The sequence below is a fragment of the Melozone crissalis genome, unplaced genomic scaffold (assembly GCF_028551555.1).
Source record: "Melozone crissalis strain CALT ecotype California unplaced genomic scaffold, PUWL_Pcris_2 ptg000088l_1, whole genome shotgun sequence".
Classification (NCBI taxonomy): domain Eukaryota; kingdom Metazoa; phylum Chordata; class Aves; order Passeriformes; family Passerellidae; genus Melozone; species Melozone crissalis.
In genome coordinates this window covers 1,882,358-2,003,784 of record NW_026535865.1, presented here as the reverse complement: position 1 = coordinate 2,003,784, position 121,427 = coordinate 1,882,358, and the positions used below count along the sequence as shown (strand labels likewise).

The 121,427-nt window shown below is 52.4% G+C and overlaps 3 protein-coding genes across 3 annotated transcripts; all 3 read left to right on the top strand.

The window, feature by feature from the left end:
* The first annotated feature begins 5,963 nt into the window (after positions 1-5,963).
* On the top strand, positions 5,964-10,497 carry ABHD17A (abhydrolase domain containing 17A, depalmitoylase). Its single transcript, XM_054290978.1, has 4 exons — positions 5,964-6,337; positions 7,638-7,832; positions 8,570-8,749; positions 9,588-10,497. The coding sequence occupies exons 1-4, from the start codon at positions 6,033-6,035 to the stop codon at positions 9,811-9,813; spliced, it is 906 nt and encodes a 301-aa protein (XP_054146953.1). The 5' UTR covers positions 5,964-6,032; the 3' UTR covers positions 9,814-10,497.
* Positions 10,498-20,296: 9,799 nt separating this feature from the next.
* On the top strand, positions 20,297-68,996 carry REXO1 (RNA exonuclease 1 homolog). The gene is made up of 16 exons (XM_054291081.1): positions 20,297-20,499; positions 37,630-39,386; positions 42,972-43,073; positions 45,310-45,511; positions 46,171-46,334; positions 48,378-48,515; positions 52,003-52,126; positions 53,191-53,304; positions 55,605-55,742; positions 57,707-57,820; positions 58,949-59,022; positions 63,107-63,217; positions 63,568-63,683; positions 63,831-63,969; positions 67,021-67,141; positions 68,293-68,996. Exons 1-16 carry the CDS (start codon positions 20,310-20,312, stop codon positions 68,379-68,381), a joined length of 3,693 nt encoding a protein of 1,230 aa, XP_054147056.1. The 5' UTR covers positions 20,297-20,309; the 3' UTR covers positions 68,382-68,996.
* Positions 68,997-81,678: 12,682 nt separating this feature from the next.
* On the top strand, positions 81,679-111,873 carry ATP8B3 (ATPase phospholipid transporting 8B3). Its single transcript, XM_054290873.1, has 27 exons — positions 81,679-81,733; positions 82,217-82,308; positions 83,475-83,588; positions 85,401-85,499; positions 85,870-85,931; positions 86,890-86,962; positions 87,052-87,122; positions 88,440-88,522; positions 89,881-90,039; positions 91,623-91,711; positions 92,264-92,457; positions 93,648-93,856; positions 96,142-96,176; positions 97,241-97,397; positions 98,029-98,217; positions 99,721-99,833; positions 101,179-101,343; positions 102,587-102,698; positions 102,949-103,024; positions 103,421-103,553; positions 103,971-104,238; positions 104,979-105,202; positions 107,392-107,475; positions 108,035-108,274; positions 108,446-108,584; positions 109,547-109,677; positions 111,421-111,873. Exons 1-27 carry the CDS (start codon positions 81,679-81,681, stop codon positions 111,871-111,873), a joined length of 3,819 nt encoding a protein of 1,272 aa, XP_054146848.1.
* The last annotated feature ends 9,554 nt before the right edge of the window (positions 111,874-121,427 follow it).

Here is a 121,427-nt window from a genome sequence, read left to right as displayed (position 1 = left end):
TGCTGGGGGGATCCCTCTGAGTGGTGTCTGCAGTCTGCTCCAGCCAAAGCAGTGTGTGCTCTGTGCCAGCTGCCAGCAGCATCTGAACCTCCCAAACTGCTGCAAACCCCCCCTCCAGCACTGAGAGGAGTGAGGCTGCCTCTCACCAGCCTTTTCCTCAGGATTTTCCTTCTGGATAACATTGACATCATGTCTGGGGCAGGCAAGTGGCTGCAGCCCTGCACACACCTGGGAGCTGGAGCTGGTGTGTGGCCAGGCTGGGTTTGCCACTGAGCTTTTGGCTGAGGATGATGCCTCAGCCTCGGGGGATGCAGGAATTGCAGCCACCAGCCCCAGGGAAGTGCAGCAGCTGCCATGGATCCCTTGGGAAAGCCCACAGCCACCTGCTTCTCCAGCACCGCCCCTTTCCCTGTTCCCCCTCCCTGTCCATGAGTGTAAATACAACACAGTCTAGTTTGCTTGGATGCTGTGGGTGCTCTGTTTCAGGCAGGGGTGTCTGTGGGGCTTGGCTTGGCTCTTTTGGGGTGGCTCTGGGGCTCTGTGCCTCAGTTTCCCTGTGGATGATCACTGACAGTACCTGGAGCTGGCTGGGGATCAGACCTGCACCCCCAGATCTCAAACCCACCAGGGGCTGGGCTGCATGATCCCCAGAGGTCACTGCAACCCTGACAAGTCTGGATGAGCAGGAAGCCCCAGCTGGGTTTGAGGGTCTCTGAGGTTCTCCTGGGTTCCCTCTTGTCTGCAGTCACCCCTTGGGGCAGGAAAGGGAGTTTGGGACAGCAATGCCTCCCCCTCCATATCCACATGGGGCATTTGGGCTGTGTGGGGCACCAGGATGACCTCAGCAAGGCTTGGCTTGGTGACATCTCTGTGGGGAAACACACGGGAAATGGGGGAGGATGGACTGGGGGGAGGGCCTGGATGAAGGCAGAGCTCCGAGGGCCTGGTGGGCACAGCAGAGCCCCCCTGTCCCCATTGCTGTCCCCAGGCATGAGAACCTCCTCCAGCCCCTCTGCCTGAGGGACAGATCAGATCGTCATCGGCTTTCACGGTGATTCAGAGCAGGGGAGTGACCAATTCACCTGCAGGCCCTGCTGCTATCCAGAGGGACCCTGAGGGGCTGGGTGGGGGGGGGTCAACAAGGGCAAGTGTAGAGTCCTTGTGGACCCCTCAGGGGCCAGCACGGGCTGGGGGTGACCCATGGAGAGCAGCTCTGCAGAGGGACCTGGGGGTGCTGGGGGATGGCAAACTGTCCCTGAGCCAGCAGAGTGTCCTGGGGCCGGGGGGACACTGGGACCCTGCCCCTCTGCTTGGGGGGCACATCTGGGGTGCTCTGTCCTGTTCTGGGACAAGAAGGACAAGGAGCTACTGGGGAGGCTCCAGAGATGATTTGGGGTCTGGAGCTTCTCTCTGATGAGGAGAGGCCACAGGAGCTGGGCTTGGTTAATCCAGAAAAGACTCAAGAGTGTTGGATGTTTGGTTTTTTTAAAAAAGACTATAAAATAAGACAGTTTAAAGTCACAAAAACTCCGAAGTTACATTTGGGAGTATAATAGTAGGGAGAACAGGCAGGTTTACATCGATACAAAGCAACCCCAGCTCCAGAGCAGTGACGAGCAGCCCGTTCATGGAGTCCAGCTGCCTTTGGGATGTCGCAGTGCTGATCAAAATATCCAAGTGCCGCTGAACTCCTCCACTCGCTGCTTGCGGGTTTTCAGCGCTTTCTTCAGGATCCCCTCATTGGCCGCTTCTCCTGCATCTTCTCCAAGGCCATCTGAGCCAGGGTGCGCTTGTCCAGCTGTCCTCGTCCTCCTCCTCCTCGTCTTCCTCCTCATCCTCCTCCTCTTCCTCCTGGTCCTCGTCCTCCTCTTTGTAGTCCTCCTCATCCTCCTCCTCATCATCCTCGTCCTCCTCATCGTCCTCATCCTCGTCCTCCTCATCCTCATCCTCGTCCTCCTCTTCGTCCTCATCCTCCTGGTCCTCGTCCTCCTCATCCTCCTCATCCTCGTCCTCCTCATCCTCGTCCTCCTCATCCTCCTCATCCTCGTCCTCCTCCTCATCATCCTCGTCCTCCTCCTCATCCTCCTGGTCCTCATCCTCCTCATCCTCGTCCTCATCCTCCTCCTCATCGTTGTCCTCCTCCTCCTCCTCCTCCTCCTGGTCCTCGTCCTCCTCATCCTCATCATCCTCCTCCTCCTCTTCCTCCTCCTCTTCCTCATCCTCGTCCTCCTCATCCTCCTCATCCTCGTCCTCCTCCTCATCATCCTCGTCCTCCTCCTCATCCTCCTGGTCCTCATCCTCCTCATCCTCGTCCTCATCCTCCTCCTCATCGTCGTCCTCCTCCTCGTCCTCCTCATCCTCCTCCTCGTCCTCTTCCTCCTCCTCCTCCTCCTCCTCCTGGTCCTCGTCCTCCTCATCCTCGTCATCCTCCTCATCCTCGTCCTCCTCCTCATCATCCTCGTCCTCCTCCTCATCCTCATCCTCCTGGTCCTCGTCCTCCTCATCCTCGTCCTCATCCTCCTCCTCATCGTTGTCCTCCTCCTCCTCGTCCTCCTCCTCCTCCTGGTCCTTGTCCTCCTCATCCTCATCATCCTCCTCCTCCTCTTCCTCCTCCTCTTCCTCATCCTCGTCCTCATCCTCCTCCTCATCGTCGTCCTCCTCCTCGTCCTCCTCATCCTCCTCCTCGTCCTCTTCCTCCTCCTCCTCCTCCTCCTGGTCCTCGTCCTCCTCATCCTCATCATCCTCCTCCTCGTCATCCTCCTCCTCGTAATCCTCCTCGTCCTCCTCCTCGTCCTCATCCTCATCCTCCTCCTCCTCCTCGTCCTCTTCCTCCTCCTCATCCTCGTCCTCATCCTCATCCTCCTCCTCCTCCTCCTGGTCCTCGTCCTCCTCATCCTCCTCCTCGTCCTCCTCGTCCTCCACCTGGTCCTCCTCCTCCTCCTCCTCCTCGCTGCCCGTGATCTGCTCCGGCATCGGGGCTTTCTCTTTCGCCTCCTTCTCCCGCTTGCCGACCTCCAGGGCTCCCCCGCTGCCCTTCATCCGCAGGGGACCGCACTCCATGACTTTTTTTCAAACTTCTCAGTTTTTGTCAAAATTTATACAGTCCCAAACCCATACAAATCCATCGGTTTAATGTTCATTGGTCCCGAGTTGCGCAGTTCTTAGTATTTGGTTTCCTATTGGATACGGATTTCCTCGCCTCTGATGTTAATTAGGTCTTCACTCCTAATTTGGGGTAGATGTTCGCTGATGTTTCGCCAATGGCCCTTGATGGCCCTTATCTCTTGTGTATCTCTCGGCCCCTGTGATGCCGATCTCATTGTTCCTGGTGGAACATTGCTTTGGAGGGAAACTGCCGTTCCCTTCCCCCGGGGCAAAGGCGAACAAACGTGGCTAAAGTTAAGAAATAAAAATTTTAAACTTGGTATATTGTCCAACAAGAGGCGATCTCACCAATCCACCTAAATATCTCCAACGTGAGTGCCAGACCCCTTCCAGTGGTGCAATGGCCATAAATTAAATTAAACCACAAGTTCCACCTCAACGTGAGGAAAAGCTTATTTACACTACGGGTGGCAGAGCACTGAGCAGCTGCCCAGGGAGGCGGTGGAGTCTCCCTCTCCGGAGACATTTCACGTGCTCCAGGTGGCCAAGGCCGGCCTGGATGATATTCGGATATTCGGGTCCCTTTTGGGATCCATTTGGGATTTTGGGATCCATTTGGGATTTCGGGCTCCAGGGGCCGAGCAGAGGCCGCGCCGCCTCCCCGCCATGAGGCGGCCGCGCTGTTCCCATGGCAACGGGCGCGCGACGATGGCGTCACTTCCGGCCGGGGCGGGGCCAGCGCCGCCCCCGCCTGGGAGGCCGCAACGGCCGCGGGGCCTCGGGCAGCGGCGAGCGGGGCCGGGAGGATGAGCAGGTACCGGGCGGGCACGGCCACACGGGCCGGGGGCGGTCTGCGGGGAGCGGGGCCCGGCGGTGAGGCGGTCACGGTGTGTTGGTGGGGGTCCCCAGCGCGGCCAGAGGGAGGGGAGGCCCCGGCACGCGGGGGAGGCCGCGCTGGTCGGTGAGGAGGGGACGCAGTGGTCAGTGTGGGGGGGCACAGTGGGGGGGACGCAGTGGTCAGTGCGGGGGGGGATACAGTGGTCAGTGTTGGGGGGAGACAGTGGTCAGTGAGGGCGGTAAATAGTGAGCAGTGTGGGGGGGAGACAGTGGTCAGTATGTGGGGGGCACAGTGGTCACTGTGGGGGGGACGCAGTGGTCAGTGAGGGGTGGGCAGAGTGGTCAGAGTGGTCAGTGATGGGGGATGCAGTGGTCAGTGAGGGGGGGATGCGGTGGTCAGTGTCGGTTTGGGGGGGTCAGTGAGGGTGCGGCACCCCCCCAGCGGGCAGGGGAGGGGAGAGGCCGGGCAGGGTGAGCCCCCCAGCAGGCGGGAGAGGCTCCGGTGGGCGGCGTGGCCCGCAGCCGGCGGTGCGGGCAGGGGCAGTGGGGGCGCACGGGGACCCCTCAATAGTGGGGGGAGGTCGGTTCCAGTGGGGCTGTGGGGGACACGCACTCAGTGATCGGGGAGGGGTCCCACTGCTCAGGCGTCCCCCAGTGATCAGAGAGGGGATTGGGGTCCACACCACAGCAGTCGGGGGGTCAGTGTGGGGGGGGCGTCTCCATGCTTGTCTGCAGGGTGGGAGGGCCACAATGGACAGCGAAGGGGAGAACTCCCTGCGAGGGGGTGGGGGGGAAGGGTCAGTGCTGGGGGGAGGCCAGCAGCGGGCAATGGAGGGAAACGTGTTGGGCGGGGGTCCCACAGCTCGGTCAGGGTGTGCGGGGTGATGGTCCCAGAACCCGGTCAGAGTGTGTGGGGTGGGGGTCCCGCAGCCCGGTCGGGGTGTGCGGGGTGAGGGTCCCACAGCCTGGTCAGGGTGTGCGGGGTGAAGGTCCCAGAACCCGGTCAGGGTGTGCGGGGTGAGGGTCCCATAGTCTGGACAGGGTGTGCGAGGTGGGGGTCCCGTTCCTGCCAGGGGAGGGGGGAGCCCCACCAGTCCGTGGTGGGGGCCCCACAGAGGTCCGTACAGCGGGGATCCCCCCTCGGTGGGTGTGGGGTCGGTGTGTGTGTGGTGGGTCGGGGCAGGGGCCGGGCAGGGCTGGCCACCCACGGCGGGGTGTCCCCAGCTGGTGCCTGGCTTTGTCCCAGCGTGTGCAGGACACACGGCACGAGTGTGACACGCGGTGTGAGTGCCCGTAGTGCCGCCGGACACCCCGTCCTGCCCCGGGAGTGCCAGCCCCGGCAGGGACACGGCTGCCACGTGCCCGGTGTCACCCCGGCCTGGCCCTGCTGTGGGTGATCACGGGGCTCCCACCGGGGCGCGGGGCATCCCATCGCTCCCGGTATTTTGGCTCATTTCAGTGCCGAATCCCAGCCTCAGTGCCATATCCCTCTTCCACCCTTTCCTCCCCTTTCCCAGGCCTTCGGAAGCAGATGGAGCGAATTCCTCGGGGTGTGGGCTGGTTTGACATTCCTCAGCTCAAGCCTGTGCCCAAACTTGCAGAAAATAGTTGCCTTTTTTTTTTTTTTTTTTTTTTTTTTTCCCTCTTCCCCCCTTCCTCTCCCCTTTCCCCTTTTTCCTCGGGATTCGGCGCTCCCGAGCGCCTGGGTGGCCCCGGGGGAGCCGCGTCCTTTGTCCCACCAGCCGTGTGGCTGCCGCGGGGGTGCCGCGCGTGGGATGCGCGCTCGTCCTCGCCCCCTCCGCGTGGGCTGCCGAGTGCGGCAGGAGCTCGGATTGCAGGGAGGGAACGCGGGGGGACACTGCGGGGACACGTGTGGTCACGGAGGGGACAGACAGAGCCCTCAGATCCCCGCCCTGCCCGCAGGGCCCCGCAGCCGCCGGACGGACAGATGGACACGGCAGCCCCGGCCCGCGCTGCTCGGCCGGCGCCAGCCGTGCCCAGGGCCAGCTGAGGACGGGGCGTCTCCGGCCTCTGTGGGATCGGGATCCTCCCTCGCTCCGGGCGCGGCCGCCTCCCCTCCCGCCTCAGCCATGAACGGGCTGTCGATCAGCCAACTGTGCTGCCTCTTCTGCTGCCCGCCCTGCCCCAGCCGCATCGCGGCCAAGCTGGCCTTCCTGCCCCCGGAGCCCACCTACGCCATGGTGCCCGAGCCCGAGCCCGTGGGCAGCACCGGCTCCCTGCGCGGCGCCGCGGGCCGCTGGAAGCTGCACCTGAAGGACAGGGCGGATTTCCAGTACTCCCAGCGGGAGCTGGACAACATCGAGGTGTTCGTCACCAAGAGCAGCCGGGGCAACCGCGTCGGCTGCATGTACGTCCGCTGCGTGCCCGGCGCCAGGTGAGTCACGGCGGGTGTGCCACCCGGGGCTCTGCTGGGCTGCCCCGGGGCTGCCCTGGGGGCTCCTGGCCTCTCTTTCCCCTGGCTGGAGGAGCTGGCCCTGCCTGGCCCTGTCCCGGGCTTTTGGAGGCTCCAGTGGGACGGGTGAGCTGCGCTCCCAGGACCGGTCTGGCCGCCCTGGCAGTGGGGTTAAAGCAGGAGCAGAGGCAAAGCTGAGGCTGTGGGGTGTGGGGATTCCCCAGGCTGTCTCACAGGCCCCTGTGTCATGGCAGTGATGCAATGCTCCAGGTATTTGCACAGAGCTTGGGGGCACCAGGGTGGCTGCACCAGCTGCTTCTCCCCATGGTGACCATGTGCCAGCCAGGAGAGCCTGGCTTAGTCAGATTCACAGGGACATTTGATTCCTCTAGGAACAGAGTGATGGAAGTGAAAGCCAGGAGGGGTTTGGTCACTGCCATGGGTCTGAACTGGCACCTTGGAGTGTGGGGTGGAGACCCCCTCCTACTGCCAGGAGGGTACTTGGCTGCTGCTCCCTGAGCAGTGACACAGTTTGGGGGTTCAGGTGCAGAGGGTGGCCATGTCACCTCAGCTGACCCCTTTCCTGCGTCCTCCCAGCAACAACAGGTCCTCAAGGACCAGCATCCCAGGCTGCAGGGCTGGAGGGGAGAGCCTGGGTTGGGGGGAACCAGGCCTGCCAAACCATGGGGTATCAGGTGCTGCTGGCTGGCTGACCTCCCCCAGCTCATCCTCTCACTGACTCCAGCTGGGGCTCCCTGGGCATCCAGGCCAGGATTGGAGGCTCAGCCTGGCCACAGACCCCTCAGACCAGCTGCAGGGGCTCAGCAGGGAGTGAGTCCTGCTCCCTCCCTCTGGCAGAAGGGAGCCAAGCTCTCATCAGTCTGCTATTAGTGTTAATTTTTATGATTAACATTGTTTTTCCCCTTATGGTGGAAATTTCTTGTGCCTTGTCACTCCCACAATTCACTTCTCTCTCAGCATCTGGTGTCTTGCCAGGCTCAGGAGAGAAAAAACCCGCTGTCAGAATTCTTACTTGAAATCCCCATTGGGCAAACGGCCCCAAATCCTGAGCTTTTTACCAAAAATAGACTCAAAAACTTCAACAGAATCATCAAGCTGCCTGTTCCTGCTGGGAGTGAGCCCCTGGCTCTGTCAGGGAAGGGTCTGGGGGTGTCACAAGGAGCTCCCTTGGTGGCTGGAGGGGCGTTGGCCCTTTGTGTGCAGGGTTTGGTTGCTGGAGCTCCAGCAGAGCCCAGATTAACGCTCCATACCCACATCCCAGGTACACGGTGCTCTTCTCCCATGGCAACGCCGTGGACCTGGGGCAGATGAGCAGCTTCTACATCGGGCTGGGCACGCGCATCAACTGCAACATCTTCTCCTACGACTACTCCGGCTACGGCGTGAGCACGGGCCGGCCCTCGGAGCGCAACCTCTACTCCGACATCGACGCCGCGTGGCAGGCGCTGCGCACGCGGTGAGCGGGCACAGCGTGGAAACCCTGCAGGAAAACGCTGAGCTCAGCAGCCTGCAAAACAGGAAACCTCCCAGGAGGGGAACCCTGGGCTGCTGGAGACAGGAAGGGGTGGTTGGAAAACTGTAGAGGGAGCAGCTGGGGGATTCAAGGGGCAGGGATGCTGCGGGGCATGACCTTGGCACAAGCTGTGCTTCCTGTGTCACTGTGCCAGGCTCAGCCCGGGTTCCCCTGCCAGGCTTAGGGTGCAGCCCTGTGCCAGGCTCAGCCCGGGTTCCCCTGCCAGGCTTGGGGTGCAGCCCTGTGCCAGGCTCAGCTCTGGTTCCCCTGCCAGGTTTGGGGTGCAGCCCTGTGCCAGGCTCAGCTCTGGTTCCCCTGCCAGGTTTGGGGTGCATTTCCATGCCAGGTTCTGCCTCCTCTTCCTCAGGCCTGGCTCATGGTGTGATCCAGAGCTGGGGCTGCCCCACTGGCTGCAGTCCAGGCTCTGAACACCCTGTAACTCTGACCTGGTGTGGGAAAGCTTTGACATCCCCCAGATCTCAGTTGGCAGCTCAGCCCTGGCTGCTCCCTGGTCCTTTGGGAGCACAGGGAACTGCTCTGGGCCCAGCCATGAGGAGCTGGGGAGGATCAGGGGACAGACAGACCCCAGACCCCGCCAGGAGCCTTGTGGGTGCAGTGACCAGCACAGAGTAACCCCTGAGCCGTCTCTGCGTGCCACTGAGCTGCCCTGTCCCATGCAGGTACGGGATCAGCCCGGAGAACATCATTTTGTACGGACAGAGCATCGGCACCGTGCCCACGGTTGACCTGGCCTCGCGCTACGAGTGCGCGGCCATCGTGCTGCACTCCCCGCTCACCTCCGGCATGCGCGTCGCCTTCCCCGACACCAAGAAGACCTACTGGTTCGATGCCTTCCCCAAGTGAGTGCCCTGGGCAGGGGGCATGGGGGGTTGGAGGGGCAGTGCCCAGAGCAGCTCTGGGCACAGCCAGGGGACATGTGGCATATGGGCCATTTTTTGTGATAGGTTTAAATATCCCTTCGGAATCTTCTTGCCCTGTATTTGGTGCCCTCTGGGAGTTGTAGCCCTGCCTGGGGTCACTGTGCCCCCTCCCCGTGCCGTGTGTGTGCCCCACTCCCTGTGCCATCACCTCCTGGTCACCCCATCCCAGTGACTTTGCCCACCAGCTTTGGGGCTGTGCCGCTGGCCCCTGTCAGGTGTCACAAGCCCTGGGTGTCCCTGGGACCCCTCTGTCCCCCAAGAGTAATTCCTTGGGGTATTTCCTGCTCTTCAGATTTCAGGAGGGGTGCTGAGAGGCTGAGCTCTTCCTTTGCCTGTCCCTTGCAGCCAGGCCCGTGGGGCCCAGGGGACAGTCCCTGAGCCGGAAGCTGTGGCTGGGAGCCACCAGCCCACGCTCTGCGTCCTGGTGGCCTCACGTGGCCTTTGGGATGGGCTGGGACCTGTGCTTCCCTTCCTCAGAGCCCAGCAGGGAAGGGCTGTCCTGCAGCAGTTCCCATCAGCCCTGCTGAGGTCCCACGGGGATGTTGTCACTGCTGTCTGCTCCTTGTCTGTCACACTGGGGCAGATCTTTTCCTTGGCAGAAGCTCTGTGTCCCTCCCTGTCCCTGTGCTCTGCCACGATCAAAGAGCATTTCCTGGTCCCTGTCCCAGGGGATGTTTTGGGGGCAGGAGGAGTGGAAGTGTCCCATTCCCTGTGCTTACCCCCTCTCTCCTCTCTCCCCCACCCACCTTTTTGACAGCATCGAGAAGATCTCCAAAATCACCTCTCCTGTGCTCATCATCCACGGTACAGAGGACGAAGTCATCGACTTCTCGCACGGCCTGGCGCTGTTTGAGCGCTGCCCCAAGGCCGTGGAGCCGCTGTGGGTGGACGGGGCGGGGCACAATGACATTGAACTCTACAGCCAGTACCTCGAGCGCCTTCGGAAATTCATCTCCCAGGAGCTGGCCAGCCAACGCAACTAGCCAGGGCCACAGGCAGGGGGGTTCTGCTTGTTTCTCCAGTTCTCCCAGTAGCTCTCCCCAGTTCCTGCTGCTGGAGCTGTAATGAGTTTGCTCAGCCTCGGCTCCAGGCTCAGGAGAGGGCGGGAGGCCCTGCAATGGACAGTGTTTGCTCTCAGATGTGAGCACAGCTCTCCTCCCTGCTGGTGCCAGCCTGGCGCTGCTGGCACCACTGGCCAGAGACGGCAGCTCCCTCCTTGCCCCTCCCCAGAGACATGAGCCCACCCTCCGGGGGTGGATCCTTGGCTTCAGACACGTCCTCGTCCCCTCTCCCAAACCGGCGACGTCCCGAGTCCCTCCCGGCCGCTCTGCTGCTCTGACCATAGCAATAAGGCGAGTTGGAGAGGGGCTGGGCCGGCCCCTCGCGGTGTCCCCGTGCCTGGGACACGGGAGGTGGCAGTTCCTGCTCTCCACGGAGCTTTCCCGGGCCCAGCGCTGGCCGTGCCCGGTGTTCACCCCGGCTGGGGCAGAGCCGTGTCCCCACGGGGACGATGGGGATGCATGGAGGAGGTGCCCCCTGCCCCACACCTCCTCCAGTCTGGGCTGCTCGGCCTTCCCAGAGCACTCCTGGTGCTCAGGTCACCCCTGGAAGCCTCCTCGGGGCGAGGGAAGCAGGCAGCAAATAAAGAGCAGAGGTTTAACGTTTCACCTGTGTGTGCCCTTTCCCTGGCTACCCCTGGGGGCTCCTGAGCCAGCCCCAGGGTGTCTGGCCCCTCAGCCTTCCCCTGTTCAGCACCTTCCCTAGATTGCCCTTGGCCAGATCCCCAGTGCTTGTCACCCTCCTCTGGGGACAGGGTGACCCCAAAGTGCCAACAGGAGCAGGGAAGATGCCCCTGGGACCAAAGCTCTGTGTGTCCAGTGGGACTTGGGGACAGCAGGAGCCCATTCCCCTCTCCTGTGTCATTAGGGTGGAGGATGGCCTCAGCCTTCCTGGGGCTGGGTGTGCCACAGGGGAAGGGGGATGTCCCCATGTCCTGCTCTGTACCAGGCCAGCACAGCGAGGGTGGACACAGACTGGTCCTGGGGAGAGCAAAACTTACTTTTGACCTGCTCGAGGCCCAGTTCTGACCAGAGCTGTGTGGGGACCTCAGTGGTTCTGGGGGTGCTCAGGCCGTGGGGGCAGGTGCAGGGGTGTCCCACAGAGTCCTCCCAGCAGCACGCAGGAAATTTGCCCCAGGGAAGGGCAGAGGCTCTGGTTGGTGATTTTTGGGACAGTGCCTGCTGTTCCACCTCAGGAAGAGCTGCCTGTCTGTGTGTTTTCCTGCCCCTGGGACATCCCTGGCCGCAGCCCAAACAGCAAAACACTGCTGAGCCCTTCCCTTCCCCTCCCTGTCCCTGTCCTCCCGGTGTCCTGTCCCCCACAGAGGCCCTGGCCCCCACCAGGCTCATGTGAGGAGGGATTTAATCTCCTTAGGGACTCAGGGGCCAGGCGGGGGGGCTGCTGCACCCCCACGCCCTGAGGACTCCAATGCACCCATTGTTTGGGGCTGGGGGGTCGAGGTGGGGGGCACGGGACCCCCTGCTCCCCACAGATCCCCCTGCCCCCAGGAGCAGAGCAGGAGGGATGAGCCTTCCTTGGTGCTGGGGCTGTGCAGGAGCTGGCAGAGGAGTGGGTGGCTCTGGAGGGGGCCTCACTCATTGCCAGGGGGATTTTGGGGTCCAGGAGCTGGGATGTCTGGCTTCTCCCTGCACAATCCCCCAGTCCTTCCTTCCCCATCCCCATCCCAGCAGTGGCCAGGTGGTTTAGGAGCCTTGGGCTCACACGTGTGTGGGAAGCCAAAGCCTCCCAGCCCAGCTCCCTCTGGCCCCACTGTCCCAGGGCTCCCTAATCCTGGCACAGAGACGTTCTGTGTGCACCCAGGGTATTTTTATCCTCTTACTGCTGCTGTTTCCTGTTGAGCTGCGGATGCTTCAGGCCAGCTCTGCCTCGCCAGCAGGATAGCTCAGAGCTCCTTGGCTTTGGGGGGATGTTGAGGTGGCTCGAGGTTGTTTTTCCTGTGTCTGAGTCTAAAACAAAGGCAAAAGGTCAGGAAAGTTCAGCCTGATCCCCAAAGTCCAGAGGCAGGCTGGGAGTATGGGAGTCCATGGAGATGGGCACTGCTGGGTGCCACCTCCATGGTGGGGAGCCCTGACTGGGATCAGGGTCTGGATCTGGCCCAGGATGAGGCTCCATCCCCACTCAGCAGCTGCAGCAGGGAGGGACAGAGGAGCACTCAGCCCATGAGAGCTGCAGGGGCCTCAGGGGGCGTGGGCTGGGGGTCCTGGGCACAGGAGCCCCCACATGGGGTCAGACTGGGCCACGAGCCACTGGGATGGCACTTCTGTCCCCTTTGGGATCACATCCTGTCCCTTTTGGATGGCACTTCTGTCCCCTCTGGGATCATACTTCTGTCCCCTCTGGGACAGGGTTTTTGTCCCTTTGGGATGGCATTTCTGTCCCCTTTGGGATGGCATTTCTGTCCCCTTTGGGATCACACTTCTGTCCCCTTTGGGATGGCACTTCTGTCCCCTCTGGGATCACACTTCTGTCCCCTCCTCTGGTGCTGCAGCTTGAGGTGAAGGAAGGGCACTGGGTGGGGGACAGGGCTGGACAGTTTTGGTCCCTGGATGGGGACTCTGCAGTGTCCTTTCCTGGAGGGGACAGGCAGAGCCAAGGCCCTGAGTGTCCCCAGAGTCCCTCCTGTGGCCAGAGCAGGGCAGGGTCAGGGCAGGTGTCCCTCTGGCCGGTTTGGAGTCCCCAGCCGGGGGGCCCAGGGGCCCAGGCTGGGCATGGGGGACGTTGGGTCCGGCCAAGAGGGGTTTAAGTCTCTTTTGGGGCATAAATGAGGCTTTTGATGGCCGGGGCCTGCGTGCCACAGTCATGAGACCTTGCTCAGAGGCCGAGCTCAGTCATGGGATCCAGGAAACTGAATTAAAGCAACTTAAGGAGCTTTTTTCCAAGCTCTGCTCTGGTTTTCCACGTGCTTGTCATATGAACAAAGACGGTATAAAAGGGCAGAGGGGAAGGATCCCTCGGAGGTCGGGCTGGGAGAAGGGGCAGCATTGGGAGAGGATGCCAGGGTGAGAGAACAGCGCGGTGCTGGCTGAGGTGGAGGGAAGGAGACAGAAAGGACAAGGAGAGGGGGGAATGTGTTGGCTCTGCTGAGTGAGGTGGAGGCCTTAGGGACAGTGGGGACAATGGGGACAGCTGTGGGGGCAGAGCTGTGGGGGCAGAGCTGGGGGAGCAGAGCTGTGTCCCCCTCCCCGAGCAGCGCAGAGCCCGACGAGCCCGAGGCTGCACCGCGACACCGGCGGCACCTCCCTGGTGAGACACGGGCAGGGGGGCAGGGGGGCACCCACGGCCCTGGGGACACCTGAGAGGGCACCCACGGCCCTGGGGACATCACAGCCCTGGGGACACCCTGAGAGGGCACCCATGGCCCTGGGGACATCACAGCCCTGGGGACTCCCAGAACCCTGGGGATACCCATAGCCCTGGGGACACCCTGAGAGGGCACCCAGAGCCCTGGGGACACACTGAGAGGACACCCAGAGCCCTGGGGACATCCTGAGAGGGCACCCACAGCCCTGGGGACATCCTTGAGAGGGCATCCACAGCCCTGGAGACTCCCAGAACCCTGGGGACATCACAACCCTGAGGGCACCCACAACCTTGAGGGGGCACCCAGAACTCATGAGTGGCACCCAGAATCCAGGGGGGCACCCTGCTGGCTGGGGCTGGGCCAGGGGTGGCAGGTGGTGGTTGCGGTTCATGAAGGTCCCTGAGCTGGGTTGGGCCCCTGGGCCTGGGTGGGAATCCATGGGATGGCCCCAAGCTGCTCTGCCTGTGTACAGGTGGGCACACAGCACACACGTGTGCATGCACAGGTGTGCACACAGGGGCCCCTGCACACGTGTGCACACGCACAGGAATGTGCACAGCCCTGCTGAGATCTGCACACACGCACAGGAGGTGTCCACAGACACACAGGGACCTGCACAGACACAGATGTGCACACACACACACACACACACACACACACACAGATATGCACTCACACACACGGATATGTACTCACACAGATGTGCACTCAAACACAGATGTGCACTCACACAGATGTGCATTTACACACACAGATGTACACTCACACACTCACACAGATGTGCACTCACACACAGATAGATACTTAGACACATTCACACACTCACACACACAGATGTGCACACATCCTCTCTGCCCCTCTCCTCACCCTGGGTTCCACAGCAGTCCCTGCACCTCCCAAAGCAGCCCTGCCAGGGCTGTGCCAGGGACACCCAGGGCTGCTTTCACCTCCTGGAGATGTGGGGCAGCCCCAGAATCTGCAGCTCCCTCTGACCCCCCAGCTCCCCTGGCTCCATGGGAACCCCAGGATGCCATAGGATCCCTCGGCTCCCTGGGATTACCCCAGATCCCCGGGATCCTCCAGCTCCCCAGGTCCCCCAACTCCCTGGGATTCCCCAGCTCCCCAGAATCCCCCCAGCTCCCCAGATCCCTCAACTCCCCGAATTCCCCCAGCTCCCCACATTCCCCAGCTCCTTGGGATGCCCCAGCTCCCCAAAATCCCCCCAGCTCCCCACATCCCCAGCTCCCCACATCCCCCCCATCTCCTCGGGATCCCCCAACTTCCCAGGATCCCTCAGCTCCCCACATCCCCCACCTCCCCAGAATCCCCCCAGCTCCCCAGATCTCCCAACTCCCTCGGATTCCCCAGCTCCCCAGATCCCTCAACTCCCCAAATTCCCCCAGCTCCCCACATTCCCCAGCTCCTTGGGATCCCCCAGCTCCCTGGGATTCCCCAGCTCTCCAGATCCCCCCAGCTCCCCACATCCCCCCCATCTCCTCGGGATCCCCCAACTTCCCAGGATCCCTCAGCTCCCCACATTCCCCAGCTCCCCGGGATCCCCCAGCCCCCCCTCGCTGTCCCCTCCCGTCTCTCCTCTGTCCGCAGGAGCTCTCGCAGGAGCGCGGGGCCGGGCCCGCTGCCCCCTGTGAGCTTCCCTTTGTCATCCTATGCCTGAGCGTTCCTGGAGGCTGGGACGGCCAAGGGAGGCCCACGGGCCGCCACAGCCCCGCGGTGACAGCGCCAGGACAGCTCGGCTGGGACCCCGCACCGGGCTGGGACACCCTGCGGGACGGAAATGTTCCTTGGGGGGCAGAGCATCCCCTTGTGGGGCTGGGAGCAGCCCCTTGCGGCAAAGCATCCTTGTAGGGGGCAGAGCATCCCCTTAGGAACATCCTGGGGGTGAAAATCCCATAGAGGGACCAGAACGTCCTGGAGGAGGGGTTGGGATGCAGCCCCTTGGTGTGCCAGGAACAGCTGTGGGGAGCTGGAGCATCCCCTGGGAAAGGGAGAGCATCCCTTTGGGGTGCCAGAGGAACAGTGGGGTGCTGGAAACACCTGTGGGGAGCTGGAGCATCCCCTGGGGAAGGGAAAGGATCCTTTTGGGGTTCCAGAAGAATTATGGGGAGCTGGAAACAACCATGGGGAGCTGGAGCATCCCCTGGGGAAGGGAAAGGATCCCTTTGGGGTGCCAGAAGAACTGTGGGGACCTGGAGCATTCCCTAGGGAAGGGAAAGGATCTCTTTGGGGGTGCAGAAGAATTGTGGGGAGCTGGAAACCCCTGTGGGGAGCTGGAGCATCTCCTGGGGAAGGAAAAGGATCCCTTTGGGGTGTCAGAAGAACTGTAGGGAGCTGGAAATACCCATGGCGACCTGGAGCATCCTTTGGGGTGCCAGAAGAACTATGGGGAGCTGGAGCATCCCCTGGGGAAGGGCAAGCATCCTTTTGGGGTGCCAGAAGGATGTGGGGAGCTGGAAACACCTGTGGGGAGCTGGAGCATCCCTTTGGGGTGGCAGAAGAAATGTGAGGAGCTGGAAACATCTGTAGGGAGCTGGAAACACCCCTGGGGAGCTGGAGCATCTCCTCAGGAGGGAAAGGATCCCTTTGGGGGCCCAGAAGAACATGGGGAGCTGAAGCATCTCCTGGGGAAGGGAGAGCATCCCTTTGGGGTGCCAGAAGAATGTGGGGAACTGGAAACACCTGTGGGGGAGGGAAAGCATCCCTTTGGGGTGCCAGAAGAACTGTGGGGAGCTCAAAACACCCATGGGGAGCTGGATCATCCCCTTGGGAAGGCAAAGGATCCTTTTGGGGTGCCAGAAGAACTGTGTGGAGCTGGAAATACCTCTGAGGAGCTGGAACATCCCCTAGGGAAGGGAAAGGATCCCTTTGGGGGCCCAGAAGAACCGTGGGGAGCTGGAGCATCCCTTTGGGGTGGCTGGTACCCCGTGGGCTGGGGCTGGGGCTGGGCAGGGGGGGCAGCAGCCAGGCCATTGCCCAGGATGTGGATGGCATTATGGGGTGTCACAGAGAACCCCTGCCTGGGAAGGAACTCCCATGGGGGACATGACCATGGGCTGTTAAATGTAGGGCGGGAGCAGGGTGAGGTGCTGGGAGCACTGGGAGTGCTGGGAGCGATGTCACCGTCCTGCTGAGCCCATCCCTGTGCAGGTGTGACCCAGGTGAGGATGTCCTGGCAGCTCCTGCTCTCCCAGCTCTGTTCCCCTCTCCAGCTCCACAAACCCCCCCCCTGGCACCTCGTGCTGAGGCTGGAAATGTTCCCATGAGGATTCAGAGAAAATCTCCCCCATGGGAGCAGAAACTCATCCTGGGAGCTCAGAGGAGGTGATGCAGAGCAAGGAGCAGGGACTGGGGGTCTCTGGGGGAGGCTCTGCTCACACCAGTGTCTGGTTTCCATTTTTTTGGGTTCTTCTCCCAAAACTCGACCCTATTCCCCAGCTGGGGTGGATGGCAGGGCAGGGAGCAGGCAGGGGCAGGGCTGGAGGGTGGGGATGGATCCCAGGGGACCCCCCAGCTCCAGGCTGGATCTGAGCTCTGGGAAGGGACCCAGCAGTGACCCCCTGGCAGCCCTGGGGCTGCTCCTGGGCCACAGCTGGGCCTGGGTGTGGGGACACCCAGCAAGGAGTGAGGCCACCCTGGCACCAGGACAGGTCCCTGTGTCCCCCAGCACAGTGGGGTGTGTCCCTATCACTGGGGACAGGTCCCTGTGTCACCCTGTGTCACCCAGCATAGTATGAGCGCAGTGTGGTGTCCCCCTGTCACAGGAGACAGGTCCCTGTGTCACTGTTCCTCAGCACAATGTGTCACCCTGTGTCACTCAGCACAGTGTGGTGTGTCCCTGTCACAGGGGACAGGTCCCTGTGTCACCCAGCATGGTGTGGTGTCCCCTTGTCTCTGGGGACAGGTCCCTGTGTCACCCTGTGTCCCCCAGCACAGTGTGGTGTCTCTCTGCCACTCTGTGTCACTCAGCACCCTGTGGTGCCCCCCTGTCATAGGGGACAGGTCCCTGTGTCCCCCAGCACAGTGTGATGTCTCCTGTTGCAGAGGACAGGTCCCTGTGTCACTGTCACCCAGGACAATGTGTCTCTCTGTCACCCTGTGTCCCCCAGCACAGTGTGGTGTCACTGGGGACACGTCCCTGTGTCACTGTCCCCCAGCACAGTGTATCCCCCTGTCACTGGGAACAGGTCTCTAGGTCACTGTTCCCCAGCACAGTGTGTCACCCTGTGTCCCCTAGCACAGTGTGGTGTCACTGGGGACAGATCCCAGTGTCACCCAGCACAATGTGGTATCTCCCTGTCACAGGGGACAGGTCCCTGTGTCCCCCAGCAGCAGGAAGGGCAGTGCCAGGGGTGACTCTGCAGTGACATTGCCCCTGCCTGGCTCTCCTGGGGCAGCGAGGGCCACCCCCTGTCCCTGTGTCCCTGCAGGGTCAGGGACAGCCCCACCCTGTGCTGTGCCCCCCTGCCCCAGCCCATCCCCTCCTCCCCTGGAATCAGAGCCTCTGTCTGGGGTCCCCTCACTCGGTGGGGGTCCCCCTCACTGTCTGGGGTCCCCCTCACTGTTTGGGGGTCCCCTCCCTTCTCTGCAGAGGCTCGGGAGCTCTGAGGAGCTGGGTCAGGTTTGGGGGTCCCTTGGTCAGTCCAGGACACTGGGGGGGGTTCAGGTCCTGGCAGGGCTGGAGGGAATTTGGGGGTGCTGCTTCCAGAGGAGCTGCCTGGGTGCACACAGGGACCCTCGGGAGCTTTCCCAGGGCTCCTGACTGGGAGCTGAGTGGGCACCCCAGTAACCTGAGCTAGTGAGGAGGCAACAGCAAAACCAGCATCGATTTTGGGAAGGATTTCCATGTGGGGGCCTCCAGGCCTGGGCAGAAACAAGTATTTTATTTTATTTTATTTTATTTTATTTTATTTTAATTTATTTTATTTTATTTTATTTATTATTTTATCTTATCTTATTTTATTTCTATTTTATTTTATTTATGATTTTATTTTACTTTATTTTATTCTATTTCTTATTTTATCTTATTTTATTTCTTATTTTGTCTTATTTTATCTTTTATTTTATTTTCTTTTACTTTATTTTACTTTATTCTATTTCTTATTTTACCTTTTTATTGCTTCTTATTTTTTTATTTTATTTTTTATTTCATTTCATTTCATTTATACCATTTCATTTTGCTGGTTTGTGACTTGAAGAAGCACAGGATGAGAATGATAAAGCAGGGAAATACCCCATGTATCTGAACTTTTATGTGTGTGTCTTTCTTGAAGTTTCTCTGTTACAGCTGAAGATCTATAAAATAGATTTAACCACACTATAAAAATGAAACCACTCTGTTTTTGTGGGGGGAGGTGAGCCTGCTCTCCCAGGCCTGGTGGGGAGTTCTGGGTGGGGGTCTCAGCACAGCCCTCCCCAGTACCAGGGCAGGGTTTCTGGCCGAGGGAAGGCAGCTTACCTCCTGAGGTTTCCTGTTTTTTAGAAGCTCTTTAGGGATGATTCAGCTGTCCCAGGGGCAGCAGCTGCTAGTTCTGCTCAGTGCTGGTCCCTGGGCTCTGCTGGGATGCCATGGGAGCAATGGGCAGGAGGAGGCAGCAGCCTGGGCCAAATTTGGAAAACAAAGTGAAGTTTTTTTCACTTAACACTATTACAAAACACAGCTCTGTAATCTTTCCCTCGTCCCTCCCTTTGGCCAAGGCCAGCTCCTCCTTGTTCACCTTCCTCACCTGCTGCAGGTGGAGTCTCCCTGCTCTGAGCACCCACCAGGGGCAGTGCCAGGGGATTCCCAGGAGCTGTGGATGCCCCAGTCTGGGTTTGAACAGACAGGTGTGTGCTAAGGAAGGCAGGAGCCTCCCTGAAATGGGAAATGTAAACCCCCTCCCTCCGAATTGTTACAATTGTGAAATTAAGAGGCTCTCAGGCAAAGATATGGGAATAAGAATAGCAGTTCTTCATTAGGGAATAAAAATAAAATAAAAAATTCAGTAATACAAAACAATTTCCTGAGATGTGAGGGAACCATAAGGATCATTGAGTCCAACTCCCAGCCCTGCAGATACCAAACAATCCCACCCTGAGCAGCCCTGAGAGCGCTGGCTCTGCATGGCGGCCCTGCAGCCCGGCCGGGCCCGAGGGAACGGGAGCAGCTGAAGCTGCAGCCCAGGAGACTGAGGGGAGGCTCCTCGGGGGCTGCAGCTCCTCCCCAGGGCAGGCACAGGGGCAGGGGCTGAGCTCTGCTCTGGCACAGGGACAGGAGCCCAGCAAGGGCTGCAGCTGTGCCAGGCCTTGGCATGGAGCTCAGGGCAAGGTTCTGCCCCCCGAGGCTGCTGGGCACTGCCCAGGCTGCCCAGGGAATGGTGCCAAGGCTGCCAGAGCTGCAGGAGCTCCCAGGGCTGCTCAGGGTGGGGGTATTGGGGTGCCTGTGCAGGGACAGGGGCTGGATCCATGATCGCTGCGGATCCTCCTCAGGACACTCCGGATCCCCCTCGTGATATTCCAGATCCCCCTCAGGACATTCCGGAGCCTGCTCAGGCCATTCTCGATCCCCCTCAGGACGTTCCTGATCCCCCTCAGGAAACTCCGGATCCCCCTCAGGACACTCCGGATCCCCCTCAGGACAGCCCGGATTCCCCTCAGCACACTCCGGGTCCCCCTCAGCACACTCCAGATCCTTCTCAGGCCATTCCCGATTTCCCTCAGGCCATTCCCGGTCCCCCTCAGGCCATTCCCGGTCCCCCTCAGGCCATTCCCGAACCCCCCCGGACACTCCGGATCCCCCCCAGGACACTCCTGATCCCCTCAGGCTACTCTGGATGCCCCTCAGGCCATTCCCGATCCCCCTCAGGCCATTCCCGGTCCCGTGGCCGTTCCCGCCCCTCCCTCAGCCCCGCCCGCCCCGCCCCGCTGTCAGGCGCGCCGCGGGCAGCCCTGTGCGGGCAGCGGCGTCGCGGGGTCCTCGCTGCCGCGCCCGGCGCTCCCAAGATGGCGGCGGGGCCGGTACCGGCCGTGTGAGGCGGGAGCGCGTCCCGGCCGCCCGCGGCTCCTCCGCCCGCCCGGCCCCGCTCCCGCCCCGCAGCCGGCGGGATGCTCAGATCCACCGGCTACTTCCGCGGCATCGACTGCCCGTTCCTCAACGCCGGGGGGTCGGGGCCGGGCCGGGGGTGCCGCAGGCCCTACTGCCATTTCCGCCACCCCCCGGTGGCCCCGGCGCCGTGCGGAGCCTCCGGAGCCTCAGGCGACCCCAGCGTGGGGCTCCCGCTCGGACACGGCGCAGGTACGGCCCGGCCCGGCCGCGGTGCCCCCTCACCTTCCCGCGGCCCCGTCCCCGAGTGCGGCCGTTCCCGGCCCGGTCGTGCTTTCTCCCCCTGCCCCGTGTGTTTTCCCCCGGTGAGGGCAGACCCGTGTCTGGCCGCCTCCCCTGCCGCCTGCCCGCCGTTCAAGGCCTGGCTCAGCCCCCAAGCCCCTCCGCAGTGCAGATCCCGCGGCCTGCCGGTGTCACCGGCCAAGCCCAGCCCTGCCCGTGGCTGTCAGTTCGCCCCGGGGCCCGGGAGGGTTTGAAGGAGCCTCAGCGCTGAGGGTGGCTGGGCTCGGTGCGATCCCACCGGGTGTTGGCGAGCAGCGTCCCGAGGCTCCGGGACAGCCCCGGCGCTGCCCCGGTCCCGTTCTTTGTCGCTCCGGGCGCTGGGCTCACGTGGGGCTGAGGTGTCAGGCCGGTTCCAGAGCTGCTGACAGCTCCCGTTAGATCCTGGAGCCGCCTGGGGCGGGAGGCAGGACCCGGGCTGGGCTCTTTGGGGGACCGTGGTCAGCCAGAACCCCCCGTGTCCGTGCCAGGGGTTGATCCATGCTGGGGGTGGTGGTCCGTACTGGGGGCTGGGGCAGTGGTCCATACTGGGAATACTGGAATGTGCTGGGGCAGTGAGCCATACTGGGCCAGTGATCCATGGTGGTCCATACTGGGAATACTGGAATGTGCTGGGCCAGTGCTCCATACTGGGAATATCAGAACGTGCTGGGGCAGTGATTCATGCTGGGGCCAGTGGTCCACAGTGGTCCATACTGGGAATATCAGAATGTGCTGGGCCAGTGGTCCAGACTGGGATTATCAGAACATGCTGGGGCAGTGGTCCATACTGGGAATACTGGAATGTGCTGGGGCAGTGGTCCCCAGTGGTCCATACTGGGATTATCAGAACGTGCTGGGGCAGTGCTCCAAGCCCATGAGGAGCTTGTGGGGCACAGGGCACTGCCAGGCTCTCAAAGGCAGCCTGGCACAAACCCCCAGTGATTCAGGCAGTCCTGGAATATCCTGAGCTGGAACAGACCCACCAGGATCAATAGTGAGCTATTGTTGGCCCTTCTTCCAGCAGCTCTTGTCATTTATTCACATTATTTGCCGTTCTGCTGATTTATTGGCAGAAAAAAGCCTGCATTCTTCTCCCCAGAAGAGCCCTGCTGGCTTTCTTTATGTGAAAGCTTTATTTCTGTTAGGTATAATAGGATAATAATGCTGGTGTGGACAGTTTCTAATAATCTGAAGCAGAAATTGCCAAAACAAAGCCTAGTTTATGTTTTTTGTGTGCTTATTTAACTTTGGGTTGCTCTCAAGTTTGGAAGAGGATTCATTATTGATGTCTCCTGGTTACCAGGCCAGCTTACCATCACTACTAGTTTAGTTTAAAATAAAAGAATCATTCTTAGGGCTGTCACAGGCAGATAATTGTTAGAAAGACAAAGTTTTTTGGCAAATTTTGGTGTTCTTTCAAATTTTAAAAGCTCCCTAGAATGCTTTAGGATGGTTCTTTAGATGATGTTATAATTATCTTTCAGTGTGCTGTTCCTGCAGGTTTTTAAATATCTGAGTGAAATGTCAGTTTTGGAACTGGAATTGCTCATTTTGGCCTGCACCAGGTGCTGCTGTGCTTGACAACTTTTTCTATGAAAGAAATATATTTTCTTAACCCTATATTCTATATATTTTGTATTCTATATCATCTGTATTCTCTATATTCTTAATTTCTTTATAGAATTTCTTCTAGATCCTTACAGAATTTCTTATAGAACAAATTCTTATAGAATTTCTTATAGAACCTTATAGAATTTCTTAAATAATTTCTTATAGGGATTCTTATAGAGATTCTTATAGAGATTCTTATAGAATTTCTTACAGAATTTCTTATAGAATTTCTTAAATAATTTCTTATAGGGATTCTTATAGGGAATCTTATAGGGATTCTTATAGAGATTCTTACAGAATTTCTTATTAGAATTTCTTATTAGAATTTCTTATAGAATTTCTTATAGAAATTCTTATTAGAAATTCTTATTAGAAATTCTTATTAGAAATTCTTATTAGAAATTCTTATAGAAATTCTTATTAGAAATTCTTATTCTTATAGTCTTAATATTCTATACTTATTTCTCAATAGAAATTCTTGTATAGAATCTATTCTATATAATTTCTATATTTTCTTCATTTCCAACCTAATCTACAGCACTTAGGAGAGTCTTTTGGCACAGAAGAGCCCCAGTGTGGGTCTGATTTCCCAGGGGAAGGTTCTGTCATTTGTGGAAGGAGCAGGATGACGAGGCTGAGCTCCAGGCACTGCTCCCTGCAGGCAGCTCAGAGCCTGTTCCTGCCTCTTTGCCAAACCCTTGGCATGCAGCACATGGCACAGCTGGCATAACAGGGAGCTGGGAGTTCTGTCTCAGTTCAGGGTTTGCCTCCAGACATTTTTTAATGTTGGTTCTGTGTTGGCTGCAGAGCTGCCCCAGCCCTGGGCAACAGCAGCAGGAGGACGTGGGGCTGCTGCAGCCAGGCCAGAGGAGCCACGGAGATGCTGCCTGGGCTGGAGCCCCTCTGCTCTGGAGCCAGCCTGGCACAGCTGGGCCTGCTCACCTGGACAGGAGAAGGCTCCAGGGACACCTCAGAGCCCCTTTTGGGGCCTGAAGGGGCTCCAGGAGAGCTGCAGAGGGACTGGGGACAAGGCCTGCAGGGACAGGACACAGGGAATGGCTCCCACTGCCACAGGGCAGGGCTGGGTGGGAGATTGGGAATCAGGAATTGTGGAATCCATCCCTGGAATGGATTTCCCAGAGCAGCTGGGGCTGCCCCTGGATCCCTGGCAGTGCCCAAGGCCAGGCTGGGCAGGGCTGGGAGCAGCCTGGGACAGTGGGAGGTGTCCCTGCCATGGCAGGGGTGGCACTGGATGGGCTTTGAGGTCCCTCCCAACCCAAACCATTCTGGGTTTCTGTGATTCCAACTGAGAAATGGGACATGAGCAATGGACCTGCTGCAGTCTCAGGCTTTTAGAACAGACTCCAGCTTATCACAAAATGTTCCTGATTCCTGTAGGGGCAGGAGAGACTTTTGCAGTTATTTTGCAGTGCTTGGCTCAGTTTCCTGGGAAGGATTCTGGCTGAAGTGCTCCTCTCATTCCCTGCCTGCCCGAGGCTCCTGGCCCTCAAGGATCTGGAGGTTTTACACTAGAGGGTGCAGTAGCTCAGCCAGAACCTGGCAACCATCTTCTGGGAGCAGCTTCTCCATCCCCCAGGGCTTGCTCCCTGCCAGGGGAACTGCCTGTTTTGTTTTGAAGTAGCTTCCTAACCATGCACATGGGCAGGTCTGACCTATTTAATCACATCACTCGATAGAGAAGCTTTAAAAATGTCATTTTTATTTTTTTTGCCAAGGCAGGTTGGTTTCTACACCAAGAGCCACAGCACAGATTGGTGTTTTCTGGGATGGTGCCTAGAAAAAAAGGATAACATCTAAGGGAGCAGCCTGTTAAGCATATTGATTTGAGGCTGGGGCTGGCTTTGATGTTTGAGGATCACCAGAGGATTGGCAGGAACCCCAAAACTCTTGGTGCAATTTCGTAGCTTTAAAAGGAGCTTTTGAAAACTGCAAGTGGAGCTGGCCCTGGCAGGTTGTGGGAGGGGGAGGACATGCACTTATGCCAGGTGCAGCAGAGAGGACCTGGAAAGAGGAATTAGTGGGATGCAGCACTGTTTCCCCCCTTTTTTTGCCCACCCTCACTGCTCCAGGCTTCCCAAGGTTCAGGTGTTCAGAAATTATTCCTGTTTTGCACACACAGTGCTGGGGGGGAGTGGTGCAGAGCCCTCTATTCCCCTTGGAGATCTGCAGGAGCAGGACTGAGTTTTCCCTGACTGCTGCTGGATTGTCAGGAGTTCCTTTCCCTTTTCCTCTTTCCCTTTTCCCTTTTCCCTTTTCCCTTTTCCCTTTTCCCTTTTCCCTTTTCCCTTTCCCCTTTTTCCTTTTCCCTTCCCCTTTCCGTTCCTCCTTCCCCTTTCCCTTTCCCTTTCCCTTTCCCCTTTTCCCTTTATCTGGAAGCAGATCCATAAATACAAACATGTTGAGACAGGGGCACATTTGAGCTGGGGTCTGAAACGTGGAATGCTTGATGTGGGAAATCTATTCCAGTGTTTTATTGCAGGAATTACCTGTGTGGTAACAGAATATGGGTGCCTTAGAGGTTTGTGAAAATCCTGTGCTGAGGCTGATGGGGTTTTCTGTCCAGGACTGGGAATCTGGAGATTGCAAATTCTCATCCTGACTTGGCTGAAGTGCTTTTTCCATCTCTGAGACGACTAAAAACCACCTGCTTCAGAGCAGGATGAAAAGATTATTGAATGTGTGTGAAGTGCTTTGAAAGCGTGCACTGTAAGGAGGAGGGAAGAGCTGCCTTCAGTCCTAAAAGCGTCTTTTCAAGAGCTGTAGAGGGGAAAAATAGGTCTCTCTTTAAAGTCGAGGTCCTGAGTATGCTGAAAGACATAAAAGAGGCATAATACAGCTCTTCATAAATATCTTAAGGTAGGCAGCCCTGGTTTGCTGGTTTGATGCTGTCTGGGGGTGGTTTGGAGGTGGATGTTTTTGAACCCAGAGCAGAAAGCTGCACCCAGGTCTGGAGCTCTGAGCTCTTTTGTCTGCATTGATCACAGAATCCTGGAATGTGCAGAGCTGGAAAGGACCCACAGGGGTCATCAAATCCAGCCCCTGTCCCTGCACAGCCACCCCAACGCCCCCACCCTGAGCAGCCCTGGGAGCTCCTGCAGCTCTGGCAGCCTTGGCACCATTCCCTGGGCAGCCTGGGCAGTGCCCAGCAGCCTCGGGGGGCAGAACCTTGCCCTGAGCTCCATGCCAAGGCCTGGCACAGCTGCAGCCACTCCCTCAGGTCCTGATCCTTGTGTTCTTGTGGGATGGGAAGAGCCAGCCAGGCTTTCAGCACCCTGCCTGAAGTATTTTGTTCTGCAGTGGGGTGCACTGAGCTGCTCAGCAGTTTTCTGATGTGGCCCAAAGCTTGTGGAGCAGTTTTCTCTCTGGGTTTACAAAGCTTTGCTGGTTAGACCTGGATCAAATCTGTGGGAGGTGTCAGGGACAGAGTTCTGCTCCTCTGTGTGATTGACACAGTGAAGTGCTGTAACACTGTGGGGCTCAGGTCAAGTGTGGAGAAATCCTTGGGCTTATCTCCCCAGCTTTAACTCTGGATCCTGTCACTGGTGCAAGGATCATTTCACCTCTCCCTTCTTCTGCCCAAAAGCAGCCACAGAGGATGGCTGTGACCAGGATGATCCCCCCAAAGGTGCTGGGCACTGCCCAGGCTGCCCAGGGAATGGTGCCAAGGCTGCCAGAGCTCCAGGAGCTGCCAGGGGTGCTCAGGGTGGGGGTGTTGGGGTGGTGTTACAGTGCTCACAGGGGTCTCAGGTTGAGGGAAGAGTTTGACTCCATGTTTCAGAAGGCTTGATTTATTATTTTATGATATATATTACATTAAAACTATGCTAGAAGGAAGGATTTCCTCAGAAGGCTGGCTAAGAATAGAATAAGAAGGAATGATAACAAAGGTTTGTGGCTCGGGCTCTCTGTCTGAGCCAGCTGACTGTGATTGGCCATTAATTAGAAACAACCACATCAGACCAATCACAGATGCACCTGTTGCATTCCACAGCAGCAGATAATCAATGTTTGCATTTTATTCCTGAGGCTTCTCAGCTTCTCAGGAGGAAAAATCCAAAGGAAAGGATTTTTCATAAAAGATGTCTGCGACAGGGTGGCTGTGCAGGGACAGGGCTGGGCTGATGATCCCTGTGGGTCCTTTCCAACTGAGGACATTCTGTGGTTCTGTGATACTCTGTAAAACCTAGAGAGGCTTTTTAGAAGTTAAAACCCATCTTTAATCACCCCATATGGTCAGGGCCATTGTTGAGTTCCTCACTGCTGAGGGGCTGTGCCTGTTTGTGGGAGCAGCCTTGGCACAGGCTGGGATTTAGAGCCTTGGCATGACTCACATTGCAGGCCATGTTCACACTGTGTTGTAGAAGAGATGAAAAAACATCTTTCCCAGTGCATTTTCCTTCCTGGAGCTGATGTTGTGCACGATCATCTCAGCAGAGAGCTTCATTACTGTATTTGCTGCAGCAGAAGTGGAACCCCAAGTGTTTTCAGTATCATTTCACTGACAGAGCAAAGCAGGTGTTCAGTGTTGGGTGCTCCAGTCTGAACTGGGAGGGGGCATCAATTCTGCTTTCCCCCCACATCTGTGTTTAGGAGAATAATTACCAAAATGCCACCAGTGGATTTTATTTTTAACCAAGTTTTGAAATGAAGAGTGAAGAACCAGCTCGTGATGAGGTCGGGATGAGTCTTTTCAGCAGTTTGGGGTTTGTGGTGATTTCCCTGTGCTGTTTTTGGGGTGTTCCTGTGGGTGGGCAGGTGCAGGTGCCCTTAGTGCCAGGATATCAGTGTGGCCTCACAGGACACTTCCATGTTTGGTTTTTCTGTGGCTGTGGGGAAATTACCCCCTAAAAATCTGAGTCTCCCCACGTGGGGCAGTTCCAGATGTGTGGAAAACAGGAGGTGGGAGCAGATCTCCATCAAGCCTCACAGGACACTTCTCATATTTGGTTTTTCTGTGGCTGTGGGGAGATTCTGCCCTGCATCTGAGTCTCCCCACGTGGGGCAGTTCCAGGTGTGTGAAAAGCAGGAGGTGGGAGCAGATCTCATCAAGCCAGCAGGATTTTGGGTTTGGCACAGCTGGAGTTGTGCCAGTGCTGGTGAGTCCCTGGCTCCTCTCTGCCCGCCCTGTGTTTGCAATCCCGGGATTGAAAAACTCCTCTCCTCCCTGACATGTGAACGCTTCCTCTAATTTATGTTTTTAATCTCCAGCCAAGCCCCGCCGCCCCATTGGGAAGCACAATTCAGTAATCCAGCGCTTCCCGGAGCGTTCTGTGCTGGGCGGGGCGGAGACGCCGGGTGGCTCCCGTGGGCTGGGGCAGACAGCGACAGGCAGGGCCAGCCTGTCCTGGCCGTGTCACCTCCTCCCCAGCCTGTGTCCCGGCCGTGTCACCTCCTCCCCAGCCTGTGTCCCAGCCGTGCCACCTCCTGCCCTGCTGGCCCAGGCTGTGTCCCAGCGCCGCCACCTCCTCCCCAGGCTGTGTCCCGGCCGTGCCACCTGCTGTCTTGCTGGCCCAGGCTGTGTCCCTGCCATGTCACCTCCTCCCCTGCTGGCCCAGGCCGTGTCCCTGCCGTGTCACCTCCTCCCCAGGCTGTGTTCCTACCCTGCCACCCCCTCCCCTGCTGGCCCAGGCTGTGTCCCAGCCGTGCCACTCTCTCTCCTGCTGGCCCAGGCTGTGTCCCTGCCCTGCTGGCCCGTGTCACCTCTTCCCCAGGCTGTGTCCCAGCGCTGCCACGTCCTGTCCTGCTGGCCCAGGCTGTGTCCCAGCGCCGCCACCTCCTCCCCAGGCCGGCTCCCAGCCGTGTCACCCCCTCCTCAGGCTGTGTCCCAGCCGTGCCACTCTCTCTCCTGCTGGCCCAGGCTGTGTCCCTGCCCTGCTGGCCCGTGTCACCTCCTCCCCAGGCTGTGTCCCAGCGCTGCCACGTCCTGTCCTGCTGGCCCAGGCTGTGTCCCACCGCTGCCGCCTTCTCGCCAGGCCGTGTCCCAGCCGTGCCACCCCCTCCCCTGCTGGCCCAGGCTGTGTCCCAGCCGTGCCACCTCCTGTCCCGCTGTCCCGGGGGCTGCAGAGCTGCGGGCTTTGGTTCGGCACGGCCGGGGATGGATGTTTGGGGCGCTGCTGCGCGCAGGGTGCGGAGCTCAGCGCAAGGCGAAAGCAGCCGCAGGTGGGGACTGGGGAGAGGAGGAGGAGGTCAGGAACTCCCCAAGGTGAGGGCAGCAGCGCTGGGAAAGAGCAACGCGCTCGGGAAGCTCTGATGAGCCCCACCGAGCCGGGAGCACCGGCGGGTGAAGGCGGGACCGGGGCCGGTCCTGCCCCGGTGCTCACAAAGTGCTGTGTCAGCATCCGCGCACCGCGTGCTGCCGCCAGCCCGGCCGGGCAGCTCCGGCATGAACAAATACCTGCAGTGCTTATCGAGCCCCGGCAGCTCAGGTAACTCTTCCTGGAGTTTATGGAGTCCTGCGGGGCTGGTGGAGGTTTGGGGGGTGAGTCTGGGAAGGAGCAGCTGGATTGAAGCGACTTCTCCAGGGAGGCTTCGCATGGTGGCCATTCATTGAGCAGGGACCTGAGTGTCACCTGCCTCTGGAATATTCATTATGCTGTGCAAAAAGCCCACATTGGCTTTGGAGGGTTTGGTTTATGAGGTTTTTAATCCCCCTGTGGATTTCGGGATTTTATTGAAGAGAGGTTTGTGCTGGGGTTTTGGGTTCTGTGGTTAAAAGTGGCTGTGGAGCTGCAGGTGTCCGAGACCTAAAGGAGCTGCAGAGTTTTAATTCCAGCTTTTGAATTGTTTAAAGCCAGACAGGTTTTAAAAACAGTTGAAGTTTTGCTTTTAGCTTTTCATACATCACACCTTAAATGTTTTAATATTTTAATATAATACAGCTTGAAAGGTGTTTGTTTTTCTTTAGCTTTTAACTTTGTTTTCCAAATGTTCAGTCGTGACTAAGTTGAAATAGTTGAGTTTTGGGTTTTGTGGGGTTTTTTTTCTTTTTTTCTTGTCTCAAGCGGGAATTTTCCCCCCACACTAGTTAAAGAATCAGACAGGTGTTGAGAAGATAACTTATCTGGAGCATGCAGAAAAAAGCTGGAAAATTAAAGGACTGGTTGGTGGTGCTGCTTGTGACTGTGCTGGTTGGAGTAAGCTTTCAAGGTGAAGTTGAATGGAGAGAAGTCACCAGAATACTTGAAATATTTAATTTTTTTTTTCTTTGAAAAGAAGACTTGCTCTGCTAATTATATTTTTGAGTAGATCCTTAATTTTATTACACAGGAGATGTGGAAATGGTTTCTGGCCTTTTCCTCAGAGGAAAAAACCAAGTCTCTGTTAAGTTTGTTTTTTTTTTTTTCCCAAACAGAATTTAAACTTCTCCTGTATTTTGAGGAGTAACTTTATAGCTAAAATGAGAAGGGGAGTGGAAAGATCTCCAAAGAACCCAAACAGTGAATATCCAGATTTTCAAACACTGAGACTCCTTCCAGCCTGTGCATGACAGGCTGTGGGGTCAGGGTGTATTTTGGGTGCCTGTCTTTGTCCTCTGCCTGTCCTGGCCAATCCAGCCAGTTGGGATTCTCACATTTTTCCTAATTTATGGGAGAAATGTGCCAGTGCTGTGATTTCCTCTTAGGAAAATGTCTCACAGACCTTGATGCTGTTCTGCAGCAGGGTGGGTGGGACTGTCAGTGATTCTGGGCATGGAGGGGTGGCAGTGATGGGTTGGTGTGGGCCAGGTCATCCTGTCCTGGCTTTTGCATCCCTGGATTGAGGTGGTGCTGCTGTGGGAGGCAATGACAGCCCCAGGTGTCCTTGGGGACTCCCTGCCATGCTCAGTGGCTTGAGGACCTTTCAGATTCTTGTTTTGCTGCACCAGAGACAAAACTGCCTGTGAGAAGTGATTCTCACTTCAAAAAAATTAAAAGGTTTATTAAAACCTTATAAAAATACAACAGCAGACTGAATAGAAAAAATATTGCAGCACCTGCAGCCGAGGATTTTTCCCACCATGTGCTCACCCACACAGTGGAGGTTTCACCTTTTAACCCTTTAGCCCCTCCCAAAGTTCTGTCCATTGGTTCCTTTGCTGTCCAGTTTGGAATTCACTTCCTTAAATCGTGATTGGAGCTCAGGTGCTGCCGCAGTAACAATCCCACCCTCCCAAATGTCCCAAACCCAGAGTCCCCCTGATAACAGCACAAGGGGGTAAAACACAACTATAAATCTATAAAATTAATACATATACAGGATATTTGCTTTTTAATTGTGAGAGTCAAATATTGCATTACTCATCATCACATGCCCAAAGTTGTGTTGCCTTGAATAAACTGAGGAGGTGGGTGCTGCATCCCAGGTTGTTTCTGTCTGAGCTGCTTTGTGGGATGTGCCCTGATGAGTTCCCTGATAACAATTCCAGCTCTGGAAGGACCCTCTGGAGCTGCTGTGGCTGAATGGCCCCCTTGGGCAGGTCCCTGTCTCAGGAGATCAGGACTGGGGACAAGGCCTGCAGGGACAGGACACAGGGAATGGCTCCCACTGCCACAGGGCAGGGCTGGATGGGAGATTGGGAATCAGGAATTGTGGAATCCATCCCTGGAATGGATTTCCCAGAGCAGCTGTGGCTGCCCCTGGATCTCTGGCAGTGCCCAAGGCCAGGCTGGATGGGGTTTTGAGCAGCCTGGGACAGTGGAAGGTGTCCAGGAACGAGATGAGCTTTAGGGTTCCTTCCCGTCCAAACCATTCCATGATTTCTGTCTGGGCACTGCCTGCCCTCAGTCTGGGATGGCTGAGCTGAGCACACAGCTCAGGGTGCAGTGCAGAGGTGCTGTCTGGCTGCTCCTGTCCCTCAGTGTGACCCTGGGGCTCAGCCCATGGGGACAGGTGGCCCCATTGGCCACAACACCTGGGGAAACCAGCACTGCCCTGCTGGAACCGGCAGGCTAAAAATACCTTGGAGTGAGAGGTGACTGTTCTGACTGTTTTTCAGTCTTGCTAATATCAGACTTTCTTTTCTTATATTAGCATCCTTTTTTCCATTAGAGAAATGACTGTAGAGGTTCATGATGTTCTTTGAGGCTGTGGCATTAAATGCCTCCCCTGGAGGAACAAATCCAAGGAGTGCACAGGGATTCTTCTGCCTCTAATGCCCCTCAAACCTTGCTCCTGGTGTTCCTTGACCAACACAAGGTTATCTCTGATTTTAACACTTAATTTTATAATTAGATTTACTTTTCAAAAACACAAAAAAGGATCAAAGCAAATCCTTGGACTAGGTTTGGAATTGAAGTTGAAGAAACATTTTTCTTAGCTCCCCTTTGCTGCCCTCCTAACCCATTTCCTCTGGATGATTATTTGAAATGTACTATTTTAAATCTCAGTGTTAATTATTTCCAAGTGGCTGCATATTATTGTTAAATTAATTGTTGGAAATTTGCTTTGGGTCCTGGTGAACGAGCTCTGTGCCAAAACCTGCCATTTCTTGTGTGCTCTTTAATTCTGAAGAGTAGCAGAACTCAGGCTGCTGCTAAAACCTCTCTGAAACATTCTGTTCTTGAGGCACCACTGTCCCTTCTGTCAAGTGTTAAATGCAAAGCTCAGAATGATTTTCCAGTGGTGATAATTTTTCTGCAATCACAGGGTTTGTCCCTTTGCTGAGTGCTGGCACTGTAAACACAGCGAGCCCTTAAGCCAACAAAGCTGTTCCGATGACGTGAAATAAAAATGCCTTTATTTTTTCCTTTCCCAAAGAGTCTCCAAACAGCTTCCACCTTCCCCACCTCCCCATGAATGCACCTTTTGTTGCCAGCTGCAGGTGGCCCAGGGCAATGGGTGCCTTCAGCAGCAGGGCTTGGAAATCAAAAAGAGCTGTAAGGTCATTGTCCAGCAGTCAGCCCAGCCACTAAACCATGTCCCCAAGTGCCACGTGCACATGATTTTTGAACATTGTAGGGACAGGGACTCCATCAGTGCCCTGGCTGCCTGTGCCAATGTCTGACAACCCTTCCTGTGAAGAAATTTTCCCAATTTCCAATCTAAACCTCCCCTGGCCCAGCCTGAGGGCGTTCCCTCTGCTCCTGTCCCTGTTCCCTGGGCTGTCCCCTCCTGTCAGGAGCTGTGCAGAGCCACAAGGTCCCCCCTGAGCCTCCTTTTCTCCAGGCTGAGCCCCTTCCCAGCTCCCTCAGCCTCTCCTGGGGCTCCAGACCCTTCCCCAGCTCCATTCCCTCCCCTGGACACACTCCAGCACCTCAGTGTCCTTCTTGTGAGTTCACTACAAGAAACGCTCAATGTCTTTTGACCCGTGCTGGTCCCTCTGCAGCTTGGCCAGCAAAGCCTTTTGTTTGGAATTCCTAATTGCTGTAAATTTGAAAGTTTCTAATTTTTGCAGCCTTTTTGTCTGGCAGCAGCAGCTGGGTAGCTCTGTTGGATCTGGGAGAAGCAGTTGCCATCCAGCTGTCCAGAACAGCTGTGACTGCTGCACCCCTGAAAGTGTCCAGGGTTGGACAGGGCTTGGAGCAGCCTGGGACAGTGGAAAGTGTCCCTGCCATGGCAGGGGTGGCACTGGGTGAGCTTTAAGTCCCTTGCAACCCAAACCAGTCTGGGATTCTGTCTCCCACATGCATTCAAGAGCTGGAGTCCTTTTCCAAAACCTGCAGGTTTGCCATGATCATACAGCTCACCTGTGACACATTTGGGCTTTTCTGTATTTAAAGCATCTCAGCTATGTGCTGTGGTAGGCTTGGACAAAAAAAAAGAAAGACTTTTCTCTGGAATGATTCACTGTAAAATAAGTTTTACCTTCACACAGGTGACCTTGTCCTCCCACTCTTCTTTAATGTCAGCTTTGTTTACTGCCCTTGCCTGTTGCCCAAACTAGAAGGACCAGTGAGGAGTCTGGCTCAGGGAAGCTTTGTAATAATCCAGCTCCACCTTGGAACTGAGGCTTTGTGTCCCTCAATCATCCTGACAGTAACCAGGGAAAAAAAACCCATCAGCCTGGTTTTTTAGGTAGAATCTTGTTCTGTGTTTCTGTATTTTCTGTGCTGCAATGGCTGATAGAAGCAGAGCTCAGTTGGGTGTGTTCTAAAGCAGTCCTGGGTTAAATGAAATGTTCACTGAGGTTCTGCACAGAGACCTCTGTGTCTCTATTAATATAATAGATATAATTATAAAATGTTCACTGAGGTTCTGCATAGAGACCTCTGTGTCTCTATTAATATAATAGATATAATTATTAATGATATATTAATAAGATTAATATCAATAACTTGTTTAATATTAATAACTGGTTTTCTGTAATGATGGTAGCCTCACCTTTTGTTTCTCATGTATCTGAGGTACAATCATTTATTAAAATAGTTTGTACTTTATAAAGTGTTTTGTTCACAATCCTGCCACGAGTTGGCATCTCAAGTCTCATTATTTTGTGATTCCCGAGGATCAGAGCAGATTCTGCTTTCCATCCCTCCAAAAAGAATGCCTTCACTAGCAGTGCCTCAATCCTTCAGAGCAGCAACCCCAGTGCAGCTCATCCTGCACCTCTGAGTGCCCAGGTTGGCGAAGGGAAGAGGAATAAAGGAAAACATGAAGCAGACTTCTGTGAGTGTCAGATCCCAGGGTAGGATCCTTCCCTTTCCTGGTTCCTGGGAGTGTAGTTTGGCAGCTAAAAAGCTGATTTGAAATGGCAGGTTGAGCATCTCTGGTCTGGAGATTTGTGTGCTTATGCCTCATCATATATATACATATAAATAGATATAAAATTGATATTAAATAAATATACAAATATAGAACAATAAATAATCATATAAAAATATAATCTATAAATGTAAACACAATTCTATAGAAATATCCCACAACCATACTAAAATATAAATATTCCACATCGATAATAAATATTAATATTATATAAATATGTACTTTTATATAATATAAATAATAAAATATAAACACAATATACTAAATATAGTATATTATAAATATAATATACTATATAGTATAGTACAACTATACTATAATATAAATATATTATATTAAATATAAATATATGTATATAAAAATAAATATAATTTATATAAATTATATAAATGTACATTTTATATTATATATAGCATAAATTATATCTGTTTTTATATAGATAATATATATTTATATCTATTTAAAATATTTATATAAATATAATATTGATTATTATATTATAAATAATATTGATTTTAATATATTTTATATATAATATATACTAAATAAATACTATAATATATATTTTTTATATAATATATACTAAAATATTTATATATAAAATATTATATTTTTATATATTTTATAATAATATATTTGTTTTTATTCATATAAATATGAATGTAAATAAAGATATAAATATGCATTTCAAGTTATATATAAATATTTTTGTATTACTGTTATATATATAAAATATATATTTATATATATTATAACATTTATACAAAAATATATAAATATATATATATATATATATATATATATATATATATATAATTTTTTTTCATATATGTTTTTGTATAAATTAAACCCAACCCCTCTGCCCTGTTTTTGCTGCATTCTCTGCAGATTCCTCGTGGCCAGAGGGGCTGGTGCTGATGGGCATCCTGGAGCCACTTCCCCAAGTCTTTCATGGGCAGGCAGCCTTTGATCAGCAGTGCTGGAGAATCCATCAGGCCTCCCCCACAGAGCTCTTTCCCTGCCCTGGCTCCCAGCCCGTGGCATGTCCTGAGGTTATAATGTGTGTTTGCATCATTCCAGCCACAGCAAATGTGCCAGGAGTTTTGTGCTAGAGATAAGCAGCAGCCACCATGTCTGTGCTGGGCTTGCCCTCTGCCTTCCCTGATCCTGATATATTTAGAATAGTTTGGTTTTCTGCATGTACAAGGTGGCTTTTGTTTAGTTAGGGTTTGTTGCTTTGTTTTTTGGCAAGTCTCTAGATCCAGACTCTGTGTTCTCTGTTTGCAGGCCATCTGATATTTAGCCCTGCATGAATTATCAGCCTTTCAGCTGTTCCCTTCAAATATTTGTGCTGCATTTGAGGTCTCAATCCAGATTTAGAGGGTAGTAGCTGACTCCTGCTGCTTTCTGCCAGCATGGAGCTGATGTTTCACCCATGGTCAGACATCAGCTGTCTGCTCCTTCTCATTCTTAGGCTGATTTTATCCCTAACAATTCTGATAATCTTTGCATAGCCTTGCCTTGATGCTGCTGCTGTTTGCATAGGGGTTTGTTCATGTTTTTGCCTTGTTGCCTGCTTTTCTTCAAGGTTTCTAACCAGGAATTGCTGTGTCCCTGGTTTGTCACCTGCTCCCTCCCTGTGTCCCAGGGATGAGCACACCTTGGCTTTGGAAATGTTCTTTGTGCCATCATTACAGCTCTCTGCAATAGCTGCAGGGGAACTGGCTGTAGAAATAGCATTATTCCTCTTAGCAAGAAATAGCATTGTTCCTCTTTCCCCACGTTTCTGGCTCTGAGCAGGGCTCAGGCAGGCCTGTGGAGGGTGGTGACATCACTCTGCCACTGCCCAGAGTCCCTGTTCAATCAGGAGCTAATTGGTTTTAAAAAAAACCTTGCAAACCCGAAGGCATAAAAAGTATTTTCTGAAACTTCTGCCTTTATTTTAACCCAGCCTCTTTCATTCTGCTTCCTTGGGGGCCACTTCTGCCAACTGCTGGAGAGATCCTTTTCCTGTTGCCAAAGGAAGCTTTGCATTTATGTATCCTCTCTAAAAACCCCCAAAACTACCCCTACCCCCCCAAAAAAACCACCAAACCCCTCAGTCTTACGAGAATGGTAGAAACAGCTCTTTTGACTCTGACTGTTATGAGAAATTCTCTCATCTCTCTTAGACCTGAGAGGTTTTTAATTTACTGTTTTCTTTCTCTTTGCTTTTTGTTTGGTTCTTATGCATATCCATGTTGGAGAGCCAGTTTTGTACTGTCCTTGTAGCAGAGAACAAAAAGCTCCTCTGGAATGTCAGCATCCAGAGATGCTGAGATAAAACAAGGATTGAAAACAGTTCAGAGTCAAAAAGCAGCTGTTAATGTTCCTGAAGCTTCTGTCATTGAGTCCTGGAATGGTGTGGGTTGGGAGAGACTTTAAAATCATCCAGTGCCACTCCCCACCATGGGCAGGGACAGCTTCCACCATCCCAGAGTGCTCTAAGTCCATCCAACCTGGCCTTGGGCACTGCCAGGGATCCAGGGGCAGCCTCTCTGATCTTCCACACCATCAGCTCCATGCAGGCTCTGGCATCCTCACTGGAGTCGTGTCCTTCCACTGGGACACAAACACAGTGCCACTGACCCCTCTGCCTGCTCAGCCCAGCCCAGGGAGCTCCCCAGGCAGAGGCAGCTCCTCCCTGGCCCTGCAGCCACAGCCACACCTGGGAGCCCCCTGAGCACAGCTGGGGATTGAAAGGATTCCACACAATCACAGAATGGTTTGTGCTTTATGCTTTGTTCAAGCCCACCCAGTGCCACCCCTGCCATGGCAGGGACACCTCCCACTGTCCCAGGTGCTCCCAGCCCTGTCCAGCCCGGCCTTGGGCACTGCCAGGGATCCAGGGGCAGCCCCAGCTGCTCTGGGAAATCCATTCCAGGGATGGATTCCACAATTCCTGATTCCCAATCTCCCACCCAGCCCTGCCCTGTGGCAGTGGGAGCCATTCCCTGTGTCCTGTCCCTGCAGGCCTTGTCCCCAGTCCCTCTGCAGCTCTCCTGGAGCCCCTTCAGGCCCCAAAAGGGGCTCTGAGGTGTCCCTGGAGCCTTCTCTTGTCCAGGCTGGATGTGGAAGAGAGGCCATCAAAGGGACTTTTCTGGAAAGGGGAATGTGGGAAAGGGAAATATTTTGGGTGTTCAGTGTTCTTGTCTTGGTGGCTGCTCTGAGTGGTTGGGTTGTGTTGCCTGTTGAAGTTTTTCCTTCCTACCAGCAGCTCTCAGTTTTGTCAGTTGAGATCAGAGTGGTTTTCCTGCAGCTGCCATAAGAATCTCTGAGCCTTGAGGCTTTTGGTGGCTTTAGGTGTTGGCATTGGGAGGTGAGAACCTAATCCACAGTTTCTCACTTCTCCTCTTCTTGGTGACTTCACTGAATTTAGCAGATAGTTCTGTGCACAGTCAGCTCCTAATACAGGGGATTATTCTTTGGTGCCCTGAAGAATATTTAATTCATAGAGCTGTAAGAGCTTTTCCATGAGTCTTAAAAGCACTTTGTTAACAGATCTTTAGTCCTGGGAGTAAGTTTTACAATCTGGTTTCGTCTAGGCCAGAGAACATCACTGGTGGCTTTTGGTATTTATTCTGTGGTGTAAGAATGTGGCTTTTGGTTGTGTCATTCACTGTTGGGGTTTGATCAAAACACACCTTAAAAAGATCTCATTTTAACATTTACTTGAATTGCTGGCAGTAAATGATTTTTTCCTCTTTTCAGAGCGAGGCTATGATCCCTACAACCCTGAGCTGCCCAGGCCCTCCCTGGAGGTGGAGGATGGCTTTCTGGCTGACATCACAGATGTCACACCTGGAATTCTGGAGCTGGAGCTGGTCAACAAGGCCATTGAGGCAGTGAAGAACGAAGTGGAGAGGGAGCAGAAGAAGTACGAGGAGCTGCTGGAAACCACGAAGGAGTTTGGTGCTTCAGAGGGCTCCTCACTCATTTCAAACACACCTGTGTCAGCTGCTGGGCCTCAGAGTGATTCCTTTGCCTCCTTGGAGTACAATCCAGGGAGCTACAACTTCAATAATAACTCAGATTACAACCCCACTCCTCTGGCTGCTGCTGCCCGCTCCAGTAAATACACTTTGGATTCCTCCCGCTCCAAGGGCAGCTCGCTGGAGTACATCCCCAAGGCTGTGGTGCAGAATAAAAAATACAGCAGCACTGTCACCAACAACAAATATGTGATTGATGACTCCAAGCCTTCCACAGACTTGGAATATGACCCCCTTTCCAATTACTCTGCCAGGCTGCTGGGCAAAGGCACAACCAAGGGGTCCAAAAGGGACAGAGCCTCTGATTATGAGGATTCCTACTCTCCATCAAGGAAGAAGCTCTGTGAAGATGCTGATGATGATGAGGTGTTGGCCAGGTTCTCCTCCTCTGAAGATGAGGCTGAGGTGGAATATAAAACAGCTTCTGGTAGCTCACCCTCAAAAGCTGGTTCAGAGAGTGAGTCAAATGAGTCCTCCAGCAAAGAGCAGAGCACAAAATTGGAAGGCTCTGCTTCCCAGGGGAGCAAAGAAGCAGCACAGCACAGGGAGGACCTTCCAAATTCACAGAAAAACCTTGCCAAGAACTCATCAGACAAGAGCTCAAAGGCAGCGAAGTTGTGTTCTGGTAAGAACAGCAAGGAAATTGAAAATAAAAACAAAGAATCCAAAGACAAAACAAAAAAGAAGAAAATTGATGTTAGTAAAGCAGCAGGCCTCAGTGAGGCTGGGAAGAAGGAGAAAAATAAAAATGCAGACAAAGACAAAATGCTCAAGAAAGAAGAAAAATTAAAAACCAAGCATGAAGAGAAAAACTGCAAAGACAAAAGCATCAAAGTGAAAACCGATGGGAACTTGAAAAAACCTGAAAAACACAAGTCAGAAAAAATGGATGGGTGTAAGAAAGAAAAATCCAAGTCCAGCAGCAGCAGTTCAGGGAAAAGCAGGAGTGAGGGTGTCACCAAGGGCACAGAGAAAGTGGGGAGCAGCAAGAAGGATCCTCAGAGCAAAACTGCTGATGTGAAAAATGGCAAGGAAAGCTCTGGTCGTAAAAACAAGGAGAAAGGGACCAAGAGCTCCCTGGAGAGAAAGAAGGACAAGGTCACTTGTGCAGGACAAGGGGACCCCAAGAAGGGTCGGAAGCAGCAGAGTTTGAGTCACGTGGACCTGTTTGGGGATGAGAGTGGAGATGAGGATGACAGAGGCCGGCCTTTGTCCTCCTCACGGCTTGATGTGAGCTCAGACTTGGATGGGGCTGACTCTGGCTCAGCCTCTGACAGTGACAGGGACAGGACAAAGAAAGCAAAGCGCTCCAAGCTGTCCAAATCCTCATCATCCTCCTCAACATCTGATGACATTGATTATTCCATCCTTGAGAAAGATGTGGACTTTGAGTCAGATCCCATGGAGGAGTGTCTCAGGATCTTTAATGAATCTAAAGATGTGAAAACTGAAGACAAGGGAAGGCTGGGCAAGCAGGTAATGCTGGGTTGGGGGTGTTGGTTCTCTCCCCTCCAAAGGTGGAAGGATTCTGGTTTGGTTTAGTGGTGCTGCTTATCTCAAGTAGCTGAAGAGGGAGACTCCATGTGTTGGCAGAATCTCTTCCTTGTCGTGACTGAGTGCCTGGAAGTGTTTGCTCCTGAATTTACCTGTTGGATTCAAAGCTGCTGTGAAATGTGAGGCTTCAATCCCTTCTTGTGTGGGAGGCTTTCAGAGTTATCAATTACTTCTGCCTCCATCTGGCCTGGGAACCTTGTGGGTGTGAATGGCTGGAGAAAAGGCTGCAGGGAGTGAGTTTGGGGGTTTTCAATGCCAATCTAAGGTTGCCAGCCTGGGCACTGCCTTCTTCTTGCAGCAGAGTTTAAGGAACATGGGGGCAGGTAGAACCTGGACAGGGTGTTGGTGCAAGTAAGTCCAGTATTTGTCAGACACTCCTCAAACTCATCTTTCCTATTCTAAATGCATACTACAGGTAGTTCCTCAGGATCTCTGGATACCTTGTGGGTGGTGCAAGCAAAAAATTGAAGGTAAAATTTCTTCCAATGGTACCAGAGGCTTCAGACTAAGGAGATAAAGAGGACAGTATTTACATAACAAGAAAATAATTGAAGGGCACATGATGTGTAGCAAGAATTACTGATCAGTGAATTCAGAAAGTGCTGAACCAGGGGCTGCCACTCACAGCAAACAGTTAATTGTGGCCTGGAGTGACAAAACTCAGCTACATGTGGCTCCTTTGCATCCCTGTGCTGAGGTTTGGTTTCCTGCTCTTGGGGAAGGAGTCTCACTGCAGCACAGGGATCCTTCTTTGGGACATGGGTGTCTGGGTGGGATTGGTCATGGGACATTGTTTTTTTTTGTGGAGTGATTTCCTGGGTGGATCCATTGTGGTTTGACACTGGCCAAACACCAGGCACCCATGGAAGTCACTCACTTGCCCTCCCCTGCTGCACAGAGGAGAGAAAAAATTCAGACCAAGGGTTCATGAGTTGAGATCAGGACCAGGAGAGAACACTCTAAGGGCTCAGCTTAGAGGTACAAAGTGAGTTTATTGCTAACAAAATCAGAATCTAATGAGAAGTAAAACAGGCCCTTAAAACAGCTTTTTCCACCTCAGCCCTTCCCTCCTTCCCACAGACAGTGCAGGGAGAGAGGCCATGGGGCTTTGGTCAGTTCATCAGTGAGATTTTCTTCCACTGCTCTGGGAGAGCAGTCCTTCCCCTGTGAGACTGTGGGGCCCCTCCCAGGGGAGACAGCTCTCCATGAACTCCAGTGTGGGTCCAGTGTCACGAGCAGCAGCCCCCCCAAAACTGCTGCAGTGTGAGTCCCTTCCATGAGCACACAGCCCCCCAAAACTGCTGCAGTGTGAGCCCCTTCCATGGGCACACAGCCCCTCAAAACCCCTGCAATGTGAGTCCCTTCCATGGGCACACAGCCCCCCAAACTGCTGCAATGTGAGTCCCGTCCATGGGCACACAGACCCCCAAACTGCTGCAATGTGAGCCCCTTCCATGGGCACACAGCCCTGCCATGGGCACACAGCCCCCCAAAACCCCTGCAATGTGAGTCCCTTCCATGGGCACACAGCCCTGCCAAGGGCACACAGCCCCCCCAAAGCTGCTGTGCCATGGGTGCAGTCATCCAAGGCCAGGCTGCTCCAGCCTGGAAGCAGAGCCCCTCTCTCTCCACTGGGTCTCCCATTGGATCACAGCCCCCTCCAGGCATCAACTGCTCCAGCATGGGCACCTCACCCATGGGCTATGAGTGGATCTCTGCATCCCCCATGGGCTGTGAGTGCATCTGTGCATCCCCCATGGATCCCCAAGGGGGTGATCTCTGTATCCCCCATGGATTTCTGCATTCCCTGTGGATCCCCACAGGCTGAGAGTGGATCTCTGCATCCTCCATGGACCCACATGGGCTATGGGTGGATCTCTGCATCCCCTGTGGATCCCATGGACTGTGGGTGGATCTCTGCATCCCCGTGGATCCCCAAGGGCTGAGAGTGGATCTTTGCATCCCCCATGGATCCTCACAGGCTGCAGGGGCACAGCTGCCTCACCATGGTCATCACCACAGCCTGCAGAGGAATCTCAGCTCCCTGGTGCCTGCAGCACCTCCTGCCCCTCCTCCACTGACCTTGGTGTCTCCACATTGTTTCCCTTACATGTTCTCACCTCCTTTTCTCTAGCTGGAATTAAAACTGCATGCCTCGCTTTATTTTGATTTTCTTCTTAAATCTGTTATCACGGAGGTGTTCCCGTCTCCTTTAATTGGCCCAGCCTTGACCAGCAGCCTGTCCATCTTCAGAGCCATGAGGGATTGCCTCTGCTGGGCATGGTGGAAACTTCCAGCAGATCCCCCCACTACCAAACACCAGGCTGTGCAAAACCAACACAACCCTGTGTTGTTTGGGCTCAGTAATGTGCCAGGGCTTGGCATGGAGCTCAGGGCAAGGTTCTTCCCCCCGAGGCTGCTGGGCACTGCCCAGGCTGCCCAGGCAATGGTGCCAAGGCTGCCAGAGCTGCAGGAGCTCCCAGGGGTGCTCTGGGTGGGGGTGTTGGGGTGGCTGTGGAGGGACAGGGGCTGGGATCAATGATCCCTGAGGGTCCCTCCCAGCTCAGGATGCTCCAGGGTTGGTGATTGCAGGAGCTGCACGTGGCAGTGCAGTGATTTCTGCCTGGCAGAATTGCATTGTGAGAGTTTATTAGGGGTGGAAGTGAATTAACAAACCCTGGGGTTCCTGGGGAATCAAGTGATTCAGGGTGCCCTTGTGGTGATGAACACAGGCTTGTCCCAAGTGGTGCCCAAGCTCATCCCTAAATCCAGCCTTGGCTCTCTTGCTGAATTTCAGAGATTGTCAGGCTCATGTCAGAGTTTTGCCAGGAGTTGTTTTGAGAAACTCAAACCAAGATTGTCTGGAGAGCAGCTGGGGTTTTGAGAAGCAAAACACTTAACAAGTTTCTATCAATTAACAACTGAGTCGAATTTCAAGCAGATTTCCAAGTGTTCTCCTTGTCCAGGAGCAGCTCTGAGGTGTCAGCTTGGAGTAGCTTTGGCTGGAGAGGTGTTTCTGCCTCCTGCTGAGTGTCTGGATGTGACCTGCACTGTGTCACCAGAGTCTTCCTGCAGTGACAGCTGTGCCTGAGCCTGCAGGAAATATTTCCCTAAATGTGGGGTGAGGGCATCATGGTTTGGTGTTGAGCAGGTGTCAGCACTGCCCAGGGCAGAATGAGTCAGTTCCCAACTTCTTAAAAACCAATCCACCCCAACCACCCTGGACTCTGAAAATGCCATGGGAGGTGAGGAGTGTGAGTGGCTGCCAGGGGAGGGCTGGTCAAGGCTCCTGTGCCAGGTAAGGCTGATCCTGCCCCATGCCAGCTCATGGAGCTGCTGCTGGCCTGGGAATGTCCTGCTGCTGTTCCTTGGTGGCTTCTGGAAGGTTCTTGTCACTGGCCACGTGTTCCCACCTCTCCTCTGCAAGGTTAACCCAAAAGGAGAATTTCCACATCTCCCTCTTGTGAGGCATCTTCAAGTCTGTTCTCCTGTTCTTTTGTTTTCCAGCCGTCCAAAGAGGAGGGAAATGAAGAAAAGACAGAAGATAATTTAACTACCTTGTTTCCTGGCCAAAAAAGAAGGATCTCTCATCTTGTCAAACAAGGAAATGTAAGTGCAGATTTAAAAGCAGATTAGAAGCAGATGAGTTTAGGTTGTTCCAAGTGAGGATTTTCTGTCCTGACCCTGGCAAAGGCTGCACTCCCAGGGCCAGGCAGCAGTGGGAGAGCTGTTTGTGCTGGAATCAATCTATGGCTGTTTTATTTCCTCTCTTTCCAATTCCTCAAAAATCTTCCATGTTTAGGATCTGTTAAAAGTGGCAGCAAAACAAAAAACCTTCCTGAAACCAAGGTTAGGCTGGGAAGAGTGAGTGGATTGTGCTCTTGGTAACCCTTGGGTTACCAAGGGATAGGTTGGGGTGTTCATTTTTCTCCAGTATAGCTTAATTTAGAGATTTCAATAAAAATTAACTGCACACAAGGTCACTTTGTATCTGCTGGTATTTTTCTGTGCCTTGTGGATCTAAAAGATACTACAGGAATTTGGTCAGATGTTTAAAACCATTACCTTACATCTGCTCTGAATCAGCCAACATCTCAGCAGTATTTGTTTGGATACTCTTTTTTCCCAATTGTACAAATACAGAAGAGAAAAATTAAAACAAAATCAAAAAAAAACAAGCAAAGAAGAAGCAAAAAATTCTGATTTTTTTATTCCTTTCTCCCTGGGATTTTAATTCATGTTTTCTCTGAGGGTTTAATGTGTTTCCCTCCAGGTGCTGATCTCAGATTAGTTTTATGTTGCAGCAGGATAAGAGTGGAGGCTTGTGCACTAATTTGAGCTGGGTAGTCCAAATTAATTGTTCTGCCTTTCCTCTCTGCCTAGGAAGGATTTTTTTTGCCTTTAATAATTTGAAGCCCTGGGGTCAATACAATGGGTTTTATTTAACTACATATCTCCAGCCAGTTCATGTGGTTTGATAAGGGCCCTTTCTTCCAAAGTGAAGAGATAAGAGACTGAAGCAAATGGCTTGGAAATTCATTAACTCAAATATTTATTGCAAAGAGGCACCTTTTAGACATGTACAAACCTTCAAATATATTTTCTTAATGTGACAGCTGATCCCAAAATGCTTTCCAAAGATGGGAGCCTCAGCAAAACCTTTGCTTGGGCAAACAGAGCTGACCTGGTGTGCTCAGCTCCAGGACCTGAATTCCCTGGAGTTTGTCAGCTCAGAGCTCTGCCCGGGAGGTGCTGGAACACCTCAGCTGCCACTTTTCACCTCAGAACGTGCCTTGCTGTGTCCCTCCAAGTGGAATATTTGCTCAGTCTTGCTCATGATTTATGGCTCAGGGACTGAGCAGGAGGAGGAGAGGGAGCGAGTTCAGGGTTGGTTGCCAAGGGAAATGGGGGCCAAAGGAATTGCAGGTGAGGCAGAAAATGAGTGGCCTGTGCTGCTTGGAAGTCTGTAATTATAATTTAATGTCTGACTGCACCCAGTTTGGTATCCAGAAGCTGCTGTCAGCATCAGAGGCCGGGAATGCAGGAGGTGCCAGCTTTGCCCCCAGGTGTTTCACTGGGCCACCCTCCTCCAAGGATATTCAAGGCCTGTTCCTCACATTTCAAAGGCTTTGAAGTAGAGGGAGAAGTTTGTACTACTGCTGCTTCTCTTGCACTTCTGCTGCTAGGAAACTTCTCTCTTTGCTGACATAATTTCTGGCACTTTTCCTGCAAACCTAAATTTGGCCATCAAAGGAAGCTCGTGTGGAACCTGTTGGTGCTGTAACTGAGGTGCCTCCAGAAGTGGGCAGGGACAGAGCCTGTTTGAAATTCAGAAAATCAGTTTATGTAATGCTCTGATGCCATAAATACTTCTCTGTGAGGCTTTTAAGCAGTTCCAGGGCTGCAGAGAGGTGGGAGCTTCTGTGGTGCAGAGGTGGGTGCAGGTGTCCTCAGGGAGGGAGCTGTGGAGCTCAGTGTCCTGTGGCAAAGAGGACTGGAGAATTGGTGTCACCTTTTTATTGCTGTAAAAAGCAAAGTAGGCAGCCCAGGATCTGTGTGTTAGGACAAGGCTGAGGGTGTTGATAGAGCCCAGGACTGGGCTGGGCACAGCCACTGAAAGCAGCTCATGAATTGAGGAACGTGCCAGTGAGCTGGGAGGCCTTCCCAGAGCATGAATCATTAATGCCATGCTTGTTAAAGGATGACTCTTAATTATTTCATTCTGGAACACACTTGGGATGTTGTCCTCTCAAAACTAACAGAGGGCTTGAGGAGAAGAGACCTTTCTGGGGGGTGTGGATGGAGCAGGGGAGCTGCTGGCCCTAAATGCTGTTTGTGTGTGCAGGCAGAGACCCCGAGCAAGCCGGTGGTGCGGCCCTACCGTCCTCCCACGGCCCAGGAGGTGTGTTACCAGAGGATCCAGCTGGCTCAGCAGCAGGCAGCACAGCTGGTTGGGGCTGCTCAAAAGACCTCTCTCTGTTTGCCAGGAGAAAAGAGGAGGATTGCTCACGTGCCAAATGCAGCCCTCACCGCAGCGGCCAAGCAAAGTAAGGCAGCGGTGGGATTTGGGGTCGCTGTCCTGTCCTCCCCCTGGTTAAAGGCTCTACCCTGTTTATATTTCTCCTGAGCACGTGTGAAACTGTCAGGGGATGTGTAGGACTGGCCATGACTCGAATCTCTGCTGGTAGCGTCCAGTGGAAGGTCTTTGCCTGAGAAATTCCACCCTGTTGTGAAAAGCAGCAGGTCAGACGTGTCCAGCCTGATGTGTCTCACCCAACCTCCCTCACTTCAGCCTCTCCTTTTTCTGTTCCTTCCTTGGATTGCGTTTGCTCTTCATTCCCTCTTCCATTGAAGCCTGGAGGGGGCAGAGCAGGAGGGAAGTGCTAATGAAGGCTCATTGCTGAGCCTTTGTGGTGGAAGGACTCAGAGCTGAGTGTGGGGTGTCAGTGCCTCCAGCTGCCAGAGTTACCTCTTTAAACTCTGCTGACTCAGTCACCCCAAACAAACCCAAATGAGACACGTGTCCTGGCAGATGATTTCTTCATCCTTGCCTGCAAGGTGGTAAAATTGCCCAATTTGTGTCCCTTTGGAGACCTGGATTTGAGAAAATCACAGCTTGCAGTACTGGCCTTTGATAGTGAGTTCATTCTGGCAGCCTGGAGCCCAGTGGCAGGATTGGTCCCTGAGTGTTTTGTGTTCCCTGCAGGCCTTGGGAGCAGCAAGGCAGCTGTTGGTGGCAGGAGTGTCACACCTTCCAATGACTCTGAAGCCTCCACCCTTCCTCTGAAGCCTTGCACTTTGGCTGGGATGGCTTCCAAGACCACCAGCACCATCGTGCCCAAAAGGGTAGCACATGTTCCCTCCTTACAGGTAAGGGGAGTTTGAATTCTTTCCTGTCATTCCCCAGGGAGGGTGGAATGTTTGATCCTGCTGTTCCAAACTTAGCACTCCCTGAGAGTGGTGTTTTGATTATGTTGATTGAGTGGGTTTGTTTCTTCCTGTGGTTTTCCTAGATAGCATTGTATAAAAAATTAAACACTCAAGTGGTAGGAGCTTAAAAAGGTAGAAATACTTAAATGCTGCTCTGATCTTTGTGAATATTGATCATTTGTCTCCAATTTGAGCCTTCTCTTGTGCTGACTGGCCTGGGTGTGTTTGGGTCAGGGGCTTAGAACCTCCTGTGCTCACAAGCCAGGGATGGATTCATGGCCTTACCAGGCTCTGTGGGCCACACTGGTGGATATGAATAATGTCCCTCTGTGACCTAGATAGTAAAATGTGAGCACTGAATTTCATGCTGCTGCTGGTGTTTAAAGAAAAGACTATTTTGTCTTTGTTAGTTGCTTTTGTTTTGTTTCTCTTTATCCCCTGGGATCTCTGCCCAGCCTTTGGGTGCCTTTGCTGTGAGTTCCTAAGCAAAGTGAGAGGACACAGGGAGAGAGCATTGCCAGAGACCAGGGTTAGATGGGATATTGGGAAGGAATTGGTGGCTGTGAGGGTGGGCAGCCCCTGGCACAGGGTGCCCAGAGCAGCTGGGGCTGCCCCTGGATCCCTGGCAGTGCCCAAGGCCAGGCTGGGCAGGGCTTGGAGGAACCTGGGACAGTGGAAGGTGTCCCTGCCATGGCAGGGGTGGAATGGGATGATTTTTAGAGCCCCTTCCCACCCAAACCTTTCTGGGATTCTATAAAGTTCCCTCCTTTCCATGAGCATTGGGAATCTGTTATTTGCTAAGACATCTGAGAGCAGAATTCCTCCTGGAGCAGCCTGGGGATGGCATAAGGAGCAGAACTGGGTAGTGCCAGGACTTCATTAAAAATCCCTTTATTGATGATAGTTTGTGTCAAGATCTGTCATAACTTGCTCTGATTATTTCTAGAAGAGTGAAAAGTAATTTTTTTCCTTTCCCACCCAAACTGCCACCATAGTAACGTAGCACTTGAAGCTGATTAAAAATAAGAGAAATAACTGAAAGGATAAAATATCTAGCAGAGTTACAGAGGTGGTTAAGGGTATAATATTAGAGATTGAGAATTTATATATTTAATGAAAAAGACCAAATCCCTTTGAACAGGGTATCAAGGTGAGAGTCTCCTGGGGAAAAAGAACACTTTTCCCATTGAGATAGGAGCAGTTGCTCCCCTTGGAACAACCTCACACCTTCCACAGAGCTGTTTTCATTCCAGATTGCAGCAGATGGCTTGGTTAATGGATATCTCTTGGGTGGGATGGAGGACAACTGACAAAACAATTGGATGTTTAGAGATGAATGAACATTTTCCTCTCTGGAAAAGAGGCCAGTGTGCTGTGATGGGGGGATAAACTGGTGTGAAATGGAAAGCTGCAGTGGTGGGTCACAGCTCAGCCCAACATGCAGCTTTTGAAGAACATGCCATTAAATTGAAGGGGTAAATCCTTTTAGGAACATCATGATTGGCATTAAAAATGGAAGAAAACCCCTAATGCAATCAATTTGCAGGAATGCCCCAGGAATGGGGGTGGGATAGGTGGGGCCTCCTGTTCTCTTTTCACAGCCAGAGCACCAAACCTGTGTGTGGTGCCCATAACTGTGGTGTGTGTTCATGGCTCCAGTGGTGCTCTGTGCCATCCTCACCTTGCCCCTCTCAGTGGAAATGTCAGCATGCCCTGCTCTGGAATGCTGTGTGTGACTAATGCCCCTGGAGTCCCTGGCTCCTGGCTGACTTAGAGTGAAATACAGCTGGTTTTGAAGGACTTACTGAAGGTAGTGAAGCCTCAAGTGGTATTTTCAGTACCAAAAGTGCTGCGTGTTAAGTTTGGCTTTGGGCAGATTTTCAAAAAGGAAGTCACCCCATGATTAATAACAGGAAGTGGGAGAGCCTCAGAGCAACCTCCTGGAGCCTGACCAGCCTCTTTCTCTCTCTGTCTCACCTCCAGAGCACCACTTTACAGAGGCCTGTTATTCCCACAGAGTTTGGTGCTAAAGTCCCAACCAACATTCGTCAGAGGTATCTCAATCTCTTCATTGATGAGTGCCTGAAATTCTGCTCCTCCTCCCAGGAAGCCTTTGACAAGGTCTGTACACATCCCTGCTTCTCAGGAGTAATGTTTGCAGCAGGGAATGGCATCCTCTGCCTTGGCCAAAACCTGTGATGGTGTTCACAGGGGTTCTTATATGAGGGAAGAGATGAGGATCTGACTCCATGTTTCAGAAGGCTTAATTTATTATTTTATATATATATATATATATATATATATATAAATAAAATATGTACTATATATAATATATAATATATTAACATATAATATATTATATATTAATATTGTATATAATGTATATAATATATATTATATAATATATATTCTTCTATAATATATATTTTATATTATATATATAATATTAAAACTATATATATAAACATATTAATATGATATTCATATAATTTATATTTTATTATAGAAATATATAATAAAATATATATTATATTAAAACTATACTAATATAGTAGAAGAAAGGATTTCATCAGAAGGCTGGCTAAAAATAGAATAGCAAAGAATGATAACAGAGAGTCCAAGCCAGCTGATTGTGATTGCCCATTAATTACAAACATCCAACATGGGCCAATCACAGATCCACCTGTTGCATTCCACAGCAGCAGATAATCAATGTTTACATTTTGTTCCTGAAGGCCTCTCAGCTTCTCAGGAGGAAAGGATTTTCCATGAAAGATGTCTGCGACAAAAACCTTCTAAAATGGTAGCAAATCCAGAAAACTGAATTGCATTTATGCTTGCAGAAACTTGAGGGTGGGAGCTCGATGATCTTAAGGTCCCTTCCAAGCCAGACCATTCCCTGATTCCCTGAAGATTCCCCTATCCACAACTGGCATTAAATATCACCACAATGGACAACAGCAAGTGTCATTCCAGTGGGGGCTTCCAGTAGGAAATCCCATCTTTCCCTTCATTTGGAAATCTTGCCTGAGCCCTTTAATAACCCCAGGAGAGGAAAACAGAGGAATGTTCATTGTGGTCCAAGAGCTTCTGCTCTGGTGCAGCCAGAAGCACCTCCTGGCATCAGTGTTGAGCCCAGGGAAGTGTTTGGGATAGGTGGAATTGGTTGGGAATTGGATCCTTGCTGTTTCTGAAGGCTGTTAAGGAGACTTTTTAAGGAGTTTTCTAGCAGTAGGGGCAGTACAGTAGGATTTCCAGCAGCAGAGTGGAGAGAGTAATACATTTTCTTGGAAAAGCTTGGTTGTTAGTTGGGTAAATGTGGGGCATTGTGTGGTGTGTTCTGAAACAAAGCAGACACCATGAGGATTTCTGCTGTGGGATTCCACCTTCCCCAGGAGTCACCCTTTGCCAAACCTCCTTTTCTTACCAGTTAAGATCTTGCACTGCCCCAAAGTGGGGAAAGCAGCCTTGCCCAGGCAGTTCTAAGAGCAAGAATCAAGAATTGCTTGATGAAAACATGGCAAGGTTAGATATTCCTGGGAGCAAGTGCAGCTCTGGAATACTTCAACCAAGGTGGCAGCAGACTTTATACTGGGGGAAAAGAAAAGGGATGATACCAATTTAAAATATGTTAAAGTTTGAATTTTTTTTTTTTTTTTGCTAAGTAGGAAAGTTTTATTAATCTCTTCAGGAAATTTTCACATGGAAGTGCTTTTTCCAGCACTTTGTTTAAAATAAAATTAATTTTTTTTCCTATTACTTACCTGAGCAAATATTGGTGCCATATTCTGCTTTATTACTTAATTCCTTGTCAGGCAATGTTTTATTTTTTCGTGGTCCTAATGATGCCTTGTGAAGGCTGAACTAGAACAGAGACTAGATGGAGCTAAAGAATAAAGCAGGGATTTATTAAGAGGCCTCAATGGATCCACCTTGGGCAGCACAAGAGCCCAGCCAGGCCTACACCCAAGATGAACCAACATGGTCACAAAATGCATGACCAGTCATGGGGGCTCTCAATTTTATAAGTTCTGCTCTATTTGCATATTGCAGTTAATTGTCCAATTCCAGCCCCAGCCCATGCAGTCCCATCCTGCTTGTTTTTCTCTCTCCAGCCCACGTTGTTTGTGCTCTTGGGCTGAGATTTGGATCATTTGTCCTTGGTCCCCAGCTGGAGCAGGAATTGTTTTGTCTCCCTGCTCTGTGCACAGAGCTCACCATCCCATAATATGAACCCAGACCCACCCACTAAAGCAGCACAGAATGTGAAAAATAGAAAAGCTCAAACCTGAGGCATCACTGCTTGGAGTCTGTATTTAAAAACCAAACATTTCTTTTCTCCAGAAGCCATGGAAGTGTGGCTGCCCCATCCCTGGAAGGGTTCAAGGCCAGGTTGGATGGGGCTTGAAACAACCTGGGGTAGTGGAAGGTGGAAAAAAGTGATTTTTGAAGTTCCTCCCTGTCAGAACCCAGGACATTCCTCTGGCTGCCCTGGAGCACTCCAGACCCTGGCAGGGGGCTCAGAGACCTTGGCATGGAGTCACAAACACCTGTGCCTTTGATTTTAGCCCATGGAAACAATTCCCAACTTTGTGTGAAGAGTTACAAGCCACAAGGGTTTGAGTAGAATGATAGTGAATTTACCACAGGGTGGAAAGGTAGAATTTTGGGGTTTTTAGAATGGAGGTTCAAGAGGCAAGATGGAGGAATCTGGGCATGTCCTGTCCTTCTTCTCCTTCTTCTTGTCCTCCATCTTCTGCTGTGATGGTGGCACTTTTGGGTTGGTTTAGAGTAGAGACAGACTGTCTAACATAGGTGATAGGTATTGGAAAATTATTGTAAATAAAGTACAGGTAGTTTTTAGTATAAAAAGATAACACTGCCCTGAGGGTGGTCAGTGTGCCACAACCTGACCTGCCAGACAGACCTCAGCAGGTCAGACAGACAATATATTAGATAAGTACAAATAAACTTTCGCAGACATCTTTTTCACTAAAAATCCTTTCTTTAGGATTTTCCCTTCTGGGAAGCTGATGCCCCAGAAAAAGAATGTAAACAATGGTTATCTGCTGCTGTGGAATGCAACAGGTGGATTTTGGATTGGGCCATCTTGGATGTTTATAATTAATGGCCAATCAAGGACCGAGCTATCTCGGACAGAGTCTGAGAGAGCTGGCTTTGTTATCATTCTATTCTATTCTAGTCTAGTCTAGTCTATTCTATTCTATTCTATTATATTCTTAGTTTAGCTTAGCTTAGCTTAGCCAGCTTCTGAGGAAACCCTTCCTTTCTATTTCTCTTTAGTATAGTTATAATGTAATATATATATATCATAAAACAGTAAATCAAGCCTTCTGAACATGGAGTCAACATTCTCATCTCTTTCCTCATCCAAGAACCCCTGTGACCATGGTCACAATAAACAACCTTGGGAACCAGAGCCAAGGAATTCTGCTGCCTTCTTCTATCCCGGGGCTGGGAAAAAGAGACTTTCCAACACCTTGGGGTCATCTGGACACCAGAGACCTCATCACCTCCCATCCCAAACCATTCTGGGGTTCTGTGAGCAGTGAAGGGGGTGTGTGGTGATGATTTGTGCTGTTCCCAGGCCCTGGCAGAGGAGAAGGTGGCCTATGAGCGCAGCACCAGCCGCAACATCTACCTGAATGTGGCTGTGAACACCCTGAAGAAGCTCCGCAGCCTCGTGCCCAACTCCCCAGCCAGCACCAACAGTAGGTACCAACCCTGCAGCTGAACAGCTGCAGCCCTGCTGGGATTACAAACCTCACAGAGAAACTTGTTTCAAAAGGCCAGAACCCATTTCTCAGCAGCATTATGCTGAAAGGCAAACAGCTCCAGTTTAAGCTTTTTATAGCCTGGCAAGCCTTAATGGGCCTTCAAGAGGCAGGTCCTGCAGTGCTTTGTTGGCTTTCTCAGCCTAAATGGAGATAATGCCACATGGGTGGGGTTTTTTTTAGCACAAGTTCTTTCAAATGAAAAGCCCTGCTAATGGAGTAACTTTCACATGATGTCTTCAAAGTGATAGACTCGTCCATCACCACAGAAATCTGTTACACACATTAAGCTTCAAGAGAGAAACGAAGAGGGTTAAGACATTTCATTATTGGCTCTCAAGAGGGTACATTAAACAATCAATTTATGCTGTTCTTGTGAATTTTTTTTTCTTTGGTCTCTTCCCTTTTCTCCCCTCTGTCTTCATTACGTTCCTGGCTATTAGGCAGAGCAGCTGAACTTGGAGGCTGGCCTTTAACAGAGGGCTGCCAGTTAATGATTAGTAAAAAGCCCCTCTCTGCCATTGTCTGATGTGTTGAGCATATTCTAGAGCTCTGAAGCTCCTTTCTGAAAGAAGCTGAAGGATCCTGTGTGGGAGGTTGGTCTGCAGGGCCTCAGAATCAAAGCTGCTTCCTGAGGGTGGGTGATGCCCTCACACAGCACATGAAGGGGTCAAGTTGTTTCTGTGCTGGCTCCTCTCTTCTGGTCAGTCAGAGGGCTTGCTGTGCAGAGTGAGCTGGGAGAGCTACAAGTTTCTAGCAGAACTGGAAAAGTGTCTTTGCTGCCCTTAAAATTGCTGTGGGCTGACAGTGTGAACAGAATACTCTCTGTGGTGCTGGGATGGAAATGCTGGGCCAGCATGTGGCACAAAGAATCCATTTCTGGAGCAAAACAAGAGTTAAAGAGAATAAACAGAACTGTCCTTTTGCCCATGTGTAGTGTCCCAAACTGGGACTGAAGTCACCTGATCTCTGTCCCCCTCTGCTGTTCCCTCTCCTTGCAGAGACAAGCAACAAGAAGGTGGTGTCCCACGAGGCTGTGCTGGGAGGGAAGCTTGCTGCCAAGACCAGCTTCACCCTGAACCGCTCAGGGAGCCTGAGAGCCGAGGATCTGACAGGTCAGAGCTGCTCCTGCTGGGCTGCCACTGCTGAGGGGGGCTGAGCTGTGACACTGACTGGGGGGGCAGGATCAGGATCAGGATGCTGCATTCACCTCAGGTTGTGGGGACACTTTGGGCACCACACTGCCAGAAGGATCTAAAGCTGTTGGAGAGTGTCCAGAGGAGGGACTTGGAGCTGGGGAAGGGGCTGAGGAAAAAAGAAATTCAGCAGCAAATCCCAAAGCCAAACAGGACCCAGATGTCCTGGAAATCAGCAGACAGCCAGAGAACCAGACCAAGGTGCCCAAGCTGAGCTCTTGTAAGGCAGGAGCACCCCTTGGGATGTGCACAGCAACTGTTCCAGGCATCACAGCAGATCTGGCTCATCTCAGAGCACTGCAGAAAGGGCCTGGGGGTCCTGGTCAGTGCAAGTTGGATCTGAGTCACTGCTGGGTCCTGGCAGCCCCAAGGGCCACCCTGTGCTGGGGGCACCAGGCCCAGGGAGGGATTGTCCCACTCTGCTCTGCCCTGGGGCAGCCTCAGCTCCAGTGCTGGGGGCACTTTGGGCACCACGAGATCAGAAGGACCCAAAGCTGTTGGAGAGTGCCCAGAGGAGGGACACGGAGCTGGGGAAGGGCTGAGGAGCAGCTGAGGGCACTTGGCTGGTTCAGCTGCAGCCCAGGAGACTGAGGGGAGGCTCCTCGGGGGCTGCAGCTCCTCCCCAGGGCAGGCACAGGGGCAGGGGCTGAGCTCTGCTCTGGCACAGGGACAGGAGCCCAGCAAGGGCTGCAGCTGTGCCAGGCCTTGGCATGGAGCTCAGGGCAAGGTTCTGCCCCCCGAGGCTGCTGGGCACTGCCCAGGCTGCCCAGGCAATGGTGCCAAGGCTGCCAGAGCTGCAGGAGCTCCCAGGGCTGCTCAGGGTGGGGGTGTTGGGGTGGCTGTGCAGGGACAGGGGCTGGGATCAATGATCCCTGTGGGTCCCTTCCCATTCAGGATTTTATGACCAGAACTGCTGGGATTTCTCTGTTCTCTGGCTGCACCACAGAGCTGCAGGGTCCCCTGGGGGATGGTGACACCACTGACCAGTGCCCTCCTTCCATCCTCACTGGGGCTCTGAGGTCACTGCTGCAGCCTGGCTGGCTTTGATGGAGCATCAATAACCATTCAGAGCTGCCTCTTGTGCTTTGGGCATTATTTTACTTCAACTTTCTTGCCCTGAAGCAGTTCTTTACAATGTGCCTGTCAGATTAAAAGGCAAACTTAAAAACCTCCATCTCTGCAGGGCTCAGTTTCACTCTCACCAATGTCACAGTAAGGTCGTATCGTAGCCAAAGGGTTGTGCCACGAGCGTTTTTCATGTGGGCTCAAATCAGTTATGGGTATTTTGGTTGCCAAGAGATGTAGGCAAATTGTGGAGGAGATCAGAGGAGAGCCAGGGAGGCCATGGAGCAGAAGGAATCGACATTGAGAAATCTTAAAAGGGCCAATATAGCTCAGCTAAGCAACATCAAAGGGCACCCAGGAATATTGGAAGGGTTTAATGCAGCAGCCAAAGGAGATATTGAGCAGAGTGCAAAAAGTTATAATTATTCAGTGAAATGAAACAAGCAGCCTGAAATCAGTAGCAGGAAGAAACTTTGGATAATGAAGTTTTTAGGGAGCTGTGGGTGGCCTTTGAGGGGTATTTGAGGGCTGTGTTACCAATTATCAGATATATTTGCATTTAAACATTAAAATTGGAGAAGTCTCACGTTTAGTGACAGGACAAGGGGGAATGGCTTGATGAGGAATGGATAGATAAGATATTGGGATAATGGGTGGATGGGATGTTGGGAAGGAATTGGTGGCTGTGAGGGTGGGCAGGCCCTGGCACAGGGTGCCCAGAGCAGCTGGGGCTGCCCCTGGATCCCTGGCAGTGCCCAAGGCCAGGCTGGACAGGGCTGGGAGCACCTGGGACAGTGGGAGGTGTCCCTGCCATGGCAGGGGTGGAATGGGATGATCTCCAAGGTCCCTTCAACCCAAATTGTGTTGATTCTATCAGTAACAGCAGGGCTGAAGATGGACCTTTTGGAGGAATTCTCTTCCAGCTGTGCTTTCCAGACTTAATGCTCCTTGTTCAAGGAGGTTAAAAATCAACTTGTACAATAATGGCCAGATTTTAAAAATGATCACCCAACACCTATTCCCCTGTCCATCCTGAGCTGAGACAAGTTCAGAATAGTGGGGGAAGTTCAGTTTATGAAGGCAGGAGAGTTTGTAAAGGCAGAAACACAGGCAGTGCTTTGGTGCTGAGAGCTGAGCTGTGTGTTTGTGTGCAGGAGCTGCCCTGTACCGGCGCCTCAAGGAGTACCTGATGACTGAGGAGCAGCTCAAGGAGAATGGGTACCCCATGCCTCACCCTGAGAAGGCTGGACGGGCTGTGCTCTACACTGCAGAGGAGAAGAAAGTCACTGACTGTAAGTTCTGCTGCCTCTTTCCTTCTGTAGGGCTTGCTGGACACAGCAGGAGCTGCCCCTTGGTGCTCTTGGGAAGGGCAGTGTGGCTGCAGAGCTCTGCTGCATGGAGAGTTTCTTCAGCTTTCACATCCTCAGAATGCTATTTTTGACCCAGAGTTTATAGTCTGTGAGGCTGAGGGAGGTTTCTAATTTCTAATTTCCAGGTAACAAGTGTCAGGATGAAAGGAAATAGCCTCAAGTCACACCAGGGAAGGTGTGTGGATAGCTTGGATATAAGGGAAAATTTCTCTGTGGAAAAGGTTGTGAAGCATTAAACAGGCTCCCCAGGGCAGTGGTGGAGTCATCATCCTGTAAATGTTGAAAAAATGTGTGGATGTGGCACAGGGGACATGGTTTAGTGGTGACCATGGTGGTGGTGCTGATGGTTGGATTTGATCTTAAAGGTCTTTTCCAACCTCAGCAATTCCAGGATTCTGTGCTGCCAAAGAACAGCAATTCACCAGTTGGAAAGAGGCTCCTGTTCTGCACTTGGGGACCCTCCCCTCTCCCAGGGGAAGGACTTTTTCTGTCTCTGTCTGTGTGAGCTGCTGTTCTGGTGGGATAAGGACTGACACAGGGCCAGGCTGGCTTTGCAGTGGGTCCTGCTCTGGATTCCAGAATTTTCTATTTGATCTCATGGTATTCTGGGCCAAACAGTTCCCCAGAGCCCTTTGTGCAGCTGGACAAAATGATCATAAAATCACAAAATAGTTTGGATTGGAAGGGACTTTAAAGCCCATCTCATTCCACCCCCTGGAGCACCTTTCATCAGATAGGTGGTGGAAGGTTTGGGTGGCTCCAAACCACATCCAACCTGGCCTTGAACCCACAGGTTGGGTCAACCCACAGGATGGGGTCTTCCTCTGAATTTTCTGAACTGATGGCCTGAACTCATGGCCTGACCTCAAGATTTCTGCTCCTCAGCCCCTACCTAAAGCAGGCTGTGCTGCAGCAGGATAAAATCCAGACTGGTGATTTCTGTTGAGGTGCTTTGCCACGCTCCCCTGAGCATGTGTGTGGAGAGACCTCACTAAAGTGTGTTAAGTGCTCATCCATGTTAACACCTTGTGCCTACATTTGTCCTGTGGTTGCTGAAGCAACCTGGGCAAAAGCTCTCTTGCATTAACACTGTCAAGTGCTGTATTTGTGAGAGCCCTTTTTTCCCAGGAACCAGCCAGCTCCTTTATATGAACCTGAGCTCATGTTCCTGGTTTTGTTCCTGTAGTTTCCTGCAGATGCTGCAGGATCTTTGAATTTCTCCTTGTTTAAATAAAGGTGATGCTGCCACTGTGACCAGTTGGACAGAGCTGGGAATGTGCTAACAGCTTTAATGCTCACACCAAAATGGAATTTTGGTGGAATCATGGAATTGCATGGAGATCAGAAGAATGATAGCGCCTTCCCAGTGGCTTTTTGCATCTCCCTTCCCCAAATTTTGGGCAGTAAAAGCAGAGGTGGTAGAAGGGAGCAGTTGCAGACTGCCAGGCCCTGCCCTAAGTGCTCCTGCTGGAAAATCCTGACAGAAAAGCTGTGCCCTAGAAGGGCTAGAATGTCATTTGGAAGTGACAAGGCACAGATCCCCTGGAAACCAGGCTTCATTAGCTCTGGTGTCCAAAGAATGACTTATTTATCCTGTTCTTAAAATAACTGTGTTAGACTTCAACGTAATTTGCTGTGCATGGAGAAACAATGCAGCAAACCTCGATGGAACTGGGGGCAGCCACTGGAGAGTCTTTGTGTTTGCCTCAGAGGGATTTCTGTGCTTTCATAGAAGTTTGCAACAATATTTGGAATATTTTATAAGAGAAAACATCATTTAACAAGGTTTGGGGCCGAGTGATGGTGATTTACTCTGCTCTGGGCAGGTGAGGGGTAGGAAGGGCTGCTTGCAGTGACCTGGCTGTTGTTTGTCTCCTGTCCCCAAGCCTCGTGCAGGATCTGCTGTCGCTGTGGCACCGAGTACATGGTGTCAGCCTCGGGGAGCTGCATCCGCAGGGAGGAGTGCGTGCACCACTGGGGGCGGCTGCGCAAGCAGAGAGGTACAGCCCTGACAGGAACTGCCATATTTTATTAAAAATCCCTTTGCCACCATTGCTTCTCCTGGGAAGCTCCAGCTTCTCCATGTTTTGCTCCTCTGGAATGTGATTTGGAGAATTGTTAACCAGCATGTGAATTGTTTTTAATTAATGGCCAATCAAAGCCAGGTTGGGCTCTCTGAGTCTGTCATGTTTTTTTTATTGTCATTCTTTGCTTGCCTTCTGATGTCTCCTTTCTCTTTCTTTAGTGTAGTTTTAGTATATCAATATAATATCATATCATATCATATATTGTAATATCATATCATGTTGTAATATCATATAATATAATTTTATAATAACGCCATGTAATATAATATTATTTTGATATAATATATATTTCATATAATATAATTTTAATATAATTTTAGTATAATTTTAATATAATAATATAATATAATCTAGTATAACATAATATAGTGTAATATAATATAATATAATATAATATAATATAATATATCAGCCTTCTAAGAACTTGGAGTCAATTCTCACCTTGTCCTGGGAGCCACAACAACCCCATAATAATTAATAACCACAGGCTGGCCCTGCTGCCCATGCTCCAGCCCCAAGCACAGGCTCTTCCTCAGCTTTGAGCTTGATTTTGGGGCTTGTCACACCCTCAGGTGGTGGCAGTCACTGCAATGACCTCACCAAGAGCTGCTGGGCTTGGCTGTCCTCAGAATGTGACACTGAGGCCGTAGCAGGGGGGTTTCATTTTTTTGTAAAGGAAAAAAAAAACCTTCCTGTGCTTTTGGAAAAGAATCAGCCCTTTAAAAGGCAGACTGGGAGCACTAGAGGTCTGTCACTCCCAGGAGAGTTCACTGATCTTGGCTGAATTCATTTGCAGCAAGGCACTAACCTAGTTTGAGCTCTGCTTTGGTTTTCCATCATTGAGTGGCTTCTGGAGTTTGTCTGGCTGAGTACCAGAGACTTAAACTCTTTAGATTGCTGCCTGTGAATCCACAGTTATTTTCCCCCTGTGTTTGACACATTCTTGCCATGCTTATCCAGGGGATCTGCAGTGAAAGCTGAAGTTCAGGTCTCTTGTTAACAAGAATTTTCTCCTTGACCCTTCATCTCTTTCTCTTTCAGTGCCAGGTGGGTGGGAAACTCACTACAGCTGCTGCTCTGGAGCTGTGGGGTCACCAGGCTGCCAGGTTGCTAAAGTAAGTGATGGAACAACACCTCTTTATTCTCTGTGACGTTTGTGCCCTGCTCACAGTGGCAGTGGCTGGGAAATCCTTGCTTAAGCCTTTAGAAGAACAGTGGTTTCCCTTAAGGGGATAAAACAAGTGCAACTTAATTATTTTTGCTCTGCAGTGGTAGGAAAATCCAGTATTTGACACTCAGCTGTCTGGAGTGAGCTGGGTTCATTTATCCTGAGCTGCCCAGCTCATCTGCTTGAGGGACATAGGAAAGCTCATGTTCTTCAGTGAATCAGAGAAGGAATGAGAAATAAGGGATTTCCTTTTAAGGAGCTTTGGCAACAGTGCCAAACCCTTTTTCCCATCTATTCCCTTCCAGATTCCCATTCTAAGGTAACTTTATCCTGGTGGACAGATCTTTTCTCACAAGTTTTGTTGGTTGTAATGAGGGGAAGAACCTTCCCAAGGAGCCTGTTTAACTCCAAAGTATCACAAAACTTCTTTTGAGGGAGCCCAGCACTAGAAAAAGGAATTAAGAATCTTCTCAGGTGTGGAGTTTGATGGAGCAGAGGGTCTGGGTACCTTTGCACAGGTGCTTTTTTCTTTCCCTTAGGCAGCAGGAGAGTTGGTGCCACCCCACATCCCCAGTCTGTCCTGTGCCTTTCTCCCAGGTCTCTGGGCATGTTCCTTGTCATTGTTTTAGTGGCATTTTTATATCTGGCAGCTGCCACACAGTGAAGAACCAAAAGCTAGAGGTGGAAGGTGATTCTGGGCAAAATTCAAGGTTTGTTACAATTTATTTGTTTATACCATAAAAGCCTGCCCTGCACAGTTGGATTGGATGGCATCAGGTTATTACTTTTTGTTCTTTTCTACATGAATTTAGGATTTTTTTTTTAAATCAGCTGCTCTGGGCACCCTGTGCCAGGGCCTGCCCATCCTGCCAGGGAACAATTTGTGATTCCCAATCTCCCACCCAGCCCTGCCCTCTGGCAGTGGGAGCCATTCCCTGTGTCCTGTCCTTCCATACCAGTATAAAAAGCCATTCCATGTGTTCTGTCACTCCATACCACTATTAAAAGGTCTCTCTCCGTCCTTTTTATAAGCCCCCAGTTTTCACAGCACCTTTTGGTAGATTCAAGGTTGAATCCACAGCCTGCTCAGCATCAGAGCACCCAGTGAAATTTTGGGATGTTGGGTTATTGGGGAGCACAGAATCCTTCAGTGTTGAAGAAATGCTTTGAAAACAAAATATTTGTAATGAGACACCATTCTCAGTAACTGGAGCAGTAAGCTGGTCAGAAAACTTGTGTGTGTCCAAGCACAGGGCTGGGAAATCCTTGTTTAAGCCTTTAACAGAACAGTGGCTTCCCTTAAGGGGATAAAACAAGTGAACTTGAGTTGTTTTGCCCTGCAATGGAGGGAAAACCCAGAATTTGGCACTCAGCTGTGTGAGGGAGCTGGGTTTGCTGCAGTTAAGCAGGGAGGCAGGAGATGGCAGGAGGGAGCTGTGCTGCTCCAGGGAGCCTGCAGAGGCTGCTCTTTGTGCTTCCTCAAAACCAGGAGCAACTTCCCTGCCCTCCTCCCAGCCAGGAAGAACTGGGCATTTTCATGACAACAAAAATTCCTAATGGGGTTTTTTTTCACTCACTGCTCAGTTGTGTTGTGTTACACAGGGAGGGAAGGGCTGAAGCTGCAAGGGAGAAGTGTTTGGTGTCTCCTGGCTGCTGAGCTGCTCTCCCAGTCCCTCAGCAGAGCAGTTCCATGCCATGGGTGCAGAGTGGACAAGTGTAGCCCCTTGTACCAGGGAATCAGTGATCCATGAGGCCTTTGAGCAGTGCTGGCTGTGGAATCTGGCAGAGATTGGCCTCAGTGTTGGCCCAGCTGCCTCATTAACTTCAGATGATGCAGTTCCTGTGCCCTGGCTGTACCTGCAGCAGTGACCTGTGCAGGAAAATATGCAAATCCTGCTTTGGTTTCCTCTCTGCCCACACATGGCAGCTTTACAAGGGCCTCAGTTCCTCCTCTCTCCAGCCTTTAATCCTGGGACAAACCAGAACAGTTTCATTCTTTGTAGGGTGAGACCTTTGGGAAGCTCTGTCCTGTGCTGGGCACTGCTGAGGCCCCACCTCAAATCCTGGGGTCAGTTTGGGCTCCTCATGACAAGAAGGACATTGAGGGGCTGGAGAGTGTCCAGAGAAGGGAACAGAGCTGGGGAAGGGTCTGGAGCACCAGGAGGGGCTGAGGGAGCTGGGAAGGGGCTCAGCCTGGAGAAAAGGAGGCTCAGGGGGGATCTTGTGGCTCTGCACAGCTCCTGACAGGAGGGGACAGGCCAGGGATCAGGGACAGGAGGAGAGGGAGCAGCCTCAGGCTGGGCCAGGGGAGGTTTAGGTGAGATACTGGGAAAATTTCCTCACTGAAAGGTTTGTAAAGCATCGGAAGGGGCTGCCCAGGACAGTGGTGGAGTCACCATCCCTGGGAGTGCTCAGGAAGCATGTGGGTGTGGCACTTTGGGACATGGTTTAGTGGTGACCATGGTGGGGCAGCTGGGTTGACTTGATGACCCTGGGAGTCCTTTCCAGCCTTAAGGATTCAGTGATTCCTTGGTTTTGGGCATGGCAAAGGAGGCTGTGCCCAGGTTGCTGTGGTTGTACACAAATACACAGAGATTTAGGGACAGACAAAACTTCAGCACAACAAAAAACCCACTGGGGAATAAGGGAGGGAGAGCATCACCTCTGGGTGTGGTGCAGCTTGGTTTTACCAAAACCATGTCAGCAGGCAAAAGGGCAGTCCCAGCTCTGCCTTGCCCTCTGTTACCTGTTCCTGCTTCCCCTTTAAGCTTCCTCCAGCTCATATCCCCTGCTTGCCAGGAGGGTTTCAGGGTAACCAGTGGGATCTGAGCTGTGGAGGAGTATGGGAGTACCTGTGTTGCAACAGCAGCTCAGTCATGCACTGGCTAAAACCACTTGTGAAATCACTGGCTGAGTTTTCCTGCTGGATCTTGTTGACCCTGGAGCTGGGAACAATGCAGAGTGCTTGGAAATGCCCATTATTGCCTCAAGTGTGGTGGGCTGGAGCTGCTGTGGGTGTGGCTGGCTGGCTGTGGGTGCACACATTGCTCTGGAGTCTTGTTGGGACTCAGTGCATCCCTCTGGGTGTCCAGAGTTGCCAAGGACCCCGTCAGGGGGCTCAGAGACCCTGGCATGCAGCCCAGAACACCTGGGGATTTGATTTTGACCCCTGGAGCATGCTGCCAGCTTTGTATGAGGACATGAAAGTCACACAGGTTTGAATAGTGCAATAACAAAATAATCACAGGGTGAAAATGTAGATTTTAGGATTTTTGGCATGGGGGTTATGGGGACAAGATGGAGGAACTTGGGCATGTCCAGCCTTTCTTCTTCTTCTTCATGTTCTCCATTTTCTGCAGTGATGTTGGCACTTTGGGATTGGTTTAGAGTAGAAGTGCACTGTCTAACACAGGTGATGGGTATTGGGAATTATGTGTAAATATGTTATATGTAGTTTGTAGAATAAAAAGACAACAGAGAGAGTGCCCTGTGGCTGCCCTGCTGAGCAGATCTCGGCTGGGCAGAAAGAAAATATTATACATAAGAATTAATAAACAACCTCAAGACAGAAAAGTGGAGAGTCCAGACTCGTTCTTCAGTTGCACGGGCTGAAGCAGAGACATCCTGCACATCTGGGGGCAGCAATTATCAACTAAAAACCCAAGAGAGTCTGGGCTTAGGATCCTGGCCTTGTCTTGGCCACAGGAACCAGGAGCTGGAGTTCCAGCAGAGCCAGGCCTCAGTGTGGCCCTTCCTGACTAATTCTCCTCCACATTGAAAGCTCCCTCTCCCCATGGAGCTCCTGACATGTCCTGCTCCTCCCTGTGCTGTCAGTACGATGCCACCAGCCCTGACGTGCCACTGGAATCAGGGCTGCCCATGGTGTGTTTGCTGTGGCTGTGAACCTCTCAAAACTTATTCCTCATTAAGAAATCATTAAAACCCCACTTTTGTTGAAGTGGAGGTTTGTTGGAGTGGGCTCTTTGGCTTCTTGTTCCTCTGCTCACCAGCTGTCTCTCTTTTCCTCTCAGCAACACGTGCACGATGGGCGCAAGGAGAGCCTGGATGGTTTTGTCAAGACTTTTGAGAAGCTGCCCACAACTGATGGCTACCCTGGGATCTATGCCTTAGACTGTGAAATGGTGGGTCCAAAGCCAAAGCAAAGCTTTTTGGGGCTGCCTGAGGTGTGACACGAGTGGCTGGAGGGAAGCTGTTTGCTGACCTCATTCTCTCTGTTCTGAATATTGGTGCTGGAGGTGCAAATGAGCTCTTATTGATTGCTGTGTTTGGCTTGAGGGCTGTGCAGCCCTGGCAGGCTCTGACTGGCCCATGCTGGGCAGTGCTGCTGCCTGGCCTTGCTGCACCAGATGTTTTGGAATTTTTTTTTGGGCATTTTGGACATTTTGGGAGCTGCAGCCCTTGGGTGAGGGGCTCCACAGATCCCACACTGTTCTGGCCTGTGCCTCTCATCACATCTGCCCTGTTCTTGCAGTGCTACACTAAGCAAGGACTGGAGCTGACAAGAGTGACTGTGATCAACTCAGAGCTGAAGGTGGTGTATGACACCTTTGTCAAGCCAGACTCCAAGGTGGTGGATTACAACACCAGGTGAGGAGGGTCTGCCTTGGCACAGAGCTTTGTGCTCTCTCAGGAACTTGTTGAAACTCCACTGACCACCAGTCCCTAAGGGCTGAGGGGCTTTGAGGTGTTTCTTCAGGTGAAGGACCCCACCTGTTCTGTGCTGTTGCTGTGCAGGTTCTCAGGTGTGACAGAAGAGGACCTGGAGAACACGAGCATCACCCTGCGGGATGTCCAAGCCGTCCTCCTGAACATGTTCAGTGCAGACACCATTCTGATAGGGCACAGCTTGGAAAGCGACTTATTTGCACTAAAGGTAACTTGGGCTCTGCCTTCACATCTCCCTGGACTGCTTTCCCACCCTGGGGGGTGTTAGGTGGGATTTAGGAGCTGGTTATTTCCAAGGATCAGGGGGCTGGCCTCACCTCAGATCCTGTGTGCAGTTTTGGGCACCACAATATAAAAAATATAAAAAAGCCATGCAGACTTTAGAGAGTGTCCAGAAGAGCTGTGAGGATGGGGAAGGGTCTGAGTGGCCTCATGAGGAGCAGCTGAGGGCACTTGGCTGGTTCAGCCTAGAGGAGACTGAGAGGAGACTCATTGTGGTCTTCAGCATCCTCATGGGGGAAGAGGAGGGGCAGGGGCTGATCTTTTCACTCTCATGACCAGACACAGGAGCCCAGCAAGGGCTGCAGCTGTGCCAGGCCTTGGCATGGAGCTCAGGGCAAGGTTCTGCCCCCCGAGGCTGCTGGGCACTGCCCAGGCTGCCCAGGGAATGGTGCCAAGGCTGCCAGAGCTGCAGGAGCTCCCAGGGCTGCTCAGGGTGGGGGTGTTGGGGTGGCTGTGCAGGGACAGGGCTGGGATCAATGATCCCTGAGGGTCCCTTCCCACTGAGCACATTCCAGGACTCCATGGTCTGTCCAGTCTCTGAGCCTGTGTGGAGCTGGCTGTGCTGGCAGTGCAGGCAGTGGGGTCGTGTCTGTCACTCCTGGTGTCACCTGAGCTCTCAGTGGCTGCTGCTGCCCAGGGTGACAGAGCTGGACAGGGCTCTGAGCAGCCTGGGCTGGTGGAAGGTGGAACAGGATGGTCTCTGAGATCTCTCCCAACCCAAACCATTCCATGATTCTATGACTGATCCCAAACCATTTGCCTCTCACCTCTGCCTGATCTGTTCTTTGTTCTGTGCCAGCTTTTCTAGGAATTGTGGTGTTACTTTGGTGAAATTATTTTTACCTTTTACCTGTCCTGTTTCCTGCCTGGCCCTCACCAGCCTGGTGTGCCCAGGGCCCTGCCAGGGACTGTGTCCTGCACTGAGGGGTTTGTCCTGGGTCACCAGGACAGGAGCCAAGTCTTTGTGCTCACATGCCAGAATTCCCTCAGCCATTCTTTGTCCCACAGCTCTCCTGCTGAAGCCTCTGTGGCTGCCAGCTCCCAGGGCTGGGCTGGCTTGGAAGCAGGAGCTTTTAATGCCTGTAAAACACTTTACCTCTCCATGGCACCCTTTATCCCAGCCTTGGAGAGGCTTCATCATAATCAGAAAGACATTATTCCCAGTTAGATCAGCTCGAGATGACTGCCTTGGCCTCTTAGAGGCTTGATTTTCTCTCAGCACCACAGCTGCTGCCAAGAGGAGGAGCCCAGAGCAGTGTGGGGTGTCACAGCAGAATGGCCCAGGGCTGTGGCACTAAAGCCATATCTCACTAATGGCTGTGGCAACTTCCAAGTGCTGATGGCATTTCAAGTTTTATTTAAGGCTTTATTATCCTGTTTTTATTATCCTGTTTCCTCACTCTTCCTGATCTACATAAGTAATTACCAGTGTGCCTGGGAGGGTGCCAGGGCTGAGTGCAGGCCAGGGGAGATTATCCATAACATTGGCAGTTTTATATTCTGAGGAGAGGAGCAGGTTGTTCCTGTTGAAGTGCAGTTGTGGAGCTGTTCCTGATGGAGTTCTGGCTTGTCCTGCAGCATGAGCTGGTGCCTGGGGGCAGAGAGGAGAGGGGATTATCAGGGTCCTGTCAGAGTTATCTCTACTGGGACAGGACCCAGTTTTATCTCTTAGGCCCTGCCCTTCACTGCTGTGCTCAGGATGTGGGATTGCCCTCACCCACATTCCTTCAGCTCCTACTGAATGCAGCTCATGACAGCAGAGAATTCATCTTGTCTTAGCCTGAGAGGAAGAAATCAGTGTTAAAAAAGGCAAAGCCAGCCTGCCCTGTGATTATCAGGTGGGGCCTTCTGGCTGTCCTGAGCCCCCTTGGTGCAGGGCAGGGAGCACTTTGACCTGGTCAGCATCCCCAGTTCTCCCAGCTTGGTGACAATTCACAGCTGAGCTGTTGGATTAGAGGGCTGGAGCCAGGCTGGGAGAGCTGGGGAAGAGAAGGCTCCAGGGACACCTCAGAGTCCCTTTTGGGGCCTGAAGGGGCTCCAGGAGAGCTGCAGAGGGACTGGGGACAAGGCCTGCAGGGACAGGACACAGGGAATGGCTCCCACTGCCACAGGGCAGGGCTGGGTGGGAGATTGGGAATCAGGAATTGTGGAATCCATCCCTGGAATGGATTTCCCAGAGCAGCTGGGGCTGCCCCTGGATCCCTGGCAGTGCCCAAGGCCAGGCTGGGCAGGGCTGGGAGCAGCCTGGGATAGGGGAAGGTGTCCCTGCCATGGCACTGGATGGAGTAGAAGCCCTTTAAAAAGTCCCAACCCCAAACACACTCTGATGTGATTCAGTGATAAAATTTCTTTGTCCCATTCCACCCTTGCTGAGCTGGTGCTGGTTAAAAACTTCCTGTTGAGTCACTGCTGGTGGATGGGAGGATTTGGGGTTGGTTTGCACCCTGAAGGCCAGGCAGCATTGGGATGTACATCCTGCTTTGTCCTGTGTGCACATCCTGGCCTCATCTCAGAACCCCAGAATGGTTGGGTTGGAAGGCACCACAAAGATAACCCAGTTCCAATGGGCAGGGTGCCCCTCCCCAGACTGAGAAGCAGCTGAAAGGTTGCTGCAGCTCCCACAGGGACTGTTGTGCAGTCAGTGTAATTTTTAATTGAGAAATACTCCAGAGCTATTCCAGCTTCTCCAGGCTGGGGGGTTTAGGATTGGCCTGTCCTGCTGGATCAGCCCCAATCCCTGCTGAGACTCAGGAAACCTCCTGAGTGTGAGGTTGCAGGGCTGTGGGGCTGGCACAGCAGTGGGAATGTTGTGTGCCCACACCCTGCCATGGGTGCCCACATCCAGCCAGAGCCTCCTGCCAGACTGGTTGGGCTGGAAGCTGCACAGAGCCCAGAGCTGACCAGGAGGTTCCTGCTCCCCAGGAGGGCCTGTCCCTGTGGGAATGGGGACTAACCCTGTTGCTGTGCTCCTCCCCAGCTGATCCATGGCACTGTGGTGGACACAGCCATCGTGTTCCCCCACCGCCTGGGGCTGCCCTACAAGCGGGCGCTGCGCACGCTGATGGCCGACTACCTCAAACGCATCATCCAGGACAATGGTGAGACCCCGAGGGACCCCCTGGCTGTGCTCTCCTCAGCCCTGCCTTCCTCTGCTCTCCCCAGCCCTCCTGACACTGTGTTTTCTGCCCTGCATGTGTGTGGTGTAAGGAACCTCAGCCACAGTTCATTTGTCTGACCCCTCTTCCAAGGGCTGAGCTCTCCCTGCTTCCCTCCCTGTGCTGAGTGGGACCAAGGAAGGGATGTGGGAAGGCTCAGGGTGGTTCTATCAAGGTCAGGTCCTGTCCTCCCTTCTCTCTCTGCTCAGCTGGGATGGACCCTCCTGTTGGAAGTGGAGTCTGTTCCCTCCTGTCATTCTAAACACTGCTGGGGAAGCTCCCAGCTGTTCCACAGCTGATGGTGTCAGGCTCAAACCCAGCAAAAAGTATGGGTTTAGTGGAAAAAAAGACATGATTAATGTTGGGAGTGTTCAGCCTGGAGAAGAGAAGGGTTTGGGGACTCCTTAAAGCTCCTTGCAGGGCCTGAAGGGGCCCCAGGAGAGCTGCAGAGGGACTGGGGACATTGGATGGAGGGACAGGACACAGGGAATGGCTTCCCACTTAAAGAAGTGGAGTTTAGATGGGAAAAAATCCCATTTAGATGGGATATTGGGCAGGAATTGTTCCCTGGCACAGCTGGGCCTGCTCACCTGGACAGGAGAAGGCTCCAGGGACACCTCAGAGTCCCTTTTGGGGCCTGAAGGGGCTCCAGGAGAGCTGCAGAGGGACTGGGGACAAGGCCTGCAGGGACAGGACACAGGGAATGGCTCCCACTGCCACAGGGCAGGGCTGGGTGGGAGATTGGGAATCAGGAATTGTGGAATCCATCCCTGGAATGGATTTCCCAGAGCAGCTGTGGCTGCCCCTGGATCCCTGGCAGTGCCCAAGGCCGGGCTGGGCAGGGCTGGGAGCAGCCTGGGACAGTGGGAGGTGTCCCTGCCATGGCAGGGGTGGCACTGGATGGGCTTGAACAAAGCATAAAGCACAAACCATTCTGTGATTGTGTGGAATCCTTTCAATCCCCAGCTGTGCTCAGGGGGCTCCCAGGTGTGGCTGTGGCTGCAGGGCCAGGGAGGAGCTGCCTCTGCCTGGGGAGCTCCCTGGGCTGGGCTGAGCAGGCAGAGGGGTCAGTGGCACTGTGTTTGTGTCCCCAGTGGAAGGACACGACTCCAGTGAGGATGCCAGAGCCTGCATGGAGCTGATGGTGTGGAAGATCAGAGAGGATGCCAAGGTGAAGCGATGACCTCGTGTGGTGTCTCTGCCGTTCTCCTGCACCTCTGGGAAGAAGCAGTGCAATAAATGCCCACAGCCACTCTGTCCCCCGTGCCAGCAGCATGTTCCTGCTCCCCACCACCCCAGCAGGATTCCTGCACTCACACCTGCAGCCCCCCTGCCCAGCTGGTGGCTCTCAGATCCTCAGGCTCCACCTGAGGGATTCTCTGTGGTCCAAGCTCTGCCTTTTGGGCCTGGCAAGGTGGTTTGGAGTAGCACAACCAGAACTTGTTGGTTCCTAGGAGAAGCTTGTTAGAGGTAGGTTGGAGATGTGCAGAAGGATCTTTCTGGTTCAGTTAAAGGTAGATTGTTTACTTTTTTTTTTTTTTTTCCCTCTCCCAAATGTAACTTAAATTGCCTCTGTACTCCAAAGCAATGTTTGGAGAGGGGGGAGATGGAAGAAGGTTGGGCAGGAAGCTGTGAGGGGATTGTGGAGCTGGTGTGGGAAGCAAGAGCTGAGGATCAAGCACTTGGGAAGGGCTCCTGGTGCAATCCCACAGTGGAGCTGCAGGAGAGGAGGCTCTGAGGGACAGCAGTGGGGTGGGATCTGGGAATTGGCACCTGGTTCTGCAGGCAGTGCAAAGGGGGAACCACCAGTGTCCCCCTTGCCAGCCCTCAGGGAGCCACGAGGCAGGACAGGGACAAACAGCTCCAGAGCCAGGGAGAGGCTGCACCCCATCCCTGCAGGGTGGGACAGGGGTCCTTCCCTCACCCTCAGCTTCCAGCAGGGCCCCAGTGAGCTTGTGCTCAGGGAACAAGGTTTTTGGGGTGCAGATGGGGTTACAGCTGAGGGTGGCCTCAGCAGAGTGCAGGACTCCCCACCAGGCTGGCCCTGCTGCAGGGACTTGGCCCAGGCGAAAGCAATAGGGGAAAATTTCACCTCTTTCTTCAAAATTCCTTCATTTCACCTCATTCACATGTTGGGATTCTGCAGAGAGTGAGGGACCCAGCTGTGTGTGTGGCACCTGGACTGGAGCTCTGCTGGGTGTCACTGTCACTGGGGTGACTGGGTGGCACTGGTGGCTTCCTCTGGGGACAGCAGAGCTGAGGGGAGCAATCCCCATGGAGCCCATGGTCCCTCAGCTGGGCTCAGGGAGCACCTTCACCCCGGAGCAGGGACCCTGAGCCTCCCTGGCAGCCCTGGAGTTGTGTCCCTGTGTCCCTTGGTGGCTGCTGTGTCCCTGGCTGTGCCAGTCTGGGGACAGTGGGGCAGAGGAGCTGCTGGGCTCTGGTTCCTGTCAGAGCCAGGTCCTGCTCATTCCTTTGTGCCCCTGCTGGGCTCAGGGTCTGGGGACAGCTCTGTGTCCCCTGCAGGTCCTGCTGAGCTGGCCCAGCTGTGGGCAGGGGTCCAGGACAGGGATGTCCCTGCTCCAGGGCTGGGGTCAGGACAGGGATGTCCCTGCTCCAGCCCCACTCTGGCCCTGGTGGACTCTCCCATCCCACTGCTGCCCTCAGAGGCAGGGAGGTGGTTCCTGTGCCAGGCTCTGCAGGAGATCCAGGAGCAGTGGGGCTGTGCAGACTCCTGGTGCTGCTGAGCCCATCCTTGTTCCCTCTGGCAGTTCCTCGCCCCAGGTTTTGGGGATGCAGCTCCCCCAGTGCTCCACATCCAGCTCTGCTCCTTCCCTGCCTTGGGAGCCCTTGGGCTGTCCCTGTGTCCCAGTGCCTGCAGGGACAGAGCTGCCCCAGCCCAGGCTGTGGGACAGACAGTTCAGTGCCTCCCAGCTGGGGAGGGAAGGTTTGTTCCTGTTTCTGCCTCTTTGCCACGTTTATCCCCAGTTTATCTTCACCCCTGGCTGCAGGGATGGAATGTCCCTGGAGCAGAGCTGGCTCTTGCCTCTTGCCTGTTCCTCACAGGCAGCTCCTGCTCCTTCCCAGCCTCCCACAGCAGCTCCTGCCCTGGCACAGCCATGGGCACACTGTGCTGAGTCCTGCTCTGCGGCTTTGGCTCCATCCTCCATCCTTTCCCCATGGTCAGCCTCAACTGAGGCTGTTGGGGTTGGGGTGAGGGGGTGTCTGTGTGAAGGGATGTCCCTGGGAGGGTGGAACCACATCCGTGGGTGTGCTCAGAGCCTGTCCTGGCCCAGGGCTGCCATCACCTCCCCAGGCACCAGAGGTTTGGTTGGGTTGTACAGAACGATTGTAACCTGTAACTTTTTGTAATTGTTTTTAATAAAAGAGTGTTGACTAGATGCACATCCCCGAGTCTGTGACTGCTCTGCCTGCTGGTGGGTTGTGATGGGGGGGTGCTGGAGACATCCTGGGGCTGGGAGGGGCTGGACAGGATTCCCAGGAGGTCCTTCCCAAGCTGCAGAAGACCTGGAGAAGACCTTGGACGTTCAGCTTGTCCAAGGTCCTGCAGCAGGGTCAGGGCAATCCCAGCCCTGAGCACAGCCCGGGGATGAGCTCAGGGAGAGCAGCCCTGAGGGAAGGACCTGGGCTGTTGGTGGGTGAGAGGCTCAGGCTGCCCCAGAAACCCCCCCTGTGCTGGGCTGAGCCCCAGCGTGGGCAGCAGGGCAGGGGGGGATTCTGCCCCTCTGCCCCTGGGCTCAGGTCAGACCCCACCTGCAGAGCTGCCCCAGCCCTGGGCAACAGCAGCAGGAGGACGTGGGGCTGCTGCAGCCAGGCCAGAGGAGCCACGGAGATGCTGCCAGGGCTGGAGCCCCTCTGCTCTGGAGCCAGCCTGGCACAGCTGGGCCTGCTCACCTGGACAGGAGAAGGCTCCAGGGACACCTCAGAGCCCCTTTTGGGGCCTGAAGGGGCTCCAGGAGAGCTGCAGAGGGACTGGGGACAAGGCCTGCAGGGACAGGACACAGGGAATGGCTCCCACTGCCACAGGGCAGGGCTGGGTGGGAGATTGGGAATCAGGAATTGTGGAATCCATCCCTGGAATGGATTTCCCAGAGCAGCTGGGGCTGCCCCTGGATCCCTGGCAGTGCCCAGGCCAGGCTGGGCAGGGCTGGGAGCAGCCTGGGACAGTGGGAGGTGTCCCTGCCATGGCAGGGGTGGCACTGGATGGCTTTGAGGTCCCTCCCAACCCAAAGCATTCCATGATTCTGTGACAGCAGCAGGGACAAGACCCCATTCTGCTGCTTGGGGCTGGAGGTGGCCCTGTGTGTGTCCCCACGTGGCCGCTCAGGTGTGTCCCCCTCCCCCCTCCACTCTGGCACAGGGTGACACAGGTGCTGCACGGGCTGAGGGATGAGAGGGGTCCCAGCCCCGAGGGCTCCCATCCTGTCCCCCCTCTGCGCTTTTGGAACCCGGCTGCTGCCCAATGCAAACCATTCTGTGATTCCTCGACACCTTCAGTTTGCAGCCACTGTTCACAGAATCCCAGAATCACTGGGTTGGATGAAACCTCCAAGATCGAGTCCATCCCAGCCCCAACCCCTCAACTGAACCCTGGCACCCAGTGCCACATCCAGGCTTTGTTAAACACACCCAGGGATGGGGACTGCACCACCTCCCCGGGCAGCCATTGCAGAACTTCATCACCCTTTCTGTAAAAAACATTTTCCTGATATCCAACCTGAATTTCCCTTGGTGCAGCTTGAGGCTGTGTGCTCTGGTTCTATGTCTGTTCATGCCCCCGGCCGGTTTTGCAGCCCAGCCCATCCTCCCCCAGGCCACCCCCGCTCCCACTGCTCCCTGCCCCTCCAGGACATCCCAAGAAAAAGGGATGAAATCGGTGCCGCTCCTTTTGGACAGAACATGATCCCAACCCCCGGACTGAACCAGGAGGGGGGGGTCGCGGCCGGACCCTCACTCTGTGCAAACCCCACCCCCCCAGGGGTTCCCAGGCAGATCCCGGCTCCTCCTGCCTCATCCCGGGGCCGGGACGGAGCCTCGGCATCCCCGGCCCCGCCAGGCTCCCCCCGGAGCCCCGGCATGTTCTGGTCCCTCTGAGTGCCACCGAGGGAACCCCAAAGGCAGCCAGGCTGATCCCGGGGGTACCAAAGGCAGCCAGGCTGATTCTGGGGGTACAGAAGGACAGAGGGCAGCCAGGCTGATCCCCTGCAGCAGAGGAGACGCTGGAACAACGGCAGAAGATGAAGGAGTTGACTCTTAGCAGGGGTTAATCGAAAATTTATTTCAGGAGCTGCTGGGAGCCCCCACAGCCTCAGGGGGCTCCTGCTGAGAGGTGCCAGGGTTACATGGAAAGGGAGGTGGAAACCCAAAGTAGTGACCCTAAGGGATGGACATTTAGGACAGGATATGGGATCACTTGGGGGGTGACCCCTGGCCTCTGGCTGATCACTCGATGTCCTGGATGGAAAGTTCTGGATGGAGGGGATGGGATGGTGAGTGGGTGACAGAGAGCCAGGGTGGGGATTTGGGGATGATCTCAGCAAAGGAAAGGGATCACCCAGGTGGACGGAGGGGACACAATCTGGGGAAAATAAGGGGATACAAAGACAAAACCATTATAAAACATAAAAACTCACTGCACCATCGGCATCCCCGGCCCTGCCAGGCTCCCCCCAGAGCCCGCATCAATCTCCCAAATGGGGCAGGAATGGAAGTGCCAAGCCAAGGAGCTGATTCAGCACGGAGGAAGAGGTGAAGGTAAAAAGTTCAAATAAAGAAATAATGGCCCATTAGATGACCTCACAGGCAATGTGTTTTATTTAACACACAGCTGATGGCTCGGCGATGGCAGCGGCGCTCCGAGGCTGTGAAAGTCACACCTGGAGCCTTCTCAGCCTCCTCAGGGTGTTTGTGGCACTGCTGGCTCTGGCAGTGACCTCCCCATGCCCGAGGGTCCCTCTGCTCCCCCCTTGCAGCTCACCTGATGGCCTAGGTGACATCAGGGAGCCCCTGCAGTGACAAAAGCATTTTGCTTTTTTGTTTTTAATTTTTTTTTTTGCTCTTTTGGAGCCTGCAGGGTGACAGGGACCCTTCAAGCCTCCTCCAGGGTAAGGGTGGAGGCAGGTGGGATTTTAGGGTTGTGAGAGCCCTGGTCCCAAGGGAGCAGCGCTCAGCCAGCCCCAGGCATGTGGAGGGACAGGAGGACACAGAGCCACGTTGGACGGGGCCCGGAGGGTTTAACGCTTCCCCGGGAGGGCTGGGGCTGCCAAGGGGCAGCTCCCGGGGAGGGGACACACAGGGACAGCCACAGCAGTGCTGGGGAGGGGACACACGGACACAGCAGGACAAACCCCGCGATGTCCAGAGAGGGGACATACGGGGACACCCCCTGCGGTGCCAAGGGAGGGGACACACGGACACAGCAGGACAAACCCCGTGGTGTCCGGAGAGGGGACACAGCAGGAAAAACCCCGTGTTGCCCAGGGAAGGGACACACGGACACAGCAGGACAAACCCCGCGGTGGCAGGGTAGGGGACACACCAGGAGAGCCACCGCGGCTCCTGGGAGGGGACACAGCAGGACAAACCCCGCGGTGCTGGGGAGGGGACACACGGACACAGCAGGACAGCTCCCGCAGCGCCCCAGGGACCCCTCTGTCCCGGCCTCCCGGCGCTCATTAATTACCCGGGAAGGGCGGGGGGGGTGTCCGCTAATTGCAGAGGGCGATTGATTGGGAAAATGTCACCGTCACCGGCCTCTGTTGCCAGGGTGACCTCGGCCGTCCCCGGGTGCCCAAAGCCACCGTCAGGAGCGGGGTGTGAATGTCCCTGTCCCTGCTCCAGAGGGATCCGGGAAGGGCGAGAGGGAGCGAAACCCTCGGGGCACGGCGGGTTCGGGGCTCAGGGGCCGCTGGAGCTCCCTGCGGTGCCACCCGAGGGGAGGGGACAGCTCGGGGGACACGGCAGGTGATGGCTGAGACACCGAAATTCCCTGTGGGGACTGCTCCAGACCTGCGGGATCGCGACAGGAGCGACAGGAGAGGGAGAGGAGGGAGAAGAGGGAGGGAGAAGAGGGAGAAGAGTGAGGGAGTGAGGAAGGAAGGAAGGAAGGAAGGAAGGAAGGAAGGAAGGAAGGAAGGAAGGAAGGAAGGAAGGAAGGAAGGAAGGAAGGAAGGAAGGAAGGGAGGGAGGGAGGGAAGGTAGGTTTATTTCAGACCTGTGTCACTGCCACAGCCCTGTGGGACAAAGACACAGCATCTCGATCCTTGGGCTCAGCAGAGCCCCCGGGGCACAATCTGGGACATTTCTCCTTTTGTCCCTCTTTGAGGAGCCACCTCAGGGTGGGAATGTGCCTGAATCTGTCCCCAGTGCTGGTCAGAGGCTGCCAGTGCCACCCTGAGTGGGAACATGGGGCACACAGGGCAACCTGGAGATAGGTACAGGGACATTGGGACACATGTGGGGACATGGAGACATGTATGGGGACATGTATGAGGACATGGGGACACGTGGAGATATCAGGAGATCTATGGGGACATAGGGATACGTATGGGGACATCATGTATAGGGACACAGGGACACATGTGGGGACATGGGGACATGTATGGGGATATGTATGGGGGAATGTGGAGGTATCAGGAGATGTATGGGGACATGAGGACACAGGGACACATGTGGGGACATTGGATCATGTATGGAGATGTCGGGACACATGTGGGGACATTGGGATGTGTATGGGGACATGTACAGGGACATGGGGATATATGTGGGAACAGGGGGATGTGAGGGCCACTATGGAAACACAGGCCCATGAGGACACATATGGGGACATGGGGACACGTTTGACTTGTTTTCTGTAGATTTGGGGGGTTTTGTTGGTGTTTCTGTGTGGAATTTTTTGTCTTTCTTTTTCTTTGCAATAACAGAAGTGGTCAGGGGGGTGTTGCAGTGGGAGGTTGGTGGTTTTGATGGGTATAAAATGGTGTTTGTGGTGCTGCGCATGCTTGGCATTGGGGGTGTTATTTTGTTGTGTGATAACTTTGTCAGGTGCTGTTATTTTGTTTTAAGGGACAATATTTAGTAATGATGTAAGACATTTTTATAATAGTTTTTGGTTTGGAGTTGGGACTTCTGAGCTTTTAACTGAACTTTCAGTTAAAAGTTTAGGAGGGTTGTTGTTTTGTTTGGGACTGTTATTTTTGACATTGTAAATTCTGTGTACAAGGTTGCACATGTGAACACGGGGACATGCATGGGGACACGGGGACACGTGGTGGGGACACAAATGGGGACACAGGGACCGAGCTGTGCAGTAAACGCTTCATGGGCTGCGGGGCTGGCGCTGTGTGATCACCTCCGGGTCCCTGCGTTAATTGCAGGCAGTAATTAACGCAATGCCGGCGATGCGGGACCACTGCGGGTGTGCGGGGCGGACACGGGCTCCGGCCTCGTTAATTAGCTGCCGTCACTAACGAGGTGTCCCTGTCCCCAGCTGGGCTCTGCTGGCACTGCCCGGAGCGGCTCCTTTGTGCCTTCGGCCTCCTCTTCCTCGCTGTCCCCTCCTGCCTTGCTTGGTGCCTGTGAAAAATGAGTATTTTATGATTGGCTTTTAGCAAATATTCAAATGAATATTATACGTGTTGTGCTAGAAAATAACACTGTATTAATTCTCTAAAGTAGTGTGTTAAATATAGTTTTAGGTTATAAAAATTGTTAAAATAGAAACGATGCTATATAGGATATTTTTCTTTAAAGAAAGGACTTGCAGCAAGATCGCAGCCACAGGACACCTGAATCTTTCTGAGAAAAAGAATTTATTGCTCCATTATCAGAAGAAACGAACTTCTTCCTGCCTCGAAGGCGCTGTTAGGGTTCAGAGCAAGAAGTTGACACTGCCCAGACAGAATGCTGTGTTTGAATGGAATTTATGCATCATGTATGAGGTGTATGAATATGCAACAGGCTGTTGTTTTTAAGGGTTAATCCTCTGTTAACTGTGTCCTTTTTCGGGCTTATGCTGCCCAGAAAAAGGTACCCGGACATCCATAACTTTGTCTCTATTGTCTCATATTGTCCTAATTCAAATTGTCCAAACTATTATCACTCTAATTGTATTCCTATTTTTATAACCATTTTATTAGTATTAAACTTTTCAAATTTAAAAAAAACAAGTGATTGGCGTTTTTCACAGTGCCCAAGCACAGCTCAACCCCCCACTGAACTACTGACACACCCGGGAGGGACCGGCGACACCAATGACACCAGTGACACCAGTGACACCAGTGGGGACACCAGGGATAGCAGCGGGGGACACCAGTGACACCAGCGGGGACACCAGCCAGTCCCGGGGCTGCCCAAACCTGCCCGGGATCAGCCTGGCACCGCCTGCCCTGCCCTGGGACGGTGGCAGGGACAGCCGGGCGGTGTCACCGTGTCGCAGACCCAGCGGAGCCGCGGCTCGGCTCGGTTTGAGCGGGACAATGAACCGGGGCAGGAGGGAGGCGGGCAGTGCCCAGGGAGGTGTGGCATGGGCTGTGCCACGGTCCCGCGTGGGGCAGGGCTGGTGGCAGGGCTGGTGGCAGGGAGGTGGCAGCAGTCCCGTCCCCAGGAGCGGCAGGAGCGCGGCGCTGCCCGGGGCTGTGCCCGGCACAGGGGCAGGTACGGGGACCCCGAGGGTGACACCGGGGGGGACACACACGGCTGGCAGGTCCCTGGGCACGGAGCAGCGTTTGGGGACCGCCTTTGCACCCCGGAGCGCATCCAAGCTGGAAATGGGGCGGGAGGAGCGAAACTCACGGCTCGGGCACGTCCTGGGCAATAACCCGAGAGGGTTTCATGATGGCCCGGCCGAGCGCGGGGGCGTTTCCGGCGTGCCGGGCCCGGCAGGTGACAGCCAGCTCAGTGTCGCCCGTCGCGGTGGGTGACACTGCGGCCATGCCGGAGCGGGGCTGGCCCTGGGGGTGGGTGACACTGGGGCGGGGTGGCCCTGGGGACACCCCCGGGGTGGCTCTGGCTGCGGTCCCAGCGGGACATTGGGGTCAGGAAACAACATCAGCACCCCAGGAGGGTCACAGGGCTGTGTGCCAGCCTCGGGAGGGACCCAAGGCCAGACTGGTGCTGTCCCCAGAGTGTCCCCAGCGTGTCCCCAGCGTGGAAGGAGCCGCAGGGCACCGAGAGCACCGAGAGCTCTGCGCTGCCCCGAGCTCTCACACAGCCCCTGCACGGAGCTGAGCCGGGGATTTCAGAACAAAACCCGCACAGAATTCCCGTGGCAGCGCTCGGAGCAGGCAGGGACAGAAATCTGAGCGGTTTCAGCAGCCCCGGCCAAATCCCGGTGGCGCCGTGCCCGGCCCTCCTCAAACCCGGCTCTGCTCAGCCATGCGAGCCTCCAGGAGCCCGGAGAGGCTCTTTTGGGGTGAGAAAATTCTGTTCTGGGGTGAGAAAGTTCTGTTTTGGGGCTTCTGAGCCGCCAGCAGCAGCATGGGGATGCTTTGGGGACACTGGGGATGGGACAGTCCGGGTGGGTCCATCCCAGGTGGGGATTTGGGGAAACATCCCCTGGGGTAAGAACTCACCGCTGGGCTCGCTGAGCTGTGGGAAAGTGCTCACAGGCATGGGGCAGTGCTCACAGAGTGTCCCCAGGTGCTCACTGGGTGTCCCCAGGTATGGGACAGTGCTCACAGGATGTCCCCAGGTGTGGGACAGTGCTCACAGTGTGTCCTGAGCTTGTGGGGCAGTGCTCACAGGGTGTCCCCAGGTGTGGGACAGTGCTCACAGAATGTCCCCATGTGTGGGACAGTGCTCACAGTGTGTCCTGAGCTTGTGGGGCAGTGCTCACAGGGTGTCCCCAGGTGTGGGACAGTGCTCACAGGGTGTCCCCAGGTGCTCACAGGGTGTCCTGTGCCTTTGGCCATCCCCAGCCCTCCCTGGGATTCAGAGCAGGGTTTGTCTGTCCAGGCTGTCCCCCCATGGGGCTGGGGCTGGCAGGGAGCCCTGGCACCAATTCCAGCCTCCCCAAAGTGCAGTTTATATCTCTGATTACTGAGCTAATGAGTGATGTTTGTCAAGAGCTTTCTTGGAACCGAGATTTCTTGGATACCTGCTCGAAAATATTTTTCCAGTGCTTTAATTCACTTTTTTTTCCCCTTTCCCCCTGCTCCAGGCCCTGGCAAGAGGCAGCACCCCCAGCTGCCTTTGCAGGGCACTCAGCCCCATGGAGTGCCCAATCTGTGCCAGCTGCAGGTGCTGAACAAGCTCTGCTTTTGTTTGGCACCATTTGGATTCTGAGGAGCTGCTGAATGGAGCCTGGTTGGGCATCCTGGTGATCCTGACCAGGCTCAAAGGGGCTCAGAAAGGCCAGGCAAGGTGGGGATGATGGAGCAGCAGCTTCAGGCCTGATCCTGAGCACGAGGGGACCAGGATAACCCCAAATAAACCCAGGATTTCCAGTGTGGAACTCAGGGCAGGCTGGTCTGGAAGCAGAGCCCAGGAAAACACATTGGCATTTCTCACTGTTGGCCTCACCCTAAATATTGGTGTCCTGGAGCAAGGAGGGAGGGCAGGTGTTGTCTTATATATCAAGAGTTCCACTATCATTATAGTGCAAGGGTTCCATATCACCAGAGTTTTGTCCCTCCTTGATGTTTCTCATGGATATCTCCTCTAAGCACTGACTGCTCCTGGTCCTTGCAGCAGCCATCTAACCCCAGATCCCACCAATCCACTCTTTTATAACACTGTTCTTATTTACTACAATGTTACTACCTGTTAACATCAGGCCTGCTCCTAATCTAATTGGATTCAGCTGCAGCTCTTTAGGGGATGAGATTCCATTCTATCCCACCTTCATTTACCCATCCTGTGTTCCCCTACAGGCAGGGGATGCTCTGAGCCTCAGATCAGAGCCCCGAGGGCACAGCCAGGGTTACTGGGCCTGAGCAGCCCCTGGGACCCCCAACCACCGCCCTGGGCTGGGGGAGCTCAGCCAGGGCTCAGTTCTGGACCAAACCCCCAGGGTGGGTCTGGCTGAGCTTGGCCACGCTCCTGGGCCTTGGGGCTGTTGTGTCCCAATGGATGGGCTCTGTGTCACCCCAACCTGTGTCCCCTTGGCAATCCTGACTCTGCCCTTCCCAGCCTGAGCCTGGACCTCTCCAGCAGGAACTTGGCTGAGGTTGAAGCTCAGGGCTTGTCCCAGCTGTGCCACCCCTGGCTGGGACCTTGGAATGGGGTGGGAAGGACCTTAAAGCCCATCCAGTGCCACCCCTGCCATGGCAGGGACATTTTCACCATCCCAGTGTGCCCCAAGCCCTGTCCAGCCTGGCCTTGGGCACTGCCAGGGATGGGATCAGGGTTTGTGAGCAGCTGCCTCAGTTTCCCCCATTCCCTGACGTTTGTCTCCTGTAGGGTTTTCCCTCTGGGCAGGTATCCCTCAGCCTGTTTATGGGATCCCCCATATCCCAATCCCTCTGGCAGGAGGAGACAGGGCAGTGTCCTTGCTGTCCCTCCTTTGTACACAGAGAGATTGTAAAATATATGAAATCCAGCTGTAAACACCATAACAATGCCTTATAAATAATTCTTATCACAAAAATCAGTGAATTCACATTATGCAATCAATATATTAGCAGCAAGTGTTTGCAGGGGTTGAGACAATATTTTTAAAACATTTATGTAATATTAACAGCAGTCACTATTTATTGGTATTACCTACAGAAAACAGAAACAGAGGTTACAGGCTCACTACCAGCAATCCCCAAAACTGAATAATTGGAGAATCAGCTGATGACCCTTCAGATAGGATCTGATTAAAGTTCCCCAAATGTTCTGTTTTCAGAGACATTTTGGGTTCTTGAATCACCACTAACACTTGTATCCTTACCCAGTGGTTTCCCTCACTGTGAGACACTTTTCACAGTGAAAGATTTCCATCTGTGCCATATTTGGATATCACTGATCTGCAAAGTGTCTCCTTTTTCTGTGCCTTGGGCAAAGATTTGGTGCTGTCACAGTTTCCACAGGCTCTAGGCAATAATTTGCTTTATGCCCAAATTTTCCCCACTTTACCGTGGCCTTTTGGCGAGTCCTTCTGCCATTATTTCTGTGGAATTGTTGTGTTGAGGAGTTCCATGGAGATCTGTGAGGGTTTTTTTGTCCTGCCTTTGTCCCTGTGGGGTCAGATCCAGCCCTGTCTGTCTGCAGGGAGAGCTGGGACAGGGACAGGAGTGGGGCAGAGCAGGGAGGAAGGGGGGGGATTGGCTTTGCTCTGTGTCAAATCCTATTTTACCTGAACTAAATGGTCACAGCCAGTCTGGGGGGCTCCTGTGGGATTTCTGTGTGGAAAAGATCCCATCCATCCAGGGCTCCATCTGTTCTTCTTGCTCCCCCTTACCTGTGGCAGCTTTTGGGAGTGGGAGCTTTTGGGAGTGTCCCACCGGCCCCAGCAGCTCCCTGAAACCCTCCCTTCCTCCTTTTTGTTTGTGAAAATAAAGAAAACAACAATTGGGGCTGCACCTGGATCCCTGGCAGTGTCCAAGGCCAGGCTGGGCAGGGTTTGGAGCACCTGGGATGGTGGAAAGTGTCCCATGGCAGGGATGGGATGGGATGAGATGAGCCTTAAGTCCCTCCCAACCCAAACCATTCTGGAATTGTGTGTGCTGAGCTCAGGGTGTCATTTAGGATCCAAGGACAGGGACAGCACCAAGTCCTGGGTGGTAAAGAAGGATTTTATGGGTCTGGGCAAGCTCTTGGCTGCAGGGGCTGAGGTGCTGTTGGTGTTTGGGTCCCTTTGACCTGGAACGAGGATGGATGCCCAGCCAGTGGTGCCTTTGAGGTGTTGGGACAAAGCAATACCCACAGGAGCAAGAGGAAGTTGATATTTGAGGTAAAAGAAGGAAAAAAGTGATCAAAGAGTGAGATAAGAAATAACGGCAGGGGTGACTTCTGGTGGGGTTATTTAATAGTAAGGTAATTAATGTTTTATCCCTCACTGCCTCCCTTCATGTGAGGATCACAAAGCTCTTCACAAACATTAATTAATCTCCCCCACCACCCCTGCAGGAAGGTCACAGGGCCACCAAGCATGAGGGAAATCTTGTCATTGATGGAGCTGGGCTGGGCTGGCAGCACGGGGAGAGCTCAGTTCCTCCCCAGGGACCTCAGTGATTTCCCGCAGCTTCCCCAGAGGGCAGAAACGCCTTGGAGCTGTCACAGGGAGCTGGGATGGGTGAAGGCTGTTGGGAGAATGTCCCTCCCACAGGGTGTCCTGCCCTGGAGCCTCGGGGAGCTGGAGCATCCCAATAGGATCCTGCTGTCCCTGCTCAGTGTTCCAAGGGTCTCTGGGTGTCCTTGTCCCCAGGGCCTGGCCTTGGGGAGCTGGAACATCCCAATAGGATCCTGCTGTCCCTGCTCAGTGTCCCAAAGGTCTCTGGCTGTCCTTGTCCCCAGGGCCTGGCAGCGGTGCCAGCATGGCTGAGCAGGACCCAGCCCCAGGCTGCCCCCGTGGGAAGCAGCAGCAGCCAGGTCAGTGTGATTTGGGTGTGGTTTGGGGATTTTGCGGCTCTCAGATGGTTCATGAGGGAGCTGAGTGTGTGACACGGGTGGGGAATGGGGAAGGAGAAGGTGTGGGGTGAGCAGGGGCAGGGCTGGGAGCAGGGCTGGGATGGTCCCTGCTTGGAGGGTCTGCACTGGGGTGGCACAAACAGAACTGGGAGAGGAATGAGCAGAACCCCAAAGGCTGGGGGCTCACTCTGCGGGGTCTGAGCCCTCTGTGAGCCAAACCCTGAGCCCAAGGAGCCACCCTGAGCCTCGGGGGAGGTGTGGGCAGCACCCCTGCAGCTCTGGAATGTTCTGCTCTCTGTGTCCCCTGTCACTGACCCTGACCACAGCTGTGCCTGCAGCTCCCGAGGTCCCCAGGAGCCACCCCAGCCATGGCCACCACGGGTCCCTGTGCCCTGGGCTGGCTCCCAGGGGGACTGGGGGATGGATGTCCCTTTGCTCTTCCAGCTTTCACCTGGGAGGTGAGGGCCAATGACCGCAGCTACCACAGGCAGGTCAGGAAGAAATTTGCCTTCTGCCTGAGCAAGAGGAAATACTCGGTGAGCCAGGCTGGTCCTGGGCTTCCCTTCCCTTCCCTTCCCTTCCCTTCCCTTCCCTTCCCTTCCCTTCCCTTCCCTTCCCTTCCCGAAAGTGCAACATTAGTGGTGCTCCGTGTGAGGAGAAAAAATTTATTAAAATAATATATTATAAAAATAATAATATAAAAATAATAGAAAAGTAAAACAATATTTTAAAATTATATAAAAATAATAATAAATAATAATAATAAACATTTACTACTATTAAAATGAAAATAATATAAAAATAAAAATACATATTAAAAATAAAAATATATTAAATAATAATAGTAAAAAATTAATAATCAATATATACAATGCTTATAAAATAGAAATAATGTTAAAATATAATAAAAATATATCAAATAAGAATTTAAAAATTATTAATAAATATCTATAATATGCTTAATATAATATAATATAATCAAAATATATTAAATCGTAATTTTAAAATTAATATATATAGTACTTTTATGATAATCATAATTATCTATATATAATATAATATAATATAATATAATATAATATAATATAATATAATATAAATAATTTTAAAATTAAGATATAAAATAATATATATGATATATATAATTAAATAAAAATAATACAAAAATAAAATAATATGTTAAAATAAGAATATATGAAATAATAATTTAAAATTTATTAATAAATATATAATACAATTAAAATAAAAATACTGTTAAAATAAATTAATATATTAAAATAGAAGTTATTAATAATATAAAATGTATAATAATATTAAAATAAAAATAATTTTAAAATATAACTAGAATATTCATTAATAATAAATTGAATTATAAATAATACAAATTTAATGAATTAGATAATGAAGATAATAAAATTTAAAAATAATAATAGTAAAAATTAAATAAGATTTATTAATAATAAATATTTTAAAATATAACTTATTAATTATAGTAATAATGATAACAATGATAACAATGATGGTGGTGATGATAATGGTGGTGATGATGATAATTATTATTATTATTTTAGAAATCAACATTCTCCCTTATGGCTTTGATAATTTTTGAAGGCATCTTTTGTTCTGTGGGAAATCCTAAGAACACCAGAATGCTCTGGCATTTGCAGAGCAGGTCCCTGATTTCTGTGCCCCCTGTCCCCAGGGCAATGCCATCAGGACAGCCAAGTACAACCTGCTCACCTTCCTGCCCCTGAACCTCTACGAGCAGTTCCACCGCATGGCCAACGTCTACTTCGTCTTCGTCATCCTCCTCCAGGTGGGCACGGGCACCCCGTGGGTACTGGAATATGAACAATTGTTTTGTTGTGATTTCAGGGTGTACCCCAGAACCTCGGGTCCCTCCCTGATAATTCCCTCCCAGGTGTGTCAGTCCCCTCTCCTTTCCCCTCCCAGCATTGTCTGTCAGTCCTGGCATTCCAGAAGGGATTGGCAGATCCAAAGGATGGCCTCTACCTCTGGGGGGCACTGGGCCATCCAGGTGTCCTTTGTCCCTTTGTCCCTCCCCTCCTGTCCCTGCTTGGTGGCTCCCTGCCCCTTCCCTGCTCCTCTCCCCGGAGTTAAAGGAACAGCAACCACGGGCTCAGGGAGTTGTGTTGGAGCTGGTGCTGCATTCAGAGGCCTGTGGGCCAGAATAAAGCTCTGGGTCCAAACCCTCCATCAGAACCGACTCCTTTCCTTCACCATCGCCTCAAAGCTTCTCCACAGAGGGAAACCTGAGAAACAGTGTTGGAACCCAGGAAATTCCTCTGGCTGCCCTGGAGGACTCAAGACCCTGCCCAGGGGGCTCAGAGACCTTGGCACAGAACCCAAGACCCCCGTGCCTTTGATTTTGACCCATGGAAAAACAATTACCAACCTTTATATGAAGAATTACAAGTCAAGAAGGTTTAAGTAGAATAATAATTTGAATCTCCCAGTCCCTTGATGCTCTTCTGGAATTCCAGGATTGACAGACAGTGCTGGGAGGTGTCAGGGAGGGGAAAGGAGGGAGGATTGACACACCTGGGAGGGAATTAACAGGGGAGGAACTGGGTTCTGGAGTAAACCCTGAAATCACAACGCAAGGGGTGTATGCCAGGGCTCTGCCCACACAGGGCTCTCTGCAGCTCAGGGCAGGGAATCTGGACTGAAAGGTTCCCCAAGAGCTTTTCTGTGGTGTTCAGCATCTTTCAGGAACTTTCTGAGGGGTTTCACCTGTGTTCAGTGTGGTTAATTTAAATTAAAGTCTCCTTACTTAAGGAGGATATGGAGCTGCTAGAGCCAGGCCAGAGGAGGCCATGGAGATGCTCCAGGCCTCCAGCTGGGAGCCCTTCTTCTGGTTTTATTTCTCTCCTCCAACGTTTTAATTTCTTCTTTCAGTTTTCTTCTCTTTCTTCTTCTCCTTTCCCCTTTGTGTCTTGGTTTAACTTTAACCCTGGAGCCCATCTGCTCTCGAGCCAGCCTGGCACAGCTGGGCCTGCTCACCTGGACAGGAGAAGGCTCCAGAGACACCTCAGAGCCCCTTTTGGGGCCTGAAGGGGCTCCAGGAGAGCTGCAGAGGGACTGGGGACAAGGCCTGCAGGGACAGGACACAGGGAATGGCTCCCACTGCCACAGGGCAGGGCTGGATGGGAGATTGGGAATCAGGAATTGTGGAATCCATCCCTGGAATGGATTTCCCAGAGCAGCTGTGGCTGCCCCTGGATCCCTGGCAGTGCCCAAGGCCAGGCTGGGCAGGGCTGGGAGCAGCCTGGGACAGTGGGAGGTGTCCCTGCCATGGCAGGGGTGGGATGGGATGAGTTTTGAGGTCCCTCCCAACCCAAATCTTTCCTTCATTCTCTAAAATGGGTTTTGGTTCCCATGGAGCTGAAGCTCAGATTGACCACACCAAACCAGAAATTCATCCCTCCAAATTCAGAGACCCAGGAGCATTTCACACCTCAAAAAGAGGTGAAAGCCCAGCACAAGAGGTGTCTGTAGCAGAGATGTTGATCTGGGGATCCTGCCAGCCAGGGAGTCACTCAGTCACCTCAAGAGCCCCAGGGTGGGACAGGAGCTGTGCCAGTGCTGTAAAATCCTCGTTCTCCAGACTTTCCCTGAGATCTCCACGCTGCCCTGGTACACTCTGCTGTTCCCCCTGAGCTGCCTCCTCATCATCCGGGGGCTGCGAGACCTCGTCGATGACATTGTGAGTGAGGGGTGGCGCTGGGGACAGGGGCAGGGAGGGGAACAGCAGGGCTGAGGGGCTGCTGGCCTGAGGGATCCCCTACTCCACCACATCCACACATGGTTTTATTTTCCCTTGGGTAAGATGTCACGCCCTGGCTGCTTCCCTTGGGGCCCAAACTCTCATTTCTGTCACCTTTAATATCTTGACCATGGGCTGGAGTGCCCAGAAACATCTGAGGGGAAGTCAGCCTCTTTATCCATCAGAACAAACCTTTCCACAGCTCTGGGGTGAGGAGGGAGGTGGTGGCATCAGGGGGGTGTTTTTGTGGGACACCAGAGCCTGGCATTGCCCATTGCCACCCCTTGGTCTGTCTGTCTGTCCTGTGCAGGGCCGTCACCGCAGTGACAGGAGCATCAACAGCAGGCCCTGTGAGATCCTGGCTGGGAGCAGGTGAGGGGCTCTGGGGGCTGTGCCTGTGTCACACCCAGAACATCTGTGCTCTCATTGAGTGGGAAGTGAGAACCCTTGAGCAGCTGAGGAGGGCTTTGGTGGGACTGTCCCAAGCTCTGCAAGCTCCCATCACCTCCCAAAACGTGCCACAGGTCCTCCTGTGGGATTTGTGATGTTCCAGGCATGGGGCAGTTTAAAAATTCCCCCATTTGCTGAGATGTGCTGGGGGAGGCTTTCCTTGGCCACAGAATTCCTCCAGGCCATCACATCCAACCCATGGAACTGTGTCCCTGCCCAGCACTGCTCCAGTGAAAGATGGGCTCAGGGCGCTGAGAGCCCCTGTCACCTGTGGAGACAGGGACATGGATGTGACACATGGCTCCTGTGCCACCCTCAGAGAGCTTTCCTTCCCTCTCATCCCTCTGGAGGTGGCACAAAGCCTGGAGACCCAAATCCTGCAGGAATTCAGGACAGGCATGGGCTGAAACACCCCCAGCCCTCAGTCCCACAGCTCTGCAGGGACACAAAGTTGTCCCCTGGGTGCCCTCACAGGTTCTGCTGGCGGGAGTGGCAATGTTCCAGGCATGGGCAGCAGGTTTGAATATGCTCCAGTTTGCTGAGATGTGCTGGGGGAGGCTTCCCTTGGCCACAGAATTCCTCCAGGCCATCAGATCCAACCCATGGAGATGTGTCCCTGCCCAGCACTGCTCCAGGGAAAGATGGGCTTTTCCCAGCTGTGCTCAGGGTGCTGAGAGCCCCTTTCAACTGTGGGGACAGGGACATGGATGTGACACACAGCTCCAGTGCCACCCTCGGTGCTCAGCCCTCTGGAGGTGCCACAAGAACCTGGAGAACCAAATCCTGCAGGAATTCAGGACAGGCACGGGCTGAAACACCCCCAGCCCTCAGTTCCACAGCTCTGCAGGGACACAGAGTTGTCCCCTGGGTTTCCCCACAGGTTCTGCTGGCGGCAGTGGCGTGACATCTGCGTTGGGGACATCGTGCGGCTGCACAAGGACAGCGTCGTCCCGGTGAGGGGGACCAGAGCTGGCTGTGCCCTGGGGACAGCGGGGACCAGGGGCTCATCCTGCTGCTCTCTCCCCCTTTTCTGCTCCTCAAGGCTGACCTGCTCCTGCTGTGCAGCTCCGAGCCCAGCAGCCTGTGCTATGTGGAGACCGCGGACATTGATGGGTGAGGAGGGGACAGGGACAGGGATGGGACAGGGACAGGGACAGGAACCCTTTTGGCCATGGGGGTGATGCCTTGAGGAGCTGGAACAGAGGCTGGATGGAGTTCAGAGGAATAAACTGGATATTTATTGCAGAGCCTTCCAAGGCCACACTCTGGAAGTGGCGCAGTTGTGGCTCTGCCCAGATGGCTCCAAGATGGGAGCAAAAAGGGCTTGGCCACAAGATCTCACATTTTTATAAGTTTTAGTCCATTTGCGTATAGGAGTTAAGTATTGCCCAATAGTTAATTGTCCAGTTAACAACAACTGTATTGTTAATTATCCAATTAACAGCTTCAAATGATGACGTTTCATCCTCCTTGCTTGCTTGCCTGCCCTCCTCTTTTCACATTGTTTGTGCTTTGGGCCTGAAATTTGAGGGGATTGTCCTTGAGTCTGCAGCTGGAATAGGATTGTTTTGTCTTCACCAGCCTGTGAAAAGATCCTACTATAAATCCTATATCCTATACATATACCCTATATATAGGATATATATCTATCTCTATATATCCTATATATATCTCTATATCTCTATATCTATATCTATATATGATGGATATAGGAGAGATATGTATATATATAGGATAGATATAGGATATAGGATAGATATAAGATATAGGAGATGGGATTATATATAGGATGGATATAGGAGGTATATATATAGGATATATATATTTATAGGATATATATAGGATATAGGAGATAGATAGATAGATAGATAGATAGATACACACACATACATATATCCTATATATCCTATATTTATCCTTAATATAAAGCTAAAAGCTGCTCACCAAAACAGAACAGAAAAACTTCAACCCCAAGGTCTCAGGGGGACAGGGCTGGGGATCCTGGTCTTGGGGACCCCCCAGAACTGGGAGGGCTCAGTGGAAATCACAGGATGTGGGAGATCCTCCAAAACCCAAACCTGCAGACACCTCAGAAATGCAGATTTAACCCACACATTTGGAAAATGGGAGTCCAGAAGCTTTGCTGAGGGTTCTACAGAGCAGCTGGCACCTAAGGCTGGTGTCTCTATGTCCCAGCTGCCTCCCAGCCCATCCTCCCTGTGCAGGACGATTTAAGGGCAGAGTCCCTGGGCCAGGGCTCTTCCTGCACGTGTGGCACAACAGGTCCCTCTCTGGCATGTCACTGCCACCACTTGTGTAATTAGCTGATAATTAATGGCTGTCTCTGTCCCGTGTGCCTGACAGGAGGATGAACGGCTCTGTCACCCCACAGGGTTGTTTTATTTTCCTTTCCCTGGCTCCTGCTCACAGGGAGACCAACCTGAAGTTCAGACAGGCCCTTCTGGTGACCCACCAGGAGCTGCAGAGCGAGGAGAGCATGGCTGCCTTTGATGGTGAGTCTGCTGCCTGGGGGAGGACGTGGCCAGTCCCACTGGGACGGGATGGGATGGGATGGGATGGGACGGGATGGACCTGGCCTTGGGAATTCTCTGCTCCCATCTGTCCAGCAAGAGGCACCAAAGGCCTCGTGGGAGGCACTTCCCATCACTCCTGTGATGAATCCAGCGGTTTGGGCACCTTCCCCCTGCCCTGGATCTTGATTTTCACACTGGAGCCAAGCTCTGGGTGCTGAAACCTGAGCCCAGCCCCTGCTGCTCCTCCACAGGGAGCAGAACTCCCCTCTCCAAGGCGTTGGGGTGAAGGGGTTGTGGGTTGTGTTTGTACCTTCTCCAGTGAGGCTACTGCACTGCCCAACCTCCCAGCACCTCCCTGAGCCTTAATCTGAGCCCTCCAAACCCCACCCAGAGATGCCCTGACCCACCTGGATCTCCCCAGGAGGCCCTCAGGGTTGGATTATTCTCAGCTTTTTACAGAGATGGGGTAACTGAGAAGTGTTTGAAAAGATTTTATTCCATTTTCAGTCTCGATGAAGGGTGAGACATAAGAGATGTAAAACTCTATGCCATTCCACCAGAAGCCAACCTATTTTTTGGCTATAATACTTTATAAATTTAGAAAAAAATAATAAATTTTTATAATGTTTCATTTTATAATACTTTATAAATAATCATAAATCTTTACAAATTCTATTTTATAATTTTTATTTTTACATGTTTACATTTTTCATTATTAATTTTATTATAACTAAATTATTAAAATTATTTTAAATAATTAAATTAATTTAATTAATTCAGTAATTTAAATTATTAATTTATTAAAAAGTATTAAATTTATTAATAATTTTTACATTGTTAGTTTTCAATTCTTTTTTATTTTCATTTTTATAATTTTTCATTTTATAATACTTTATAAAAAACAATAAACTTTTCTATTTTTATTATATAATTTTAATTTTTATATTATTAATTTTATTATTTTTAAAAAATAATTAATTTTAAAATAATTAAATTGAAGTATTAAATTTATTAAGAATTTTTACATTAACAAATTTTTTACATTTTCATTTTTATAATTTTTCATTTTCTATACTGTATATTTTTAACTTTATAACCCTTTATAACTTTTTCAGCCAGTCAGCTTTTGCCACACAACACTGCTAATACTTTTATGGGATATATATACACCCATATATATACACTTTCCCAAGCGCACTAGTGTATTTTAACACTAATAACCTACATTTTTACCATTATAAATCAACTTCTCACATGCCAGCACCCCTGTTTGGGGGGGGATGATGGGGCTGGGAGGGGAGGAAGGCTCTCTGTGCCCGCTGACTTTACCTGTGCAGGGCGGGTGAGGTGCGAGGAGCCCAACAGCCGCCTGCACTCCTTCACGGGCACCCTGCGCTGGCGGGGCCGCACGCACGCCCTGGACGGGGACCGGATCCTGCTGCGGGGCTGCCGCGTCCGCAACACGGCCCTGTGCCACGGCCTGGTGCTCTACGCCGGTGAGTGTCCCTGGCGAGTGTCCCTGCCCGGCCGGGAAGGGCAGGAATGACCCGGCAGCACGGCGGGTTTGAGGTGTCCGAGCCGTTCCTGTTGGAATATGATCCCAATATTACCAGGTGGATTGTGCCCGGGCTCGTCTGACCCTTGCTGCTGGGCCAAAGGCGGCAGCTGTGGTGTTTCACCTCAGAGACGCTTTTGGCTGGTTGGGTGTTGCAGCTGGGCACTGAAACAAACCCAGGCTTGTAGAAACTCAGTTTACCTCAGGTGGAAGGGCTTCAGGCTAAGGTAAAGAGGAAAAGGAGACGGATTCTGTCGGAGGGTTTATATCCAGAGTTTTATTCCATGGTCACAGACATCTGAATCTTGGTAACAGCTCCAACAGAATGCTGACCGCATGGTCCTGGCTCAATATAAGCCCAGGGACAGGGGGAGGGGAAGGGACTGGTGAACACCAACCAGGTGGGAGAGGCAGGGTCTCAGGGGACGAGGGACACATAGACAGACCAATGACCCCCAGGCCTGAATGACATCCTTTGAACTTGACTAACTACATGATGGCCTTGCTGGAATGTTAAGACTGATTGACAACCCAGCAGGGGGCGAGGGGGAAGGGGAAGAAAGGTATTGCCACACCTGGGAAGGGACTGGGAAGTCTAAAACAGGAAATTGCAACATACTGCAACAATTCCAGCACCGGCAGAGCCGTTCCCATCTGGCACAAGGTGGAGGAGGTGCTGCGGGATGTCCTGGTGGGACCAAACCCCTCCTCATGTCGGGTTATCCCCCAGCTGCAGGAGTATTTGGTCCAAAATGTCTTGGGTTTGACATCTTCAGAGAATCCCAGACTGGTTTGGGTTGGAAGGATCTCAAAGCCCATCCAGTGCCAGCCCTGCCATGGCAGGGACACCTCCCACTGTCCTAGGCTGCTCCATGTGACAACGTTCACAGGGGTCTGAGGATGAGGGAAGAGATAAGGATCTGACTCCGTGTTTCACAAGGCTTGATTTATTATTTTATGATGTATAGTACATTAAAACTATACTAAAAGAATAGAAGAAAGGATTTCATCAGAAGGCTGGCTAAGAATAGAAGAAAAAAGGAATGAAAAACAAAGGCATGCGGCTCAGACAGAGAGCCTGAGCCAGCTGGGCTGTGATTTGCCATTAATTACAAACATCCAACATGGGCCAATCACAGATGCACCTCTTGCATTCCACAGCAGCAGATAATCAATGTTTACATTTTGTTTCTGAGGCCTCTCAGCTTCTCAGGAGGAAAAATCCTAAGGAAAGGATTTTCCATAAAAGATGTCTGTGACAGCTCCAAGCCCTGTCCAGCCTGGCCTTGGACACTTCCACCCATCCCAGATCCAGCCCACCCAGCTCAGGCCGTGGGGAGCTGTGGGGATTGGGAGGACTCAGAGCTGCTGTGGGCATCACATTGTGGAGCCTGCAGCCACGGCTCCATGGGCACTGATGGAGGGAGGGTCTCCTCAGGGGAGGGCAGGTGTCACCATGGAGGGAAGCGGCCTCACTGACCTTCTGGGACTTGCGTTTTTACTTTGGAAATGTTCCCTGCCCAGGGTTTGATTCCAAAATCATGAGGAACTCTGGGAAGATCAAGAGGAAGAAAACCAAGCTGGACCAGCTGATGGACCGGCTGGTGATCATGGTGGGTGTGGGACCAACACCTCTGCCCTGCTCCTGGGGTGGCTCTCAGGGCTCCTCATGAGAGGCCCCTTGCTTGGGTGGTGCTGCTTTTCTTCATCTTGCAACATTTGGGGCAAAATATCTTGGGTTTAACGTGTTGAGAGAATCCCAGAATGGTTTGGGTTGGGAGGGACCTTAAAGCTCATCCAGTGCCACCCCTGCCATGGCAGGGACACCTTCAGGTTGCTCCAAGCCCTGTCCAGCCTGGCCTTGGGCACTGCCAGGGATCCAGGGGCAGCCCCAGCTGCTCTGGGAAATCCATTCCAGGGATGGATTCCACAATTCCTGATTCCCAATCTCCCACCCAGCCCTGCCCTGTGGCAGTGGGAGCCATTCCCTGTGTCCTGTCCCTGCAGGCCTTGTCCCCAGTCCCTCTGCAGCTCTCCTGGAGCCCCTTCAGGCCCCAAAAGGGGCTCTGAGGTGTCCCTGGAGCCTTCTAGAAAAGATTTTGGTGGGCTCTGTGATCCTGGGGTTTCTCATCTTGGGACCTTCTCATGCTCGTTTCCCACCCCAGATCTTCCTGCTGCTGTTGGCGACGTCCCTGGGCCTGGCTGTGGCCTCAGGGTTCTGGGCCAGGACGTTCCAGGAGAAGCACAGCTACCTGGCTGCCCTCTACCAGCACACCAGCCCTGCCCACCAGGCCTTCCTCAACTTCTGGGGCTTCACCATCCTCCTGAGCATCATCATCCCCATGTCCATGTACATCACGTAAGGACCACAGAGCTTGGTGGGGACCAGGGCCCAGCACCCACCCCCTGCCCTTGTTCCTCACCTGGAAATTGGGTCACAGCCCCAAAATGAAGGTCCAGGTGTGGCCCAGGTCATTCCCAGGTGCTCCCTTAGCCAGGAGAGGGGAAGGGTGGGTGGGGTGTGTGTCCTACAGACACCAAAGATGTGGTTTCAGATCTTCCCAGGGCAAAAGCAGAACAGGGATGTGACCCTGGGCATCCCTGGTGAGGGATGGAGGGACAGGACACAGGGAATGGTTTCCACTACCAGAGGGCAGGGCTGGATAGGATACTGGGAGTCGTGGGCAGGCTGAGGGTGGCTCTGAGGAAGGTGCAGCTCCCTGGGAGCAGGATCTGAGATATTCCTGGGCTTCCTGTGGAACGCAGCAGGGATGGGGTGCAGAAGGGCACAGCTGCTCTGTGCAGCCAACAATCACAATTTATGTTGGAAAAAGCTATTTCCAAAGTTTTGGGCCCTTCACAAGACCTCCAGATCTGTGAGTTTGGAGGGATGGATGGGATTTTGGGAGTTAGATGGGAGCAGGCTGAGGATGGCTCTGAGGAAGGTGGAGCTCCCTAGATGCAGGATCTGAGATATTCCTGGGCTTCCTATGGAAGGGATGGGGAGAAGAATGGATGAGGAGGAGAAGGGCACAGCTGCTCTGTGCAGCCAACAATCACAATTTATGTTGGGAAAAGTTGTTTCCAAATTTTGGGCTCTTCACTGGACCTCCGGATCTGTGAAACTGGAGGGATGGATGGGATTTTGGGAGTTAGATGGGAGCAGGCTGAGGATGGCGCTGAGGAAGGTGCAGCTCCCTGGGAGCAGGATCTGAGATATTCCTGGGCTTCCTATGGACAGCAGAAGGGATGGGGAGGAGAAGGGCACAGCTGCTCTGTGCAGCCCATAATCACAATTTATGTTGGAAAAAGCTGTTTCCAAACTTTTGGGCCCTTCACTGGACCTGCAGATCAGTGAATTAGGTCAGCAAAGGCCAGAATTCTAGAGGGGACCCAGTGGGTGATGAAAACCCTCTGGAATTGTGTCCCTTGAGCAGAGCAGTAGGATCACAGTGGGGATGTCCCCCTGCCTTCCCTTCCTGTCTCAGCTCTCCAGCACCCTGGGCTCTGAGAAACACCATCTCCTCCTCCCTGTTTTGCACTCCCTAGGCTCGAATTCATCTACCTGGTGAACAGCTGTTTCATCAACTGGGATCTGGAGATGTATTATGGTGCCAAGGACATCCCAGCTGAGGCCAGGAGCACCAGCCTCAGTGACCAGCTGGGCCAGATCCAGTACATCTTCTCAGACAAGACGGGCACCCTGACCCAGAACATCATGAGCTTCAAGAAATGCTGTGTCAATGGAACCATCTATGGTAACCAGGGCTGGGATTGTTTGTAGGGGCTCAGATGAACCTGGAGCTGGTTCTTTCCAACCCTGCTGAGTGCTTGGGACAGGAGGATTGGTGTTGGTAGGAATTCTCCTTGTTCTCATCTCCCACGTTTTTGGGGCTTTGCAGGTGCAGCATTTATTATTGTGTCTGGGTTTGAACAGACAGGTGTGTGCTGAGGAAGGCAGGAGCCTCCCCTGAAATGGAAAATGTAAACCCCCTCTCTCAGAATTATTATAATTTTGAAATTAAGGGGCTCTCAGGCAAAGATATGGGAGTAGGAATAACAGTTCTTTATTAGGAAAATTAAAAATACAAATGCAATAGAACAAAAAAGAAAACAAACCACTGCCAGAGTCAGAGCAGTCCCTGCCCCCTGTGTGCCAGGGTGGTGTCCCAGCCCCATCCCATGGGGGCTCAGCCCTCCTGCAGTGCCAGCTGTGGCTCTGCTGCAGCAGGGATCCTGCACAAGGGGGGAGTTTTCCTCTGCAGCTCCAGGGCTGCTGCAGATGGGCCTGGGCTCCCTCTGGGTATCCAGTGGAAAGGCTGTGCTGGTGTCCCAAACCTCAGATTGGATCCAGGTAGGAATGCTTGGCTCCTCCCCTGGAAGGAGCATCTCCCCATGGGATGCTGGGATTGGATCAGCCCTGCAGGGACACTCAGTGGCCATGGACAGCGGAGATCTCCTGGAGGGAGGGTTGGCTGTGGGAGAGATAAAGAAAAAAAGAAAAAAGCGCCCCATGAACAGCAGAGAACTGCCCCAGCTCTGACAGGTGGGAATAGAATACACACTCCCACTAACATCTTTCAACCTAAAAAAATTTTTGTTTTTAATGAAGGAATGGGATTATTGTTGGGTTAAAAATGATTTGTTGTTTAGACAAATATTAGTTTTAGAGGTTGTGAGATTTTAAAGGAGTAAGTAGTTGGTAATAGTTTAAAGTAGTTATAATTTTTTGTTATAATATATAATTTTAATAGCTGTTATTAGGTTTATTTTGGTTTCTTTTCCCTCTTTTTTTTAATTTTTTTTGTATTGTGGATATTTTTGTTTAATGGGTTCTTGTTGTGTTCATATATGTTTTTATCATAATTTTTCTTTTTTAGTTTATTTTATATAATTTAAAAAATTTTTATATTAGTTTTTGTTCTTTTATTAATATACTTTTTATCATAACATAATATATAGTTTTTACATTTTATGGATACTTGTAAGGTTTATTTGTTTTTTAAAATTTATTATTGTTATTTAATTTTGTTGTGTTGTGGATATTTTTGTTTAATAATTTTTTGTTATATGTTCATAAATACGTTTTATTATAATTTAAACATTTTTAGTTTATTTTGTATAATTATATTTTTATATTATAAATTTTTATAATTTTATTAATATAGATTTTATTAATTTAAACTATTTTTACTCATAATTATAGAAATATAAGTTCATTTTTTAAATTTAATGTTTGTGTATTTTATTTTTGTATTAAGGTTTTTTTAAGGTTGTAGATTAATTTTTTTCTATTTGTGGAAGTTTTAATTTTTTTATTTTGTTATAAAATTATCATCATACTTAAACTGTTCAGTTTGAGTGAATATACGTAATTGCTATTTGCTTGTTTTTAATTTGTCTGTTTGGGTTTTTTGTGGTTTTTAACCTTTTTTGTCCATTTAAAAATTCATTATTTTTTAATGATTCTGCTCAGTTTTCTGCATTAAGCCTTGAAAATTGCTAAGTCCTTCCTCTTCTCCTTGCTGTACTTATTCCAGCTCTTGGCTTACTTGGGGAGCCATCATGATGCTAATTAGTGAAATTTAATGAGCAGGGTAGGCCCAAGTTTTAACATGAAGCCATGTTTTACTGAGACAAGCATCATTTGCTTGAGACAAATGGACACGGATAAAAGCAAAAAGGAAGGCCAAAAAACCCTGGCAAAGCTTTTAGGCAGGAATAAACCAAATGTTCCCTGCCTGGTGTAGCACATCCCACCCCTGTGGAGCAGCATCACCCTAATCCCAGCAGGCTTCAGCCAAATGCAGAATCTTCCAGGAAATGCAGCTGAAAGTAGACCTGAATTTTTACCATTAAAATAATGGTGAAAATCTGAACAAAAAGCCAAAAAAGTGAGGATATCCCAGTGGAGTCTGACCCTGAGCAGATGCTCAGGTTTTTGGTTTTTTACTGGATTTTTCTCCAGCAGGAGCCTCTCCAGTGAAGCTGCTTCAAGCCTCCTGCCAGCCCTTTATTAATGGGATTATTTTTATTTTGGCAGGTTCAGGCACAGGCCATGAGAACAAACAGCCACAGGTGAGTAAACCCCCCTCCCATGTGCCATGGGGCTGTCACAGGTGCCACGGGTGACACTGGTGACACCAGGGACAGCCTGGTGCTGAGGAGCTCAGCTGGCTCCCAACAGGGTCCAGGCTCTCAGAGGGGTCTGGTCAGTTTGTCATTCAGAACAGGAGTGATGAAAGGATGCAGTTCTGATTTTTAGAGTTTTTTCACTCCCAGCTGTTTTACACTCACCCCCTTGGCGTGGGCAGAGCAGAGCCGGGCTCAGCCCCTGGCATGGCGCCATGCCCTGGGGGTCTCACACTGAGGGAGGGCAAGGACACCTTGGGAGGTGTCTGGGTTTGAACAGACAGGTGTGTGCTGAGGAAGGCAAGAGCTTCCCCTGAAATGGAAAATGTAAACCCCCTCTCTCAGAATTATTATAATTTTGAAATTAAGGGGCTCTCAGGCAAAGATATGGGAGTAGGAATAACAGTTCTTTATTAGGAAAATTAAAAATACAAATGCAATAGAACAAAAAAGAAAACAAACCACTGCCAGAGTCAGAACATGCCCTGTCCCCTGTGTGCCAGGGTGGTGTCCCAGCCCCATCCCATGGGGGCTCAGCCCTCCTGCAGTGCCAGCTGTGGCTCTGCTGCAGCAGGGATCCTGCACAAGGGGGGAGTTTTCCTCTGAAGATCCAGTGGGAAAGGCAGCTGCTCCTCTGGGAATGCAGTGGAAAGACTGTTTCTGGTGTCCCAAACCTCAGATTGGATCCAGGTAGGAATGCTTGGCTCCTCCCCTGGGCGGAGCATCTCCCCATGGGATGCTGGAATTGGATCAGCCCTGCAGGGACACTCAGTGGCCATGGACAGCAGAGATCTCCTGGAGGGAGGGTTGGCTGTGGGAGAGATAAAGAAAACTGCCCCATGAACAGGAGATAACTGTTCCACAGATGGGAATACAGCACACATCCCCATTTCCAACCTGAGACAGAAGAACACCAGAGTGCCACCATGTCACATCCCGGTGCTCCTGGGGACACAGAGCCCTGTGCTCAGCCCCACTGGGTTCCTGCATCCTGTCTGTGCCTCCTGCAGGGCTTGGGGCTGAGCTGGGAGGGCCCTGGGGAGCAGAAGTCGGGTGTTTGCGATGTGACGCTGCTGGAAGCCGCCCAGAGGGACAATGACCCCGTGCTGAGGGAGTTCCTGAGGCTGCTGGCCCTCTGCCACACTGTCATGGTGGAGGACAGGGGAGGTGGGTTTGAGGGGCCCCTCGGGGCTCTGGGGCCGTGGGGTTTGGCAGTGCCCAGCAAAGCTCAGCTGTGGGGTGGGGGAGCCTGTGGGGGGCTCTGCCACTGTCCCTGTGCCATAGGTTTGTGTTTGAGGGAGTTTCAGAGCTCATGGGTGGGAACAGAAGCACAAGGGGGATAATCCTGTCTGGGAGCATAGAATCCCAGAATGGTTGAGGTTGGGAGGGTCCTCAAAGCCCATCCAGTGCCACCCCTGCCATGGCAGGGACACCTTCCACTGTCCCAGGCTGGTCCAAGCCCTGTCCAGCCTGGCCTGGGCACTGCCAGGGATCCAGGGGCAGCCACAGCTGCTCTGGGCACCCTGTGCCAGGGCCTGCCCACCCTGCCAGGGAACAATTCCTGATTCCCAATATCCCATCCAGCCCTGCCCTCTGGCAGTGGGAGCCATTCCCTGTGCCCTGTCCCTCCATCCCTTGTCCCCAGTCCCTCTCCAGATCAGACAAGCAGGGCTGGGCTTCCCCAGCCTGGCAGCTCAGGCTCAGGGTGTCACAGCTGGGCAGGAATGGGGCACTGCAGCTGTCCCAGTGGGGTTTGCTGGGAGTCTCTGTGTGTGATCCTCCTCCTCCTCTCCTGCAGACCAGCTGGTTTACCAGGCAGCCTCCCCTGATGAGGAAGCGCTGGTGTTGGCAGCCAGGAGCTTGGGCTATGTCTTCCTGGGCCGGACTCAGGACTCCATCACCATCCGGGAGCTGGGCAGGACCAGGACCTACGAGCTGCTGGCCATGCTGGACTTCAACAGCGACCGCAAGAGGATGTCTGTGCTGGGTGAGTGGGGTGGGGTGGGCTGTCCCAGTCCCTTCTCTGCTCAGCCCCACAAGGGACGGCACTGGCATGGCTGCAGGTGGCCACAGCCGGCTCCTGAGGGTCGTCCTGGTCATCCCTGTGGATTTGCTCACCTCGTTAAAGGCAGCCAAGAAGGGTTTGAGCAGCCAAGAGAGAGGAAGTATCTCCGGTTTGTGGTTGATAATCGCTGCCCTGAGATGTGCAGGATGTCTCTGCTTCAGCCCACGTGGCCGAAGAATGAGTCAGAGCTCTTCAGTTTTCGGTCTTGAGGTTGTTTATTAATTCTTATCTATAATATTTTCTTTCTGCCCAGCCGAGATCTGCTCAGCAGGGCAGCCACCGGCACTCTCTGTGTTGTCTTTTTATACTGCAAACTACATATAACATATTTACACCTAATTCCCAATACCCATCACCTATGTTAGACAGTGCACTTCTACTCTAAACCAATCCCAAAGTGCCAACATCACTGCAGAAAATGGAGAACATGAAGAAGAAGAAGAAAGGCTGGACATGCCCAAGTTCCTCCATCTGGTCTCCATAACTCTCATACCAAAAGTCCTAAAATCTACATTTTCACTCTGTGATAATTTTATTATTATACTATTCAAACCTCTGTGACTTTCAGGTCCTCATACAAAGCTGGCAACTTGCTCCAGGGGTCAAAATCAAATCCCCAGGTGCTCTGGGCTGTGTGCCAGGGTCTCTGAGCCCCCTGACGGGGTCCTTGGCAACTCTGGACACTCAGAGGGATGCACTGAGTTCCGACATCAGTAAATCCACAGCCGGCTCCTGAGGGTCATCCTGGTCATCCCTGTGGGTTTGCTCACATTGGTCATGGCAGCCAAGAAGGGTTTGAGCAGCCAAGAGAGAGGAAATAAATTCGGGGCTGAGAGGAATTGTGTGAGGACCTGACAGTCCCTGATTCTGCCCAGTGGTGGTGCAGATTTGGGGATATGTGACCGTGTTCACAGGGGTTCTTGGATGAGGGAAGAGATGAAGATCTGACTCCATGTTTCAGAAGGCTTGATTTATTATTTTTTGATATATATTACATTAAAACTATACTAAAAGAATAGAAGAAAAGGTTTCCTCACAAGGCTAGCTAAGCTAAGAATAGAAAGGAATGATCACAAAGGTTTGTGGGTCAGACAGAGAGTCTAAGCCAGCTGGGCTGTGATTGGCCATTAATTACAAACAACTCTATGAGACCAATCACGGATCCACCTGTTGCATACCACAGCAGCAGATAATCATTGTTTACATTTTGTTCCTGAGGCCTCTCAGCTTCTCAGGAGGAAAAATCCTAAGGAAAGGACTTTTCATAAAAAGATGTCTGCGACAGGGATACCCCTGTGCTCCCCATGGCCACAGATGGAAAAGCACCATGGAGCCCTCTGGGGGCCAGCACGGCCCCCGTGCAGGGACAGCAATGAACGGGAGCTACCTCTGAGGGGCCCTAAGGTGTCCTCCCCTCCCTGGCAGTGCGAGACCCCCAGGGCACCATCCGGCTCTACACCAAGGGCGCCGACACCGTCATCCTGGAGAGGCTGCGGAGCCGAGGGCCCCGGGAGAGCCTCACCGAGAGCGCTCTGGATGTGAGTGCCACCCCTGGGGTGACAGCACTGCTCTGCCTCCTGCTGGCTTTGGGCTGGGTGTCCTGCAGTCCATGCCCTGTTCTCTTCCTCCCTCTGCCTAAGGGGTTTTGGTTCTGCCTTCTGCTCCAGGAGCCTCACCTGCATGTGGGACAGGGGTGAGAGGGAATGGATTCCACCTTTGGTGTTCTGCATGGAGCAGCCGCATCCAGGGATGCTCGGGGGGATGCTGGAGGATGAGGGATGCTCGGGGAGATGCTGGAGGATGAGGGAAGGGAGTTGGCGCCTGGAGGGAGATCCCCAGGTCCTGGAGTGTCTCTGGCTCTGCCCATGGCTGGTCTGGGGTGATGCCCTAGTCCTGTGAGAGTTTCCTGGCCCTCTCTATTGCCGTTTGGGGGTCTATGTACAAATCACAAACAGGATTGGACTGCTGAGGAACGCATCTCAAGCTGTTTGATTTTCCAGCATCGGTCTCATTACATGGTTATGACAATGGGAAGATGCCATCAGCTCACATCCCCAGTAGCAGATGAAAAACTCAATGTTACAACTCACTTTAAAAGTTTTTTGACCAATCACACAAAACAAAAGTATATTGACAGTAGTTCCATCCAACCACTATAAGTACAGGTACCTGTGGTTAAAACAATTCTTGCTTATTTCAAATACAATACCTACTTGTAAGCCTTAAAATACAGTGCACAGAGCTCCATTATTAAGCTTAGAACTTCCTGATATCTTGATAGATATACATTTCTACAGCTTAGGGAGTTATTCTAGCTTATTCTAGTTATTAGAATAAGCTAATACAGCTTGGGGAGTTATTCTAGTTATTCTGTTCTAGTTATTAACTATTCTGTAGTTAATACACAGACCATTTTTCTATTTGTCCTTACTTTCTACTTCTCATATAATTTCCCACAATCTCCTGGGGAGGGAGGATGTTACAGGAGCCTCCTCGAGCCAGGTCTCATAAGCTCTCAGAGTCTATAACACACCCAAGATAGCTCAGCTACCCTTGGAAGCAGAAAAAACAGCAGGATGGCTTGTGTTGCAGTGTTGGAAACAAAAAGGTTTATTAAAAGGCAAAATAACAAACAGAGAAAAACTGAGCCAGGTGCCAGAGGTTCTTTGCTCACTTCTTTTTCTAGTAAATTGTTTAGGAGGGACTTTGGCTCCCAATTAGCTATCCTTAAGTTTGAGGTGAAGTCCCCCACATCCTATGAGGCGCCTTTTTCACCTAATCCAGGAGAGAAACTTCTGGGTCTCTCTTTCCTGTTTGAGGGGCCCAAGGACAGTTTTGCCACCCACTCCTGTGGGAGGGGAGTGCTGATGTCTCTCCCCGCAGCGCTTTGCGGAGGAGACGCTGCGGACGCTGTGCGTGGCCAGCCGGGAGGTGAGCGAGGCCGAGTTCCGCACCTGGGGCCGGAGGCACCGCGAGGCCGCGGCGCTGCTGGGGGACCGAGCCCGGGAGCTGGACAGGCTCTACGAGGAGATGGAGCAGAACCTGCAGGTGGGACATGGGGCAGTGTTCGAGGGGTACCCAGGATGAGGGAAGAGATGAGAATTTTGATTTTATGTTTCAGAAGGTTGATTTATTATTCCATTCTATTACATTATATCACATAATGTTATATTATATTATGTTATAGTTATACTATATTATATTAGTTATATATTATATAAAGATATATTAATATAATATAATATAATATAATATAATATAATATAATACAATATAACATAATATAACATGATATGATATGATATAACATGATATGATATGATATAATATAATATAATATAATATAATATAATATATTACATGACATCACACTATGTTATATTCCATTATATTATATTCCGTTACATTATATTAATTATATTATATTAAAATTGTTATACTAAAATTATACTAAAAGAAATAGAAAGAAAGGATTTCATCAGAAGGTTAGAAATGAATTATATTATATTATATTATATTATATTATATCACATCACATCACATCACATCACATCATATTACATCATATTGTATGATATGATATGATATGATATGATATGATATTATATCATATCATATCATATCATATCATATCATATCATATATTATATTATATTATCACGTTACTTCATGTTACGTTATATCACATTGTTATATTATATATAATATAAATAATATGTCTAATATATAATAACACATATATAATATATTATAATATGTAATATTATATAAATATATATAATTTATATAAATATATATAATTTATATTATATTATATTACAATTATATTATATTATAAATGTTGTACTAAAATTATACTAAAAGAAATGGAGAGAAAGGATTCCATCAGAAGGTTAGAAAGGAATGAATAATAAAAACCTGTGACTGCTCACAACCTCGACACAGCTGGATCATGATTGGTCATCAAGTAAAAACAATGTACATGAGACCAATCAAAGATATACTTGGGCTGGGGTCAGGAGGAGCTCTCTGTGCCCCAGAGGGCAGGCAGGGGGGGTTGGCTCTCCAGAATGAGGAGGTGAAGTGTCCAAGCCAACACCCATTCCCTGGGGGCAGGACAGATGGGGTTTGCCCCGAGGGGTGACTTTGTGACATGCCAGTGCACGCTGGGGTGTCCAGCTGTAGATGTCAGGTTGTGTCACCCCCAGTAAGGGCTGCTGGCTGGATGCCGGGGTGATTCCCACCTCTGTCCTGCCCTGCCTGTGCCATGACACCCAGTCAACCCCTCCAGCTGCTCGGGGCCACAGCCATCGAGGACAAGCTGCAAGACGGGGTCCCTGAGACCATCCAGCTGCTGAAACTGGGCAACATCAAAGTGTGGGTGCTGACAGGAGACAAACAAGGTCAGTGGAGGCACCCCCAGACCCTCTCAACAAATTTGAGCTTCTCCCCTGACCAGGACCAGAGAGGAGGAGAGCCACAGGGATGGGCAGGAACTGGTCCTGCTGCTCCCTTTGCAGCACATCCCACCTACCAGGGGAAACTGAGGCAGGGGAAGGAGCTGCTGCCCACCAGGGGCTCTGGGAGCCGAGGGCTGGGGGCTGCCCTGGGCTGGGGGCAGCACCATGGAGCACTGAGGGCTGGGTGTTGCAGAGACTGCGATGAACATCGGCTACGCCTGCAGGCTGCTGACAGACGACATGGAGATCCTGGAGGAGAAGGAGGTCAGGTGAGGAACTGTCCCCTCCTGGCTCAGGACATTGCTGTCCCTGCTGGGGACACCCTTGGGCAGAGGAGCTGGGGCAGGGTGGGCAGAGCTCGGCTCAGCCAGAGGAGCTTCTCCTGCCCTGTGCCAGCCTGGATGTCCATGGACTTCATCTGGTGCTTTTCCAGCCTCCTCACCTGTTTCTTCTCCCATCCCACGCTCTTCCTTGGCAGTCTTTGCCCAGAAAGGGTTTAAGCTTCTCTCCAGCCTCTAAACCAGGCTGATTTCTGATATGAGTGAACCTCCTCTTCGTTCCTCCTGTTCCCACCACAGTCCCATCTCCCTAGCTTTGAGATGACCAAGCCTCACCAGCATCCCCAGTGTCCCCAGCTCATGTCCAACCCCCCCTTCCTCCCACAGTGAGATCCTCCAGGCTTACTGGGAGAGCAACAACAACCTCAGTGGCAGAGGGGACGCCCCATGCAGCCTCTCCCAGCAGCACCCAGAGACTCCATGCCACAAGAGAGCCATCATCATCAGCGGGGACTTCCTGGTAAGGTGGCACCTGGATGCTGTTCTCTGCTCCCTGCCTGATGGTTGTTCCTGCCCTGGTAGTATCAGAGTCCTGGGTGGCACCAGCACGGGCAGCACATGGTGCTCCTCCTGCCCAAAAGGTGGGAAAAGCCCATTTGGGGCTGAGGAAGGAAGGGTGGGGAGGAGAACAACCTTGTACTGAGCATTTGGTGCTGGGGAGCTCTGGCCAAAGCTGCTCCGTGCTCTGGAGTGACACAGGCTGGGTCGTGATCACAAGCTCTCATGGTCACACTGGGCTCATAGTCACAGCATCCACTCTGTGATGAGCTTGGGACAAACCAGAGTCGCTCTTTGGGGGCATTTAAGAGCAGTGCTGAAGAGCTGAGGGCTCCGAGGGCTGCGTAAGAGGTCCCAGCCATGTGTGCTGTCCCCCAAGGACAGAATCCTGCACACAGGAGAGGTGCTGAAGGAGAAGAAGGGGTGGCCATGGCGGTGGCTGTGCTGTGGCAGGGCCGAGGCCTCGCAGGACCAGGGGGTTCTGGTGGAGAAGGCCTTTGTGGACCTGGCCACCAGCTGCCAGGCCGTGATCTGCTGCAGGGTGACCCCCAAGCAGAAAGCCCTGATGGTGCAGCTGGTGAAGAAGCACAAGAAGGCCGTCACCTTGGCCATCGGGGACGGCGCCAACGATGTCAACATGATCAAAAGTGAGGCTGGGGCTCTGTTGGTGTGTCCCCCTGGTGATGGTGGTGCCCCATTTGTCATCTCCACCACCTCACCCTCCCCTTCGGGGTGAGGAACATGGGAGGGGAAGCCCCAAACCTGTTCCCCACATTGCTGTGCTGGGAGGGGAGTGAGAAGCACAGGACAGGACCAGCCCAAGATAAGGGCACGGTAGCCCACGTGCTTTTGGCACCTGGGATGAACCTTGATGAACCCTCAAACCCCAGCGTGGGCAGCTGGCAGAGCCATCCCTGCCCCTCCCAGCAGCCCTGACACAGGGCTGTGCTCTCACACCACGCCTGAATATCCAGGACATGACATAGAGAGTCTTGTTCCCTTTGTCTGTCACTCCTGGATTCACATTCCTGGGGACAACCTGTTGTCATTATAGTGCAAGAGTTCTATTGTCACTACATTGCAAGGGTTCCATATTGCTAGAGTTTCCCTCCTCGATGTTTCTTGTAGGTAGCTCCTCTAGGCATTCACTCTTCCTTGTCCTTGCAGTAGCCAACTCACTCCAGTTCCCACCAATCCACTCTTTTATAACACGCTTCTTATTGGCTATAGGTGTGGCCTGTTAAAATTCAGCTGCAACTCTTTAGGGAGTAAGATTCCATTCTATCCCACCTTCATTTACCCATCCTGTATCCCCCTACAACAACCCACGGGGCCATCAAGCCCCCGGCTGCCCCCAAAGCTCCCCGTGTGCGTTTGCCACCCGCAGCCGCGGACATCGGGGTGGGCATCAGCGGGCTGGAGGGGCTGCAGGCCGTGCAGTGCAGTGACTACGCCCTGGCCCAGTTCTCCTTCCTGCAGCGCCTGCTCCTGGTGCACGGCCGCTGGAACTACCTGCGCATCTGCAAGTTCCTGCGCTGCTTCTTCTACAAGACCTTCGCCGGCCTCCTGGCCCAGGTGTGGTTCGCTTTCCACAGCGGATTCACGGCACAGGTGAGGGGTGCAGGGGTGTCCTGGGGTAGGAGCACTGGAGGGTACAACAGTTGGGACAGACAGAGACCAGATATCTCTGCAGCCAGGTTGTGGAACTTGGGATTTATTGCAAAGGGCCTGGGTGCAGGGTCCTGCTGGGAGCTGCAGCCACAGCTCAGAGCAGGACTGAGAGAAGAGAGGGGTAGAGAGGATGAGAGGGTGAGAGAGTAAAAGGGGTAAGAGCATAGAAAAGTAAGAGCTAAGAGGCAAGAGGTAAGAGAGCAAAGTTCCCGTTACAATACAATAAATCATCTTCTGTGTTGAATATTCTAATTCTCACTAACCAATCTAGTACAAGATACAAATCCTATGCACTTACACACAGTCTAAAGGAATCACTACATTACCATACTGTGCTACATTTTAAACCCTAAAAACTCCTCTTTGGGCCCCTTCTGCCAAGCTGGCAGGGTCTACTCTGACCCTTGGGGCTGTCTGCAAGCAGAGGGGATTGTTTCATCAAAAGGGAATTACCTTCAGCCAGCCACATCATTGTTTTCCCATTGTTCAGTAACTGAGGGATCTCAAAGCTTGATTTCTTTTTAATCTCGCTTATAGTTTCTATATTTTCAAAATCTTTTGCCAGACAATCATATTTATAAGGCTTTCCTGTTTCATCTTCCCCAACATCCTAGTTTAGGGCAAATTTGGGAGAAAACCTCCAAAATGGGGCTTCTCCAGAAAGCAAACCCACACAGACTCTCGCCTCAACCGTTTTGGGAAGGATTCCTTGGAGAAAAGTGGAAAGAACCTGTTTATTTAACAAGCAAAGCACCCCCAGCACACAGAATGAACAATACCAGATGACACCACTCTTTCACCGCTCTGAAAAAGATGACAAATTCAGAAAGTCTCTCTTGGGGGTGGTCGCTCTGTTCTCAGTCCCTCCTGTGCTGGGGCAGCTGCTGCAGCCACAAGGTGCAAACTCTCGGTGTTCCCCAGGTCCCAGTCCGGAGCAGGTTTGAGTGATTCCAAGAAAGGGAAAGAAAAACAGTCCAGGGAAAATTTGGATTGCTTATCTAAACTAACTAATGGGCAGAAGCAAAAAGCAGGAGCAAAGCAGGAGCAAAGCAGGAGCAAAGAAGGAGCAAAGGAGGAGCAAAGCAGAAGCGAGAGCAAGCGCAAAGCAAAAAGCAAAAGCAGCACCATGTACTGCCCCGTCTCTGTGTCCCAGAGCGGCTGATAACAAAACCAAAACAAAACATTCGCTCTTCAGAGCCAGTCTTGAAGGCACAGAACATGATGTCCAGCATAAACAGAACACAGGAATGGGGATACAAACATCATAATGTCACCCTAGGACAAGGGGTCACATCCATCCAGTGGAGGTCTCTGCACCAGAGTTACACCCTCCTGCTCAGGATCCCCTGCAGGGATTGTGCCTGGGGCTGCCTGGGGGACACATGTCCACATCACCACCTTGGTCCCCTTTTCTCCCTTGCCATGTCCAAATTCTGACTGAGGCATAATGGTTATCTGCTTTTCGCCTGGCTGGATTGGGAAAGCACCCTGGGGAAACTTAGGATCTCCTTGTGTGTTGTAGTTGAGACAAAAACAATACATTTCTCTCCATTTTCAGAAGACTTTAAACCTGTTTTTATTATAGCATGCATGCTTTTTATACCTTCTTACAAGACTCATAAGTATAGACTTTACTCATTGGTCAGGAAAGACCAACAAAGTGCTTATTGGAGTAGACAGTTGCAGGTTTCTCTTATTTATCCTTCTTTCTTTCTGGCTTTCTATGTCAATGACCTTGGTAGGAAATTCTTTTAGGGGTAAACGTGGTTCCTTTGATCAAACTTCTCTCTGGCTCACAGAAGTCACTCTAAAACCTCTTTCACAGTTGTGAGCTGCAGTTCAGGCTTGGACAGATGCAGGATCCCATGTGCATTAATCTGGTTTCCTCCAAAATGGGAGCTTTGATTCCAAGGGCCATCATCAAGTGTGACTTGACCAGCAACATGTGGAGCTCCAGCCCCATCTCTGTCTGCACCGTGACCCTACAGAAAATGTGGGGCTGATGCAGGGGATGGGGCAAGTCCAAGGGGATTTCCATGCTTGGATCTGAGTGTCCTGGGGCCTGGACATCCTCTGTGAGTCTTTCCAAAGCACCTCCAAGCTCACAGCTTCTCCCTGTTCCCTTCTAGCCTCTGTATGAGGGCTGGTTCCTCGCACTCTACAATATTTTCTACACTGCCTACCCCATGCTGTCCGTGGGCCTTTTTGAGCAGGTACGGCTTCCCCGGGCTCACCCAGCCCTGTGCCACCCTCGGCAGCTGGGAGCCAGCCTGGCAGTCACTGCCCCCATCTCCACAGCCCTTGGTGCCAGCACAGGGCGTTGTCAGCTCACTGGGCATTTGGAGCTCACCCTCAGTCCTGGGGTGCCTGCCCCCAGTCACCCCAGAGCCACGGGGCAGAGGGACCCACTGCAGCTCTCCCAGAGAGTGTGTGGGGTGAGGTGGCCCCATCATGTTCCCCCAGTCCCTGCAGCCCCTCTGGGATTCCCTCCCTGCCCCAATCCCTGCATCCCCTTTGGGATCCTCTCCCTGCCCCAGTCCCTGCATCCCCTCTGGGATACTCTCCCTCTCCCAATCCCTTCATTCCCTTTGGAATTCCCTCCCTCTCCCAGTCCCTGCATCCCCTCTGGGATTCCCTCCCTCTCCCAATCTCTTCATCCTCTCTGTGATTCCCTCCCTGCCCCAGTCCCTGCATCCCCTCTGGGATTCCCTCTCTGCCCCAATCCCTGCATCCCCCAATCCCTGCATCCCCTCTGGGATGCTGTCCCAGCAGGATGTGAGTGCCAAGAAGAGCCTGGAGTTCCCTGAGCTCTACGTGGTCGGGCAGCAGGACGAGCTCTTCAATTACCGTGTTTTTGGTGTCACCCTCCTGCACGGGGTGGGCACCTCCCTCATCAGCTTCTACATCACCCTCTGGGCCTTTGACGACCACGTTGGCACCAAGGTCGTGGGTGACTATGAGTCCTTCTCAGTCACAGTGGCCCTGTCAGCGTTGCTGTCAGTCCTGGTGGAGGTGAGCACTCATCTGCTCTTGCTCATCCTGCCCCACAGCAGATCTTTAGGGTCCCAGAGGCTTCATGGCTGGGGGGATGCTGTCTCTGGGATGGAGGAGGGATTTGGACAAAGCAACTGAATAGAAGAGGGTCACCACGGCCCTCGTGAGACTGATGCTCTGTCCCCACAGATTGTCCTGGACACTCACTACTGGACAGTGCTGTCCTTCCTGATGGTCACAGCCAGCCTGCTCCTCTTCTGCCTCTTCTCCTTCCTGACCCAAACTGTTGATGCCTACAGGATAGCCCCTGCCATCTTCCGCTTCCCAGGTGAGGTGCCCTGGGGATCCCCACAGCCCTTCCCTTCCCTGGCCTTGGTGCTAGGAGCTGTTTCCCACCCTGCAGATCATCTCCTTGTTGCCACTTCTTGAACTTCTACCTTGACTTCTAACTCCTCTTTAGGTGCCATCTCCTTTTTAGAGCCCTCAGCACCTTCCTGGCTGGGGGCCTGTCCCCAGCACTTGTTCCCTGTTCCCTCTCCACCTTCCCTACTGTCTTGGTTTGGAAAGCCAGGTGTCTGCTAAGGAAGGCAGGAGCCTCCCCTGAAATGGAGAATGCAAACCCTCCCCATCCCTCTAAATTGCTATAAATTTTAAATTAAGGGGCTCTCAGGCAAAAAATATGGGAGCAGGAAATAACAGTTCTTTAATAGGGAAGAAAAGAAAAGGGTAAAATAAACAATGCAGTGAACTAAAACAACACTGACAGAGTCAGAACCCAACCTGACACCCTGTGGGTCAGGCTGTTGGCAGCAGTCCCATTGGAATTGTGGCTCAGCCCTCCTGCAGTGTCAGGGGTGGTTCTGGTGGAGCAGGGATCCTGTAGAAGGGTGCAGTCTCTTCCTCTGAAGATCCAGTGGAAGAAGAGGCAGCTGCTGTTCCTCTGGAGAATCCAGTGCAGAAGCTGTGCTGGTGTTCCAGAATCTCCAGATTACATCCAGGCAGGAATGCTTGGCTTCTCCCTCTGGGCTCACATCTCCCAATGGGATGCTGTAGTTGTTATCAACCATGCAGGGACATTCAATAGCTGTTATCAGCAGATGTTCCCTTCTCAAGGTAGGAGTGATTGTGGAAGAGATAAGGAAAAACTGCCCACTTGACAAAAAACAACTGCCATAGAGATGGTAATAGAGTACATCTTGCCTTGCAATCTGGAACACCTACCCAAATGTCTCACCCATGTTGACAGATGGATCCCCCTTCCCTACCCAAACATCTCCCCTGTGTTGACAGATGCCAGCTGGAATGCCCTGACTGACCCCTACGTGCTGCTCGTGGTCCTGCTGTCCCTGGTGGTCAACACCCTGCCCTCGCTCACTTTCCACGCAGTCCGTGCCACCCTGGGCAGAGCCACCACCCAGCAGGTGAGGGATGGGGGCACTGGCAGGGCAGGTCCTGCTTCCCACCAGTGTCTGGGATGGGTGATGGCAAGGGGAGGTTCCTCAGGGAAGCCTGGGCTGTAGTGCTGGGACATTCACCTCTCCTTGGTGCTCCCACTCATGGTGGTCCTTCATGACACTGGCACCAACTCTAACTCCAGGGGCCTCACCCAAAATTGCTCCATGGCCCAGCTTGGCCTGGGCCAAGACACCTGACCCAGCTCTTGGAGAGGGTCTGCTTTTGATTGCAGTGAGGAATTGTCCTCCAGGACCCTCCAGAAGGGTCTGGGGTCTGGTGCAGGTCCTGGTGCCAGCCCAGCCTTGGTGGAACTTACCCCCACTGGGGTTGTGGGTTGTACTTTCAGAAGAGTCCAGGTGGAAGCAGGGGTGGAGATGGTGCTCCAGAGCTTTGTGAGCTTTGCAGCCCCCTGGGGAGAGTCCCTACATCCCCCATCCCATCATGGAAAAGGAGGTTGTGGTGGAGCTGGGATCCAAACCCTGTCCTGGTGGGGATGCCTTGTGAAGGCTGAGCTAGACCAGAGACCAGACAGAGTTAAGAATAAAGTAGAGATTTATTAAAAGGCCTCAATGGATCCATCTTGGGCAGCACAAGAGCCCAGCCAGGCCTGCACCCAAGATAAAACCCAAAATGGTCTCGAAATGCACAACCAGGCACGGGGTCTCTCACTTTGATCAGTTCTGCTCCATTTCCATATTGGAGTTCATTGTCCAATTTCAGCCCCAGCCCATGCAGTCCCATCCTGCTTGTTTTTCTTTCTTCATTCCACGTTGTTTGTGCTCTCGAGCCTGAGATTTGGGTCATTTGTCCTTGGTCCCCAGCTGGAGCAGGAGTTGTTTTGTCTCCTTGCTCTGTGCACAGAGCTCACCATCCCCTAATGCGAATCCCAGACCCACCCACTAAAGCAGCACAGAATCTGAAAAATATAAAAGCTCAATCCTGAGGCATCAGTGGAGGATGTCCCTGTGCCTACTGTGTGTCCCACCTGGGGCTGAGGGCTTGCCTGGGGGGTGTCCACAGCCCGTGTGGGAGCAGAGGTTGACACTGTGCTCCAGAACTCCATGAGCTTTGCAGATCCCCAGGAAAATCCCCACATCCCTCATCCCCAGGGAAGATCAGGTCATTGCAGAGCTGGGAGCCAAGCCATGCCCTGGTGGAGGTGCCCCTATGCTCCCTTTGGTGCCTCAGGTTTGAGCTTTTCTATTTTTCAGGTTCTGCGCTGCTTTAGGGTATGGGTCTGAGCTTCACATGAGGGGATGGTGAGCTCTGTGCACAGAGCAGGGAGACAAAACAACTCCTGCTCCAGCTGGGGACCAAGGACAAATGATCCAAATCTCAGCCCAAGAGCACAAACAACGTGGGCTGGAGTGAGAAAAACAAGCAGGATGGGACTGCATGGGCTGGAGCTGGAATTGGACAATTAACTGCAATATGCAAATAGAGCAGAACTTATAAAATTGAGAGCCCCCATGACTGGTCATGCATTTTGTGCCCATTTTGGTTCATCTTGGGTGTAGGCCTGGCTGGGCTCTTGTGCTGCCCAAGGTGGATCCATTGAGGCCTCTTAATAAATCCCTGCTTTATTCTTTAGCTCCATGTAGTCTCTGTTCTAGCTCAGCCCTCACAAGGCATCCCCACCTTCATGTCTCCCCTGAGCTGAGGGCTCTCCATGGAGCTGTCCCCACCCTGATCTCCCTGATCTCTTGCAGAGGATCCAGCTGAGGGCCAGGCGGGCCCCGGAGCCGCCGGTGGAGCTGCGCTCGCACGTCCCCCGCGGCTCCTTCCGCCGCTCCAGCTACGCCTTCTCCCACCAGCAGGGCTACGGCGGCCTCATCACCCGCGGGGACAGCCTGCGTGTGAGGGACAATCTGTGTGTGAGGGACAGCCTGCGTGTGAGGGACAATCTGTGTGTGAGGGACAGCTTGCGTGTGAGGGACAGCGGGGACGGCCTGCGTGTGAGGGACAGCAGAGGCAGCCTGCCTGCTGGGGACAGCCTGCGTGTGAGGGACAGTGGGGACAGTCTGCGTGTGAGGGACAGTCTGTGTGCCGGGGACAGTCTGTGTGTGAGGGACAGTCTGTGTGCTGGGGACAGTCTGCGTGTGAGGGACAGCAGGGACAGCCTGCGTGCTGGGGGCAGTCTGCATGTGAGGGACAGTCTGTGAGGGATAGCCTGTGTGTGAGGGACAGTCTGTGTGTGAGGGACAGTCTGTGTGTGAGGGACAGTCTGTGAGGGATAGCCTGTGTGTGAGGGACAGTCTGTGTGTGAGGGACAGTCTGTGTGTGAGGGACAGTCTGTGTGCCAAGGCCACCCCCGGCAGGGCCCCGGCTGTCCCGCGCCCCCAGGGGACGCTGGCTGTGCCCTTGGTGTAGCTGTCCCCACCCTGCTGGGCCGGAGCACACCTGGCTGGTCCCTCCTGCCAGGGGACACCTTCAAGCCTGTCTGGTGGCTTTGCAGAGGGGCTGGCCCAGCCTGAGGGGCTCCTGCTGTGGCACCGTGACCCCTACACTGGGAGCACGTGGCTTTGCAGAGATGTACAGCTGGGACAGCCACTGACCGCTGCCACCAGGCTCCCTGACCTCTGCCACCAGGCTCCCTGATTGCTGCCACCAGGTTCCATGACCTCTGCCACCAGGCTCCCCAATTGCTGTCACCAGGCTCCCTGACCACTGCTACCAGGCTCCCTGACCATTCCACCAGGCTCTCTGAGCACTGCCACCAGGCTCGCTAATCTCTGCCACCAGCTGCCTATTGCCACCAGGCTCCCTGATTGCTGTCACCAGGCTCACTGACTGCTGCCACCAGGCTCTCTGGTCGCTGCCACCAGCTGCCCACTGACACCAGGCTCGCTGCCCACTGCCACCAGGCTCACTGATTGCTGTAACCAGGTTGCCTGCCCACTGTCACCAGGCTCCCTGACCATTGCCACCAGGATCACTGCCTGCTGCCACCATGCTCACTGATCGCTGCCACCAGCTGCCCACTGCCACCAGGCTCACTGATCTCTGCCACCGGCTGCCCATTGCCACCTGGCTCCCTGATCACTGTCACCAGGCTCCCTGCCCACTGTCCCCAAGCTCGCCCTCACCCTGTGGCCCCCTGGCTGGCAGCCCAGCTCCCTTGGCTCTGCCGAGCCCTCGGAGCCTCTGGTGTGAGGCTGATCCGAGCCGAGGCTGCACCCACAAAGGCAGTGCTGCCGACCCAGACTCATTAATTAACTCTGGATTAATTACCTGCCCCGATGGAGAGCAGCAGAAGGGCTGGGGGGGTGAAGCCCCTCATTCCCACCCACAGACTGAGCTACAGTGGCTGCAGGAAGAACCTTGTTTTGTGCTCTCCAAGGGCTGGTGTCAGTCCTGTGGTTTTTCTGTCAGGTCACAGAATCCTGGAGTGGTTTGGGTGGTGTTGGATTCTGATTTTTTTTATTTAGAGATGGGGTAACTGAGAGACGTTTTAAAAATTTTTATTCTATTTTTAGTCTCATGAGAAGAGTGAGACAATACAGATGTTATAATTTATGCTATCACAATCAGAAGCTATTTTTAATTACAATGTATTATAAATGTTTTTTGGTTTATCAGCTTTTGCAACACTGTGTTGTAAATGCTTTAAAGGCAATAATCTAAATTACTCCTCGTGGGTTTTATTACAATGCATCTCTCATAGTTCTATTTCTTTAAACTATCTAGTCTTGTTCTTAAGGCCATCCTTTGAAACTTGTTTCTAGTTCTATTTTTCTCTTCACAATGCCTCTCCTATTCCATGGCATTTCTGAGTCAGCATTTCTTATCTCAAGGTTTGCATACAGGTGCTCTCTATTTTCTACAAATTTATTTCCCGCATTGTGGTGCCTTAAAGCTCATCTCTGCCATGGGCAGGGCCACCTCCAGCAGCCCAGGTGGCTCAGACTCGAGCAGTGTGACTTTAAAATATCTCCTGATTTCTGGAGAGGCAGCTAGGTATGATTGATTGATTGATTGATTGATTGGTTTTTCTTCTCCAGCCAGACCAGCCTGGCTCCTGCAGCCTCCTTGTCCCTCCCCACCACTCCAGCTCCGGCCTTTGCTGTCCCTGCACAAGGAGGAGTGTCCTCTGTGTGCCCTGCCCCATCTCCACTCCCCCAGCTCTGGTGTCCCCACCTTTGGGGACAGTTTATGCTCACAGGCTCTGCAAAGTCCCCAAATCACTTCTGAGTGGGATATGGAGAAGTTCTGCCTGCTGGGCACAGGTGACATGTCCCACAGAGCCAGGGCCACCAGCAGTGACTGCTGGAGAAGTTGTGTGTGAACAAATGACTGGTGACCAGGTCACCCTTGTTATGAGTTTTGGGTTTTAATTAAAAGGACGTTTTAGCTTTTCTCTCCTCTCTTGGAAATCTCTGCTGTGCCACAAAGGGTGACAGCAGCACTGAAAGGCCCCATGGTCCCTCTGTCTGTGCCAGTTGTGCTCGTGCCATGGCAAAAGGCACAGTAGGAGAAGAAATTTGGGTAAATTTGCACAATTAAATCATCCACGGGGGCTTGGCCCTGCCTGCAGCACTCATGGTTCCATGGGCTTGTTTTACAAGTGCTTTGGCCTCATCTGCACCAGGTTTGTGAGAATTAAAGTGTTTCCCTTGGGTTCTGGCCAGAAGGGATTGGATGGTGCCAAGAAATAAAAATCTTTCCTCTGGGAAAGCTCTCACTGCTCCAATTGCCAGGTGGAAAAGAGGGGGAGGAACTTTCCCCAGTGCCCTGGGCATGGTTCCTGAAGCTCCCAGGGCAGGTTTGAGAGAGGAGTGAGGGGGTGAAAGGGGACAGGGGAGGGGAGGGACCCCCTTACCACCACAGGACACCACACACGCCAGGGTGAATGACTAGAAAATAATTTATTGAAGAAACAGAAAGCTGCAGAAATACAACACAGTCATGACCAGTAGAGGATGAACAAATAGAGATTAATTTTTTTCTCTCTTTTAAAACCTGTTGACAGGCTGGAGTTAAGTTTCCTGATAACTTCCCCTGCGTGAGTCATTGCAAAGAACAAGGAACAAACTCCAGAGCACACAGCACAGTTTGGATAAAGTGCCTGACACATAAGACTCTTTTTTATTTTATTTTTTTTCTTTTTTAACGTTTGTAAATAGCTTAAACAAATATAGTTGCAAGACACAGAGGAGTAACAATTGCATTTCGCTGTAGAACAAAACTTATCCCATGAGAGTAACAATGAAGCAGCAGCAAAAAAAATTAAATTAATTAAATTAGAAGGAAAAAGTAATTTTAAAACTTGGAGATGTGGCCCTCAGACTGCATGGGACGAGGACAAGCCTCACCTATTGCTATACAGAAAAATGAGCAATGTTTTCTGGAGGAGGCTGGGCTGGCAGAGCCGAGGCTGTGGGTTCTCTCTGACCTGGCTGGATTCTGCCTGACTCCTTTTAGAAATCAAAGGGCAAAAATACAAAGAAACCAAACCAACACAAACCCAAATGTTGTTCTTTGCATTTTTAATTTCCTCTCTTTAAAGATGCCAGACAAAGACGTGAGAGGAAGTGGGTTCCTTGTGGCAGCTCCTGCAGTCCAGCCCCATGGCTGGGTGTCCTCCGAGACAAGGGAAAGGTGCCAGCTCCATGCTGGGGACACGTGGTGGTGACAGGGACAGGCAGACAGGGCAGTGACAACACCGGGGTGAGGTAAAGAGGAGCTCCAAGTCTCCCCCAACCCAGACTTGGGATGTTCAGCAAAAAAGGGTGAGTGGTGAATTTTTGGCAAAGCCATTTCTCTCACTCTGTGCTGATGTCCTGCCTTCCCAGCTGATGTTAGAGCAGGGACAGCTTGGCTCTGGTGGGGTAAAAATGTTTAGAACTGACCCCAGGAGGCTCCTCCTTTCCTGGCAGGATGGGGATGGTGCTGCCCCACTGCTGGCACTGGGGTTTCAAAGTATAAATCCATCATTAGAAAACTTCCACTTCAGGAAGAACTGGGGGCATCACAGGTCATGGAATGACCCAAATCCCTGAAAACTTCCACAGTTCAAGCAGGAGACACTGGCCAGGATGAACCAGTAGGTTCTAGTGGGAGATCCCAGGTCTCCTCCTCTTCCTCACTGCCCTCCATCACCCTCAGAGGTGTTCCCAGGGCCACACTTTCACTCCTGCTCCCCACAGCACGAAAATGCCCTTTGGGAGCAACCCTGGTCAAGAGAATTGTCTTTAGGACAGAGCTCGGATTGTCATTACCTGCAGGGAAAAAAATCTTTGGTATCGTGGCAAGTTGCTCCTGAAGGCATTTTGGTGGTGTGGGCAGCAGGCAGGGCAGGTCCAGGGTGGGCTCAGCTGAGCCAGAGTCCTGGTGGGCCAAAGGATGGGGAACAGGGCTCACTCAGAACTTGGCTTCTCCAGGGTCTCCCAAGCCATCACTCCCAGGATGGAATCCAGCTGCTCTCTGTAAACTCCAAGGATTCGTGACTGGGGCTGTGTCCAAACCTTCTTACAGTTGTAATTGTGGTCTTGGCCTTCAAGCTTCTCATGGTGGAGGAGGAAATGGGATGTGGTGGGGATGCTGGGCTCTCCAGAGGGCAGAAGGGTTGGCAACAGATGAGTGGAACCAACATCATCTCCTCCTTAAAGCCAGGTTCTTGGTCTGTGGGTCTTCACCAGCACCTGGCGCTGAGCATCTCAGTGCTGGCACCAGACAAAAGCTGCACACTCAAAACCACCTTCCTTGGCTCCTGGGGGCCACTTTGGTGGGGCCTGAAGGAGCTGAGATCTCTTTCCTCATGGTGAGCTGAGCTTTGGGTCCACCTCGAACGGTGAAGAGGTTGGGAAGGGCTGAGGAAGCAGCAGTTTCAGGGAAATGTGGGAATGGCACCACTGCCTCCTCCAGGTCCCCATCACCCTCCTGGCCCCCAAAGATGTGGCTTCTCAATGCTCCTCTGTAAGCAGGGAGAGGAGGAGGAGCAGGGGAGGAAGGAGCCACTCAGGGGTGGACTCTGTGCATTTCAGTGAGCTCCAAAGCCCTTCCAAAGTGCCCTGAGGCCATCTGGTGGGTTGGGACCCTCCAGGGGCTCTTCCACTGCTTGGACTCTTCCTCTTCCACCAGGGCAGTGTCTGCACAGAGTGAGAGCCAGGCTGGTGGCAGGGACAGAGTGCTGGCTGTGCCTCTGACCCAAACCACATTCCTGAGGACGAAGACCCCAGAAATGGGTCACCCCAGCTGGGCCTTGATGCAGCAGCATCTTCAGAACCTCTTCCTGTGCAGGGACAGGGCGGTGAGGTCGTCCCAAGGTTGGGATTTGGGAGCATCACCTGGAGAGGTCTCCCCTGAGGGGGGTTTTAGGGGGCCCAGGGCAGTTTCCCTTGTCTCAGAGGACACGAGGAGCCCCACGGCTTTGCCAGCTCAGGTCGTGGTGGCAGCTGATTGTCTCTCCTCCTCTTGGCTGCACTTGGGATTCGACCCACAGAGCTGGAAAAGCAAAAAAAATCCAAACCCCACAATATCCCCCCCAAACAAACAGAAAACAAAGCAGAGCGAGGAGCCAGACCTCAGGGGGAGGCAGGAGGGACGGGTGGGCACGGCAGGGTCCCGTGTCCCAGATTCCCTTACCCTGTTTGCTGGGCACGGGGCCAGGCTGTGCCCCCTGCCCTGCCCTGCCAAGCAGCCCCCGCCTCCCCCTGTGGCTGCCAAGGGATTTTCAGGGTGAGGAAAGGAACAAAAGAGGTGAAGGAAGAAACTGAGGGGGTAAATGATGATTTTCCCGTGGTTGTGAGCTGGAACAGAACCATGATCCATGCAGAGAAATCTTCATCAACCAAAAACTCGTGGACAAAAAAAGCACAGTTTGTCCCCTCCCGCTCCCACCCGACCACCCCTCCCCAATAATTATTACATTACTTCAAGAAAGAGTATATTTTTTTCATGCATAAATCAAATTCTCATCTTGTCTTTTTTTTTCTTTTTTTTGTCTTCTTTAAATTACATTTGAACACAGAACACATATAATAAATACTCTCATACGACATGACTCAGAGAAAAGTAACACATTTGAACGCAAAGGTATCGTCATCATTATTAGTTTTTCTTTTTTTTTTCTTTTTTTTTTAAAAGGACTTGTTTAAATATGAAATCTGTAAACTCCAAGGGTCCTTTTTTTTAATCTTTCTCTCTCTCTTTCTCTCTCTCTCTCTTTCTCTCTCTCTTTTTTTTTAAATCGTGAAACTATCCAGCTTTCATTTCCTTAACATTCAATATGTCTCCCATTGAACGCATCAAAGAAATAAGAACATGCCGTCTTCTGCAAAATTATAATTTAACAGTATAAAGCTTCAAGTCACAAATTCCAAAAACTAGCTAAGTAATTTTTTTTTTATCACATAAACTATACATTAAATATTTTGAGGTATTTCAGAGAACATTGTCAAAGGCTTGTAAGGTCTGTGCTGGGTGGCAATGAAGGCTTTCTCCTGCATAGAGAACGTCTTTGGTATCACAAGCCAGGTGGGGACTGGGGACAAGGAGGGTGGCGTGGCCAGGAGGGCGGGCAAGCCCTGGCCAAGGCAATAGTGTGGAGGTGGGCAGGGGGGACAGGGAGGGGACAGGGAGGGGACAGGGAGGTGACAGGGCCCTCTCACGCTGCCCAGCAGGATGGAGAACCCCCATGGGGTTGCTCTCACCAGGGCTGTTCGAATCCTGGAATATCTTGGATTGGAAGAGACCCACCCCAAGGATCACCAAGTCCAGCTCCTGGTCCTGCACAGGACAACCCCAAGAATCACACCAGGAGTGGCCCTGGGCAAGTTTGGTCCAACTCAAAGGAGTCGCCTTGGCCGGAGCCTGACCCAGGCAGGTACAATTCAACCCGAGTTTGCCCTAAACTGGGCATTCTGGAGATTGCTGGGGAGCTCTGGCAGATCCTGCTGCCTTCTGCTGAAGCCAAGGGGCAGAATGGAGCAGACCTGGCTGCACAGGTTCTCCCCAGTGAGCCAAAAATGCTCCTTTGGGGGCCTGGAAACAGCTCCTGCTGGAAGGATTCACTGTCCAACCCCTTCCCTAAGGGAAGAGTTTGGAGAAAGCTCAGGGTGAGGCTTCCACTGCTCCTGCCTTCACCTTTCCAGACAGAAATGCCACAAACTGTGCTACCAAAAGCGGGAACTGAAGCTCAAATCTGAGCTGAGTGAGGCAAAAACACCCGAAGTTGAGGAAACTCAACTTTGTCACCTCATGAGGAAACTCAACCTCATCACCTTGTGAGGAAACTCAGCTTTGTCACCTCGTAAGGAAACTCAACTTTGTCACCTCATGGGGAAACTCAACTTTGTCACCTCATGGGCTTCTGCAGGGTCCAGCACTGAGGCTGGAGAAGGACATGGAGCAAAGCCCTTCCCTGGGAGCAGCATCCCTGGACACCAGGTCTGCGCTCCTGGGGCAGGAGGGGCTGCATGGAGGGACCCTGGGGGCAGCTTGGGGGACACAGGGACATCTGAGAGTGGGGACATGCTGGGGAACCAGCACCTTTCCCTCAGCCAGGGGGATGTTTTCTCTTCAATTAGGACAAGGGTTGGCTTTTCTTTCCTTCATCCCAGAGGCTACGAGAGCCCTGGGATTATTTCCCTGTGGAGAGCTGAGGTCACACTGAGTTTTGGGGTCAAAGCAGAGGAGCAAAGAAATGGCCACACACCTTTGGTACAGGAAAAAGGCACTCATCTACCACGCTGCCATCTCGGAGCTGCTCTCTCGCCTCCTCCCTCGCTCTCTGGGGACTCAGGGCAGGGCTGGGGCTGGGCTGGGGGTGGCCAGGGGCTCTCTGGGCCAGCCTGGCCACGGGGAGCAGGGAAAGTGGCGATTCCAGCACAGACCAGACAAGGCAACAAAATCTTTGGTATCAGACGTGATTTTCAAATCACAAAAATTGAAAACTCAAGTGAGGTAGCCTTTAGTCTCGGGTTCTCACTAGAAATGTCTTTGCATCCTTGAGGGCCTGTGGCATTTACTCTTTTTTTTTTCTTTTCTTTTTTTTTTTTTCTTTTTCTTTCTTTTCCTTTTTTCCCCTTTTTTTTGTTTTTTTTTTCTTTTATTTCCTGTTGTGTTTTTCACTTCCCAAACCAAGGCCCCCTTCCTGGCTTTGCAGCCCTTGAATACAACTCGATGGGGTTCAGGAATCCACCACCATCATCACCACGTCACGACAAGACAAAGAAACAACATTAGGGGAAAAAATCAGTGGCGGGGAGTGGGGTCCTGGGGGGGATGAGATTCCCATTAGGGTTTTTGGGTTCTGGTTGGCAAAACACGCTGTGGCACCTGCCCCTTCCCACTCTGCCCTCTCTCCATCCCTCTCTCCCGCCCTCTGTCCAGCAGTGTTGGTCAGTTTGGGGTCACTGTGTCCAGCCTGACACCCCCAGCCCCTCCACCGCCCACCTACCCCAGGAGCTCTTTGGTTCAAGACGTCCTCAGACCCTGCCTGCTCAGGGCTTCTTGTGCAGGGCTGTTTTCTTTCTCTCTTCATTCTTTTGTCCTTTCTTTTCTCCTTTTTTTTGGGGTGCTTGTTTGTTTTTTGGTTTTGTTTTTTTTTTTTTTTTTGGTGAACACATACCCTTTTCATTTCTTATTTTTTCTCCTTCTTTTCAACAAGGTGCCTTCCTGTGACACAACTGATCACTCTCAAAGTAAAGTGAATCGAAGAAACCATAGAACACAGATGGTACTTTTTACCCGCATAAATTCAAGAGTGTCCCTTTCTTGGTTTTTTTTGGTTGATGGTTGGTTTTGGAGGATTTTTTTTTCCCCAACTGATGGGGGAAGAAGGGGACCTTGCCTCCCTCTTCATCCCCAAGCCTCTCCCAGCCCTTCCCTGTCCCCAGTGGCACCTCTTGCTCCTGCAAGGAACCCTCGGGGGGCTGGGAGAGGGCTGATTGTAAGGGTTTGGCCTTGTGATTGCTTTTTTATATGGCACAAGTCACCATCGAGAGCTCGGAGGAAATGATCCCTTTGAAGCTAAGTACCATTGCTCCAGAAATTTGCGTTTAAGGCAGGTTGTTAATTGGCACAAAAAAAAAAAAATCTGGTGTCTTTTTTGGTAAGTTGCCGGTCTTTGTTGAGCTTGTTTCGTTGTGGTTTGTGTTGTTATTCCTTTTTTTGGGGGGGAGGGTTGGAGTTTTTTCCCTTTCAATCTCGTTGGGGAGTTTTCCCCCTTCTCGCACCCAGGGCTGGATTTCGCCACCAGATCCCTCGGATTTTTCTTTTCCCACTGTGCACCGACATTGGTTCCCAGGAGGGAAAGTGGGTTTTTTTTGTTGTCGTTGTTGTTGTTGTTGCGTTTTTGGTTTTTGTAATTTCTTTGGTAACAGAGATGAAGAGGAGGGGTGGGAGGGGGCAAGAGTGTGTGTGTCGAGGGGTGGATGGGGCGAGAGGCAAAGCCAACAAATCTGCTTGGTCCGTGTCCATTCCTCAGCCAAAAAGTGAACCAGAAATCCAGAGGTGAAAGGTGGAGCCAGTCACTGGGAAAGATCAGATCCTTCGCTCCGAGTCTCTCCTCCTGTCTCCTCTCCAACAATTGTTATTTTAAATACCCGATTTCTGTAGCTAAAATGTGCTTCTCTGACCTGCTGGGGCAGCGGGGGTCCCCTGGAAAGGGGTGCTCGGGTCCGTGGAGGCAGGAGGGGACTCCTTCACCGTGGAGCTGCTCTGGGAGGGATCTGGGACAGGGGGGCTCTCGTGGGTGGGGGGCTCTGGGGGGCCT

Coding starts and splice junctions, on each gene's coding strand:
- ABHD17A (XM_054290978.1), top strand. CDS start 6,033: ATGAACGGGCTGTCGATCAGCCAACTGTGCTGCCTCTTCTGCTGCCCG. Junction 7,833..8,569: donor TGGCAGGCGCTGCGCACGCG/GTGAGCGGGCAC, acceptor TGTCCCATGCAG/GTACGGGATCAGCCCGGAGA. Junction 8,750..9,587: donor TGGTTCGATGCCTTCCCCAA/GTGAGTGCCCTG, acceptor CCTTTTTGACAG/CATCGAGAAGATCTCCAAAA.
- REXO1 (XM_054291081.1), top strand. CDS start 20,310: ATGCTCAGATCCACCGGCTACTTCCGCGGCATCGACTGCCCGTTCCTC. Junction 46,335..48,377: donor CACATGTTCCCTCCTTACAG/GTAAGGGGAGTT, acceptor TCTCACCTCCAG/AGCACCACTTTACAGAGGCC. Junction 67,142..68,292: donor ACGCATCATCCAGGACAATG/GTGAGACCCCGA, acceptor TTGTGTCCCCAG/TGGAAGGACACGACTCCAGT.
- ATP8B3 (XM_054290873.1), top strand. CDS start 81,679: ATGGCTGAGCAGGACCCAGCCCCAGGCTGCCCCCGTGGGAAGCAGCAG. Junction 92,458..93,647: donor CCCATGTCCATGTACATCAC/GTAAGGACCACA, acceptor TGCACTCCCTAG/GCTCGAATTCATCTACCTGG. Junction 103,554..103,970: donor TCATCAGCGGGGACTTCCTG/GTAAGGTGGCAC, acceptor CTGTCCCCCAAG/GACAGAATCCTGCACACAGG.